We start from the raw sequence: 130,691 nt of genomic DNA, 5'->3' as shown, positions 1-130,691 counted from the left end.
AATATGCTTCTGTAGACAGATTAAACAAAGATCAACCTCTACCAGAATGATGGAAAGAAAGAAAGTCTGGTGAAGGTGTGGTACAGCTCATGATGCAAAGCATAGCACATAATCTGTAACACACGGTGGAGGCAGTGTGATGGTTTGGGCATACATGGCTGCCAGTGTCACCGGGTCACTAGTGTTTATTGATGATGTGACACAGGACAGAAGAATTCAGAGCTATTCCCAGACATACTGTGTGCTCAAATCCAGCCAAACTGATTGGTTGGCATCTCATAATACAAGTGGACAATGACCCAAAACATAAAGCAACCCAGGAGTTTATTAAAGCAAAGAAGTGGAATATTCTTGAATGGCAAAACACAGCAATCACTGAGCTCATGGAGATCAGCGACAGAAAATCCAATGGAGTACTCACTCAAGAGTGGGACTCGCAACCGACTGGGACTTAAGGGGTTATGTACCAGGGTGGTTTGGTGAACTCCCCACTGGGAGGCACCCCTTGGCAAGAGGCTTTACTTCTCTGGAGGGATATCTGGCTATTCCTGTGGCTCCACAAACATTTTTTGCTTATTTAAATTTATAGGGAGCAATGTATCAGTGGAGACTCTTGAGTGAGTACTCCATTGGATTTTTCGTCGCTGATCTCCTTAAGCTCAGTGATTGCTGTGTTTTGTTGGTCTATTTTTCATTGGCCCTGGTAGCCATTATCCTGCTTCACACTGATGAGGGCAAATATCCTGAAACAGCTGTCTGTGGATGGATGTCTAGCCCTGGTAACCCTTGTCATGTCGCAATACTCGCCACAGAGTTAGACTTTGAGGCAAAAGGGGCCACCCTGGTGTTTCCCTATTTATGTTGCAATACTCACAACCAAGTGGAACTTAAGGGGTTATGTATCAGGGTGGTTTGGTGAACTCCCCACTGGGAGGCACCCCTTGGCAACAGGCTTTCCAATTTTTGGAGGGATATCTGGCTTTTCCCGTGTTTTGAGACTCGTAACTGAGGCTCCACAAACTTTTTTTGAAGATTCTTGAATAGCCAAGTCAGTCACCTGATCTCAACCCAATTGAGCAGCATTTCACTTGTTTAATACTAAACTTCAGACAGAAAAGCCCAGGAACAATCAGCATCTGAAAACTGCTGCAGTAAATGTGGTATCCCACTAGGGGTGTTGCATTTATATACTCCCTTCTCAAAAATCTGTACTTATTGTATTCTTATTGTGATGAAAGTAGTGCCAAAGTTCACCACTAGATGTCCCTATATTATCATACGTATATGGGAACTGCACAGCTGAAAGATTTCAAAGGGTAATTGTTTTTGTGTGTGACCAGAATCTGTAGACCAGTAGGAGTTCTGCTTTCTTCTTTCCTATCATCTCCCTCCTTTCTTCTTCTGTTGCACTCTTTCACCCACTCACAGCGCACCATACATGCTGGGGAGGAAGTGAGTCACACAGGAGACAAGAAAAGTAGGTCAGTCTTAGTCAGTACCCTGTATTGGAAGGGTGCAAGACAGCATGCCTCTCACAACTTCTTCACTAGTTACACTCCAAAGCACTATGCACTGTTAAACTCCTCTTAGGAGAGGACAAGCCAGAGACAACCGCTCACCCAGGTAACAAGGTCTGGGGCCTGTGTCACCCTCTAGGAAGGTTCAGCTGAGTCTAGTGGGCATAAGGTGGTGTGAAGACTGAAATCTATTCTTCGTATTCTTCTTCTTCTAAGTATTCTACCTCATCCTCCAACATCCCGGCAGAGCACAGTACTACTTGGGTTGAGACTCTCACGGCATCCTCCTCTCTGCTACTCTACTTCTGGTATTACTCAGCACAACGCAACCAACACGACTATATCCTACTCTGCACTGATACTACAGATATGGTCGTTCTATTGTCAAGTGTTTATTGGAACTTTGTCAAGTGTGCTGCTTATTTACAGATAGTAAATCAACTCAACTATATCTCCAAGACTCTGTGATTATTCACCACCACCGACACAGCACACACAGCAACCTTGGGACATTCTCCCCTTTCTATGGGTGGCGGGTCCTACTATCCGAGAGGGTCATTATACTGCTCTGGCCATCCGTGACTACATAGCCCCAAGGGACCCAGTAGCAACCCGGCAGGATACTGACCTTAGGGGAAAAGGGGAAAGCCGACCTGATAAAATAAAAGCAGGCGTGCCATCACATCAGGCACTGGCGTCACGTGACAACATCCCAAGGTCCGGCTGTATCTCGGGCATCCACCATAGAAGTGGTGTCACACTACAACACCTCAACCAACAAAGGAAAGCCATGTCACACATGTAAGGGTGGCACTCCCAAAATAACAAAATAAATTAGATAAATAAATAAATAGTATAAGCTGCATGTAAAGGTGGCAAAAGTACAACAAATTTTATTAATACACGAAAGTCATAAAGTGCAAAACATACAGGTTTTAATTGTTTTTAACCTGTATGTTTTGCACTTTATGACTTTCGTGTATTAATAAAATTTGTTGTACTTTTGCCACCTTTACATGCAGCTTATACTATTTATTTATTTATCTAATTTATTTTGTTATTTTGGGAGTGCCACCCTTACATGTGTGACATGGCTTTCCTTTGTTGGTTGTCTTGTATGAATTTTTCATGTCATATTGGGTTGAGCACCCCATCCTATAGATCTAAGTAGTGCCTTGCCCTCCATTTTTTGCTTTCACACTACAACACCTAGCAAAGTGACCGGCCGCTCCTCCGATATAACATCACATCGGGGGTACACAACATAAAGACCTGGCCGAGCATTAACAAGTAGGAAACACAGCTTTTGGTGATGTCCATGAGCTCAAGACCTCAGGCAGTCATTGCCAACAAAGGGTTTTCTACCAAGTATCAGAAATTAACATTTTATTTACAATTATCTCATTTGTCCAATGACTTTTGAGTCCCTGACATAAAGAGATTGTGTACAGGAAACGCTTTAGTTTCTCAAATTTGTATGCAATTATTTTGTTCAATTCATTTTTTTAAAACTGAAAGTCTGAACTTTAACTGCACCTGCATTGTTTTGTTCACAATTCCTTGTGGTAATGTCCAAATATTTATGGACATAACTGTATGTTAGACATATAAAAAGTTTTGCTTAGTCATGGTCTAAGTGTTCAAACAGCGACCAATCAGGAGAACAAGCCAGGAGAAGTTCGTGCACAGCACATTCACTCCCGCCTCTTTGTCACATGACCTAGACGGACTTTCAATGCAAGTCTATGGGGTCATCTAGGTCTCAGAAACAGAGCAGGGAGAGAAGCATCGCGGCAGCGGGGTAATTTCAGTTTGTTCTACTGATCAGTCAGGGTCTGGAGAGGATTAATCAATGTTTAAAAGGTTTTCTGGTATAAAAAAAAAATTAAGGACAGGATATCACTTTTAAAAAGGAATCCATTTATCAAATAACTGACCCAGAAGGAATTAGCAGAAGAAACACTTGACGGACCACTAATCAAAAGAGGGAATTCACTTTTTTTTTTCCAGTGGAAAGTAATGGACCGCATATTAGTGTTTTTTTATGATTTGATTTTAAAGGGAACCTGTCACCATGGAAATGCTCTTATCTATCGGCATAATGTTATAGAGCAGGAAGAGCGGTGCAGATTGATATATATCTGTGTGTCTGCTGACTGCTCAGCTCTTCCTGCTTTATAACATGATGCAAAATAGCATTATCATGGTGACAAGTTCCCATCAGCTTCAAAAAACTCAAATGAATAGGTTTTCAGTTAGGCAGGATGATAATCCTAGTGTTAAAGGGGTTTTCCGCGCAAGATTTACTGATTAGTTGTCCATAGGATAGCTCATCAGTAACTGATCGACTGTACTGGCCCCGGTCACCCACACCAGTCAGCTGTTCGACGCCGCACTAAAAGTGAGCGGTAATTGTCTCTGTTCAGCAGTTACGCAATGCAAATGCAGTTTAAGCCCCAAAATATAACATAGATAACATAGTCGGATACTGTAGAGTCAGACTGCATTCATACGTTCTGGATTTCCCTGGTCCGTGAATGTAGTCCTCTAGCTACCTCCGTGATCCGTGCAAAAACGTCCGTTTTGCATCCGTGTCTGAGTTTTTCACTGTTCTGTTTAAAGCATTTTAAATTTTATTAATTACATTGCATCCATGTTTTTTACGGATGAACATGGATGTCACATCTGTGTACATCCGTGAAAAACACGTATCTCTACTTATTTCTTTGGGGAGTCCTTTCCACGCATGCATTCCGAGTAATGACATGTCCTATTTTTTTAATGTATGTCAATGTTTCTAAAGCTTCTTAGCCCTGGAAATACATTAGGTAAAGGAGTTACCAGGAGGGCAAAGGAGTAGAGTAAATGGCTGATAACAGGGAGCAATAGATCACATTCTATTCTATTGCAAATGTAAAAAAAAAAAGTTGAGCTTCCAGTATCTAGTATACCTTTAAATTAAAATGAGAAAAAGCAATGAAAGCAAGAGCACCTGCTAAATACCCAATCAGCAGCCCACACACTCCAAATCTAGATATCCACTCTGGGGATGGTGCCAGGAAGACAGCCCTCCTACACTGCGCTGGAGAGATCAGCTCAGCATTGCAGCAAGCCCGGCTTCTTTGTGTCTGTACTCACACAAAACAAGATTTCCTGCACTGTGTAGAAATATCTGCGACTCTGTCAGCTCCATCAGTACAAATGAGCACCCTCTACTCTAAACACATTGGCGTAGAATTCATCAACCAGTGTATATAAATGGAGTATTTGTGACAAGCTGCCCCAAAGCCTTTTCCTTTGTGGAAGGGCGCTGGTATTATTGCAGTTACATTCTATTACATAGTGGGCAGTATTACAGTAGTTACAGTAACACCTCTGTTCTCCAACTTAATTGGTTCTGGAAGGCAGTCTGAGAACCGAGCAGTGTCTACTCATAGGAAATAATGTTAATGTGTTTAATTGGTTGCAGCACCCACCAATAAATAACTGCAGTATCATTTTACATTGAAAAGTGCCCAGTACAGTACAGAACAGCACTATGCTATACAGTACATTTAAAACAGGGAATGTGCAACAAAACCAGCAATTATAGTACAGTAGTGCATCAACCCCTCACTCATTTTCTACTGTATAGTGCACCCCCACTTCAGCACTGTAAAAGGTGGGAGATGGTGGTGCACTGACTGTACTACTACTGTACTGTATATGCACTCCAGCAGTCTTAGGCTATGTTCATACGGCGTGAGACACCGGCTGTTCCGTGACCCTGTCCGGGGTCACGGAACAGCCGGTCTCTGGCCGGATCATCGTGGCCGGTACTAAAGTACCGGCCGGATGATCTGTCCAGCCGCAAAGCTCTGATGCGGGCGCATCAGTGTGCGCCCGCATCAGAGCTTTCCCCTGCACACTATAAAGCAAGCGTCCGGAGCCGCTGGCTTCATAGTGTGAACTGACAGGGTTTCCTACGGCCGCAATTCACTGTCAATTATGTCAGTTATTTGTAGGGCCGCACGGGATCCTGGCCGGAGCGTAATACGATGTGTATACGCTCCTGCCGGGATCCCATTGAAACTAAGGCATTGTTCCACCCTGCAAAAACTACGTCCGCTGTTGCCATCTGCAACAACGGCCGTAGTTTTACGTAGTGTGAACATAGCCTTGTACTGTACAGGATGGAAGATGGTGGTGCACTGACTGTACTACTACTGTACTGTACATGCACTCCAGCAGTCTTATACAGTACTGTACAGGATGGGAGATGGTGGTACTACTACTGTACTGTATATGTGCAGTGTCCCAGAACATGCAGACTTCTACTCCTATTATGCTCCTTTCTATTGCTGTGTCAATGCCTGTTCTGGTAATTGTTTGCACTGCAACTGCTGCTGGTTTTCCCCTGGTATTCTCTGGTTATGTGTATTCTCATGCATATTCTTATATATTCCTGTGTATTATTACATTGTACAGTGGTATGCAAGGCTGCTGATCACGTGACCGTGCCAGTGCCCTGTAACCATGGTTCCTCCAATGGCCGACTAGCTCTGGCCAGGGGCAACCATGTGACCTCCCACTTCCTCCTAACAAGTGAGTCTTCCCCCTGCTTCCAAGCAAGGAGGGTGTGTGTCGTCTCTCTCCTACCTCAGAGGAGTTGGGCTTCTTCTCTGCAGCTCCCACTTCACCACTAGAAGTGTGGATCAGGTGCTCTGCTGTATTCAAGTCTTCGGCTGTATCTTCCTGCTCAAGTGTCCGGAGTCCCTTCTCTCATCTGGGTGTCATTCCGTTATTTCTCATCCTCGTTTCAAGTATTCACAGCAAGTATTATGCGCAAGTTAATCCACCCAGCAACGCTATTTCTCTCATACTCCTACTCCCATCATCCGGCACGTGTTCTCCCAGCCTATGCAGCACCACTCCTGCCTTGTCTGTCAAAGCCTGCTATATACCCGGTTGCAACCGGACAGAACTGTTGCTACTAGTTACCTCATCTATAATAAAACCGCTGTTACTGAACCCCCGGCATTGGTGTCCACTAACTGGTGCCCTGACTAAGTGCAGTGAAGAATCGCATGCCCATCATCACCCGCAGATTCCACAGACCGGCCCTACAGCTGTGCCGCCCTCAGGCCTATACCGTGACAAGAATACACCCTGCAGCTGCCCCGGTTATTGCCCGCTCATAACACCAGCACTGCGGAAGTGGCCCCCAGGGGCCAGGGCATCACATATGCACTCCAGCAGTCTTATACAGTACTGTACAGGATTAAGAGATGGTGGTGCACTGACTGTACTACTACTGTGCTTTATATGCACTCCAGTATACTGTATTGTACTGTATGTGAAGCCTCACCAGTGCTAAACTCACCAGGTACGATCCACACTCACAAAAACATTTGAATACCGAACAGAGTTCGTGTTTTGAGTTCGGAAGTGTTCAAACTCTGAGGTATTACCGTATATTCTTGTACATAGGGGCAGTCTTATAGTACTTATATTTTTGTACATAGGGGCAGTATTATAGTAGTTATATTTACAAGCATATAGATGTTTTGGCACTATCTGGAAACCGTTATATCCTTACGTGTTGTATATAGTGCTTATAGTAGTTTTATTCTTGGATATAGGAGCAGTATTATAGTAGTTATACGGACTGGAGAGAGTGGAACGGCTGCACATCCCATCTATGGCTGATACTAATGCCGCTAGGCCTATATTAAAAATCTACACCAGAGTGTCTGTATATGAATTGATCAAGCCATATTGCCCCGTGTACCACCGCGCAGGTCCTCTGGTCCACACGGGTCCCTACGCTAACTCCACACCGTGTCGGTCAGAGATCGCCATCCCCGCAAAGCGTGCACATGCGGGGAAGGGAGGCCATGGAACGGCCCTGCAACCCCAATGTCACAGGACCAGACCCAAAAAGCCCCACCAAAACCCAGCCAGCACCACCGGCGGGGAAGGCTGCCCCCAAACGACTCAAGTCTGGTGTTGATTTTTAATATAGGCCTAGCGGCATTAGTATCAGCCATAGATGGGATGTGCAGCCGTTCCACTCTCTCCAGTTCGTGTTTCACAGTTCTCCCTCTCTGAACAGCTAGCACTCCTTTATAAGACCCACATGACCAAAATTAGCAGGATATGTCTGTGCTCACATGTCTGGACCCTAGGTCTTCCCCATTCTGTGAGAGCAGCAATGGTAAGTGTAATACCATATCCATACTTGTGTCGTTTGGGGGCAGCCTTCCCCGCCGGTGGTGCTGGCTGGGTTTTGGTGGGGCTTTTTTTGGGTCTGGTCCTGTGACATTGGGGTTGCAGGGCCGTTCCATGGCCTCCCTTCCCTGCATGTGCACGCTTTGCGGGGTTGGCGGTCGCTGACCGACACGGTGTGGAGTTAGCGTAGGGACCCGTGTGGACCAGAGGACCTGCGCGGTGGTACACGGGGCAATATGGCTTGATCAATTCATATACAGACACTCTGGTGTTGATTTTTAATATAGGCCTAGCGGCATTAGTATCAGCCATAGATGGGATGTGCAGCCGTTCCACTCTCTCCAGTTCGTATTATAGTAGTTATATTCTTGTATATAGGGGGCAGTATTATAGTAGTTATATTCCTGTATATAGGAGCTGTATTATAGTAGTTATATTCTTCTATATAGGAGGCAGCATTATAGTAGTTATATTCCTATATATAGGAGGAGTATTATAGTAGTTATTAAGTCCAGTAGAAGCTAGAGCTAGGTCTAGGACTAGGACCAACAGACTGAGAGTGTATAGGCAGAAGTACAGCTAGGTGGTGCATACAGCTAGTAGCAGAGTATAGCAACTCTGATCCAGTAGAAGAAAGAGCTAGCACTCACCATCTGCTGAAAACGTAGTCGATTTTATTCGGGGTTCACTTCAGCATGTGTACGGGGAAGGGAGATATAGGCAGGTGCGTCAAGGCGACAGGCTGTTTCACGTGCACACAGGCACGTTTCGTCAGGCCCACGGACGTCACTGCCGGGGGAGGGTCGTGTATAAATAGGTAACAAAGTGTGTACATAAACAACCAATTAAAAACATAATAAAAAACACATAGTTGTTACAAAAAAGATCCAAAATCGTTGCGTTCGTTAAGGCCCATAGGTCCTACAGCATATAATCTGCTTATCCACATAGACTCTCTCTGGAGCAAGCGTTGATGGCGATCTCCGCCTTCTTTGTTAGAAAAAACTCGCCCTAAACCAAGAAACTGCAGTACCTTAGAGTCACCACCATGTGCCTCTCTAACATGGTAATCTCGGTACACCTTTCCCTGTTTTGATGGAATAAAAGTGCTCCTTGTAGCATGCATTAAGGGCTCTTTTGTCTTACCGACGTAAAAATGTCCGCAAGGACAGAAAATGGAATAAACAACGAAGGTGCTCTTACATGTAATGAGCTCATTAATGAAGCACTCTTTGCCATTTAGCCTGACAGAAGACACAGGAGGCATCTGGCAACAATAGGCACATTGGCCACATCTTTTGTTGCCCACGATAGCATTAGTCATGAGCCAATTTTTTGGGGGAGTCACTGTATCTTTGGTAACTGTCTTCCTTTTTAGTACATCTCGTAGGGTTTTTACCCTATGTTTTTACGATATGTAATGATAGGTTTGTGTATAGCTACACTGTTGAGATCGGGATCGTCTTCAATATAGTGCCAGTGTCTTCTTATACTATCATTAAGGCACTTGTTCATATTAGTGTTTTGAAAGGAAAAACAAATCTTTTTGGCCTTAAGTGAGGGTTTCTTTTAGGGTCCTATTCCACGGGCCGAGGAGGGCCCGATCAACGATGTAAACGAATGGCGATCTGCTAGATCGCCGCTCGTTTACTGGGCCTATTCCACGGCCCGATGATCGTTGAGCGAGGGCTGCAAGGACATTGTTACCGATGTCCTTGCAGCCCTTGCAGCATCATACATTACCTGTCCAGGCTTCTTCTCCGCGCTGTCTTCATCCCCGGGTCCCGTGCGCTCTATCTTCAGAATGGCCGGTCAGCTGACAGGCCACACTCAGCCAATCACAGGCTGCGGCGATCCCGGCCTGTCATTGGCTGAACGCTCCCTCAGCTGACCGGCCATTCTGAAGATAGAGTGCGCAGGACCCGGGGATGAAGACAGCGTGGAGAAGAAGCCTGGACAGGTAATGTATGATGCTGCTGCTTGTAATCGTCGGTCACCCTGCCGCGCACCGCTATTCAACCATAGCGATGCGCGGTGGGGGAACGATGATTTTAGGTCTGGCCCTAAATGAACGATCAGCCGATGACACGATCATCGGCTGATCGTTCTCTCTATTTCACCGAACAATAATCGGCAGAATGTGGCCGATTATAGTTACTGTGGAATAGGGCCCTTACTCTTTAATAGATGTAAACAATCCTTATGAGAGACTTTCTCAATGGCTCTTGTGGCTAGATCATGAGGGTACTCTCTTTCCTCTAGCCTATGAGCCAGTTCGGAGGCTTGTTGCATAAACAGTTCAGTAGTGTTATTAATTCTTTTTAGTCTAAGAAACTGGCTGTACGGGATACTATTTCTAACCTGTTGTGGGTGGGAACTCTGATAGTGTAAGATGAAATTGGTGGCTTGTGGTTTCCTATAGACGGAAGTAACAAGTTTACCTTCTGATATGTCCACAAATACATCTAGAAATTCGATCTTATGCCCCCCAAACTTGCTCGTAAAACACATATTCACATTATTAGTCTCATTTAGATATTTTACAAAATCATTAAACTTGTTCTCAGACCCCTCCCAAACAATAAAGACGTAGACGACATACCTAAAATAACTCTTAGGGTATAAACCCACACACCGTATATGCAGCGTATTTACTGCTGCAATACGCAGCAAACTCGCAGCAAACTCGCAGCAGATTAGATCTAAATAACTGAACACAGCATCAAATCTGTACCAACAAATCTGCTTTGTATTTGTTGCATATCTGCTGTGTATACGGTGTGTGGGTTTATACCCTTAGCTGGGTTCACACTACGTATATTTCAGTCAGTATTGTGGTCCTCATATTGCAACCAAAACCAGGAGTGGATTAAAAACACAGAAAGGATCTGTTCACACAATGTTGAAATTGAGTGGATGGCCGCCATATAACAGTAAATGTCGGCCATTATTTCAATATAACAGCCGTTGTTCTAAAATAACAGCAAATATTTGCCAATAAATGGCGGCCATCCATTCAATTTCAACAGTGTGTGAACAGATCCTTTCTGTGTTTTTAATCCACTCCTAGTTTTGGTTGCAATATGAGGACCACAATACTGACTGAAATATACGTAGTGTGAACCCAGTAATGGTGCGTTCACACCTACAGGATCTGCAGCTGATTTTCTGCAGCAGATTTCATTTAAATAACTGAACACAGCATCAAATCTGCTGCAGATCCTGTAGGTGTGAACGCACCCTTAGGCTCGGTTCACACGTTGTAACGGTGCGGCTGTATTTGCGGCTGTAATTGTGCGGCGGTATTTTTGGTGGTTCGTGTGTATGCTTGGAAGTATAGGATATGCGGCTGCACAGTGCACACTATGTATGAATCTACGGCCCTATCGTAAACGGACCCGTAAAAAATGAACAAGACCATTGTTTGCGGCTGGACATGCGGCCGAGGATTGACAGGCGGTCCGTACGGAGTACTTCAAAAATAGCCGGCAATGATGCCGAATGCCGATGCCTCTAATAGTTAATATATAAAATTAATCAAACACATTTTCTTTGTAATCAAGACACTTTCGTTGGTCAATAATTTATTTCTAACGAATCCATCATTTTGCAATTAAATATACTGTTAAAAAAAATAGATATATAAATAAATGTATATTTATATATATATTTATTTTTTGACAGTATATTGAATTGCACAATGATGGATTCGTTAGAATTAAATTATTGACCAACGAAACTGAATTTATTTCCACGAAAATGTGTTTTATTAATTAAATATTAATTAGTACAGGAAGCTCTATAAGCCGTTAATTCATATTCCCGGCAATAGAGCATTCTGTACTAATCATCACTTTACTTTAATTAAAACATCAAATGTTTCTTCTAATTATGTTGTGACAATAGCATTATTAGAAGAAACATTTAGAATTATATGTGCGCTCAGCTGATTGGCTGATCGGCTGAGTGCACATATAAAGAGCCGGTCCGCAGTACAGTCACTTCATTGTGCTGCGGACTAGCCAAGAGGACACATCGGGGTGAGTATAGAGCTCTCCCCACCCCCTTCCCAGCACTGCACCCCTCCCAGCAGGGAAGGGGGGTCACTTAACCCCTTCCTTGCTGGGATGGGTGCAGTCTGACATCAGTCTGGCCCCCAGGGGGTTAAGGGGGATGCAATACATCCTCCCTTAACCCCTTGGGGGTCAGACTGTAAGCAGCGATCTGTAAAGATGCTGCATACTGTAAGGTGCACAACACCGCTCACAATGATGGGTGTTGTGCTCCTGTTTGTGTGTTTTTTGTGTGTTTTTCCCTTTTTGTTTTTCAGATATCGGTATCCTGGGGATTACGTCGGATTCCGTGGACTACGTCGATGACCAGCGGTTGTTGTTTGAATTTTTTTAATAAAATGGTCAATGAGGGGTGTGGGGGTGTTTTTATTTGAATAAAAAAAAATTTTAAACTTGTGTCTTGTCTTTATTTTTTTACTTTATAGACTTAGTAGTGTAAGCCGTCTAATAGACGGAATCCATTACTAAGTTGGGGCCTAGTGTTAGCCGGTATAAAATGGCTAACACTAACCCCCTATTATTACCCCAGTACCCAATGCCACCAGGGGTACTGGGAAGAGCGGGGTGCCAGTGGTCCCGGAGCATCAAAATTGGCGCTCCTGGACCGGGCGGCAGCAGGCTGGTAAGATTTAGGCTGGGGAGGGCCTAAAACAATGGCTCTTCCCACCCTGGTGTTACCAGGCTGCTGTCGTTTGGTTTTTAACCCGGCTGGTTATAAAAATAGGGGGGACCCTATGCGGTTTTTTTTAAATAAATAAATAATAAAAAAAAACCGCATAGGGTCCCCCCTATTTTTATAACCAGCCGGGTTAAAAACCAAACGACAGCAGCCTGATAACACCAGGGTGGGAAGAGCCATTGTTTTAGGCCCTCCCCAGCCTAAATCTTACCAGCCTGCTGCCGCCCGGTCCAGGAGCGCCAATTTTGACGCTCCGGGACCACTGGCACCCGGCTCTTCCCAGTACCCCTGGTGGCATTGGGTACTGGGGTAATAATAGGGGGTTAGTGTTAGCCATTTTATACCGGCTCACACTAGGCCCCAACTTAGTAATGGATTCCGTCTATTAGACGGCTTCCACTACTAAGTCTATAAAGTAAAGAAATAAAGACAAGACACAAGTTTAAAATTTTTTTTATTCAAATAAAAACACCCCCACACCCCTCATTGACCATTTTATTAAAAAAATTCAAACAACAACCGCTGGTCATTGACGTAGTCCACGGAATCCGACGTAATCCCCAGGATACCGATATCTGAAAAACAAAAAGGGAAAAACACACAAAAAACACACAAACAGGAGCACAACACTCATCATTGTGAGCAGTGTTGTGCACCTTACAGTATGCAGCATCTTTACAGATCGCTGCTTACAGTCTGACCCCCAAGGGGTTAAGGGAGGATGTATTGCATCCCCCTTAACCCCCTGTGGGCCAGACTGATGTCAGACTGCACCCATCCCAGCAAGGAAGGGGTTAAGTGACCCCCCTTCCCTGCTGGGAGGGGTGCAGTGCTGGGGAGGGGGTGGGGAGAGCTCTATACTCACCCCGATGTGTCCTCTTGGCTGGTCCGCAGCACAATGAAGTGACTGTACTGCGGACCGGCTCATTATATGTGCGCTCAGCCGAACAGCCAATCAGCTGAGCACACATATAATTCTAAATGTTTCTTCTAATAATGCTATTGTCATAACAAAATTAGAAGAAACATTTGATGTTTTAATTAAAGTAAAGTGATGATTAGTACAGAAAGCTCTATTGCCGGGAATATGAATTACCGGCTTATAGAGCTTCCTGTACTAATTAATATTTAATTAATAAAACACATTTTCGTTGAAATAAATACAGTTTCTTTGTTCAATAATTTAATTCTAACGAATCCATCATTGTGCAATTAAATATACTGTCAAAAAATAAATATATATATAAATATACATTTATTTATATATATATTTATTTTAACAGTATATTTAATTGCCAAATGATGGATTCGTTTACATTTAATTATTGAACAATAAAAGGGACTTTATTAGACAGAAAATGTGTTTTATTAATTCAATATATTAACCATGAGAGACATCGGCTATAGTGCAGAGGATCGCAAACCCCGATAATAGCGATTCATGTAAACTGTTTCCCTGCTTTCCCAGATGCACCCAGAGGTGTTTGCATCACTTTCTTAAGATTTTATTTGTTATTTTTAGTTGAACCAGATTTCCAAGTAAATGACCGTATGTTTTGAGCCGCATGTCTATTTTTTCCCACGGCCGGAGTTTCACCGGCACATTTACAGCCGCATAAAAAATACAGCCGCACAGTTACAGCGTGTGAACCTAGCCTTAATGTGAGAAATGAAAAGGTTACAAGTGTGAAAAACAATATTCATTTCCATATATGCCAAAAAAAGATTTGCATAGGTGCATGATATGGGCGTACCCATCGCGGTACCAGTGTATTGCCCGTACCATGCACCGTCAAAAGTAAAAAAATTATTAGTGAGAATAAACAGCAAAGCTTCACGAACAAAACAAAAGGGGATGACCTGTACGCTCAAGGATACGATCGATAAGCTCTCAACGTCCACCAAAGCTAAAGAACCAGAACTAAAATGACTATCCTTAAAGGCTAACAAAAAATGTTAGAATCCTTTAAATAAGAAGGGAAACCATCTAAAAGGGGTCTGAGCAACCAGTCCAGGTATTGAGAGACCCCCTCGGTCGCCGATCCAATAGCGGATACGATAGGGCGACCGGGGGGCCTTTCAAGACTTTTATGTACCTTGGGCAGACAGTACCATTTAGGTACTCTAGGTGTCTCGATCAGCAGTTTTTCAGCTACCTTTTTTCTAAGGGCTCCTTCTTTAACATGTGTGTTAAGTAATGTTCTAAGTTTTTCTACAATTTTTCTTGTGGGGTCATGTTTCATGAGGGTATAAACAAGTATTACATCAAGCTGACGGTGGGCCTCTTCGCTGTAATATGCGTAAGATAAAACCACCATGGCCCCGCTCTTATCGGCTTTAGTTATGTCAAATCGGGCCGTTTTTGTAACCATTTAATAGCTCTGTGTTCTCTACTAGTTAAATTACTTTTATTCTCTGGGTAAATCAAGGCACGGATATCTTGTATTACTGCTTTAGAAAAACAGTCGACAGCCACACCTGGGGCCACTAGAGGGGTGAAGGTAGAGGCATTGCCACCTGTGAATGGACTAGAAGTATGAATAGGGTCAATATCAGCAGTAGATGGCATTTCACAATCAGTTAGCATTCTGACGCACTGAATATCCTGTGTGGAAAGACTATCAGATGCTATAAACCCTAGAGGGCGCACTGAACACCTTTTTATTAGACCAGGATCTTCTTTGCTCCTAATTTTATTTACTGAAAAAAGTATTTATGCAAATGAACCCTCCTAAGGGCTTTATGGATGGTTTCCCTTCTTATTTAAAGGATTCTAACGATTTTTTGTTAGCCCTTAAGGATAGTCATTTTAGTTCTGGTTGTTCTTTGGCTTCGATGGACGTTGAGAGCCTTTACACCCGCATCGTGAGGCGATCGATCATATCCTCGAGCGTACAGGTCATCCCCTTTCCACTAGGCGTTTTGTTCATGAAGCTTTGTTGTTTATTCTCATTAATAATTTTTTTACTTTTGAGGCTGCATGGTACGGGCAAAACACTGGTACCGCGATGGGTACGCCTGTATCATGCACCTATGCAAATCTTTTTTTGGCATATATGGAAATGAATATTGTTTTTCACACTTGTAACCCTTTCATTTCTCACATTAAGAATTATTTTAGGTATGTTGACGACGTCTTTATTGTTTGGGAGGGGTCTGAGAACCAGTTTAATGATTTTGTAAAATATCTAAATGAGACTAATAATGTGAATATGTGTTTTACGAGCAAGTTTTGGGGGGCATAAGATTGAATTTCTAGATGTATTTGTGGACATATCAGAAGGTAAACTTGTTACTTCCGTCTATAGTAAACCACAAGCCACCAATTTCATCTTACACTATCAGAGTTCCCACCCACAACAGGTTAGAAATAGTATCCCGTACAGCCAGTTTCTTAGACTAAAAAGAATTAATAACACTACTGAACTGTTTATACAACAAGCCTCCGAACTGGCTCATAGGCTAGAGGAAAGAGAGTATATAGTATATAGAGAGCTATACACAAACCTATCATTACATATCGTAAAAACAATATCCTAGGCGATGTACTAAAAAGAAAGACAGTTACCAAAGATACAGTGACTCCCCCAAAAAATTGGCTCATGACTAATGCTATCGTGGGCAACAAAAGATGTGGCCAATGTGCCTATTGTTGCCAGATGCATCCTGTGTCTTCTGTCAGGCTAAATGGCAAAGAGTGCTTCATTAATGAGCTCATTACATGTAAGAGCACCTTCGTTGTTTATTCCATTTTCTGTCCTTGCGGACATTTTTACGTCGGTAAGACGAAAAGAGCCCTTAATACACGCTACAAGGAACACAGGGAAAGGTGTACCGAGATTACCATGTTAGAGAGGCGCATGGTGGTGACTCTAAGGTACTGCAGTTTCTTGGTTTAGAGCGAGTTTTTTCTAACAAAGAAGGCGGAGATTGCCATCAACGCTTGCTCCAGAGAGAGTCTATGTGGATAAGCAGATTATATGCTGTAGGACCTATGGGCCTTAACGAACGCAACGATTTTGGATCTTTTTTGTAACAACTATGTGTTTTTTATTACGTTTTTAATTGGTTGTTTATGTACACGCTTTGTTACCTATTCATACACAACTCTGACGAAACGTGCCTGTGTGCACGTGAAACAGCCTGTCGCCTTGACGCACCTGCCTCTATCTCCCTTCCCGTACACATGCTGAAGTGAACCCCGAATAAAATGGACTATGTTTTCAGCAGATGGTGAGTGCTAGCTCTATCTTCTACTGGATCAGATTATAGTAGTTATAGGCTTGTATGTAGGGGGCAGTATTATAGTAGTTATGAACAAGGATCAAGAAACAGAGTCTCGCACTCACCGGACTGAAGATGCAAGTGGTTTATTTCCGATACATCAGAGTAGGCTAGGCGGGGAGAGGGGAGATGGTGGAGCAGGTGTGTTCAGCAGGAGCAACAAAATGTTTCACGCCTACAGAGGCGCTTCGTCGGGCTAGGAAGCCCGACGAAGCGCCTCTGTAGGCGTGAAACATTTTGTTGCTCCTGCTGAACACACCTGCTCCACCATCTCCCCTCTCCCCGCCTAGCCTACTCTGATGTATCGGAAATAAACCACTTGCATCTTCAGTCCGGTGAGTGCGAGACTCTGTTTCTTGATCCTTGTTCATTTATCCTGCCTTTTTTGTCTCTGCACCGCCGCTCCACGGTTTGGATACAGTCTGTGTGCTATATACTCCAGTCCCGGGTTTCCCACATTGGATGTACCTTGTAGTTAGTGCCGGCCGGAACTCTCACCATACGTATACCATTATAGTAGTTATATTTTAGTATATAGGGGGCAGTATTATAGTAGTTATGCGACATGGAGAGAAGGGAGCTACTGCACATCACACCTATGGCTGATACTAATGCTGCTCGGCTAATTTTAAAAACCAACGCCAGGATGTTGGTATATAATTTGATCAAACCATACTGCCCCGTGTACCAAGTGCAGGTCTACTGGGTCTCACGGGTCCCTACGCTAACTCCACACCGTGTCGGTCAGTGACCGCCACCCCCGCAAAGCGTGCACATGCAGGGAAGGGAGGCCATGGAATGGCCCTGCAACCCCAATGTCACAGGACCAAACCCAAAATGCCCCACTAATACCCAGCCGGCACCACCGGCGGAGAAGGCTGCCCCCAAACAACACAAGTATGGCCTCCCTTCCCTGCATGTGCACGCTTTGCGGGGTTGGCAGTCACTGACCGACACAGTGTGGAGTTAGCGTAGGGACCCGTGTGAACCAGGAGACCTGCACGTGGTACACGGGGCAGTATGGTTTGATCAAATTATATACCAACATCCTGGCGTTAGTTTTTAAAATTAGCCGAGCGGCATTAGTATCAGCCATAGATGTGATGTGCAGTAGCTCCCTTCTCTCCATGTCGCATTATAGTAGTAATATTCTTGTATATAGGAGCAGTATTATAGTAGTTATATTCTTGTATATAGGAGCAGTATTATAGTAGTTATATTCTTGCATATAGGAGCAGTATTATAGTAGTTATATTCTTGTACATAGGAGCAGTATTATAATAATTATTGCATGTACAAAATGGGCACTCATCGGTCAGATGCGTTACAGGTCTGATTTATTTTTCATAAAAATTCACATGTGCAGGGAGAGGGGGAAGTGTGGAGCAGGCATGTCTTCACTACCTGACAACAAATGTTTCATGCTCACCAGCAAAAGAAAAGCTGTGCAAATCCTAGAGTGGAGGTCACTGGATGTGCAGCCTTTTGAATAGCCTTTTTTGCTGCCGAATCCCGCCTGCCTCAGTGTGCCATAGCCTGTCTATGAGAGGGCTTGTGCACCTCCACTAAAGCCGCTCTCCATGAAAAGAATTGACATGACAATTCTTTGCGCGGAGAGCAGCTGGAGCAGAGGTGCACGAGCCATCTCATAGACAGGCTATAACACGCTTAGGCAGGCAGGATTCTGCGGCGGTGCGGTGAACATACCCTAGTAGTATATATGTAATTTGATCCACAAAATAAAATGCTGTGCAGTAAAGGAGGTATTACTTTGGTGGGCAGATGTTTGAGTTTATGACTCTGCAATATGAATGGACCCCAGTCCCCAAGCAAACAGCGGAAAATAAAGACATGACACATTGTAATTAGGTGTCAATTGGTCTCAATTTTATTTTAATCCATCATTGTGCAATTAAATATACTGTTAAAATAAATATATATATAAATAAATGTATATTTATATATATATTTATTTTTTGACAGTATATTTAATTGCACAATGATGGATTCGTTTAATTAAATTATTGAACAATGAAACGAAACGAAAATGTGTTTTATTAATTAAATATTAATTAGTACAGGAAGCTCCATTAAGTCGTTAATTCATATTGCCGGCAATAGAGCATTCTGTACTAATCAACACTTAACTTTAATGAAAACATCAAATGTTTCTACTAATTATGTTATCACAATTGAATTATTAGAAAAAACATTTTGAATTATATGTGCGCTCAGCTGATTGGCTGATCGGCTGAGTGCACATATAAAGAGCTGGTTCACAGCACAGTGACTTCATTGTGCTGCGGACCAGCGAAGAGACAACATCGGGGTGAGTATAAAGCTCTCCCCACCCCCTCCCCAGCACTGCACCCATCCCAGTAAGGAAGGGGGTCACTTAACCCCTTCCTTGCTGGGATGGGTGCAGTCTGACATCAGTCTGGCCCCCAAGGGGTTAAGGGGGATGCAATACACCCTCCCTTAACCCCTTGGGGGCCAGACTGTAAGCAGCGATCTGTAAAGATGCTGCATACTGTAAGGAGCACAATACCGCTCACAATGATGGGTGTTGTGGTCCTGTTTGTGTTTTTTGTGTGTTTCTCCCTTTTTGTTTTTCAGATATCGGTATCCTGTGAATTACGTCGGATTCGGTGGACTACGTCGATGACCAGCGGTTGTTTGGTGTTTTTTTTTTTATAAAATGGTCAATGAGGGGTGTGGGGGTGTTTTTATTTGAATTAAAAAAAAAATTCACTTGTGTCTTGTCTTTATTTCTTTACTTTATAGACTTAGTAGTGGAAGCCGTCTAATAGACGGTATTCATTACTAAGTCGGGGCCTAGTGTTAGCCGCTATAAAATGGCTAACACTAACCCCCCATTATTACCCCAGTACCCAATGTCACCAGGGGTACTGGGAAGAGCCGGGTGCCAGTGGTCCCGGAGCGTCAAAATTGGCGCTCCTGGACTGGGGCGGCAGCAGGCTGGTAAGATTTAGGCTGGGGAGGGCCTAAAACAATGGCTCTTCCCACCCTGGTGTTACCAGGCTGGTTATAAAAATAGGGGGGACCCTATGCGTTTTTTTAAATTATTTATTTAAAAAAAAAACAACGCATAGGGTCCCCCCTATTTATATAACCAGACGGGTCTTCCCAGTACCCCTGGTGGTATTGGGTACTGGGGTAATAATGGGGGGTTAGTGTTAGCCATTTTATACCGGCTAACACTAGGCCCCAACTTAGTAATGGATTTCGTCTATTAGACGGCTTCCACTACTAAGTCTATAAAGTAAAGAAATAAAGACAACACACAAGTGAAAAAAAATTTTTATTCAAATAAAAACACCCCCACACCCCTCATTGACCATTTTATTAAAAAAAAAACACCAAACAACCGCTGGTCATCGACGTAGTCCACCGAATCCGACGTAATCCACAGGATACCGATATATGAAAAACAAAAAAGGGAGAAACACACAAAAAACACACAAACAGGAGCACAACACCCATCATTGTGAGCGGTATTGTGCTCCTTACAGTATGCAGCATCTTTACAGATCGCTGCTTACAGTCTGGCCCCCAAGGGGTTAAGGGAGGGTGCATTGCATCCCCCTTAACCCCTTGGGGGCCAGACTGATGTCAGACTGCACCCATCCCAGCAAGGAAGGGGTTAAGTGACCCCCCTTCCTTACTGGGATGGGTGCAGTGCTGGGGAGGGGGTGGGGAGAGCTTTATACTCACCCTGATGCTGTCTTTTCGCTGGTCCGCAGCACAATGAAGTCACTGTGCTGCGGACCGGCTCTTTATATGTGCGCTCAGCCGAACAGCCAATCAGCTGAGCGCACATATAATTCAAAATGTTTCTTCTAATAATGCTATTGTGATAACATAATTAGAAGAAACATTTGATGTTTTCATTAAAGTAAAGTGATGATTAGTACAGAATGCTCTATTGCCGGCAATATGAATTAACGACTTAATGGAGCTTCCTGTGCTAATTAATATTTAATTAATAGAACACATTTTCGTTGTAATAAAATCTGTTTTGTTGTTCAATAATTTAATTTTAACAAATCCATCATTGTGCAATTAAATATACTGTCAAAAAATAAATATATATATATAAATATACATTTATTTATATATATATTTACTTTAACAGTATATTTAATTGCAAAATGATGGATTCGTTTAAATTTAATTATTGAACAACGAAAGGGACTTTATTACAAAGAAAATGTGTTTTATTAATTCAATATATTAACCATGAGAGGCATCGGCATTACTGCAGAGGATCGCAAACCCCGGTAATAGCGATTCCTGTAAACTGTTTCCCTGCTTTCCCAGATGCATCCAGAGGTGTTTGCATCACTTTCTAATGATTTTAATTATTATTTTTAGTTGAACCAGATTTCCAAGTAAATGACCGTATGTTTTCAGCCCCATGTCTATTTTTTCCCACGGCCGTAGTTTCAGCCGCACATTTCCAGCCGCATAAAAAATACAGCCGCACACATACATATTGTGAACATAGCCTAGGACTGGATATATGTTCCCTATACTGATACATTGCATACAGGACTGGATATAGGTTCTCTATACTGATACACTGTATACAGGACTGGATATAGGTTCCCTATACTGACACACTGTATACAAGACTGGTTATAGGCTCTACATACTGATACATTGTATACAGGAGGTTCTCTACACTTGCACCCTGTATACAGATCAGGACTGGATATAGGTTCCCTATACTGATACATTGTATACAGGACTGGAAATAGGTTCACCAGGGGGCCTTACTACCAGGGTACAGTGGCTACATGGGGGGGGGGGTTTCTTACCAGGGGACAATGGCTACATGGGTGAGGGGACGTATTACCAGGACAGGAGGTAATGGCTACATGGGAGGGGGGTTGCTACTACCAGGGGACAGAGAGTCTTAGCTACTATATGGGGAAGACAGAGGGGTCTTACTACTATATAAGGGAACAGAGGTGGCTTATCCACTATATGAGAGCACAGAGATGGGTTATCTACTATAAGAGGGCACAGAGGGGCCTAAGTACTATTTGAGGGTCCACAGTAGGCCTAAATACTACAGGGTGACACAAAGTGAGCACTGTTAAAGTACAGAGCAATACAGATGGGGACTTTAAATAGATGGTGAGGATGGTACAAAAGCAAAAAATATTTGTCTGTCAGATTCTTCAGGGACGAGGTATTGCCAGAACTGGTTTTTATGATGGACTGTACCAGATGAAGATAAAAGAAAAAGTGAGCAATTCCGATCAGAGAAGACTGAGTCACTGAATGTAGCTGTAATCACGTATATGGTGTAAGGAGCCTGTGCAGCATTTGTATCTACCTCTATGTGGGTCAGTGTGGTGGAGATACTGGTCTTTGTATAGTAGATGTTATGTAGTAATGGTAAGGGGTATAAGTCACAATGTGGTGATAATATTTGTTTTTTTAAATAATAGTAATAGGTGACGTGGATATGAGGGTGTGGTTATGGGGGAGTGGTTATGGGGAGGGCGTGGCTATAGGGGGCGTGGTGCATTGCCGTGACTGTCTGTCTTTCCTCCCAGCAAAAGTTGTGAGGTATGGCCAGAGTGTGGCACAAACAACTGCTACTTGACACTTCATTACAGTAGGAGACTGTACAGTGAGATTGTGCATAATCCACTGCATGGAAAATTACCAAAAGTCACCATGCTCACTAGGGGACTGCCAGCTACAGCACACTGTCAGCACCTCAGGGTCCATTTACACAGAAAGATTTTCTGACAGATTATCTGCCAAAGATTTGAAGCCAAAGCCAGGAATGCATTTCAAAAGAAGAGAAATCTCAGGCTTTCCTTTATGACCTGATCTCTGTTTACAGTCTGTTTCTGGCTTTGGCTTCAAATCATTGGAAGATATTCTGTCAGATAATCTTTCTGTGTAAATGGCCCCTAAGATAGGGCCCAGAGAGCTGACAGATTCCCTTTAAAGGCTATGTTCACACTATGTATCTGTGCGGCTGTATTTTTTACACGGCTGGAAATGTGCGGCTGAAACTACGGCCATGGGAAAAAATAGACATGCGGCTGAAAACATACGGTCATTTACTTGGAAATCTGGTTCAACTAAAAATAACAAATAAAATCTTTAGAAAGTGATGCAAACACCTCTGGATGCATCTGGGAAAGCAGGGAAACAGTTTACATGAATTGCTATTACCGGGGTTTGCGATCCTCTGCAGTAATGCCGATGCCTCTCATGGTTAATATATTGAATTAATAAAACACATTTTCTTTGTAATAAAGTCCCTTTCGTTGTTCAATAATTACATTTAAACGAATCCACCATTTTGCAATTAAATATACTGTTAAAATAAATATATATATATAAAAAATGTATTTATATATATATATATTTATTTTTTGACAGTATATTTTGTGTGGATTCGTTTAAATTAAATAATTGAACAACGAAACTGATTTTATTACAACTAAAATGTGTTTTATTAATTAACTACGGCCCGATCGTAAAAACGGACCCGTAAAAAATGAACAAGACCATTGTTCGCGGCTGGAACTGTGCAAATTCATGGCCGTGGATCGACAGGCGGTCCGTACGGAGTACTTCAAAAATAGCCGTCAATAATGCCGAATGCCTATGCCTCTAATAGTTAATATGTTAAATTAATAAAACACATTTTCTTTGTAATAAAGTCCCTTTCGTTGTTCAACAATTTAATTCTAACGAATCCATCATTGTGCAATTAAATATACTGTTAAAATAGATATATATATATAAATAAATGTATATATTTATATATATATTTATTTTTTGACAGTATATTTAATTGCACAATGATGGATTCGTTAGAATTAAATTATTGAACAACGAAACTGATTTTATTACAACGAAAATGTGTTTTATTAATTAAATATTAATTAGTACAGGAAGCTCCATTAAGCCGTTAATTCATATTCCCGGCAATAGAGCATTCTGTACTAATCAACACTTAACTTTAATGAAAACATCAAATGTTTCTTCTACTTATGTTATCACAATAGCATTATTAGAAGAAACATTTTGAATTATATGTGCGCTCAGCTGATTGGCTGATCGGCTCAGCGCACATATAAAGAGTCGGTCCGCAGTACAGTCACTTCATTGTGCTGCGGACCAGCGAAGAGACAACATCGGGGTGAGTATACAGTTCTCCCCACCCCCTCCCCAGCACTGCACCCATCCCAGTAAGGAAGGGGGGTCACTTAACCCCTTCCTTGCTGGGATGGCTGCAGTCTGACATCAGTCTGGCCCCCAAGGGGTTAAGGGGGATGCAATACATCCTCCCTTAACCCCTTGGGGGCCAGAGTGTAAGCAGCAATCTGTAAAGATGCTGCATACTGTAAGGAGCACAACACCGCTCACAATGATGGGTGTTGTGCTCCTGTTTGTGTGTTTTTTGTGTGTTTCTCCCTCTTTGTTTTTCAGATATTGGTATCCTGTGGATTACGTCGGATTCGGTGGACTACGTCGATGACCAGCGGTTGTTTGGTGTTTTTTTTTATAAAATGGTCAATGAGGGGTGTGGGGGTGTTTTTATTTGAATAAAAAAAAAATTCACTTGTGTATTGTCTTTATTTCTTTACTTTATAGACTTAGTAGTGGAAGCCGTCTAATAGACGGAATCCATTACTAAGTCGGGGCCTAGTGTTAGCCGGTATAAAATGGCTAACACTAACCCCCCATTATTACCCCAGTACCCAATGCCACCAGGGGTACTGGGAAGAGCCGGGTGCCAGTGGTCCCGGAGCGTCAAAATTGGCGCTACTGGACTGGGGCGGCAGCAGGCTGGTAAGATTTAGGCTGGGGAGGGCCTAAACCAATGGCTCTTCCCACCCTGGTGTTACCAGGCTGCTGTCGCTTGGTTTTTAACCCGGCTGGTTATAAAAATAGGGGGGACCCTATGCGTTTTTTTTTAAATAAATAAATAATAAAAAAAAACGCATAGGGTCCCCCCTATTTTTATAAATAAAAAAAAACACCAAACAACCGCTGGTCATCGACGTAGTCCACCGAATCCGACGTAATCCACAGGATACCGATATCTGAAAAACAAAAAGGGAGAAACACACAAAAAACACACAAACAGGAGCACAACACCCGTCATTGTGAGCGGTGTTGTGCTCCTTACAGTATGCAGCATCTTTACAGATCGCTGCTTACAGTCTGGCCCCAAAGGGGTTAAGGGAGGATGTATTGCATCCCCCTTAACCCCTTGGGGGCCAGACTGATGTCAGACTGCACCCATCCCAGCAAGGAAGGGGTTAAGTGACCCCCCTTCCTTACTGGGATGGGTGCAGCGCTGGGGAGAGCTTTATACTCACCCCGATGTTGTCTCTTCGCTGGTCCGCAGCACAATGAAGTGACTGTACTGCGGACCGGCTCTTTATATGTGCGCTCAGCCGATCAGCCAATCAGCTGAGCGCACATATAATTCAAAATGTTTCTTCTAATAATGCTATTGTGATAACATAATTAGAAGAAACATTTGATGTTTTCATTAAAGTAAAGTGATGATTAGTACAGAATGCTCTATTGCCGGCAATATGAATTAACGGCTTAATGGAGCTTCCTGTACTAATTAATATTTAATTAATAAAACACATTTTCGTTGTAATAAAATCAGTTTCGTTGTTCAATCATTTAATTCTAACGAATCCATCATTGTGCAATTAAATATACTGTCAAAAAATAAATATATATATAAATATACATTTATTTATATATATATCTATTTTAACAGTATATTTAATTGCACAATGATGGATTCGTTAGAATTAAATTATTGAACAACGAAAGGGACTTTATTACAAAGAAAATGTGTTTTATTAATTTAATATATTAACTATTAGAGGCATCGGCATTATTGCCGGCTATTTTTGAAGTACTCCGTACGGACCGCCTGTCAATCCACGGCCGTGAATTTGCACAGTTCCAGCCGCAAACAATGGTCTTGTTCATTTTTTACGGGTCCGTTTACGATCGGGCCGTAGGCTCATACATAGTGTGCACTGTGCAGCCGTATAACGTATACTTTCCAGCGTACGCATGAACCGGAAAAATACGGCCGATGATTTACCGCCCGCAATACAGCCGCACAGATACATAGTGTGAACCTAGCCAAAGAGTGTAAAACTGATATTGCATAGTTTAGGAATTGCACATTTTATGTCATTTACAGACAATAACATGAGAAAAATAGACTATAAATAGTGTTCTGCTTTCATAGGCAAAGACAATTGTTTTTTTGTATATATCAGTTCAGTGATTGCCTGTAGTATTATCCTAACTGCTTAGGGTCCATTTACACAGAAAGATTATCTGACAGATTATCTGCCAAAGATTTTAAAGGGGTAGTGCGGCTTTAATAATTTATTCACAAAATAACACACATTACAAAGTTATACAACTTTGGGCTATGTTCACACAACGTATGAGACCCGCCGTTCCGTGACCTGGCCGGGGTCACGAAACGGCCAGTCTCTGGCCAGATAATCCCGGCCGGTACTTAAGTACCAGCCGGATGATCTTTCCGTCCGCAGAGCTCTGATGCGGACGCATAAGCGCGCGCCCGCATCAGAGCTTCCCATAGCACACAGTGAAGCGAGCGGCCAGAGCTGCTCGCTTCACTGTGTGAACTGACAGTTCTTTGCCGCGCGGCACGGGATCCCAGCCGGAGCGTATACGATGTGTATATGCTCCGACCGGGATCCCATTGAAGCAGAGGCAGTGTTCCACTTCGCAGAAAGTACGGCCATACTTTTACGTAGTGTGAACATAGCCTTGTAATGTGTGTTATGTATGTGAATGGCCCCCTTTCCCAATTGCGGCTGAGCAGCTGGTGATGTGGAAGAGGGGGGCCGGCATGAGGGACGGATGGAGCGGTTCGGCCGGCCTCCCGAAGACAACGTCATTGTCCCAAGATGGCGAACGGCGGTCGACACGAATGCTGTAAGTATAATGCACCAACACTTCCGGGTCTAGCGTGGGTGGGGGGGAAACACGGGAAGTGGGCCATTCACATACATAACACACATTACAAAGTTGTATAACTTTGTAATGTGTGTTATTTTGTGAATAAATGATTAGCGCCGCACTACCCCTTTAAGACAAAGCCAGAAATGGAGTGAAAAGGGGAAAATCTCAGGCTTCCCTTTATGACCTGATCTCTGTTTATAGTCTGTTCCTGACTTTGGCTTCAAATCTTTGGCAGATAATCTGTCAGATAATCTTTCTGTGAAAATGGACCCATACATTGTATGGTAACCTCACTATCTACTGGTCATTTTGTATAATCTCTCCAGCTTTAGCCCTATGTATTATGGGTAGTTTCTGGTTCCTCCTCTTCCTGATCTAGCATGAGCAGCAGCCATTTTAACCTGCTACTTCAGTGAAGGAAATGTACCTCATGTTCGGTCTAAAGCCTGTTCCAAGCATAGTCGGTAAGGCTTCGTTCCCACTGAGCAAAACTAGCGGAATTCCGCAGCAGAATTGTCCGCCGCAGAATGCCGTTAGCCTCCCTCTCATAATGGGAGTCTATGGGAGGCGCACGCTCCTGCTCTGTCCACGCTGAAGAATGAACATGTTCATGTTTAGCTACATGTCAGACTACACACAGTGTTAACATGTATGAGGACAGAATAGTGAAACTGCTGGCTACAAGCTCATGAGATCAGACTGCACGGATGCCGCCATTATCCATGCAGTGAAACGACTGCTGAGTACCTGACTTAAAGGTATTGGACCTAGGCATTGATTCCCTCTTTTTATGCAGCAAAGCCGCAGCCTACTCTGAGACATTAAAGCTGACACTTTCACCTTCCAGGAGAAACCCTTCACTCACAGAGGAGTACTTCCAACCATAAGCAATTTGTATGATCCATGGGACTTCACAGCTCCTGTAATCATTGAAGGCAAAGCTATGTTAAGACACCTCATGAAAGAAGTGTTGAACTGGGACCCTCCTATCCCCTGGAAGAAAAAGCGGATGGCCTGGAGAGATTCCCTGTTAGCCTTATCAAGTCTTCACATAAGACGCTCATATGCTTCTGTACTGTCGAGGTCAAGATTCAAACCTTTTGTGTTTTCACTGATGCTTCAGTACAGGCTATTGCTGCTGTAGCCTACTTGAAGACAATAGACACATACGTATAATGGCACGTAGGGTTCATCACAAGCAGAACAAAACTGACACCACTCAATGAACACACAGCGCCACGCCTGGAACTTTGTGCCACTGTGTTGCGGTAGAGTTGGCTGAACGGATCACTATAGAGATGAATATGGACACTGAGTTTTATACTGACGGCAAGCTAGTTTTACATATACGTCAGCAACAGAGTGCTATGGATCAGAAGGTCTACCTTTCCTAAACTATGACAGTATGTGCCTACGCATCTTAACCCTTCAGACCTAACAACCAAATCCGTTGCTTATCGCCTAATGGACACAATTTGTTTTACAGGCTCTACCTTCATGTATAGACTGAAGTCCAGCAAAGCAGGAACCACAAGGTTTAAATTTGTGGACCCACAGGCTGATCTTGAGATACGTCTTCAGTTATCCATGTTGAGCATAGAGACTTCTGACCATCAACTGGCATGCCATTGTTTCAGTAAGTTTTCTATTTTGAGATCACTTGCCAGAAGCACATAGCTCGGTCATACAAGACTCATTTCATTAGCAGAGGAAACAGGCCAGTGGTAGAACTCGTATTTAGAGTAGAGTACTAAGTACTGTCAACCATAAGCAATTTGCATGATCCATGCACCTGTAATCATTGAAGGCAAAGCTATGTTAAGACTTATCAAAGAAGTGTCGAACTGGGACACTTTTCTGCCCTCAAAGAAAAAAGCTGATTTTCAGATTATCTGTTCATATGTACTGTACAGAGCTTATTCTTAGTACTATTATTTGTTCTTACATAAAAACATAGAAGAGTGTCGGCAGAAAAAGACCACTGGGTCCATCTAGTCTGCCCTTTTAGTATTTTCTTTCTTATTATCTTAGGATAGATGTATGTTTATGTATGTTTAAATTCTGTTATTGTAGATTTACCAACCACCTCTGCTGGAAGTTTGTTCCAGGTATCTACTACTCTTTCAGTAAAATAATATTTTCTCACATTGCTTCTGATCTTTCCCCCAACTAACCTCTCACTGTGTCCTCCTGTTCTTGAGCTCAGTTTTTTACTAAAAACACTCCCCTCTTGAACCTTATTTAGTCCTTTAACATACTTTAAGGTTTCAATCATGTTCCCCCTTTCCCTTCTTTCCTCCAGACTATACAGATTCAAATCCTTAAGTCTTTCCTGATCTGGTTTATGCCTCACACCCTCCACCATTTTTGTAGCCCGTCTTTGGACCCGTTCTATTTTATCAATGTCATTTTGTAGGTGAGGTCTCCAGAACTGGACACAGTATTCCAGATGTGGCCTCACCAGAGCTCTATACAGCGGGATCACAATCTCCCTCTTCCTACTGGTTATACCACTAGCTATACACCCCAGCATACGATTTGCTTTCCCCACTGCCTGGTTGCACTGGTGACTCATTTTAAGGCTGTAAGAAATCACTACCCCTAAATCCTTCTCTTCTGAAGTCTTTTCCAACACAGTACTGCTGATGTGATACTCGGATAGAGGATTCCTCCTCCCCAAGTGCATTATTTTACATTTGGAAACGTTGAACTTCAATTTCCATTGTTTGGACACTTATCTAGCAAAGCTAAATCATTTTCCATATTACTGACACCTCCAGGAATATCAACCATATTGCGCACTTTTGTGTCGTCAGCAAACAGACAAACCTTACCTACCAAACCTTCTCCTACGTCACTTACAAACATATTAAAAAGAATACAGTTTCACCTTTCCTGTCTAATCTGCCTGCACTATTGCTAATGTGTATGAGAGAGATCTGGCTGCCATATCTCTCACCATTTAATGGCTGGGTGGAAGTACTTTTTCTACTTTACAGATCAAGGTCCACCTCTCAATAAGGTGGAGACTTAGTGAAAGGGGTAATCTAGAGCAGACAACCCCCTTTTCCTAGAACCTCCAAACTACATCAAAAGTAGGATAGAGTAAAGAGTCAAGCACAAAGCCCTCTGGCGCATCCAAGATTTATAGATAGTAAGCCCTCGCAGGCAGGGTCCTCTTCCCCATGTGCCAGTCTGCCATTTGCCTTCATGTAATGTGTTTTGATCTTGTGTTGTTTCTACTCGTTACCCCGGCCCTATCTATTGTATAGCGCTCTGGAATTAAGGGCGCTCTATAAATAAATAATAATAATAATAATAATAATAAAAGATGACACTGACTCTTCTTTATGACATAAGCGATTGCCCTTATAGTGCACGGTTTCCCTAGTGACTCCAGCTGCCTACAGTGATATTTAACCAATGGTGATGCGCTTTACTATAGAGGTCATTTAAGTGGTATTATCACCGCCTTACTCAATATGCAGTTTCCATACCATCCCCAAGCTTAGATGTTGCACATTTGATATATACCTGTATAAAACCTGTCTGTGTCTTCTTTCTACTCTAAGGGTACAAACACACACGGCATATACGCTGCATATTTACTGCTGCGATACGCAGCAGATACGCAGCAGATTAGATCTAAATAACTGAACACAGTATCAAATCTGCTGCGTATCTGCTGCGTATACGCTGTGTGTGTTTGTGCCCTAAGGCTATAAACCCATACACCGTATACGCAGCGTATTTACTGCTGCGATACGCAGCAAATACGCAGCAAATACGCAGCAGATTAGATCTAAATAACTGAACACAGCATCAAATCTGCACCATCAAATCTGCTGCGTATTTGTTGCGTATCTGCTGCGTATACGGTGTGTGGGTTTGTACCCTAAAAATGCTTAATTTTATAGGAGGACAGTGTCACCTAGGCGGGACTTCACGGCAGGGAGATGAGGCCCTACGGTCCTGAAGCCCCGCCTAGGTGACACTGTCCACCTGTCCATCTTCGCAAGAAAACAAAGACATTATCGTGACTTGACCCAGAGGGTAGGAGGTCGGCATGACCAGAGAAGACAGCAGGGAAGGTGTTAACCTGCGTGGTGAGTGTTCCCCTGTTTAAGCAGGAAGCAGTACTGGGGGCAGAGTAAAGATGGGAGCCCTTAAATATTTTTTGCCTCCTCGGGGCTACCACATGTGGAGCACAGCAGGATGAGCCAAACCCGACCACCTCCCTGATCTCTCTTTTTTTTAAAAACTGGAGTTCTTGTTTTGTCATGGAAGCAAGTGGTGGGTTCAGAAGCCCTTGTGGTTGGTTTAAAAAGTGATGGCAGGATTTCATAAGGAGGTGTGATCCCCTCATTTATTGGGTCATTTGGTAAACTTTTGGTTATTATGGGCTCCTGACTGAGTAGTGTCCCGGGGAGTGTGTTTTATTTGGGTAATTATCCCCCTGCATTTGTGGTAAGGAAGGCTCCTGAGCCTGTGGTAGGGGGCTGGAAGCAGAATAAATTGGCTACTGGATGTTGGAGATTCGAAGACCCCTTCCATCTTGTCTTTTAGGAGGATATGTTATTTAATTGTATTTATAATATAGTTATTTACGTTTAATAAATGGCTTTTGTGCAATGTTATCCAAATTCACAGGGATCCGTGTTTTTGAAGGGACGGGGTTTGGGGGGAGGGTTTAAATGTTAGTTTATGGTGTGTTTAGACAGATTTATCTGATAGATGCCAGGAACAGACTATAAACAGGGAACAGGTCACAAAGGAAAAACTGAGATTTATCTTCTTCTCAAATCCATTCCTGACTTCTGCGTCATGTAGTTTGTACTACTCATAAGTGTGCAGAGGGGCCATATACACACAACAATGTAGGAACTTATTTAGTTGGCTGCTGATAATTGTTTCTGTTTGTCTAGAATATATCAGCCCCATTTAGGAGCAGTTTATTTTTGTGGGGCAAGTTGTATTTGGCATAATTTTGGACTATATGGCTTTTGTTATGACAACAATTTTACAATTAAAGGTACTCTCTGTTTGGACAATCTCTATTGTGAAATGGAACATCCAGTGAGAAGCTGATGACCGGGCATTGCAGCAGGGACCTCCAGCGATTCCTTGTAATGTTGAAATGTTGGAATCAAGTGTTCAACTTCTCTGCAGCGCTACCACTGGGACAATAACCTGTCTGCAATTTAATGATATGCCAGGTCCTCCAGGAGGAAAAAGAGTGGAAACAGGGCAGTACAGATCCGTCTCAAAAAATTAGCATATAGTGCTAAAGTTCATTATTTTCCATAATGTAATTATAAAAATTAAACTTTCATATATTTTAGAATCATTGCACACCAACTGAAATATTTCAGGTATTTTATTGTTTTAGGGTGCCTTCACACGTAGCGGATTTTCCGCTGCGGATCCGCAGCGGATTTGACTAAATGAATGAACACAGCATTAATCCGCACTGTCAAATCTGCTGCGGATCTGCTGCGGATTCGCAGCGGAAAATCCGCTACGTGTGAAGGCACCCTTAATCCTGATGATTTTGACATACAGCTCATGAAAACCCAAAAATCCTATCTCAAAAAATTAGCATATCATGAAAAGGTTCCCTAAACGAGCTATTAACCTAATCATCTGAATCAACTAATTAACTCTAAATATCTGAGGCTTTTATAAACTACCAGCCTGGTTCATTACTCCAAACAGCCATCATGGGTAAGACTGCCGACCTGACTGCTTTCCAGAAGGCCATCATTGACATCCTCAAGCAAGAGGGTAAGACCCAGAAAGACATTTCTGAACAAATAGGCTGTTCCCAGAGTGCTGTATCAAGGCACCTCAATGGGAAGTCTGTGGGAAGGAAAAAATGTGGCAGAAAACGCTGCACAACGAGAATAGGTGACCGGACCCTGAGGAAGATTGTGGAGAAGGACTGATTCCAGACCTTGATGGACCTGCGGAAGCAGTGGACTGAGTCTGGAGTAGAAACATCCAAAGCCACTGTGCACAGGCGTGTGTAGGAAATGGGCTACAGGTGCCGCATTCCCAAGGTCAAGCCACTTTTGAACCAGAAACAGCGGCAGAAGCGCCTGACCTGAGCTACAGAGAAGCAGCACTGGACTGTTGCCCAGTGGTCCCAAGTACTTTTTTCTGATGAAAGCAAATTTTGCATGTCATTCAGAAATCAAGGTGGAGAAAGACTGGGGAGAAGGAAATGCCAAAATGCCTGAAGTCCAGTGTCAAATACCCACAGTCAGTGATGGTCTGGGGTGCCATCTCAGCTGCAGGTGTTGGTCCACTGTGTTTTATCAAGGGCAGGGTCAATGCAGCTAGCTATCAGGAGATTTTGGAGCACTTCATGCTTCCATCGGCTGAAAAACTTTATGGAGATGAAGATTTCATTTTTCAGCATGACCTGGCACCTGCTCACAGTGCCAAAACCACTGGTAAATGGTTTACTGACCATAGTGTTAGTGTGCTCAATTGGCCTGCCAACTCTCCTGACCTGAACCCCATAGAGAATCTGTGGGATATTGTGAAGAGAAAGTTGAGAGACGCAAGACCCAACACTCTGGATGAGCTTAAGGCCGCTATCAAAGCATCCTGGGCCTCCATAACACCTGAGCAGTGCCACAGGCTGATTGCCTCCATGCCACGCCGCATTGAAGCAGTTATTTCTGCAAAAGGATTCCCGACCAAGTATTGAGTGCATAACTGAACATAATTATTTGAAGGTTTGACTTTTTTTTATTAAAAACACTTTTCTTTTATTGGTCGGATGAAATATGCTAATTTTTTTAGATTTTTCTTCATTACGGAATGCTACAACAATAGCAATCAGGTTAAGGCTATGTTCACACAACGTATCTTTTGAATTAATCACGGCCATTGTTACAATTTGCAACAACGGCCGTGATTAATACAAAAGATACTTTGCATTGAAAATTAATGGAATCCTTGACAGAGTGTATACACATAGTATACGCTGCGGCCGGGATTGCAAGCGGCCGCATGGAAAAGTGACTTGTCAGTTTTGTGCGGCCGCTATTCATTGAATGGCGGCCGCACAGAACTGTCAGTTCACACAATGAAAAGTGCGGCTACAGCTTTGCTATGGTGAATTGGGATGCAGGCACACACTGATGCACCCGCATCCCATTTCAACATAAATTAAGTTCATCCGGCCAGGATGATCTTCACTAACACTGGCTGTTCTGTGACACGGCCGGGTCACAGAATGGCAGGTGTCATACAGCGTGTGAACTTGGCCTAAATCTAGTCACTGTCATTTCAATCATCTTCTCTCCATTTGCTAGTCAACAACTCCTAACATTGGACTGCGCCCAACTGACTATGGAGGGTGCACAATGACTGCATGTGGCCCCTCCATAGCCTGGGGAGTAGTGTGGCCACTATAGTTAGCCAGGACAGGGTTAATTCAGTTTGGGCTGATCATGGGCTGGATAATGCAGTTTGGGCTGATCATTGGCTGGTTAATGCAGTTTGGGCTATCATGGTTATCATTGCTTGACACTTCAACCAGAGATGTGTGGTTTCGCCTTATGATGACCCCTAGAGGGACGCCCTTTCATGGTGCATCTGTGGGTGCTGGGACAGCTTTTCCCTCTGGGTCTGTGGGCGTTAGGCGACCAGGGGCATTCTGGCTCTTTAATGAAGACCATTGTTCGTTTCAGGTTTGTGTACAAGTACAAACATGAGTGCGAGGTCAAGGATGCTGGTAAACGTGGTCCCCATGGCTAAAAAGATATCCCACTAGGGTGGAGGTGGAAAAGTTGCAGTTAGGTTTTGAGGGTTTTTTTTTTTATACGATTTGTGTATTTCAGCAACCCATTTTTCGCTGACAACCTTAGGTGGGTCTGTGACCTTCCTGAGGTTATTACAGATAGGCTTGCCAGCCAAGGAAATAGAGTTGGGGCGAGTAGCAGGCCCATTTTACCCACCTCTTTTTCTTAATTCAGGATTTCCCTGCTGGGTGTGGTCCCAAAAAAGGAGGAGGGAAAATTCCAATTCATACATCACCTCTCCATCTGTTATTGATGTCATATCGCCCGAGAATGCCTCTGTGTCATACGTATTGTTTGACAAGACCATATTGTTAGTTTGCAGGGTCGTCAGGGGAGCCCTTATGGCAAAATCAAATATACAATCCACCTTCCAACTATTATTGGTTCATCCGGATTGTTATCACTTCCTTGGTTGCTATTTAGAGGGAGAGTTGTATTATGATATGTGCCTGTCAATAAGCTGTTTCATCTTGTGCCACTTGTTTGAGATTTTTATCTATAGGATCAGGTGGACTTCAACTAATGTCCTTGATATCGGCATCAGTCACGTTGGCGACTTGTTGGAGTCATCATGGTAAGGCATGATTGGTGTGTGTTGGTGGGTCAGCGGAACGTGTCAGGTGACAAATCTATTCGAGTCGTGGTTTTTCCTTTATTTTCATTTCTCTGCCATTCTTACATTTTCCAGGAGTATGCATATACATATTGTAACCGCGCATGTGCAGGAATCAGCCTGTAACAAGCGGCCTAACTATGCAAATATAAATATGCATAGTGGACGGGGCAGGCTAGGCAGGCCGAAGGGGGTGCTCCGGACGGACAGAATGCTCCAATGCCAGGTATTAGCATATCTGAAATTATCAAATGGCTCCAATATACTGGAACCAACAGAAATAAGAATAAAAGCACTGTAGTCAGAAGGTTAACAGTTGCTGGTGGATATTAGCAGGTTCATTGGCCCGAACCTGTGCTTCTTTAACCCAGAAAACTTGGCCATTTGACTAAACTTGATTAAAGTCTTGGACACTTGCAATCTATTTCCACTGCCTGTTGTTAGAGGAAATATGTCTGTAGTAACAGCTAGAACAAGACAGAACACAGGAAGTGGGGCTTAGCATTTGCTATATGCAGAAGGGATATAGTCTGCCTGCTAAAAATTTTCCACACAGTGGTTGAAATGTAAATCTAGGTTTCACTCTTATCTTTTACCAACCATAAAGCTGTGGGAAACTGTCCCTTGTGTAATTACCAGTTTAGCAGTTGCTGTATGTCCAGCAGCTCTGTGCTTAGTGTAACCCCCTTCCCCCTTCAAAAGCTGGACATCATGGAGAAAGCTCTCAAGGGTTCAACAGCTATGAAAATCACCTTGTCACCACTCTGAGCATTATTGTAACAAACACCCTGCAGCCTCTTCATTTTCTTTTATATGACAGGCATACTTGAAGACATTCCCAGTGGTGAGGCACTAACATGAACATTAAAAAACAGTCCTGCTGTCCTTGCTTAACCCCAGACACTAGCTAAATCTGCTGTTGTAAACAGAAGACAAACTTGACAACCTCTCTAAATCACGGAAAGGCAGGAGGAACACTAACCGGGCCTCCACAATAACTTATTTTTAGCTACTCACCTACTCCTGAGCCTCCACTCACAAGGGCTTCCACAGGTAACAGCACTGGAACCTTGTCTGTGGTGGTGCCTGCAAGCGTAGAAATGGGGAAAGGTGAGTATGTGGAGTAACACTGAAATTTGCTGGCGTTTCTGAAAGTTTGGGAGATCTCCCCCTTTTGGAGTCTCCCTCTTTGGGAGATCTCTCCCTTTTGGAGTCTCCCTCTTTGGGAGATCTCCCCCTTTTGGAGTCTCCCTCTTTGGGAGATCTCCCCCTTTTGGAGTCTCCCTCTTTGGGAGATCTCCCCCTTTTGGAGTCTCCCTCTTTGGGAGATCTCCCCCTTTTGGAGTCTCCCTCTTTGGGAGATCTCCTCCTTTTGGAAACTCCTAGGAGAACATGAATAATCCCACATGAAAGCAACACAGACCAATCTGAGAGAAGAAACAGAGAATGAGAGAGAAGGAAAGGAAAACCTACATTGAGGAGAAGGCGAACAAGCTTCAGACTGGACCAAGTATTCTTGTGACTTGGATACCATCTGAATTCAGGGCCCACATCTCACTACAGGCACTGAAGCTCAGCACTGCTACATTGAGGTTTCCTCAGGATGTGTCTCTGAGGAACATTAGCATCTACATCACTATCATGGGGCCAACCCAAGCAATTGGACATCTATGGAGTAAGGAAACAACATGCAGAAGCCCTGTTGCCATCCCAGCCACCACAAGGCCCAGCCAGCCCAAAGGCACCGCTGCACATAGTTAGAGAGACTGACAGTCAATTATGCCAGTTGATATATGCTAGTAGTAGGTAATTATTGGGGGCAACAGGAATTATAACCTGCAGAGCATATGTGGCAGCTCACAATGCCCACACCATGTACCTATGGGAGTGAAGGGGTTAAGGGTCCTCGCTATTTTGTTATCAGACATGAGGTTCCGCAGTTGTCAGTGATGCTTTTCACATCCACAATGCTGGAATTGCTTTTACAATTGTATTGGGGGGGGGGGGGGGTATACCTGGCCGAGAGACAAGCCAAGCACCCCTTTTATAAAAGTAACATAGGCCAAATGATTGTGCTGCTAACATTTAGTATGACGCACACTCTATCCCCTGGCTGGATTTCATTGGTCTCCTCTCCTTCTCTGTCTCTGTCTACAAAATCCTTGCAATCATCCCCCCTCCTCACCCACCCACCCTGGCATTCTGCGTATAAAATGCCACACCCTTAGGATGGGATGATCCAGAGCATTCAAACAGCATCCCGAGCACTGCAGAGCAGCACCATGGTATCGGCTGTGGCTCTCCTCTGCCTTGTGGCTGGCTTACTTGAAGGAGGTGAGCGTGTCTATGTATTGTGTGTTTGCATAGAGGCTAGTGAGCTTGTCAGATGTAGCAGAGCTGAGGTTGTCATTTAACGTGATGTTATCTGTGGTCCACAGCTGGATGGCAGGTAACCCCCGCTAAGTGCAAAAGAGAAACTAAATCAGCTCTGCTACATCTAAATCTGACAGCCTGGTAAGAGTCGATAGGCTGTCTATATTTTATTGTCTATATAGGAGACGACTGTGTGTGGTTTCTCCGGTTCTGTAAGTTTGCTTGTGCTAAAATCCAGTGTGACTCTAGGTGTCTGGGCAATGTCTGCCTGTGACGCACATTGAAACAGATTGGGTTTCTGCATCTGGATGGTAATGGACTAGACAGATAGGGGAAGAGATGGAATTAAGGAAGCTGATTGATCTCTGACATATGTATCATCCATCTATTATCTATCTATATCGGCAACATATTCTGCAGCGTTGGCTCATAACTGAATCATAGGTAACCTGGATGTTTTTGGAAATTCTTTGATGCATGGAGGGTCTCTATAGATACTTGATGGAAAAACAACATACATGCCATACAGATGTTACTGCCAGTCAGAAGCGAACCCAGGATCTAAGCAAGACAGTGGTGATAGCCAATGATGCGTCATGTGCTCCCTTCTTTGTATTTGAGATTACCAAAATATGGCCCATACATATATTGCTATTATTCATATTAATGGAAATGTTCCATCAACATCTGTATAAATATCACTTTAAGATGATAGAATGTGACGGTTATAAAGAGATAAGAGGCCACTTATCTCTTCTGACAAAGCAGTTGTCATGGGTCACTTACGGAAGTAGTTTCTCCTGTTGCAACAACTGACTGAATAACATGTAGAGGATCAAGACCAGACGCAGTGTGTATTATACACAACATTGTAATACATAACCTAGCTGCTGCTGAACATCATAATGTATACCCCAGCTGCTGCAGAACATCATAATGCACACTCAGCTGCTGCAGAACATCATAATACACACCCAGCTGCTGCAGAACATCATAATACACCTCAGCTGCTGCAGAACATCATAATACACACCCAGCTTCTGCAGAACATCATAATACACCTCAGCTGCTGCAGCACCTCGTAATATACGCTCCAGCTGCAGTAGAACAACATAATACACACCCAGCTGCTGTAGAACAACATAATACACACCCAGCTGCTGTAGAACAACATAATACACACCCCAGTTGCTGGAGAACATTATAATACACACCCCACCAGCTACAGGACCATATAATACACACCCCAGGTGCTGCAGAACCTTATAAAACACACCTCAGCTGCTGCAGCACATCATAGTACACACCTCAGCTGCTGCAGCACATCATAGTACACACCTCAGCTGCTGCAGAACATCATAATACACACCTCAACTGCTGCAGAACATCATACTACTCACTTCAGCTGCTGCAGAACCTCAAAATACACACCCGATCTGCTGCAGAATATTATAATACACACCTCCAGTTGCTGCAGAACATCATAATACATACCCCAACTGCTGCAGAACATCATAATACACACCTCAGCTTCTGCAGAACATCAGAATACACACCCCAGCTGTTGCAGAACATCATGACACACAAACCAACGGCTGCAGAGCATCACAATACACAGCTCAGCTGCTGCAGAACCTCATAATACACACTTAAGCTGCTGCATAATCTCATAATACACACCTCATCAGTTTTAGACTTTCTTTATGAAAAGGATGAAGGTGCTTCCAATTATTCAGTGGTGAACAAGAACTTCCCATTATGGTCCTTTTAAATGCAGAGATTTGTCGGCCGCAGGGGCCAAAAACTGTCATTTGCTGTGCCTTTACACAGCGCGAGAAATGGGCCGGAGGACTAGAGAACCAGATACTAGATCACTAGCAGTATGGTAAGCATAGATTGCTGCTTGTGATCTGGAAACTGACAGCACAGATATATACATATGTGTGCTGTCAGTTTCCCTTTATTGCTATCAGCCGCACAAACCCCTATTGACACAGGGAGATGTGCGGCCAATAAAGATAAATTTTAAAGCAGTCTTAAAAGATGCGATCGGCCAATAATCGGCATTGGCTCCATCTTTGTCTGATAGCTGTCACATTTACACAGGCCGATTATCGCCTGCAGGAGCTATTCTAGTGATGCTCCTTCTAGGCCTCTTTTTAGGCTCCTTTTAGGCTGTTTATAAAGAGGTTCTGCAGCAGAAGAGGCATGTATTTCTAGGACCGTAATGTACATTAAGGATAGATAACGTCATATATAATTTGCCCCCTATGACACAGAATTATTGAGTCCATGGTATGATCTCTCTGGGCATCTCTCCTCATCTGGTGGGCCGCTCTCTATTAAGATAGCAGATAAAAAACTGAAGCGTAATGGATCTTTTTTCCCAAAAGCCCCCGCTGTGACCTCACACCCATTAGTGAGGCAGCAAATGGCAATCTCCTGTTTGGCAGCTGCCCCTCGGGAGTCTGACAAAGTAATTGACTTCTTGAATACGTTCCATCTTGGTAACTTCATATACTTGCTGCATATTGTGTGAATAGTTCATAATGAACATCATCCAAAGGTCTTGTAAAAGTGAGCCTCAAGGGGGCGCTATTATACACTTCATGTTATTGTGCTATAATATAAGATCTGTACCAACACATTCTCTGCTTTTCATTGGAATGAGTGGAAAATCCTTAAAATTGTTGTCAGGGATTAGAAAACCGACGACTACGGGAGTGATAGAGCTATACGAGGATAGGTGACTGGGTGACCAGGTGACTCAGTACCATGGCTTCCCAAATAGCAGCTGCAGCTTTCTGTCCTGTCCACTTACAACAGGAATGTTCAGGAACACACGGGAGATTTATTATGTGGGTAATTACATTAACTCGCCATTATATTACTTGCCTAATGGTTAACCACACTTTATGTAGTGGTGGGGGGCTCATTATGTACTACTGTGTAAGGGGGGATTGCATATACAGTAGGTCTAGTGTAAAGTATGTATACAGGGCCATCTGGCCTGGGGTCGGTAGGCAGAGTAGGTTCGCTCTGGGGTCTGTATACAATGCCGGCAGGAGGTCTGTCTCTTTATGTAGGAAATACAGCCCCTGGTCTGTATTCTTTTTTGGGTCTGTATAAAGAAGGGCCTAGTCTGAGTGTTGTATTCAATCGGGTTTTGAGGTCTGTATATAGGGAGGTCTGTATACATAGATGTCTGGTCTAGGATCTGTATTAACGGTGGTATGGTCATGGAAGTCTTACTTGGATGCTGTATGCCTGGGGGTTTAGTGTTGCTGCGGTATACATGGTGGTCTGGGGTCTGTGTACAGTGATGTCTGGCCTGTGGACTCTGTCTTTATGTAGGGAATGGGGCGCATGGTTTTTATTCAATTTGGTTGTGTATAAATTTGGTTGTGTTTAATCTGGATGCTGCATACATGGTGTCTGTATACATAGGGGGGGTTCAGATTGAGTGCTGTATACATGGGGGTCTGGTCTGTGGACTGTATACAGTGATGTCTGGCCTGTGGGCTCTGTCTTTATGTAGGGAATGGGGCACATGGTCTGGATTTAGTTTTGGGTGTGGTCGAATCTGGATGCTGTATACATGGGGGTTTGTAAACAGCGGGTCTCTATACATAGCGTTTACATCTCTCCCTGGGGGTCCTCATGGGGGCTTCTTGTCACTAGGGGACACTTGCCTGTAAAAGGTTGAACAACACTAATCTACCCTGTTTCCCCAAAAATAAGACATCCTCTGAAAATAAGGCATAGTGGAGGATTTATAGGATAGCTTAAAACAAGGAATCCCCCTGAAAATAGGGCATCGCCCGAACGCAAAACCCCCACTGCCACTAGGGTAATGCTGGTTTGTGATGACGACTACTGTGCAGTATATAATAAATGTTCATTTTTTTTTGTTCAACAATATGTGTAAATTCTTCATGGAAAAAAAGACATCCCCTGAAAAAAAGACAAGCGCATCTTTGGGAGCAAAAATTATTAAAACAGTCTTATTTTCATGGAAACACTGTAATATGTTATTGATGGCATCTGTCTTGTTTAGTCTAATAAAATGTTCCACTGTGACATCTTTCTAATTTATTTATCGAATCCATTGTAAGGTTTCTGCTTTCCGTCAGTAAATGATTCTTATTTAGACTATGGGGGACATTTATGAACAATCGGCCCGAGGCGTACGCCAGTGAGAAGGTGCAGATGCACCCCTTCTCCCTGGCGTACGCCTGCCATATGCCACGCTCGCCTGATGAGCGGGCTGGGGGAGCGTGACAAGGCATGGAGAAGGCGTGGCCTCCTCCCGCTCCTCATTTATCATGCTCGCAGGTGTAAATTATGATTCAAATTTACAGGCCGGGCGCTGGTTTGGGCGCCCGGCCGGCCAGATTCACTAAGAGGCGTGCGCCTCTTAGTGAATCCTGCTGGGGGAAAGGGGGTGGGGCCTAATATAAGACCGGCGTACTTGTACACTGGTCTTCATAAATCCCCCCCCCCCCTTTGTATCTACAGGTGTGCTTCTAAAGCTAGCTATACATTATTGCACTGTATAGAAATTAAAGCTTTGATCGATGAGCTGATGATATAGCAGAAGGTAGAAATTGTAGATGAGAAAAGTATTAGATGAATCATTCTTAGTGACAGCTTGGCACCTCCTGAAATAAATGGATGTCAGTGTTGGCGAGCCAGAACTACTTCATGCAGTGGGTAATATAGGCACAGGTCTCATGTGATGAAATCTTGGTAAAATGGTCACTGCAGTTTCAGAAAACTTTTGAAATAGCCCATGTAATTTAAAACATGTTTGTAAATTTCTTAATTTATAAAAAAATATTTTTCTCAGAAAAAAATCCCAAGTCTTGTCTACTAGGTGTCTCCCTTCTCTGCAACCTGCTGTCCACTGTCTGTTGTTAGGGTAATTCTGCCTCTAGTAACAGAGAGACAAAACACAGGTTTGAGCGGGGCCTAGCTAGTGTTTCCAGAGAGGGGGAGAATTGAGGCTGTGCAGTAAGTGAGACTGTCTGCCTACTTAATAAGGATCAAAGTTCTGATTGAAAGGTAAATCAAGGCATGGATACGTACTGTATGTTTTGCTACATGTTATCTGTTATGACTACTGTGCTGTGGTCCGCACCTGTTGGGCACTTGATGTATTTTCTTCTCTTAGGCCCCGTTCCCACTGAGCAAAGGAACATGAAGAATGAACATGTTCATTCTTCAGAGCGAACAGGGCAGGAGCGCGCGCCTCCCATAGACTCCCATTATGAGCGGGAGGCTAACGGCATTCCGCGGCGGACAATTCCGTCGCAGAATTCTGCTACCTTTGCTCAGTGGGAACGGGGCCTTATTTGGAAAAGTTGAATAAACTCACAATAAAAAGAAAGAAAGAAAGGTAAATCAAGCCTTTGGTCTCATCTCAGCAGCAGCGATCTGTGCATAACATAACCCTTTCCTTGCTGTGCTGCTTCTTTAATTCCAATGCCAGTGCATCAATAATTCTTTCTCTCTCTAAAGTATTTTGCTGTAAATCATCCCCTAGCACAGTGTCAGCCTGGTCAATCCAGTGCACTTTACTGAGCACTTTCATGACGTAACAGTAAGGGCTAGGTGCTCTGCTGTGATAGACCAGACAAGTAAGGAATGAAGTGCCTGGGGGAGTACTACTGGAAAACAGCCCTGCTCCATAGAATGGAGAGAAATACCTTTGCACCATGGACGCGAGTCTCATGGACTTACAGGGACTTAGAGCAGTGAGAGCACTAAAATAACCTTGCCACCACACTGAATGGTTAATCTAACAAAACAATGTCGATTTTTTAAAATTCTTTTAAAACACCAGATACGCCATAAATCCATTGTGCCAACATATTCCACAGCACTACGTTTTTTTTGGAAAATTTTGAGAAACCTGAATACCTGGATAAAACACATCCAAAAATAAGTAGCTAAATGATGTAGCTAAAGGGCATCATATTCTGCTTACTATTTACACCCATAAGAAGCCCTCACCAGCTGAGCTAGTCTAATGCAGTGAGACAATCCTACATGGAATAACTAGACGGTAGCTGATGTAAAGGCTAATCTACAAGAATGCAAATCAGAACACCAAGCTCGATGTAGTCACTGAATCAGCAAGCGATACTGAGAGATTGTAGCTCTGAAGCCTGCAGAGCTGTGAATTCATCCCAGGGATATAATGCGAGCAGTAATAAGCAAAAGGGTATTCTGGTTACATCAATTAAAGAGGTTTTCCACCTTAAACTAACTTGTCCTTTATCCACAGGATAGGGGACAAGTAAGAGATTGTATGGGGGTCCGACCTCTAAACCCCTCAGCAATCTCCAGATCGGCCCCCGACTCTTTTGTTTTGAATACAAACGTGGCTATGGCACGTGACCCGTGGCTCCATATAGAATAGCGCCGCTGGTTATGTGCCGTACCACCAGCTGTATTCAAAACAAAGTGGAATACTGACCTGGAGATCGCCAAAGATTACGGAGGTGAACCCCCAACACCACCACCACCCCCTCCCGATCTCTTACTTCTCCCCTAATACAAGCTAGTTTAAGATGGAAAACCTCTTTAGGATTACCATATATTTGGATATTATTTCTATGTTATTACTATATTATAGTATGGGGGGCAACCATCACAACAATAACTACTGGTGTGAATAGTGACCGATAAAAGGATAGAACATGGAGTGAGGTACCTGTGAGGCACTGAAGACTTTATGTAGATTTATCCTGGAATGGAGGAATACTTTTATATGGAGATCAATAGAGGCTGCACCGTCAGTACTTTTGCCAGATGCCCAGGGGATCCTGAATGCATCTCGGGCTATTTCTGACCAGTCAGATGCTTGGAAAACAATTAGTATGGACAAAGATTAATCATCATTCTGCAGATTGCAGCGTGGTGAATGGAAAATTGCATCACCCGTCCCTTCCTGCCAAACTTCTATTCAGCTGTTTAGTTTTATATACAGTAGCTGTCAGCCAGCATTACCTTGTTACCCATCACACTAGTGTGGTGTACCCCCGGGGTGATGTTACATCAGAGGAGTGGCCGGTCACTTGCTAGATGTTGAGGTGTGACGCCACTTCTGTGGTGGTAGGATAGGACCAGTGTGGAAAGCTATCTGGCTTGTGTCCTTCCTCCACAATGTCCAACTCACCCATGTGACTTACTTCCTCCCAGCATGTAAGGTGCGCTGTGAGTGGGTGAAGAGTGCAACAGAAGAATCAAGGAGAGAGATTATAGGACAGAAGAAAACACGAATCCTACTGGTCTACAGATTCTTGTGACAAACAACTAAATAGTAACCCTTTACGTGTATATATATATATATATATATATATATATATATATATATATATATATATACGTACAGCTGTGGTAGGACACCACACTAGACTTGCGCATCACCAGGTCGATTTGCCACCCAGCAATGGAGGCAATAAGGGCAGGAGTATTGGTTGGACTCAGTATAAGAACCTATAGATTCTGCTCGACATAATAGTGCAGCTCAATGTGCTCTTTTATTCAGTAAAATGCTGTCAGTATAAAGGAAACCTGACCCCAGTAAAGTTGATGAAGTCTGTGAAGACATTGTTGGCATGCATTGGATCTGGCACTGTTGTTTTTCTGTTATTCTGCTCCTAAAGCGTGGCTGCTTTCTTCCTCCTCTCCTCTGTGTGCGGTATTACAGCTCATTTCTAGTGAAGTGTATGGAGCCGAGTTGTAATTTCACACGCAACCTAAGAACAGGGGTGGAACTGTTTTTTGAATTTTTTCTAAATCTGGATAACCCCTTTAAATGGTTGGTCAGAATTATGAGATGGTCCACTTTTTATTTGTAGGAACAACGCCTATCTTGTAAATGGGCTGTGTTTGGTACTGCACCTCTGACATGAATAGAGTTAAGCTGCAATAGCACATCTAGCCTATGAGCAGGAGTGGCGCTGTTTCTGTAATGCTGGGCTCAAGCATAGTAACTTGGACAAAGTTTTGGACTCACTACTGGTTTGGGCTAAAAATACCAGTATATACCAGAATAAGCCTAATGGCTTATTCACACGTTCTGTGAGACACAGACAGCACGGAAATGGAAGCCCAGCAGTGTATCCCTTCCCTGCCTGGCATAATTTATCAATATCATGCCGTGTGGCTGTGTCATCAGAGTGCTGGGAATATTCAAACACTTTCTCAGCTCCCGGCATGAAGTTATGCTCCAACAACGTTTTTTTTCAGCTGTTTTTTTGAGCCTCCAAAAAATAATAATAATAATTTTAACAATGGCTGAATAAAAATGACTACAAGGCCAAGGACCATTTTCTTTGAAATATATATATATATTTATTTATTTAACAGCTTAAAAAAAATAATCTGTGTGGAAACCTCAATTCTGTCATCTTGGATCAGGTATCCACTTAGGGCCCATTCACACTGAGCAAAAGTGGCGGGCGCCGCTTGAAGTTCTGCCTGTCCCATTCATTCAATGGTATTTCTCGCATGCCTCCGCTCAAAGGATTGACTTGTCAAAAATGAGCATGAAATAGGATATACAAAAGGGTTCTATGGTACCCATACACCTATAAAATCTGCCAGTAGAATGCTTATTTTGCTGACTGCTATTCCTCCAAATGCCCCTTCGCATGTATGCTCAGCTTCTCTGAGCCTGCATATGTTTTCAAAAAGGAGGGAAGTAAGCAGAGAGAGACGCCTCATAAGCTTCTCTCCAGTGAAGATAAAGGAATTAGGAGTCAGATTTGTCAGTGATAAACCAAGGAGCCCCAATACACATAAAGGGGGAGATTTATCCAGACCAGCGTACTCGTATGCTGGACTTAAATTAGGTCCCGCCCCCTTTTCCCTGGCCAAATTCACTAAGAGGCGCAAGGCCCTTAGTGAACCTGCGCCTGTCTTACCAAATCTACACCAATCTAAATCATGATAAATGAGGTGCGGGAGGAACCCACGCCTCCTCCCCACCTTGCCATGCCCCCCCATCAGGCGAGCAGGGGATATGGCAGGTGTACGCCATGGAGAAGGGGCAAATCTACACCTTATCCCTGGCGTACGCCCCTGACGTAACTTTCATAAATGTCCCCCAAAATGTTCAACTGGTCCTGGTGGGTGTGGCCAACTTTTCTCTAATGTGTATGGGGTCTTTTAGATGAACTTTCTATGTAAAACCTGTACCTGATGCAGGGACTGGCAGGGTAGATAGGCTGTATCCCGGAATTTCAGGTGGTACTCCGGCTGTCTCCTCCTTCCCCACGGATTGGGAAGGCATCAGGAATCAAATGCTGCAGGTTCGAAAACGTTCAAGTTCGATTGAACCTGCAAAATCCCGAGGTTCGATCATCTCTAATTATGAAATGTCCACTTAGGCCCTACATTAGGTTTGTGTCAGTTTTGACTGGAGTACCTCTTTAAAAGGATCTTCTATACATAATTATTCATAGTTACCATACTGGATGGGACAGAAACAGTTGTTGCACCATTAGGACCCTAACCTTTTGGGAGAAGAGGGGTCCCCTGACTATTCTTCAACCAGGCTTTAAAGGGAGACTATGGACATGGTTTCTGAGGATGATGATAAATTTCTTACCTTTATCCTTGACTGCGTTTTCAGGATATTAGCGTGTTTTGGTGCACTGTGCACAATGTGTGATCGGAGACCTTATAGCAGACTGCTCCATATATTGGCGTTCTGTCCTAATTGCAGGTCTCGGCATCACAATGCATTATTTCAGTGATTTCCCTCCGGCTCTGACTCATTTCACTTAATATCAAGGGGCGATGAGTTGTAATGGCCTGTTCCCAAGTACTAAAATAGTCGCCAAGATGAAAGGCTCACCTGCAAATAGGTCAGCGAGCGGTCGGGTTTTACATCACGAGGATGATGCACGAAGAGGTGGAAGAATATGTACAGCAATATACGATGCCTTTACAGAGAAACTCAGCATGTAGTTATGTCTCAGGCAGATATGTAATGAGTACAGTTAAGGTCTGATTAGACATTGGGTCCTGCCACAAGAGGGCGTTACAGGGCTTCACGTGCTGTCCCATAAAAGACTCTCAGAGGCTACGCTTCAAATCCTGCCTTAGCTGTGGAGCGACACCCTGCCCCCTGCTGGTGTAATGAGGTGGAGGACAGCCTGCCCTCTGCTGGTGTAATGAGGTGGAGGACAGCCTGCCCTCTGCTGGTGTAATGAGGTGGAGGACAGCCTGCCCTCTGCTGGTGTAATGATGTGGTGGACAGCCTGCCCCCTGCTGGTGTGATGATATGGGAAGGACGCACTGCCCCCTGCTGGTGTGATGATCATCACATATGAAAGTCAGTCACCCCTAGTAGTGATATAAGGGGCACTTATAGCTTAGTGATATGTTCAGGACATGCTCCACAAGATGGTTGCCAAAAGAATGCACCTAGTATAATAGAGGTAACCTATGAGATCTGAATACTTGCCCTTGTACTAACCAGTGTAACTAGTATTATATAGGGACCATAAGAAAGCTCAGGCTAGTGTATGAGTTGCTGAGGCTCAGTGTCCACTACTTCATTCCGGTACAATCACAGCCAGTCTCTTGTTTCCTCAGCCTTTTCCTTGTCCTGCTACCACTGTGACGCCTTTGGGAAGGATTGTATCGGAAATGAAAAGCAGTGTGATAAAGGCTACGATATGTGTATCGCCAACATCACCGAGATCAACACAGGTAAGTCATGTCCTTTGAACACCTGGGGGGGGGGGGGGGGGGGTAGGTTTTGTTTTTTTGTATTGTATGGGTATCATGGATTTATTTTTGTTTGATTTATGGCTGCTTGTAGTACTACATTTTACCTGTAGTGGCCACTGCCGTAGGAAATAAGCAGCCACTGCTGATTGTTATGGTGGCTCTCCCATTTATGAGATTGTATGTGACAATGGCCTCTAATGTTATATGGTGTTTGTTTCCACCATTATCCCCACTGATCAAGATTTTATGACACATCTGACTGACATATAATAAAACAATTTCAAGGAAAAAAATCCCTTTACATTTCCCTGTAAAATGACTGAGGTTGTTCTGCATGATCTGAGCTGACTTGTGGTTAACTCTCCTAATTAAAAAAAATTCCCATCCATCAACCAAATGCATTATGTCTACGTCAATGTTTCCAAGCATAAATATATACAGGAACTGCTGAGTATCTAAGAATGTATTTTTTTGTGAACCGGTTTTAACTAACATGACGTTTTCTCTTCTATTACCACCCAGACATTCAGATCAAATAAAGCCACTTTAAAGGTGCGTTCACACCTACAGGATCTGCAGCTGATTTTCTGCAGCAGATTTCATTTAAATAACTGAACACAGCATCAAATCTGCTGCAGATCTGCTGCAGATCCTGTAGGTGTGAACGCACCCTAAAGGAATATTTCATATGGTAGGCTATGGCACCGGGACCCTCTCTGAATCCTAGAAGAAAGGGGTTGTGGTGGTCTGTAGAGCAATGCAGCTGAGATGTAGTTGTGCGCACATGTACCTGGACAGAAATGGCGCTGTGCAGAGAAATGGCCAAGGCCCTGTCCTCCTTATGTCCAGCATTCAGACCCCCACTAACCAATAACTAATGGCATGATCTTGCTTTGACTAAATAACCCTTTAATATTGTTTCTTAAAGGGGTTATCCCACATTTTTAACTCATTCTATACAGTATCCATAGCAGTGCTATAAATATGGATAGTGGTCCTTTTCCTTATTTTTGGAGCCCCTTTCTCTCCAGCATGCAGCTTGGTCCACAGACTAGAATGAGCAGTCCTTCCTCGTGGACCATGTGACTGGCAGGAAACTACATTTCCCAGCAGCACACAGACCCACCTTTGTTCTCTGCCACCTCCCTCTCATCTTCTGTGAGCTCTCAATAGGCCAGGCCTGGAGACAGAGCGGAAGAAGATGCATGCTGAACCAAGAACATAATAACTAAGGTCATCCCCTGTAGGTCAGACCCCCAGCAATACTGTGGAGAAAGTCCCTGTTTTTAGTCCTTGGAATCTCTTTAAATCACCATCAGACAGACCCAAAATTACCTTACTACACAACAGAGACATTTTTTTCCTGTCATAGCTGGTGTTATCCTATGTAAGTTATTCCTGTCATAGCTGGTGTTATCCTATGTACATTATTCACACATGTGCACATTGTCGTCTTATAATAATATCTGTATTTCTTTAACAATAAACAGTAGGAAAACCAGTAATAAAGCGGATTGTGAGAGCATGCGGAACCCAGGCAATGTGCAACGTGACGTACACCATGTCCCTGAACGGCACCAGCCTGTACGCCATGACCCAGTGCTGTGCTAGCAAAGACAAATGCCCGATAACTGATGGTAAGTCTTCTTGTACTGTGGAAATCAATGTACTTAGCCCAAAGAGGTAACTTCTATTTTCTGGGCTCAATGCAAAATCTGCAACAAGGTCTCTATCTGCCATCTATCATTAGTATTGGTCTGCTTATATGGGCCACAGGGGCAATTTGGCCCCCTGAGGATCCAGCATCTGTCTGTCTGTGATCACAACCTCTCTGCTTTCTATAGCTACACCTTATGCTAACCTATGAATCGTTAGTAACATACATAATGCAAACTTTTATGTGACTTACTTTTTTCAAACATTTGTTATTGCTCCTTGTGTATGAATGTATTATCATCTTATTGGGGATTTCCAGGTTAACACAACCCATTTTCCCATACCCTATTTGGGTTATAAGTTCTAAGTTACGCCATTCAAGACCATTGTATTTAGATCTGGAGGACTTGGGCATGTCCATGTGTCAGTTTGCAACAGGTAATGCTTAAAGGGGAACTCCAGTGATCCCATAAAAAAATACAATGCACATTAAGCATATAGGTGCACTCACCGATCCTCCACCGATTGTATGACATCTTTCCCATTAGTTTACACTGCTCCTAGCCCCAGATTCAAACTTGATGAGCCCAGTTTTACATCATGGCATATGCTTGGGAAACTACATCTCCCAGCATACATAGCACCTCAGAGCCAACTACCTGCCCCTGTCTTGTAGTATCTGTCCACCACTGGCTCGATTGGCTTCTGCTTTGCACAGTAAACACAATGGGGGAGATTTATTAAACTGGTGTAAAGTGAAACTGGCTCAGTCGCCCCTAGCAACCAATCAGATTCCACCCAGATTCCAGACTCTTTGAAAAATGAAAGGTGGAATCTGATTGGTTGCTAGGGGCAACTGAGCCAGTTTCACTTTACACCAGTTTAAAAAATCTCCCCCAGTATCTCTCTTCCCATCTATATTTCATGGATATTTCGGATTTGACAAAGCTATTGCCATGGATTTCTTGTCAAATCTGCAGACATGTCACGTCCAAGGTAAATGAATGAAGTATCATAACCCAGTTGGTGCGTGTTGGTTATTGGGGGTGTACAGTGGGTAAGGCTGGGTTCACACTACTTTTTTTGCAAAAACGAATGAAAAAAACTAATGCATATGTGTGCATGCGTTCCAATCTAATTGTCCATTGACTTCCATTATAAAAAAAGAACTTTAAAAAAAAGCAAAACACTTTTTTAACGTCCCCAAAAATAAGGTCAAGTGTTTTTGTGTACGTAAAAAAAAACAAAAAAAAAAAAAAACTGATTTGTTTTGGTCTGTTTTTTATGTAATGGAAGTCAATGGAAAAACTGATCAAAATGGATGCCCACAAATGCATTCGTTTTTCCATCGTTTTTTTTTGCAAAAACTGATAAAAAAAAAACGGATTGCAAAAACGTAGTGTGAACTCAGCCTTACTAGTAAAAATGAATACTGGTGCTAGTGACCTCATAGTTATGAAATACTGATGAAAGGGAATGGTGGTGCTGGTGATAGAAGTATAGGCTATATACTGTATATGTAAGCTCGCTCTTCTCGTTTCTCTTTACTGTTCTTCTGATAAATGTAAGTGACAGCATGTCTCACATGTCTCTGTTTATCTTGCCAGTACAAAAAACCACAACCGAAAATCAGGTTGAGTGCAGTACATGCAATGAAGCCAATAATGAAAAATGCAAAAACCCTGTCACAATCAAGTGCAGAGGGAATGAGAAAAAATGTATGAGCTACACTGCCAAAGACAGTAAGTACATGACACCTAGGTAACGTTATATACATCTATCCCGTCTATAACCCATGTACTAACCCCTTTTATGTGAAGACCACAATTGTGACATTACATCTAATAATTGTCTAGGTCATGGGTCTCCATACTGTGGCCCTCCAGCTGTTGCCCGGACAGCTAAAGCTTTGGATATGGCTGTCCAGGCATGATGAGTAATTGCAATAGCTGGAGGGCCGCAGTTTGGAGACCCATGGTCTATGTGGTGTGTTGCGGAATGTGATATAATATGGCTGTAGAGTAGATGATTTGTAACCTCACACCTCCTTTGGATTATGTGCTCTATGGAAATGGGTTCTAGGTGTAGGAAAAACCATGGCACTCTTATAACAAGTCAAGTTAAAGTTTATCAGAAAGTATGTTCCTTGGTTTAAAACCAGAATATGTACAGTAGAGACACAGTAATAATAGATGATGACTTTTCGGTCCTCCCGGACCTTTCTCAAGCCAAAAGTCTCTAGTCTGGATCAGCCATGTCTGGTGAAATCCTGGATGGTGGAGTCTCCAGAAACCTAAACCGTTTTCGTCCAGTAGTGATATGGGCTAGCAGGGCTAGATTGCTTTTTAGCTCGGAAAATGGCGAAATAAAAACTGATTGTGTTTTCGATCTTTACTCATCTAATATTATTCATTTTTTCAACAGCAAAGACAAACACCAAGTATATATCTCAAGTGTGCGCCACCGAAAACTTGTGTACAATGCAGAATGTGACTACCCTGCCCTTTGAACAGGTCCTCATGACAAAATTTGACTGTACCAACCATGCACCGTCCATGTTTCCCGGTCTGTTGTTTCCTGTAGCCATCCTCATTGCGATGCTCAAGCTGCTGTCATAATATTCATCTACCCCTTCCCCACTTCCCCTCCAAGAAAAATGCCATTCCTATGGGGACTTCATGTGGACCCTTCTGGACAAGAATGCATTGCGGAGATGTACCCACAGTATACAAGCAGGGCAATGCATGTTTAACCGCTGTGTATTTGCAGAGCTAGGTATATCTATATAACAGCTCAGATTCATTTATACACGTATGTTACACGTATGTGCCGAACAATGTCGACCTATATTCCAATGCAGAAATCATATTACTACATGGTTCGTGTGCAACAGCAACTGCATGGCTACATTAGTGATGAAAAAGCTAACCGGACACATTATTACGCCTCCTGAGGTGCCCACTTTGCAAACAGAGCCCTGCCGTCATATTAGATAGCAAGTGATATAATCCCAACAGCCTCATTATGGGATGCCCCAGCCGATACCCCTTTACTGTACGAGGTTAGAAAACCATGGGTCACCCAGGACTCTCCAGCTATTGTAGCACACACACGTCTCAGCATTCCTCCAATATAACAACAGCTGAAGAGTCCCAACAGGCTCTTGTTTGGTTGGCTGAGCATGATGGGACTTGTAGTTCCTTAACCAACAAGACACACCGCCAGGTTGGTAAAGTGATTGGCTAACCTGGGGCATGTGTATGTATGGTATAAGTTACATACACCTATACCGCTATCACCATGACCTGCTGTGGTTTTTGAAATGTTGATGTAATTGCATTTCGCTGTTTGTTTTATCTTCCTTATTGGAACAATAAATTAAATTACTAATAAATACATTTTTAAGTAAAGGCGTCTGCACTCTTTGTTGTACCTACACTTGTATACTGTCCTATATAATCCCTTATACATCAGAGGAAAAGCCTTGACCATCGGTCATGCAATGCGTCTGCAGGACACAAGAATTTACACTGAAATTTTTTTTCTGTCAATTTGCTTAATAAATGCTAAATTAAAGGACAAGTGCCATGAAAAACTTTTTCTCAGTAATTGAAGCACATTACAAAGTTATATAACTCTGTAATGTGCTTCAATCACCTAGCTGCCTCCCTTCCCTGTCTTTCCCCCCCCCCCACCCCCCAGCAAGAAGTTTAAAAAACTCACACAGACCTAATTACTGTCCTCACTAGTTTCTTCTCTCAGCTTCTTCTTGTGACGATGAGTCATCAGCAGGAGGGCTGCTCTAGCTCCTGTTACACCAGCCTCCCCCTCCCCTGCCTTGTCAGGTGAATCAGCTTGCTCAGCTCCGATTGGCTGAACAACTGCAAGCCATCTGCGAGTCCATGTCACTTGCTTATCTTCCCTAGTGACAAGACTCCTTTACTCACTGAGTCCACTCGGCAGCAGGAGAGAGTATGAGGGGGGGGCTGCCTATGTGCTGGGAGTCAGTCGGAGAGAAGATAAGCAAGTGACATGGACTCAGATGGCTTGCAGTTGTTCAGCCAATCGGAGCTGAGCAAGCTGAGTCACCTGACAAGGCAGGGGAGGGGGAGGCTGGTGTAACAGGAGCTAGAGCAGCCCTCCTGCTGATGACTCATCGTCACAAGAAGAAGCCGCGAGAAGAGCTTGGTGACGACAGTAATTAGGTATCTGTGAGTTTCTTACACTTCCTTCTGGGGGGTTGAGGGGGAAAAGACAGGGAAGGGGGCAGATAGGTGATTGAAGCACATTACAGAGTTATATAACTTTGTAATGTGCTTCAATTATTTACTGAGAAAAAGTTTTTTATGGCACTTGTCCTTTAAGCTACTTCCTAATTGGTTTTCATTTAAAATTTCCATTTTACTGTAGAATCTGTGTAACTACTTTACCTAGCCGACTGTCCTGCTGATTCTGACTTTCGAATGCACAGCTCCCGGCAGTGGCAGCTACTCCTCCAGCAGATCTCCTGCACACCTACAGTAGACATGCACCAGGAATCCAAATGAATTTTGGAGTTGTGTTGTGGATCTTGTAGTAAAATATGTGTGTTGGTTTTATAATATGCAAATTCAACAGGCGGGAACATACTCTTGGAGGCTGTACACGGTATATGAGAGATTGGGAGGAAAGCAATACGTCCAGTTCCTCCTTCACAGATTGCACTGTAAATACGGAGGAGAGCGCGCACAGTAGATGGTGCAGGGGGAATCACACAGTCCTCGGCATCAGGGCTAGGAGCACAAGAGAGAAGAGATCCTTAAAGGAGTACTTCCATCTGGACAAGTTATGCCATATTTACAGTATCCGCAGGACAGGACATAACTAAGATATATTGGGGGGGGGGGGAATAGCGGGGTCTGACCCCTGGGTTTTCCTGAGATCTCCAGTACAGTGACCCCGAAATCCCTATTGAATTCATTCTCTGTGGAGCTGCCGGAGGTAGACAAATGCAGCCTTTGGCTAACTTCACTGGCTGAGTAGGGAATGAATGGAGGCTTGCTGCTCAGATTTTGGGGTTCCTATTCTGTGGATAGGACAAAACTAGTCCAATGGGAATTTCCCTTTAGACCCTGTGCACACTTCAGGGAAACCTATATGGATTTCTTGACGCATATGGTTCTTTTGGACATGGACAACGTTCAGGATTTTTTCTGAAGGGTGTCCATGCCGAAAAAAAGGCCCTGAAATTATATAACATGTCCTATAATTGTCCAGAAATCCGGCACAGAACTCTATGGAAGCATCCAGAATACCAGACAGCTCCTGGCCAGAATTCCGGATGGGCTGTTAGTTGGCTCAGGCCACTATCAGCATCTGGGGAAGTGCTGCAGGCCCTTGTAAGCATTGTGGCTCACGAGTGATACCACTCATAGGCATGCAGAGCTGAAAGAGAGAAAGAGAAGTTGGTGGGGAGCACCACTGCAGCCTGCAGCAGGTAATAGGTGAGTAGTATGTTTTCTTTTTTCCCCCTCCTCCATTTTTAGGCTATGTTCACACACAGTATTTTTGCTCAGTATTTTGCAACTAAAACCAGGAGTGGATTGAAAATATTGAAAAGGCAAGTTCACACACTGTTGAAATTTAGCGGATGTCCATGATTTGATGGAAAATAATTTCAACAGTGTGTGAACATCCCAACAACATAATTGAATCCACTCCTGGTTCTGGTTGCAAAATACTGAGCAAAAATACTGTGTGGGAACATAGTCTTATGGTCAGGAAATACTGATGGTTCCCTGAAGCCTCCTGAAAGGCTTCCTGAGTAAGGCCTCATTCACACACGTAGTGCAGCCCGGACTACGAATGTGCATCCACTTCGATACCCTAGCGATCCGTGCCGCAATAAATGGACCATGTATACACGTATGGACATGTGAACGGAGCCATTGAATAACATTGATTTTATGTTCTGCCCGCAACTGCGGACAGAACAACGGACGTGTGAATCTAGGCCTTATATTTCCTGACAGTAAAAAAACGGCCATGGACGTGTGATCAGTTCAGGAATTAAGTTATGCTGATCTATAAGAACCAGTGAAGACAGCAGCGCCCCACACACAGACCTCACATTCACTGGGTTCACACACTGTATACTTCAGGCAGTATTTGGTCCTCAAGTCAGGTCCTCATAGCAACCAAAACCAGGAGTGGATTGAAAACACAGAAAGGCTCTGTTCACACAATGTTGTAATTGAGTGGATGGCCGTCATATAACGGTAAATAACTGCCATTATTTCAATATAACAGCCGTTGTTTTAAAATAACAGCAAAAATTTGCCATTAAATGACGGCCATCCACTCAATTACAACATTATGTGAACAGATCCTTTCTGTGTTTTCAATCCACTCCTGGTTTTGGTTGCTATACAGCCTCACAAATACAGCCTCAAATATACATAGTGTGAACCCAGCCTCATGAGTCAACATGTAATACAACCATCTGTCAAAAATCTGACACTAGGAGCAGGTTGCAAACTTTATCATGGAAACTAAAAAAGGATTAAAGGGGTAGTGCGGCGGTAAAGAATTATTGACAGAATAACACACATTACAAAGTTATACAACTTTGTAATGTATGTTATGTCTGTGAATGGTCCCCTTCCCCGTGTCCCACCACCCCCACCCGTGTACCCGGAAGTGTGGTGCGCTATACATACCTGTCACGTGCCGACCCCCGTCTCCGATCTTCAATCCGCAATGTTGTCTTCGGCCGAATCCCTCCGTCCGTTCTGAGTGTCGGCCACCCTCTGCCGCGTCATCGGCTGCTCAGCCGCGATTGGCTGAGCACAGTTATGCTCAGCCAATCGCGGCTGAGCACCCGATAACGCGGGTATGTTTGTGCCTTATGGTGCGTTTACACAGGCAGATTTATCTGACAGATTTTTGAAGCCAAAGCCAGGAACAGACCATAAACAGGGAACGGGTCATAAAGGAAAGACTGAGATTTCTCCTTTTTTCAAATCCATTCCTGGTTTTGGCTTCCAAAATCTGTCGGATAAATCTGCCTGTGTAATCGCACCATGAGGCTATGTTCACACTGCGTATGTTTCCGGCCGGAGTGCGAACCGCAAATGTTTGCCCGTAGTTTTGAGGTTAATGCGTACGCTGGAAAGTATACGATATATGCCCGCACAATGCACACTACGTATGAGTTTACGGCCGGATCGTATACGGCGCCGTGAAAAATGAACAAGACCATTGTTTGAGGACGGAAATGTTGAAACTCACGGCCATGGATTTCCATGCGGTCCCGTACAAAGTACTTATTTTAGCCAAATTGAACTTGATTTTTCGATCCAAAAGGTTCTGTGAGTTTTATTGGGCTGGGCGAAGATTTCCAAGTAAATGACCTGTTTCAGATCGCTTCGAAACAAGCTAGGGAAGCATAACTGTACTACGGGCGTATGTTCGCGGTGCGTACACATCCGCCGCATGTCGATTTTTCCCACGCCCGTAGTTTCAGCCGCACATGTACGGCGGCGTACGAAATGCGGCCGGACTCGTACGCAGTGTGAACATAGCCTAATGGTGCGTTTACACAAAGAGATTTATCTGAAAGATTTTGGAAGCGAAAACCAGGAACAGACTATAAACAGGGAACACAGGTCATAAAGGAAAGACTGAGATTTCTCCTCTACTCACATCCGTTCCTGGCTTTGGCTTCCAAAATTTGTCAGATAAATCTCTCTGTGTAAACGCACCATAAGGCCCCTTTCTTACATCAATATATACTGGCCGCAGATAGAACTGCAGACCTGCAAATGCAGATAGAATGTGGACCCAATAATTTCTATGGCCCCATACACACACACACACCTGTCGATGTTAAAAAGAACCAATCAGCACAATTGCGCTAATTGGTTCCCTTTAAGAAATTATGTGGCCTGTAGTAGCAGCACGGATCACTTATTCCCAATGAATGGGTCTGTGGCTCTACAGATGTGTGCATGAAAGCCTTAGGGTCCTATTAAACGGAGCGATTTTTAACGATTAACGATCGCAAACTAGATTGTTTATCGTTAACCTGAAATCGTTCACCATATTACACAGAACGATAATCACTAGTTACGATCGTTACTATGATCGTTATTGCGATCGTTACTATGATCGTTTACTCCATCTGATCCCAGCAAAACAATGTACAATGTGCAATTACACTGAACGATCAGTGAAAAAATGCGAAACTTGAGCGAACGAATGTGGAGTTACAGCGAACAATTAGTGAACGATTAATAATAATTTTAGGTTCAGATCTAAATCAACGATCAACAGCATATGAACGATTTTTCAAATGTCGCCTGCAATTACTCACAATGATAATCATTTAAATACGAACGATTTAACGATTTTCCGCACGATAATCGTTCTGTGTAATAGGGCCCTTAGACCAGGGGCAGGGAACCTTGGCTCTCTAGCTGTTGCAAAACTACAGCCCCCATCACATCTGGACAGCCAAAGCTTTAGTATCCATTAAAGGGGTACTCTGGCGAAAATCTTTTTCTTTCAAATCAACTGGTTTCAGAAAGTTATATAGATTTGTAATTTACTTTTACTTTAAAATCTCAAGTCTTCCTGTGCTTATTATTTGCTGTATGTCCAGCAGGAAGTGGAGTATTCTCTCCAGTCTGACACTGTACTCTCTGCTGCCACCTCTGTCCAAGACAGGAACTGTCCAGAGCAGCAGCAAATTCCTATAGAAAACCTCTCCTGCTCTGGACAGAGGTGGCAGCAGGGAGCACTGTGTCAGACTGAAAAGAAAACAGCATTTCCTACAGCTGATAAGTACAGGAAGATATGATATTTATAATTGAAAGGAAATTACAAATCCATATAACTTTCAGAAACCAGTTGATTTGAAAGAAAAAGATTTTCGCCAAAGTAAACCTTTAAAGTGACACTGTCACCCTCATTATTCATTTTTCAATCTATAAAGATGTGTGTAACTCGCATATAGCTCTCTGCATACCTGTTAGTTTTTTTTTTTTTTTCATGAGGCGGGTTTCTGTGAAATTGTAACTTTGGTGAGCTTCTTCTAGCGCCACTGGGCAGGGCTTAGTCCCTGAAGCGCCACATAGCCCCGTCCATTACAGCGCCGTTGGCCCCGCCCCCTTGGGCACATCATATGTCCCAGTCGCCGCTCACAGTTTTGAGGACTCCTTGACGTCGGGGACGTGCGCGTCCACATCCCCCGGCGTCTTCCGAAAAGGACCGCCGCAGTGCGCCTGCGCACTATGTCTGCGCCTCGCTGCTGGCTGTGAGGAGGGTTTCACAGCCGCAGCGAGGACTCCGGAGCGATCACAACAACAAGGGACTGTGCGGCTGGTGTAATCCGCGGGCTGTGAGACTGCACGCACAGCCCGGCTGTGGATGACCCGGTGGTCACCTTCTGCGCCTGCGCGGCACATGACGGACCCGCACGCGCAAGACGCCTGGGGATGTGGACGCGCACGTCCCCGACGTCAAGGAGTCCTCAAAACTGTGAGCAGCGGCCGGGACATATGACGTGCCCAAGGGGACGGGGCCAACGGCGCTGTAATGGGCGGGGCTATGTGGAGCTTCAGGGACTAAGCCCCGCCCAGTGGCGCTAGAAGAAGCTCACCAAAGTTACAATTTCACAGAAACCCGCCTCATGAAAAAACAAACAACTAACAGGTATGCAGAGAGCTATATGCGGGTTACACACATCTTTATAGATTAAAAAATGAATAATGAGGGTGACAGTGTCACTTTAAGATGTTAAAGGTGCCATGTCAAAGGTGCCTGTAGTTTTTTTTTTCACAGAGTTTAACCCCTAGATGTCCCTGGACGTACAGTTACGTCCTGGAAGTCTGTCACCAGAAGACCCTGGACGTAACTGTACGTCCTGGGTCTCTAGGGAGCTATAAAGAGTGCTCCGTAGTGGAGGGCGCTTCATAGCAAGTGGGGGCCTACTGCAATCAGCAGCCAGGCCCTCACCGTTAATGACAGGCTGTAGCCGTGGCGTTTAAGTGTAAGTGACAATCGCGGCGTTTAAGTGTAAGTGACAATCGCAGCGTTTAAGTGTAAGTGAAAAGCCCGCTCCTGTCACTTACCAATTGGGACCCCCACAGTGTGATTCCTTTCACGGACCGTCGGAGGTCTCTTACCTTCCTTCGTGTGGTCCGATCGGCGCTCTGCTGATTGAGTCTGCCACAGGCAGGCTCAAACAGCAGAGCACCTATAACATTGATCAATGCTATGCCTATGGCATAGCAATGTTCAGTGTATGCAAGCTAATGATTGCATGTAAAAAAAAAAAAAAAAAAAAAGTAAAAGTGTTTTTAAAATACCCTGAAGCCCCTCCCCCAATAAAGATTAAAATCACTCCCCTTTCACATTATATAAATAAAACATATAAAAATAATTAAATAAACAAACATATAATATACCGTACCATGCGTATTTTATCCTATTAAAATATAACAATTAGAGATGAGCGAACCTCGAGCATGCTCGAGTCGATCCGAACCCGAACTTTCGGCATGTGATTAGCGGTGGCTGCTGAAGTTGGATAAAGCCCTAAGGCTATGTGGAAATCATGGATATAGTCATTGGCTGTATCCATGTTTTCCAGACAACCTTAGAGCTTTATCCAAGTTCAGCAACCACCGCTAATCAAATACCGAACAATCGGGTTCGAATCAACTCGAACCCGGTTCGCTCATCTCTAATAACAATCATCATCGAGAACGGTAAAAACGAAAAGAGGGAAAAAAGTGCCAGGGTTGCTGATTTTTTGTTACATTATATATAAAGAAAATTTAATAAAAAGTGATCAAAACATCTGATCTACACAAATATGGTATTAATAAAAAGATCATGGCGCAAAATAGGACACCCCACACAGCCCTGTAGGTAAAAAACTAAAACCGTTATAAGAGTCACAATAGGCCCATTTTATTAATAATTAATTGCAAAAACCTGCATATGGTTGTGTTCGCACTGACCTATAGAATAATTGTATCATGTCACCTTTACCATATAGTGTATTACGTAGACACAGGAACCCCCCAAATGTTACCATATTGCATTCTTTTTTCCAATTTTACCAATTTATATCTTCATAAATAATAACTTTGGAATTCCGTCATACATGTTATGGTAGAATGAAAGACGCCATTACACAGTACAACTATTCCTGTAACAAATAAGCCCTCACATGGCCTGTAGATAGAAAACTGAGAGTGCTAGAGCTCTTAGGAGGGAAGGAGGGAAAAATGAAAACGCAAAAATGAATATTAGCGCGGTCCACTGGGTCATTTTGGGCTTTGTACTCAAAGGGTTAAAGGGAACCTGCCACCACGACAATGCTATCTAATCTATCGTGGAAGAACTGAGCAGATCGATATATATGTTTGCAGGAAAATAGTCAGTATAGCTTGTAACTTGTTGATTGAAATCCCTGCTAATTATGTGATAAGGAGTCCAGTGGGCGGTGTCATTCAATGGACTGGACTCTTTACCATGGAAACATCAGAGATTTCAATGAATAAATTACAAATTATACTGAATCTTTTCCTATAAAGATGTATATCAATCTGCTCAACTTCTTCTGCCGTATAACATGATGCCTGTAGCTCAGGTAACATTTTCATGATGACAGGTTCCCTTTAACCCCTAGACGACCAAGGACGTACTGGTACGCCCTGGAAGTCTGTCCCTCCTTCACAGGAGGAGGGGGCCGGCTAAAGTGAGCAGCCCGGCCTTTACCTATAATGACAGGCTGCAGTGATCGCGCTGCAGCGTGACATTAACCCCTTAAATGCCCGCAGTGTTTTAGTGTAAGTGACAGGGACAGTCCCCTGTCACTTACCGATCGGGACCCCCGCAGTGTGATTGCACGGGTCCTGATTAATTTAACAGACTGCCGGAGGTCTCTCACCTTCCTCCGTGCTGACCGATCGGCGCTCTGTTGATTAAGTCTGCCACAGGCAGGCTTAATCAGCAGAACGCCTATCACACTGATCAATGCTATGCCTATGGCATAGCAATGATCAGTGTGAGTAATCTAAGAATTGTATGTAAAAGTCCCCAAGGGGGCTTAAAATGTGTAAAAAAATGTCTTTATATATACCCCAAAGCCCCTCCCCCAATAAAGGTTAAAATCACCCCCCCTTTCCCATTATATAAATAAACCATATAAAAATAAACATATAACCATAGCGTAATTGTCCGATCTACTAAAATATAACAATCATCATCACTAACGACTAATGGCGTAGACGAAAAAAGGGAAAAAAGCTCCAGGATTACCGATTTTTGTTACATTATTCATAAAAAATTTTTTTATAAAAAGTGATCAAAACGTCCGATCTTCACAAATATGGCATTAATAAAAACTAGAGATCATGGCGGAGAAAATGACACCCCATACAGCCCCGTAGGTGTAAAAATAAAACCGTTATAAGCGTCACAATAGGCCCATTTTATTAACAATTAATTGCCAAAAAAAGGATTTCATAAAAATATATATAACATTAGAGAATCTGTGTAAACCTGCATATGGTTGTGTTCGTACTGACCTATAGAATAATGGTATCATGTTGCTGTTACCATATAGTGCATTACGTAGACACAGGAACCCCCCAAACGTTACCATATTGCATTCTTTCTTACGATTTCACCTATTTATATCTTCATAAATAATATATTTGGGATTCCGTCATACATGTTATGGTAAAATGAAAGACGCCATTACACAGTACAACTATTCCTGTAACAAACAAGCACTTACATGGCCTGTAGATAGAACCTCCTGCCACCTAGAGCTCACGGTCAGTACTGCAACCACCATGTTCAGCACCGGAGCAGTTGTCCCTCTTTCACCTGCTGAAGCTTCAGGAACGTATCTCATACATCATGTAACCGGGGCCATTCACACTACACGACTGGGGACAATCTGTGATACCAATCATACAGTGTGAATGGCAGTTCTTCATGGGAGTGCCCTTTAATCCCAATGAAGTGCTCCTCCTTTGTACTGATACGCCATGTAGATAATCCCCCGGCATGCCCCTTCCCTCCGGTAAGTAATGTAGTCGGGACCCCTTTACCCTGTAGGAATCCCCCTGTTACCAAGAGATCGGTGTACAAAGATGGACGACATTGTGATTCCGTCATTGAACATTTCTGGGTGTACAAATATGGCTTCCGCACGACTTCCGCTTAGACGATGATGGCCGCGGATGGCTTCCGGTGCGCGTTGTACAGCTGGAAGGGGATCACTTCCGGGGCGGGAGGTTTGTTCGCGGTATGGGAATCGCATGTATCCTAGCAGTGTGTACGGTGTGTATGTACCCGTGTACTGTGTCTGTGTGAGGCGGCTGGGGCCCCGCGTTACCGCACATTGTGTAGGGTCAGACATGGCTGCAGCCGCCTGGGCATTGTGTTGGGTCCTGTGTGATAGGGAGGCGGGGGGCAGCATAGTGTGATGGGAGTCTCATGGACCTCCAATATAGGGATAATAAATGTATCCAGAGAGTATGACTGCCATATGTAACCATCATGCCCAGCCCTGTGTGACCAGTCACATGACCCTGCTACATGATGGATGATGGGACACACAGCCACTGTGGTATCTGTTTTATTATATCCTCCTATGGGTATATAGTATTCTATAGTGTGTGTCAGGCGTCTCACTGTGTACATACAGGCATATGCTGATCCTGAGCTGTATACTGTATTATACTCCAGAGCTGCACTCGAGATCACTATGTACATACATTACATTACTTATCCTGTACTGATCCTGAGTTACATCCTGCATTATACTCCAGAGCTGCACTCACTATTCTGCTGGTGGGGTCACTGTGTACATACATGACATTACTTATCCTGTACTAATCCTGAGTTACATCCAGTATTATACTTCAGAGCTGCATCCACTATTCTGCTGGTGGGGTCACTGTGTGCATACATGACATTACTTATCCTGTATTGATCCTGAGTTACATCCTGTATTATACTCCAGAGCTGCACTCACTATTCTGCTAGTGGAGTCACTGTGTACATACATGCATATACTGATCCTGAGCTGTATACTGTATTATACTCCAGAGCTGCACTCGAGATCACTGTGTACATACATTACATTACTTATCCTGCACTGATGCTGAGTTACATCCCGCATTATACTCCAGAGCTGCACTCACTATTCTGCTGGTGAGATCACTGTGTACATACATTACATTACTTATCCTGTACTGATCCTGAGTTTCACAAATGTGAAGTAAAGAAATTCCCAGGACATATTAACATATTACAGGATTCAACCTCTGCCAACCATACCAGTCCTGAATGCCAATAGCGGCTGTAAATTCTAGTTTGTGTTACTTTAAAAAAAAAAAAAAAAAGGGTACCTGTCATTACAAGGAAAACGTTTGCCATGCCATTTCTTTCTTAATGCTAGTCCTCATTTAAATCAAATGATCGCTGTATCTACATCATAGACCAGTCCATTCCCTAATTCCTCCAAGCAGGTGTCTAGGCCACAAGCCCCTGCAGCCCCAGCACTGGAGGGTGATGTCTACATGAGCGCGTGCCTTGCTGGTAAACCCTCTGATCTACAGCATTGTAACCTCTTGCATTCTACCCTATAGTGGGCATGCAGCGGCATCCACTGGTGAAGTGACGCAGTTGGTTGAGCAGCTCCTTGTGTTCATCTTCAGAGAAGAGACTCAGTGCGGGAAAGATGCCCGAGATCAAGCTGAAACACGTGGTGTCCTGTAGCAGTGCAGACACAGTGAGTATCTGAGGGGTAGAATTACAGAGAACCATATGACGGTGACATATAAGTGTACGTCCCCACCATAAACCCAGAGCTGAGACTGGCGGTCACCTCTACTCCTGTGTTTAGTATTCCAGCTCAGTCCCTTAATAGACTGTAGATAAAGCGTCTCATGCTCCAGATGAATGGCTCATTCATATCTTACATCTTCATTTCAATGAGAGTTGTGTAATACATCCAGTGCTGACTCCAGCCACTTGTATAGCAGATCCAAGTGTTTCAATAACAGGACCCCAGTGGTGTGTGATTTGATGGGGACCACTGTGATTGCCATAACCAAACAACCCCTTTAAATATGAGATTTGGAAGAATGGGCATCCAGTTATGAGTTGATGTCCTAACAATACCCACCTCTGATTTATTCCTTAGACCCACACAGCAGAGAACCTACTGAAGCCGGACACGTATCGGAAGTGGAAAGCCCAGCACGTTGGAGAGAAGCAGATCTCTGTCATCCTCCAGGTATGGGAAACTTGGGGGGGGGGGGGCTGCTCATGCCTGTTAACCACTTAAGGACCCATGCCATACCTGTACGTCATGGAGTCCTCCGGTGCGTTAAAGTGAGCTCACTTCAAAGCATGGGTGGACCTGCTGCTATATACAGGCAGGTCCTCACAGTTAATGATGGGCCGTCGTGATTGCGCGGGCGCCCGCCATTAACCCCTGCAGTGCCGTGAATTACATCAGCACTTACATCAGTGGCAGGAGCTGTGCTCCTGTCACTGACTGATCGGGTCCCCCGCAGCGTGACTGCAGGGGTTACGATCGTTCCATCGGACTGCTGGAGGTCTCTTATCTTCCTCCCGGCAGTCAGATCGGCGATCAGTGTATAGAGTCTGCACAGGCAGGCTCTATGCAATGATCGCAGATTACACTGATCAATGCTATGCTATGGCATAGCAATGATCAGTGTAAGAAATCTAATGCAAAAATGTTAAAGTCCTCTAAGGGGACATAAAAAGTGTAAAAAAAAAAACACACCATAGCCCCTTCCCCAATGAAAGTTTAAATCACCCCCCTTTCCCATTTTATAAATAAAACACGTAAAAATAAATAAAATATAAAACATATAAAATACTGTAGCGTGCATAATCATCCGATCTATTGAAATAAATCAATATTGTTCCCGCACGGTGAACAGCGTAAACAAAAAGTGGTAAGAAAAAGCCAGGTTTGATTATTTTTACTACATTTTATTTTTAAAAATGAATAAAAATTGACCAAAACACAACTACACAATACACAAATATGGTATTAATAAAAGCTAGAGATCATGGCACAAAAAATGACACCCCATACAGCCGCGTACGTGAAAAAATAGAAACGCTAGAGTCAAAAAAAGGGCCATTGTAATCACACCGATTTGCAAAAAGAAAAAAGGTTTACTGTTAATAAAAATAGTAAAACATCAGAAAAGTTATATAAAATGCATATCACTGTATTTAGACTGACCTATAGAATAAAAATGTCAGTTTTACTGTAAAGTGCATTACGTAAACATAGAACCCTGCCCCATAAAATTTGCAGAACTGTATTTTTTTTTTTCCCCAATTTCATCCCATAAATGATATTTTGGGGATTCAGTCATACATGTTATGGTAGATCAAACAGCGCTTTTACAAACAAAGTACACCTGTTCCTGGCCCTGTAGGTGGAAAAATGAAAGAGTTATAGCTCCTAGACAAGGAGGAAAAACCAAAAACTGTAAAGAGGACCTGTCACCCCTGGTGCCGGGGTGACAGGCTCCCGACCCCCCGCTAGAGCCCCTCATACTTACTTGATCGTGCCGGGTCCCGCTTCTTCGGCCGGTCCCGGGACTGAGATATCACCGCGTGGCGTGCGCGCCGCTGAGATGAGTCCGATGCTCATAGAGAATGAATGGTGAGTCTGATGCTCCATTCATTCTCTATGAGCGTCGGACACATCTCAGCTGCGGGACCCGGCACGATCAAGTAAGTATGAGGGGCTCTAGCGGGGGGTCGGAAGCCTGTCACCTCGCCACCGGGGGTGACAGGTCCTCTTTAAGGCCATTTTTGGCTCCGTCCTTAAGGGGTTAAATCGTCTTTTACCTATTGTATTAGGCAGTGAGAGGCCCTTATGTTCTATATAACATGTATCTTATATACATGTATCTTATATACTACTAACAACTTGTAGTCTTCGGTGGATTTTTATCATATGAAGTGAATGTGCGCTAATCTATCCAACTTTCTGTCTCTATGTAGTTTGAGAAGGAAGAGCAAGTCCACAGCATTGATATTGGAAATGAAGGCTCTGCCTTTGTGGAAGTGCTAGTTGGACAGTCTACGTCTGTCAGTGAGCAGGAATATGAGGTGAGGATGGAGGGATGCGTCTGGGTAGAATCATACAAAAGCTGATTTGTTGCAGAAAATGAGGATGTTTTAGCGTGTATATGGATTACAACATACATTTGCAAAATGGAATTATAGAGTGTAAATAATATAATAAAAGTCAGGCTGTGTTCTTATATATTTGCTGGATGTGAAAGGAACAGTTATTGTTTCCATTCACAGAATTAAACCCTATAAACCTATTACTTCTCACATCTATTGGTTTGCTATCAATGTATCCAGTGTAGACAATCCTCTGTGAGCTGAACAGTCCTCCATGTTTATACAGCACAAGACTGCTGTTTTATTACTATATATAGGGAAGGCTTTGCATACTGTAATACTTGGTCACTTGTATTCCATATAATGTCTAATTTGATCCATCAGGTGATCCTGGGTATGTCATCATTTATGTCACCCAGCGAGAGCAAGAATGGTAGTAACCTGAATCGTACACGGATGTTTGGCTCAGACAAGCTGGTAAAGGCAGCAGCGGAAAAGAAGTGGGACAGGGTAAAGATTGTGTGCACTCAGCCGTATACCAAGGTAAGTGACATATATAATGTAATGCTGAAACGCCTCATTATAAGAACGTAAAGTTTTAAGTATTAAAGGGGTTACAATGATTACAATGTATAACCCATCCTAGCACTGTACTCTGCCACTCCATGTGAGTGACTGGAGTGGTGGCCGGAGCATTTAGGGGACAAGACTCTTCTATTCTCATAGGCAGTGGTGGTCCCAGTGCTCAGACCCCCTTGATTTGATACTTATATCCTATAGCCTTATATTCTGGATGATAAATTCTAGTAGAGATGAGCAAATTTACAGGACTAGCCAAGCTAAGTTCTTCGCTAGGTTCCGTGGTCGGCTTGTCAGCCAGCTGCTTCTGAACTGCACTACTGGTGCCTCTAAAACCTAGATACAGTCCTTGGAAACATCTTGCCGGACTGCATCCAGCTTGTCCAGGCACCCAGGGTGGTGTTCAAAGGCAAAGCGCTTCGCTAGTTCTGTAAATTTGCTCATCCCTACATTCTAGTCTTGGGATAACCCATTAAATTTGGTTTCATAAGGTGAATCCATATCTTTCTTTGGCTCTGTCATTCTTTAGAATTTGGCATATGGGCTTTCATTCATACGCTTCCACTCACCTCCGGACAAAGACGACCCTTCTCCATCTTCACCGGTAAGTATCCGAACAACTTGGTTTTCAGGCTTCTATTACATTCTTTGTTTCAGCTTGTTAGTACTATGTGCTGTACTTTTACAGTACATTATGAGGTCCTGTGCTTTAAACCCGACCCATTATAAATGTACAGCATGGGTTTAAAGCTTCTGTAATCCAGACGATTGGTGCCCATTTATAATGACTTTGGTCTCAGTTACCACTGTGTAGTGAATGGAGGCAGTGACAAGGCTGACGCTTAGATTGGATGAACAATTACACTATTGCCGGGTTGGTGTTTTCCAGTATGGCAGGAGTGCTGCAAGTAACTACTTTTTTCCCCTTTAGCTTATTCTCCTATTGATGTTACAGATAGAATAGAAAACTGTAAAAATAAAATAAATAAATATATATGAAGGTAAAAACTAGTGCGAGAACTTTTTGCATTATTCACATACAGTAAATGTAGCTTTCACCTGCATCCCTGGGCCCCAGCCATACACTGCTATTAGTGGGTAGTGATCTGCGGAGTAATGGAAAGGATAGAGACATCATTGAAAACCCTAGTTTACCTTCCTTTTCATTCTTTGCTTTTATAACTATTCCTGACAGAAAGTCACCAAGCTGGGCCAGTTTAAGGTGAAGGAGGAGGAGAGCTTATCCCCCTCCATGCGTCCTGGAAGTCTTTTTTTCAGTCGCACAAGCAAAACTGAAGTGACTCCCCCGAAAGGTAAGGACTAGTATCCCGCAAAAGGAAATTACTTGGCTATTCTAAAATACATTGAAGAAAACTCCAGTCAGATATGATCTTGTACAATTGCTTAGTGTCTCTTATGTCATATGTGTAGCCCCACAGACCAGCTATGCCGCTGCGGCATTACAGGGCACCGGTTCCACAGACACCAGTGCTGAGAAACACATTAACAAGACTCCACCAAGCAACACAACGCCAAAGGTAACATAGCAAATATCATCTTTATGTATTGCTCCATATAACGTAACTGGTGATTACAGATCAGTATGGTGTTTCTCTATTTCTTCTGTGATCTTTAGGATCCGTCTTCAGGCAAACGCAAGTTTGAGTTCAAAAAAGAGCCCTCCAGCCATTCATCCACAAAAGCCTCCCCTTCCCATTCCAAAGAGACCAACTCACAGCCCCCACCAAAAAAAATCAAAGGTGTGTATAGTGTGCCGAGGAAACTACTCATGTGGTGCTTGAGTATCACCCACATGAACCACCCACCATGAGTATCATCCACATGTATCACCCGCTGGACTTGTACAAGTGATCCTGAGCCCTAAACCTGTGCCATTTTATATATATATACACATATATATATATATATATATATATATATAACACCTTAGTTTTGAGCCAAGTACCTAACTCTCAATTTCCATCACTCTTACAGTGATCTTTTTTTAATATGTTGCTGCTGGTGCATATATAATAAACATGTTAGGCTGGGTTCACACTACGTTTTTGAAATCCATTTTTTGCAAAAAAAAAACAGATAAAAAAGTATGCATTTGTGTGCATCCGTTTTGATCTGTCTTTCCATTTACTTATTATAAAAAAATTTTTTTTTTTTTTTTAAACTGACACATAAATGAAGTTGACTGCGAAATGGAAGTCAGTGGAAAAACACAAATACAAATTGCAAAAATGGATGAAAAAAGCGTAGTGTGAACCCAGCCTTATCCCTACCTGTCTGCGCTCTTTGTGTCCTTCTCTTGTGTGGCGCTGGTGTCCCCTGCTTACTGCATAGCCTCCACTTCCGAAACAGTCATGTCTAGGGATTGACAGCCTGCTCGGCCAATCACTGACTGAGACGTGACAGCTTTGCAGCCAGTGATTGGCTGAGCAGGCTGTAACTCCGGAGATGAGTTTGTCTCAAAAGTGGAGGCTCAGCAGTCAGCCGGGGACACCCGCAACACCAGAGGAGAACACAAAGGGAGCGCGGACAGGTAATAACAAATTTATTATTTTATTTGCACCAGAAGCAATATATAAAAAGACTGACTGCTGGACAAGCACTTTAACCCCTAGCTGACTGTAGTCAGTACAACAGAGTTTATTTCTTTAGCTGTGCAGCTATAGTGGAAAATTAGTGTGTATAAAAACATATAAAATACTAAAGTTCCCCAACTGTCTATTTTTTTTTTCTCAACCTCGGGGAGAGAATCTAAAAAGTGAAAGACAAAAATACAGAGAAAATAACTCCACAAATAAGACCCACCCTGCCCCACCATTGTTGTAATGCTAGTCCTGTTACAATCACACTAAAACACATGATAAAAGGAACAATAGATGTTGCTGTATGGAAACAAACATATTTTAGATTAACAATATAAGATCACTAAAATCTTGAAATTCTGGGGCAAATTTATCAAGCTGCACATCCAATCTTGTTTGATGCAAAAGTTGCAAAAAAAACAAACAGGCAGCTTATTTCAGCCTGTGGCTGCTTACAGGACATTACTTTCCTTAGCCTGGACACACTTACCATAATATATGCTAGAAGGTGTGAATTACAGCTGGGATTTATGGAGGCTTGTAGCTGGTGTGCATGTCACTTTACAGGTTCACCTGGCAGCCATGAATGTGCCAGAGGTAATAAGGGGTTATCCATGCTTAGAAAAACATGGCCGCTTTCTTCCACAAAAGCAACACCCTTATCCTCACTTTGGGGGCGGGTTTTACAGCTCAGTTCCATTGGAGTGAATGAAGCTTAATTGTAATACCACATACACCACCTGAGGACGGGGGTTGTGTTGTTTTTGCAAAAAAGTAGCCATATTCTTTCTAATCCTGGATAACCCCTCATGTATGTCTTAAATGGGTTGTCCAGAGTGCAGAATATGGTTGAAGCCCTCTGCTACCCAGTGTTCACTTCCTGTGATTCCACGTCTCAGAAGTAAGCTTTCCGAGACATGGAGGAGGTGAGTGTATATCCTGATCTGCTCCACAGACAACCACTTTACTACATTTGGCACACCCTACCCCAGTGTTTAATGTAAAAACTGTGTATATGTTTGAATAGTAGCAAGAAAGTATTCAAGTATTCAGCATATACTGTAGTTTATCCACATCTACTTTTTTGACTGTTTGACACCATTATCCACTTTATTTGTGTTATAGACCACTGTACTGTTATGTCCTACAAAAGTAACTAAGATATCTCCATTGGGCATGCCGTAGATAAACCACAGTAAACATATGAATTCTCTTTTTTTTTTTCTGCCATTCTGTCTTGTACACACGATGTATGGAAGATTCCTTATGTTATTGAGAAATACACTGTGTCTGGTCCTGAAGGCCCAAGATACCTTGGAGCCGAGCTGCCTAATAATTCACATCTAACCTGCACTTACATTGTAGCACTAAATTATCGATAATGACAGGAATATAATGGAGAATAGTGATATCAGCAATTTCCTATCGATGTCAGGTTTTCTCCTGTAAGCAGTGCCAGTAATCTGATGGAATATAAAGGGCTGTGGGGAATTTCAGTATCTTCTCTTGCAGTCAGGTTTCCATTCACTGCCAGTAAGTCTTAAGTCTGAAGTTCTGCATCCCTGTAACCCATGCATTCTGATAGTGTTTGTAATGATATCTTTATATAACAAGCTTGTTGTTTAACTATAACAATAACACGTTCTGTAGCAGCTCTGATGAATCTGTGCTATGCATTAACATCTAGTAGTATATCGTAGTATCATAAACCTCCTCTGTTGTTGTAGCCGAGCCCCAGGCAACACCCCCTGCAAAGAAGACCCCTACACCAGAGAAACCCTCTCACAAGAAGACTCCCCCCAGCTCCCAACCAGTAGAGATGAATCGGATCCTACAGGGGACGGTGTTTGTACTGAGCGGTTTCCAGAATCCATTTCGTTCTGATCTTAGGGATAAAGCCCTGGAGATGGGGGCCAAATACCGACCAGACTGGACCCCAGACAGCACCCACCTCATGTATGTACAATGAACTGAAGGGCATGGCATACCCTGTCTGTCTGCCGTGTTCTGTCTATTCTACTGTATGGTAGACATGTTGGTTCTCTGAACTTTTCTGTACATGTTTTTGTCTACTTATGGGTAGCTTCATACGTACTGGATCCCCAGTGGACTTCACGCTGAGAGTTTGCAGTGAAATCCGCTGCGGATCCTAGTAGTGTGAAGTTGAATGGGTCCCATACCCGCAGCAGAATTTTGATTCCGCTGCCAGTATATGACCCGGCCCCTTTAACCCCCTGCGGCCCACAGCCCGGAGCATACATTACCTGCTCGGCGCTGCGGCTGTGTGTGAGGCTCCTGGCTTCCCTCGCTCCTCATCAGCCAATCAGTGCTGCCGTGCAGTGATTGATAGGGAGCGAGGGGAGCCGGGAGCTTCATACACAGCCGCGGAGCAGGTATGCTGTGGGCGGCAGGGGGTTAAAGGGGCCAGGTCACATACTGGCAGCGGAATGAAAATTCCGCTGCGGGTATGTGACCCATTCACTTCACACTGCCAGGATCTGCAGTCAATTTCACTCGCAGTGTGAAATCCGCTGCGGATCCAGTACGTGTGAAGCTACCCTATAGGAGTAATGTGGGTTTTTCTATTCAAACACTCAATGTGCCCCAATATCTCTACGTGTGCCCAGAGATACTCATACGTATCCACAAAAGGGAACCTTCCTTATGTTAAAAATATTCTACCGTATTGTTTTTACAGCCCCTCTGCATTCTACGGATCTCTGTGGTAATAGACGACATGGCGTCGTCGAGACTACTGTCTGCAGTCTTGCAGTCTCGTATGTTCTTGCACCATGTATTTCTTGCTGATGTATAATTGTTAGGTGAGCCACAAGCTAGGATATAGACAGATAAGTAATCTGACTACAGGATCACACTGGGTATAGTTTGTTGTCTGTCAGCATGGAGATGTGTAGGTCTCAGTAGGAGTTGTAGAAACAGAACAGCTGGAAATTTTTGAAACAAGACCTATTGTAAAGTTACTTCATTGTATATGTATTTAAAGAGTGAAAGAAAATGCTTGTGAAGGTGGACATAGCCATTAAAGGGGTACTCCCATCTGGAATTTGGACATACCATAAATGTCTGATAGAAGTTGATGACACCTCTGGGTTCTGCATTCTCTAAAGATTAAGGGCTCCCAGGTCCCCTCTGACTGCCGGGGAGATCAGTAAGCCACACTGAGCCAAATCAGTTGGTTCATGCAGTTTGCATATCAGCCATTGAGTAATTACATAAACAGAAAATCTAAATGTTATGCAACTCCCATTAAAGTCAATAGGAGTTATGTAAACGGTGTACAGCCCATTCTGCTAGCCAGAGGGGCCGATAGGCTCTTGATCTTGGGAGAAGTGCAGATCCCGGAGGTGGGGCCCCTATCTATCCAGTTCAAAATACCATTTTAAAGGGAATGTGTTTTCAGACAATGACTTATTGTATACATTATGTTAAACATATTTTTAAAAAAAATTTTGTGACCTTTTTCTAATTTTCCTTTTTTCTATGAATATTATAAAATAATCCTGATATCTTGCAGTTTTTATTCTCACCACTGGGGTTAAAACTAAACTGAGATTTCCTGTTGTGTCTGTGGTGATAAGAGGAGGCTGCAGTAAAGTGCGGAATTACAGTGATACGTAAAACCAATATAAAGAGGAGACAATAGCAGCTCCATGTGGAATGACCTTTTCAAAGGTCACAGAGTGCACTCAGTAATGTTTTACATACATCTAAGGCGGACAGACTCTGTCTATTATAGTCTAGGTCCATGCTGTAAAGCATGTCACTAAATGCTGTTAAGAACAGCCCAGGCACAATCGTGCCCCCCATAACAATGTACAAAAAAAATGGAAATAAAAAAAATTATAGTCAGAAAATAGAAACAGATTAGAGTAAAATAACAACTTTTAGTATCTGACTATTCAGTAGAAGAAAATTTAGATGACACATTACTTTTAAGTTACCCCAGAAAGCAGCAGCATCCCAAGGTAAGCCTACTTAACCACCAGAGGTCATTATAAATAGGTCACATTTGGGTCTTGCTGCAAGTGTAAATCAAGATACTGTCATCATGTATTCAGATGTACCTATACTGCAGTGTACTAGTGGGTAGTGTGATTGAAAATCTGGCTTCTGTCTGGTCACATTTGTTAATATACTGTATATTTCTTTTAGATGTGCTTTTGCCAATACTCCAAAATACAGTCAGGTTAAAGCTGCAGGAGGGATTATTGTGCGTAAGGAGTGGGTATTAGACTGTTACAAGAAGAAACAGCATCTACCGTACAAGAAGTAAGTTCTGTTCAGGTCTCTTTATTGTCATGTTGTTTTAGGGTCCACAGCCCTCTGCTGCTTAAACATGTTTCCCACAGTCAGAACTTCTACTGATACACAGCATCCTGCATAGATGCGCAACAATCTCTGAAATGAAGCATTTTGGCCAGAATAGGTCCTGGAGGTGAGCTGGGTGGCAGGGGCTTAGGTGGAGCTCTGTGAGCCTGTCCTGTAGCATAAAGAGGACATAGTGCATCTTTGTTGGGTTTCTCTGTCAGCCAGTCCTCAATTAGGTTGGTGATGATACGGCTGCGCACCTTTTCCAGGATTCCCGTTTGTGCCTATTTCTGTTGGACCATAGGGGACTTTTCAGATGTTTTGCTCGGTGTACAGTATCCTCCTCAGCAATAGAAGCTTGTGTCCAGCAGTGGTGCCCTGAAGACACATTCTGTTAATCATATTTTACCTCAATTCTGATGTCTTTAGAGTAAGTTCTGCCATCCTCTCCTTCCCCGCAGATACATTGTTAGTATAGCTTCTTTTTTGTTGGCATGTCTGAGTCCTCTGATCGGGACACGCCGCTCTCCCCACTGTTCCCATTTACCACGTCTTGCCCATTATCACCATCTCTTTTCCAGTCAGGCAGCTATCTATTGGCTCTTGGCTTTTGCAACTTCCCTCCCCTCATCTTTTTCATTGTAGCTACACCATCTTGGATTTCTTATGCCTAGTTCAAATTGACCATTATTGTGCTTTTCACAGTCATAATAGGGAATGTGTGGGGAAACGTCTAGGCAATCCAGATACAAATTTTGTGCCCGTACCCTCCCCCCCTCCTTCTAAATGTTAGAGAATATGCTGGCTTCCTGTAGTGACCTGTAGTGCATAGTGCAGTATCATTGTATAGCCAGTATGCAGTGACTGGTGGTGTAGTTTTCACTTTTTATTCCCTGATTCATTGGGCTCGGCTGCAGTTCCCTACATAAGCAGGAGAACCACTGTTCTGGGGGAATTTAGAAGGGAACAAACAACATTAAATCAGTACTGCTTACCCTTCATTCTCAAGACTGGTGGGAGTCCCAGACAGAAGTTGGCAACTTAAAGGGTTTTGCCACTTTAATAGTAAAATTGTTTTGTGTGTGGTATAAGTGTATTCACGTTACTTACTGACAGCAGCTCCATATGTATCTACAATTAGACTCTTCTCCTCCAGGCTGGGCTGCCCTGCTCTGTGGTGTTATTGACCATAAAATGGCCGACATTGAGCATGTGACCATGCTCTGACCCAAGTGTTCTCCATAGGCATATACAGGCTTAGTGGTGGACACGGGGGGGTGGGGCATGGTCACATGCTCCTCCATGTCAGCCATCTTATGGACAGACTCACCACAGAGCAGGACAGCACAGCCCTTACTAATACTTACTTACTTACACACACTTACTAATACTTTATACTGAGCAATTTTACTATAAAATGGCCAACCCCTTTAATAGAGTAATGATGTGATCATGTAGGTGTATATATTCTAGTAAGTTGATTTTGTCTCGTTTGCACAACAGTTTTACCTTTTGTAGCTCTGAGCTTTAATACATGGTTCTTTTCAGATATTTAATGGACGGAGGTGACAGCAGCACTGAAGAGGATGACGACAGTGAAGAGGATTCTCCACCTCGGCAAAAACCTCAGCCACACAGAGCGGTAATTGTTGCGTCTTTATCAGTAAATGTCTGCAGCCCTGTGTACATAACAGGATGATATTATAGTAAAAAGTCAAGGGAGCAATAGAAGAAATACATTGACCTTATAATCAAGGCTGAAAAATATCTGGCCTTTCAGAAGGTAGTTGCAAGAAACAATAGGGGGTGTTTCTTCTTTTTCTTGCTGCTTTGTAACCTGTCACGTCTCTGTTCTAGAATCCTGACTCTGGTCGGACAAACCACAAGAATCAGTCATCCAGTCCTGCAAAGGCCAAACCTGCAAGAACCACAGTCAAGGAGGAGAGTGAGGAAGAGGATGAAAAACCCAGTGTAAAGAAAAAAGAGAAACCCCCCAAAAAGGAGGATGAATATGGAGGGTCCACAGATGAGGAAATGGGTGAGGCTTTGCAGATGATTGCCCCTCTGTTACCCCATCCCCATATGAAGAGCTTATATGACATTGGACTAAATGGTGATATCTGTCCATTGGGTGCGTCTGGTATTCGCCTGAATAGGGCACAACAGCAATGTCAGACACAGCCCACAGGCACAGGTGGAGACTGGGACAAGCAGGTGTCTTGCAGCCATTACATTTTAGGGATACATTTCTGAGCTACTGGGAAATTTAAAAGGGCTCTGTTCTTAAAATGTTGGACCTTCATAATAAGTTATGTTTCCTTTCATTCCCATCGGTTCTTCAGAAATGATTCTAATCACAAGTTATTACAGCTCAGTCTTCACAAATGGTAACTTCATCTTCATATTGGTTTATAGGTGTAGAGCGGTGTCAGGACGATGACTCTGGGGGAGATACCGAGGACGAACTGCGAAAGTGGGTATCCTAAAATCTGTAATTCCTACCTGCAGTTGTTGTCTTTTCCATAAATACTTTGAACATAAATCATACTTCAACACAAAGCTGTAATGTTCATTCTACGTTGTTACCTCCTAGTTGAGCATCCTAATGCTCATATTAGAGAACTATATAAGTGCACGCTGGGCTATGTTTAGTATGTGGAAAGGGGAATAAGCTGATAGTTGCATATCTTTCCTGTAAACACCTTTCACCTGACATCTGCCCCCATTAGATGATCAGCAGGTCCTGCTAAAATGAGAGGGAGGGATGATTATGGATGTTAATGTTTATGGACTTTTTAAAGGAAATTTCCAAGTTTTGAAGAAATTAAAAAAGGAACTGCAAATGTAATAAAACAACAAAAATCCTTTACTCACCTCTAAGTGTTGGGAGCTATGATGCCAGTAGTAGGGCACATGATTGCTGAGCCCACTTTTTTTAAAACCTGGATAACACCTTTAAGGGTGCCTTCACACCTACCGTATCGCAGCAGAAAATCCGCTGCGGATCCGCAGCAGATCTAACTAAATGAATGAACACAGCATCAAATCCGCATTTACAAATCTGCTGCGGATCCGCAGCGGATTTCACAGTGCGTTTTTAATGCTGTGTTCATTCATCTAGTTAAATCTGCTGCGGATCTTCTGCTGCGATACGGTAGGTGTGAAGGCACCCTAAATGTTTTCAAGTGCTGTATCGCTGTATCTATCCCCTCTGACTAGTCAGATTTCTTATTTTCTCCTTCATTGATTCATTCTCAGGATGGAGGAACAGAAGCAGGTGGTAAAGAAAGAACAACGCTCACCCCCAGAGGATGACCCCTATGCTGGATCAACAGATGAGAACACAGATGTAGAGGAAGAGCCAGAGATCGACCTGCCCATTCCTGAGCTTCTAGGTGGGTGAGACCTGAGGACAGAGCTGCTCTTCTATTAGGAAAGGGCCAGTAGTCCGGAGGGCTGCAGCTGTCACTCACTAGTTAAAATTACCCAGTATCCTAAGAGTCGGTGTATAGCCCTGGCCTGAATGTGGAATGTTTTACCAAAGCTTCTCATTTGTCTCCAATGGTCAACCTGTAACTCCCCAGCTGTTGCATGACTACAACCTCCAGCATGCTGGGAGTTGTAGTTTTGCAACAGCTGGAGAGTCACAGGTTGGTGGAGACCCCACTGCTTTACACAATTTCCTTTGTCCCTAATTTGTGGAAATGCAGGTTGTCACAGTTTAGTATTCCCATTGTAACTACTATAGTTAAGCTTGTAGCTCGGAATGAGCGAATTTACTGTAGCAGTGAAGTGCTTTGCTAGGCTCAGCAGTCGGCTTATAAGCCAGCTGTCTTTGAACTCTGGGTGCCTAGAAAAGCTTTATCCAGTCCTGGGAAACTGGGAGAAGTTTTCCAGGACTGGATTCAGCTTTTTCAAGCACCCAGAGCAGCAAGAAGTTCAGAGGCAGCTGGCTGACAAGCCAACCACCGAGCCTAGTGAAGCACTTTGCTACTACTGTAATTTCGCTCATCCCTACTTGTTGTCCTACAAGTTTAAGTATGTTAGTTGCGATGGGGATACCCCTTTAACCCTCAATATAGTTGTCCTGGGTTTATACTGAACTTTACCATATATAAAAGCCAGGCTTTCAGCATTACCGTACCCAACCATGAAATTCCTAATGTAGTTTGTTACCTGTATATGCTGCAAAGTCTTTGTAACCAGGGATTTCTGACCAAATACAGATTTATTTGTCGGCAAACACTTCTTCTTGTATGGGGAGTTCCCTTCTGCTGAACGCCGGCTGCTGCAGAGATACATCACAGCATTTAATGGGTAAGTTTTCACTCAGATTGTAAATAGATGTGTTCACCTGCTAGCTCCATAATGACTCCTTATACCAGAAAAAACATCTCTGAAGCCTAGGCCAACAAGTGTCTCTGTCTTCCTTGAGAACTTCTGTCTGCAGGTTGTAAGGGTAAATCCATCTTAAAGCGACCCTGTACCCACAATCTGACCACAATCCCCCCAAACCACTTGTACCTTCGGATAGCTGCTTTTAATCGAAGATCTGTCCTGTGGTCCGTTTGGCAGGTGATGCAGTTATTGTGCTAAAAAACTACTTTTAAACTTGCAGCCCCGTGCCCTACGGGAGTATCTGTGCCCTAACTTTGCACCACCCCCTCCGTCCCTCCTCCACAACCTCTTTATCATTAGGAATGTCACTGGAACATTTTCTTCATGCTGAACATTTGCACAGGTGTCTTAATGATCCAGCCCATGTGCCGGGCTGGCACAGCTGATGAATAGGAGGCAATCTGCCTGGAGCATTCCTAATGATGAGGAGGGCGGGAAGGAGGGACAGAGAGGTTGTGCCAGCCTAATGCTTACACAATGTAAGCCACTCCCGTAGGGCACAGGGCTGCTAGTTTAAGAGTTGTTTTTTAGCACAATAACTACATCACCTGCCGAACGGACCCCAGGACAGATCTTGGATTAAAAGCAGCTATCTGAAGGTACAAGCGGTTTGGGGGAGGGGGGGGGGTACAGATTGTGGGTACAGAGTTGCTTTAAAGAGTCACTGTCGTATTTTTTTTTTTGGCAGAAATCAATAGTCCAGGTGATTTTAAGAAACTTTGTAATTGGGTTTATTAGCCAAATCTGCCATTATCTGCATGTAAAAAGCCTTTTCCCAGGTCCCCCCCTCCTTCCTCTTTTTCATCCACTCTGAAAAATGTGAAAATTGTGACTTGTTGCAGGAGTCGTACCCTGTCTGTTCTAGGGAGAGGGGAGGGGGGAGGAGGAAGGAGGGAGTTAGCCGGCAGCAGAAAGCAGATAACAGAGGATTACAGGCACGGAGCTGGGTGACAGCTGTAATCCGAGCTCAGACAGGTCACTGGTGACTGTCACAGGAGATATCCCGTGAGGGATTTGTAGATTAACTCTTTGTTGTCCTGTTTTGGTCTTTTCTTTAGCTCTCTCCATAGAACAATAAAGACAGGGGGGAGAGCTTCAAACTGCTTTTTCATGATAAAAATGCATTTTTCGGATAATAAACCCAATTACAAAGTTTCTTAAAATCGCCTGGACTATTGATTCACGACAGTGACACTTTAAAGGGGCATTCTCGTCTCAACTAGCATAGCTAAAGGGCCCATTAAGTTATATATTTTTTCTTATTTATATACGTTCATTTAGCAAATTTGCCTAATCCTCCTGACATGCTACCTTTTTCCTCCCTGTTGACAGCTTGGTGTCTAGGTTACCGACCACCAATCTGCTCTAAAAACAGTAGTCTGGCTGGTGGATATAAATATAGCTATAATATAGAAGTTCAGATATAAAGTGTAAATATACTGTGTGTATATGTATATGTGTATATAATATATATAATATACATACATACATACATACATACATACACCGGCCACTTTATTAGGTACACCATTAAAGTAACGGGTTGGACCCCCTTTTGCCTTCAGAACTGCCTCAATTCTTCGTGGCATAGAATCAACAAGGTGCTGGAAGCTTCCTCAGAGATTTTGGTCCATATTGACATGATGGCATCACACAGTTGCCGCAGATTTGTCGGCTGCACATCCATGATGCGAATCTCCCGTTCCACCACATCCCAAAGATGCTCTATTGGATTGAGATCTGGTGACTGTGGAGGCCATTTGAGTACAGTGAACTCATTGTCATGTTCAAGCAGAAATCGAGACTCCTCAGACCAGGCAACGTTTATCCAATCTTCTGCTGTCCAATTTCGATGAGCTTGTGCAAATTTTAGCCTCAGTTTCCTGTTCTTAGCTGAAAGGAGTGGCACCCGGTGTGGTCTTCTGCTGCTGTAGCCCATTTGCCTCAAAGTTTGACGTTCTGTGCGTTCAGAGATGCTCTTCTGCCTACCTTGGTTGTAACGTTTGGCTATTTGAGTCACTGTTGCCTTTCTATCAGCTTGAACCAGTCTGCCCATTCTCCTCTGAGCTCTGGCATCAACAAGGCATTTCCGCCCACAGAACTGCCCCTCACTGGATGTTTTTTCTTTTTCGGACCATTCTCTGTAAACCCTAGAGATGGTTGTGCGTGAAAATCCCAGTAGATCAGCAGTTTCTGAAATACTCAGACCAGCCCTTCTGGCACCAACAACCATGCCACGTTCAAAGGCACTCACATCACCTTTCTTCCCCATACTGATGCTCGGTTTGAACTGCAGGAGATTGTCTTGACCATGTCTACATGCCTAAATGCACTGAGTTGCCGCCATGTGATTGGCTGATTAGAAATTAAGTGGTAACGTGCAGTTGGACAGGTGTACCTAATAAAGTGGCCGGTGAGTGTATATATATATAGTTATTCTTTTCCACCATTACACAGTGGATGCAGCCAGCTGCTCTCAGCCCTGTTCAGTGTGTAGTTTGAATGCCGAACGGTGACTAATCCTGTGTATAGCTCATTAGTGTATTTTGCCCGGAGCACCCCTTTAATGTACAATGGCTTTTCTACTATGGAGCTTTATGACACGGCTAGAAATGCCTTATAGGTGAGTGGGTAGATATCTGTTTTGCTAGGTCAGACTGCTGTATCAGGCTTCAATTGAAAGAAGGGGTAGGTTTGCAAGGATGGGCACCCCAGTGGTTGTACCCCATCTATCAGACCTTTACGTCATATCTATGGTAGTAAAGCCTTTGTACATGTCTCTTCAGTACATACTGTAGTGTCGTATATACCATTTGTTTGTTTCTCTGCAGGGAGTTGGAAGAATATATGAATGAGAAGGTTCAGTATGTGATCACTGTGCAGGAATGGGACGACAGCTTTGAAGAGGTGAGGTCTGGGCAAGCGGCATTTGCTGTGAACGTTTATTACTTTTAGAATTTTACATGTGACACCATCTTTTCCAGGCTCTCAATGATAACTCCAATCTGCATTTTGTCCGTCCACGCTGGATCTACAATTGCAACGAGAGGCAGAAGTGCATCCCCCACCAGCCGTACGTGGTGGTACCACAGGCATAGCTACTCACAGACTAACACATCTATGAAAATGGTCATGCGTTACTATTGTGTATTTATAACACTGTCAGTTTCTAGGAAAGCTGGGTGATAACCAATCTGACTGATATTACAGCGCTAACCAGGTTTTCAGGATCACGGTGAGGAGCATATCCACTGAATCAATAGAATTGCCATTCAGGACTGAAGGAAAGCTGTCAATAGCAATGGAGGTCATTCTCATATTTACCCAACTTTCCAAGAAATGAATATACGTAGAGTGTAGAATTAGGAGGGGAGCTTTTTTTTTTTTTTGTCAGGCAGGTGTATGTTGGTCTTTTTTAGGTTGCTTTTGTACATGTCAGACTATATAAAATGAACTATAAGACCTATCATGCAGCATTGTGTGTATATTAGGTGAAGTAAAGAGAGTATGGATCTGCGCCTTTACTCACATCTTCTGTGGTCCATGAGAGCAAGATCTGATCTTGTGTGAGGGTTGAAGAACAAGGGAGAGACAACCCCCTACTGCTGTGTGAATGACGCCTAAGCTCTCCAGCCTCCAGATGAAGTTGTCAGGTGCACGATCCACACTACTGTATGGCATTGGATATTGTAAAGCCAGACAGGAGACGGCTGTTTGGGGTTTTTTTTGGGAAGAACAAAACTCTTAAGGGCTATGTGCACTGAGACTTGTATTGAGGCATCTTAAATAAAAAAAAAAAAAAAGCAACTTTGCAAATTTGAGCTCAGTCGCTTTGCTTCACTTTTTATTCTAGATGCTTCAAACTGGGGAAAAAAATTGCAAAGATGGAGATTTCCGTCAGTGTTTACATGATGCTTCTCTGCTGTCCGGCAGTAAGGTCTGTGATGTCGTTTCTTCCTGCTTTCTTTGTATTGAAACTGAATTGTAGTAAATATATTTTTTAATCTAAAAGAAGGTGAGTCTTTTGTGTTGTCACACACCATCCCCGTGTACGGTTAGGGCCCATTCACATCATGGTTTTACTATTCCTCAAATATATATCACGCGATGCTGAGGCCTGTTTTCAAATCGCACAGCTGCACACAATTTGTATGCACAGTAGAGAAATAAGCCGACTGTGAATCAAGCAGATGTAAGGATTGGAAGGGGTGCAAGGAGGCGTTATAGTCCTTAGTAGGCTTGATCGAACAGCGGAAAAAGCTAGGTTCAATTGAACTGGAAACTAGCCGGACCTTCTGCATTTGATTCCTGACGCCTTCATGGTCCGTGCGTAAGGAGGAGACATCCCGGGGACCGCCTGGAATTCCGGGATTTAGCCTAGGTAATAGGCTGTATCCCGTAATTCCAGGCGGTGCCCGGGATTTCTCCTCCTTACACACAGACCATGAAGGTGTCAGGAATCAAATGCGGAGGGTCCAAGCTTAGTCCTTAGCACTTCAGGAGCTTGGGAACACCTCTTTTCAGTGAGGTGCATTTTTCTAAGTTCTGGAAGCACAGACTGATATATAAAAGGCACTATGCTTCTACTTGACCTACTATGTAACAGGATCAGTAGTTTGGAAGGTGAATTGCAGCTAACAAGGTTGACTGTTGCATCCAGTCAATGGGCTGTAAAGGATCCAATCAGCTCCACCTATGTGCAATCATGGACACCTGGACTGACGGCTGCCACAACAGAGCTACTCTTAGAGCCTGCCATGTACTGTTAAAGGTGAACTCCCACCAAAATGAAGTTTCTCCTGGTTACCAGTGTTGTCATGACCTGGCGGGAAAGGCCTGCTCAGCCAGTCAGTGACTGCAGCAATGTCCCTCCCAAGTCAATGCCTGGCTGAGCAGGAGCCAGGTCGTGACATTGAAGGAGCAAGAGATCCAAGAGCTTGGCAGTAGTCAGTCAGCCTGTGATGTGTTGCTGGGGGGTGGGGGAGGGGGATAAGAAAGTATAGCTGATTTTTCAATTTGCCTGGACTACTGAGGTAGTGAATGCACACAAAACATTACTTATCTAACAACTGCAACTATGCAAGCATATCTAAAGGCAGACAGGCTGTCGAAAGCGACCACTTAGGGTATGTTACCACTACGGAACATGTGCAGCAATTTAAAGTAAAAGCAGTGCAGCCGACTCAACTTGAAGTTCTGCTTGCCCCATTAACTCAGCGCATTTCCCAAGCTAGTAAGTACTGGAAGACTTAAGATTTTTTTATAGAAGTAAATTACAAATGTCTGGCACCAGTTGATTTGAAAGAATAACGTTTTTGCTGGAGTAGTAAATAAAGCTTAATTGTAAACTACACCCAAACTGGAGACAAGAGTTGTGCTATTTCTAATGTTTTTCTTATCCTGGATAACATGTTTAAATTGAATCCGTCAGTTGCAACTTACGTTCCAAACTGCTCACACTTTTAGTACAAGGAGACACATGGTACCTTTTATATGTGTGTTTTCAGAAAAATTGCTTTCATTCTCCACTGCAAAGTGTCAGAAACATTCCCAGACTTCTTATCTACTGCAAGCTGTAATACCTTCTTGCTCCTCCTTCCATTCTTATCCTTGTTTGATTGTCAGTCCCCAGCAGGCACAGAGATGAGTGGAGGAGCAAAAATGCATTCCAGCTTGCAGGAGCTTGGGAAAGCCTCTTTGACAGAAGAATAAAATATTTTTTTATACATTCTGGAAGCACAGACAGGTATGAAAGATGCCATGTGTCTCCTTGATCAAAGTGCAGTCAACTGTGAGTAGTTTAAGGCTGGGTTCACACTACAGAATCCATGCCAATAAATTCCGGCGGATTCTGTTGCTAGTATGTGCGCCTTTCCACCGGCTCCATAGACACCATTCTATGGGTGGACCGATTCCACTATTCCCTGAAAGAATTGACGTGTCAATTCTTTCGGCAGAATGCGGAATCCGCCCATGCATAGAATGTTGTCTATGGCACGAACGGAGAGGCGAGCAGCCGTGAGAGCGTACTAGCGACGGAATCCGCCAGAATTTATTTGCGCGGATGCCGTAGTGTGAACCCAGCCTAAAAACTGAATTGCAGATGACCGATACCCTTTACCTCAATTAGTTCACCCTGTGATCAGCTTTTGTTTGCTGTGTAATCAGTCATATGGCCTATTCAATGCCTCATTGGCCTATTCAATGCCTCATTGTCAACCACACATCACCGGTTTCCACAACGATGCATTGAATAGGCCAAACAGAAGATTTGATCATTAGACAAACAAGTGTATACACTTTTGTAGGCTGATTGTTGTCCCGTTAAAAGGAAAAGTTCGTGCCTAGACATTTCTTTCAAAAGGACCAGGGAGGAGGTGGCTGAACATAACATGCACCTACCTCTGCGGCTCCAGTTCTGGCGTCCGCTGTTCCCCCGCTCCAATTCCTGGTCTGAGCCGCAGTCAGTGCCTGAGGTGGGACCCCGCTACAACTGCTGACTGAGCGGGGCTGACACGTCACGACTAGAGATGATCGAACAGCTGAAAATCTTAGGTTCTATAGAACTAAACCTTGTCGAACCTTCCGCATTTAATTCACGATGCCTTCCCGGTCCTTGGGGAATGAGCAGACAGGCTGTATCCCAGAATACCAGGCGGTACCCAGGCTATTACCTATGCTGAATCCCGGAATTCTAGGCGGTATCCGGACTGTCTCCTCCTTCCCCACGGACCAGGAATCAAATGCGGAAGGTTCGAGTTCTATAGAAGCTAAGATTTTCCGTCCGGAAAAATTGCTGATGCTTCCTGATCAGTGCGGAAGGAGGAGCGTGCCCAGGGACCCCCTGGAATTCCGGGATTTAGCCTAGGTAATAGGCTGAATCCTGGAATTCCAGGCGGTCCCCGGGCACGCTCCTCCTTCCGCACGGACCAGGAAGGCATCCGCAATCTACTGTGGAAGGTTCGGGAATAGAGATGAGCGAACCGGGTTCGAGTCCATACGAACCCGAACTTTCGGCATTTGATTGGCATGGGCTGCTGACCTTGGATAAAGCTCTAAGGTTGTCTGGAAAACATGGATACAGCCAATGACTATATCCTTGTTTTCCACATAGCCTTAGGGCTTTATCCAACTTCAGCAGCCACCGCTAATCAAATGCTGAAGGTTCGGGTTCGGATGGACTCGAGCATGCTCGAGGTACGCTCATCTCTATTCGGGAATGTTCGAGTTCGATCGAACTTAGGATTTTCCCTAATGTTCGATCATCTCTAGTCACGACCCGGGCCCCCCCACTCAGACCAGGAAGCGGCTGGAAACCAGAGTGGAGAACAGCAGACCCCTACGCGGATGCCAGGGCCAGTCAATCAGCATGTTACTATGTTCAGCCACCTCCTGAGTTCACCTCCTCCCCGGCCCCTTTGAAAAAATTTTTTCCGACCCTGGACTTCTCCTTTAACACAATGTTCACACGTTGCAATAGAAAAGGGGTGTCAACACAGCCTTATGCAGGCCGACTGTCCTAGGAACGCTCACCGTTGTGGGTAAAAGGGCCTAAGGCCTTATTCTCATGCTCTGTAATCCACAGAAATTACAGAGCTGAAATTGTTTAAATCTTTGCAGGACTTTACTGATACGGTGATGTCCTGCAAAGGTTTGAACGCTTTCAGCTATCCTGGCATCATATTAATAATACTTGACGCCAGGAGGGCTGCGAATCCACTGTGCAGCTTCATGCTTTTTAACCCCCGTAGATTACAGAGCGTAAGAATAAGGCCGTAGGCTGTATTCACACACACTGCAATGTGAACCAACACCTTATATGTTGCTTTATTGCCACATGCTAAAAAAAAAAATTGTGTGGCAGCTCCATGGACAAGGTGAAACTGAGGCCCATTCTTGAAATTCCAGGAGCGTTCAAATATAGGTGTGTTGTCCTATCAAGTACACCAGTGTATACAGTAGACAGAGCTTTGCAGAGCTTATAGGAGATGGTGCAATATTTATGAGTCATTGCCACTGTAAGGGTGCGTTCACACTACGGAATTCTTGCGAATATCATCCTATGGATTCGGCCACACACTCCAGCTAGACTCTTTGCCCGTTCTATAGCCTTCCATTCTATGCTCAGGTGGATTCCGCTGTCTGCCCCAAAGTTGACATCAATTCTCTGGAGCGGACGGCGGAACCCACCTGAGCATAGAATGGAGTTTCTGGAATGGGCTCGTGTGGGGGCAATCGGTGGAATCTGCAGGATGAATTTCGTAGTGTTAATGCACCTTTAGGTGGAAGTGGTGTCTGTCTGGTTCTATCAGTTAGAGGTGGCATACCCAGCTAAGTGCAACCAATGTTTTTGGAGACATCTAACTTAGTAATGAAGCCATGTCACGCACTGCTTTATCCAAACTTTCTTTTTATTCTCTTTTGCTAATGCATTGTTAGTAATACCACATGGAGAATAAATCTAACAGGAGCAACTACAGAAGGCTTTATTACAAAAGAGCCTGGTGAAGTGTTACAGCAGAGAGTACATTTGGAAGGTTGGTTGAGAGAGACAGAACTTTTACAGAGGTTTATAGTCCATTCAATGGCAAGTTGTCCTCAACCGTCAAAGACGGTACATTGCTCCACGATATGTGTGGGTTTACTCATCTGTTTTGGATTACCAATTGTATTGCCACCCATGAAGAAGCTTCCCTTTGGTTGGGTAAGTAACAGATGGTGTAGCTCTAGCTTTGAGGGTAGCTTCATCACCCTCCAGATGTGGAGTCCCTACTCCAGTATACTTTCTTTCCATAGAGGACTGTTCCTTTTCTTGTCAAAAACTTTCAAAATGGTCCAATAAGGTCCTAAAGTCAACATTAAACTTGGTCTTCATCTGACAGAGAATCCTCCTGATAGAATAGGTTCTGATCCAATCTCCTAGTATCCGCAACATTAAACTCTGTTCAGAATATGCTGCTCTATGACAGGTCACCATCATAATGCCTCAGTTCACACTATGAGAATTTCTCCATCAGACAGAGCTAAAAGTCTTCTACTGATCCCACCATTTGATCTAGCGTGGAAGGATGCGGAAAGGAAAGTTGGTTCTTGCAAACCCATCAAGAAGCACGGCTAGGGAGTGAGGTAACGCCTTGTCACGAGGAGAGACCACAATTTCCCCACTCTACACAATCAATATGTACGTTTCCGTGGAAGACAAAAGTAGGTTCTCGAAAGGAAAGAACAATCACTAATGAGTAAATATGCACAACTGAGAGAACATATACATCAGTATCCAGGTGGAAAAGGGTTTCTACAAGATGACAACATCTGATTATTGCAAAATACATACAGACACTGCACTTTTCACCCTGAGGACAGAGGTTCTGGAGAAAAAAAAATAAAATAAAAAAGTGAGCACCTCTTCTGTTAGCAGGTGCTCTGTGACTTGCCTTCAGTGCTAATATCATTGCAGTAACATGCTATGTGCTGTGGATTTACTGCACTCAGGAGTAATAGCCTCTGTTTTCATCTGAACCCGTGGAAAACCATATCACCGAGGCATAAAATGCTTCATGCCTCACTGCAGGCACCGGCGCCAGCTCTCTCCTCCTAAATACAGAATTGCATGCGATAAACTGGAGCCTACGCTAGATGAGTCTTTGTTATGGTGCGGCTGTCAGCTCAGTAATACAGATAATTCTGCTTTCTGGTTCTATACAAGCAGTCGATTGAGAAAAGGCAAACTGTAATTTTCCTCATAATTTACATAGGACAAACATTGGGAAATGGAGAAGATGGATGGTAGGCAGCTGGCAGATAATACAGACCGATGCTCTCCAACCTATGGCTCTTCAGCTGCTGCAAAACATGCTGATTGTTGTAGTTATTCTTCAAGAGCCATAGGTTAGAGCCCACTGATGTGTAGGCCCCTCTAGAACAACGTGATACAACAATGTATACAAAGTGGATCTGCTAACCTGCCACAGAAAACTCCATTCACTGTATATAGAGGTCTGCCTGTTCCTGAAATCATGGGATGTCACACTACTATATGTTCACAAGTTTACCATAATGGCCTTTTTTCTTTTTTTTTTTTTTACACACAGATAACCATGGGCTCCCTCTATTTTATGAATTGGTAGCAGTAAGGGTATTAGGATGGTTTCATATGGCCACACTGTTGCCACAATGCCACAGCTTCCAGAGTAACTCTTATGGACTCCAATCTAAATGGCACTGTTCTTAACAGAATGTAATGACATCAGAACACAAAGAATAACCCTTCCATCTACTTGGATAATTAGCCACTACCGTACTGACATTGTGAAAGCTGTTTAGCTAGGCGGTACAAACCGTATTTGTGAAAAAACCCAGCCAAATAACTAAAATGTCACAGCATGCTGTAAAAGGAGATGCTTTTCTGTACCAACATATTATGCTGACCTCTAGTGGTCAATAAGGAACCTGCAATGTTTGATATTTTTACTTAAAGCGTCACTGTTACTTCAGAAAACTTCTCACATGTCAAAATTTTGATCAGTCCGGATCTGAGTGATCAGACCCGTACCGATCGAGAGATAGAGCCAGGAGAAGCCCAGCTCGGTGTCACGTGATCAGTCGGACTTACAATCGAGCTCTATGGAGCACGACTGATCACGTGACTCAGAGCCGGGAGAGGACGTGCTGCAGCATGTCTTCTCCCGGCTCTATCTCCCAATCGGTACGGGTCTGAACACCCAGGCCAATCAAAACTATTAACTTTATAATGACCACATCCTCCAGGGCATTGTTCCCCAAACTTAGGATTCTCCAGCAGTTGCAAATGAAATAGCTAGACAGCAACAGGTTGTGGAACAATGCCATAGGGATTAAATGTTAGGGGCACCTTTATTAGATTGTTGTTTTCTTTCCAATATTTCTAGTTTCTCTTCTGCAGCCTACATGTTTTCACATGATGCTCTGTTCTGGCCTGCTAAGTCTCCACACTATATCTGCCCCCGTCCTGAATGATCTGCTGATTTAACCACCACAAGAGGCAGCCGCACTGTAATGGAGACAGAGCTGCCTGCATTATACGTGAACATGCATGCTGGAGAAGAGAAACTGAGCAAAAAGTTTAGTAAAAACTTGCAGAAAAATGTTAGGGTTTTTTTGCCCTATACAATTACAAAGCAAAAATGCAAATGCATTCAAAAAGATGGCTGTAGCCTCTAAACATTTGCACATATAAGTAGGTCATTATACAGATAATTACCATTTCCCCTCAGTATGTGTGTCAGAACCACTTCATTCATAACCGAGGTTACCAAAATGTTCATTCAGATCCTAATAATAATTCTATGCGAATCTTAATATAGTAAGTGCAAAATGGGTCATTCTTTTCTGTTATGCAAAGAATAGCAGTGAATGTGTTGTTCTGCCTTCTAACCGTGCTATATAACATATACAGCAGTTGTGCACAACCTACAGCCACTTTACTGTTGCAATACTACAATTCCTAGTAACTTGGGCAGCCATCGTGTTTCCAGGCATTACAGCAATTGTACTTTTTGCATCAGCTAGAGGGCTGGTAGTGGTGCCTCACTGTCATACTGCAACACACTGGTGCACGGGGCACTGTATGGGTGGGGGTAAGTGCATGAGAGTGCAATATCATTTTGGAACCTGTTGTACACGGCCACCTAAGGAAATAGAGCACAAATATATTTGTTAAATAAGGGGCATGAATGACATTTACTTGGGACATTGCTCTTTAACATGCGGCTGTCCAACACCCAATGGAAAGCTGTCAGGGCGTAAAAGTTTTTCAACAGCTGTAAAGCCACAGGTTGGGTATGGGACCATGTGATCAGTAAGGCTGCCCATACCCATTTGTTAGTAGTGCCTGATGACGTTGTAATGATCCATCAACAGTATCAAGTGTAAGGAGACAGATGGACTGATCTTAGATGTCAGAACACAAGAATGAGTACTAACCAGAGTCTCAGTCTCCATCTAAGTAATAAATAGATGTCACTTGGCGACAGCTCTCCTATGTATTTGGGCAGCTTCATTAGAACTTTGTCTTGTGCTCATTTCCCCAACAGGTGACACTCAACCTGTCAGATTTTCACACCATTTCCCTCCTTGATCATAACAGCAGCTATGCTGGATCTACACACAACTGGTAACATTGGACAGTCATTTTTACACAATCTTCTGACTGGTATAGTAAGTGCAAAGACACAAAACGTGGCAAGTGCAAAAGGTGCTTCTCGCCTTTGGCAACACAAATGGATTCCTCCCTCCGTATACATTAAATTTGTGGCATTTCTCTGCCATTAAAAGGAAAACAGGTTAAACAAGTCATATGTACACTATGTATTAGTAAAATATATATATATATGAGCCTTGTACTTATATATTATTCACTCACGTAATGACCCAACCATTCCAATTTCTCTCTCTCTCTCCCCCAGTGGGTGTGCGGTTTAACCACCATCTATGAACCAGGAAGGCAGCCTTTTTTTTTTTTGGCCCTCCATACCACCAATCCAAGAGCTAGTGATGGCACAGAGATAGAAAGAGGATTTTTTTGGTTCAGGGGAGCTAGAAAATGGCTGCCTGAACCGTCTGTAGACAATAGGTACAATATAGATATGTACGAGTGAGTAATAGTCATTATAATACTGCTGAAATGGGAAGCACTTATGTGGTTAGTGATGTACTGGAACATGACCAAGCTCACATACAAAACAGGAGCTGGGTCTTTTTCAATTTCAGGTAAGGATTAGAGATGAGCGAACGTCGAGCATGCTCGAGTCCATCCGAACCCCAACGATCAGCATTTGATTAGCGGTGGCTGCTGAAGTTGGATAAAGCTCTAAGGTTGTCTATAAAACATGGATACAGCAAATGACTATATCCATGATTTCCACATAGCCTTGGGGCTTTATCCAACTTCAGCAGCCACCGCTAATCAAATGCCGAATGATCAGGTTCGGATGAACTCGAGCATGCTCCAGGTTCGCTCATCTCTAGTAAGGATGGGTCTTAGTGACAGTCTACAAACACAACAAAAATAGAGGGAAAAAAACCTCAAAAGCTTCCTATGATAAGGTGTCCACATAAAGCCTATGAGAAGTCAGAAGCCACGGCTGTGAGCCACGTGTAGTAGTACTAATACAGACTATGCCCAATGAAGCACTTATGGATCTATTGGTTTTCTGCTGAGATTTCCATCACTTTGATGACAAGAAGAGTGCTGTGTGTATTTTATCCATGCCATACAAAGTGACTTAAAGGCATCCTGCCAAAGTGTTGAGCCAAAGCTGCAGCCTCTATGTTACTAGACACAGCTCCACACATTTTGTAGTGGTTGCACCTGATACTGCACTTTATCAGAGCCCAGTACCAGTCAAACAGACTAATCTATGTGTAGGACTAGACAAAGCCACTACAAATTATATACTGTCTATAGCGAGTGATGGAGGGGGTGTCTGGTATTAATGGCTTATAATAAGAATGGGTAATTTATATAAAAGTATACCTGTCAGAAAAAAACAAACTTAGGACATTTCAAAAATTTGTACAAGTCAGGTTCTGCATGGTCAAACCCCGAAAGATCGCAAAAATGAGCCAGGAAAAGGGTATGCTTAGCACAGGGATGGGGAACCTTTGGCCCTCCAGCTGTTGCAAATCTACAATTCCCATCATGCATAGACAGCCGAAGCTAAAGCTTCGGCTGTCCAGGCATGATAGGAATTGTAGTTTTGGAACAGCTGGAGGGCCAAAGGTTCCCCATCCCTGGCTTAGCGCATTCTCTCCCTGCTCTTTGTCACATGACCTAGACCGACTCAAAATGTCAAAGGGGCTGCAGAATGTTTCTCTCCTAGCTCTGTTAAGAGACCAAACACTTAGACCGCAACTGAGAAAAACCTTTACATGTCTGATAAGTTGTTTTTTTTTATGGACAGAAATACTTTTATTAGAAAGACACAGTAGCTTTCTTCCAAAAACTGCACTGCTCCTCTCCTTGGGTTGTATTACAACTCATCTTTATTAACTCATGAATCTGGACTGCAATATCAGAAACAGCCTGGGGACAAAAGTGGTGCTCTCCTATGTTTTTATAATCCTGGATAACACCTTTAAAAAAAAAAAAAAAAAAAAAAAAAAAGAAATCCCTTTAAATCGTATATACCCAATTTTGGTTTTCCAACACTGACCAAAAAAAAAAAAAAAAAAAATATGTATCTCCCAATCTGGAGGACCCAAAGTATCTAGGCGTTCCACAGTCAATTGATTTTATGGTGTAATGTGCTGCAGAGAAAACAAACACTGTTCAACAAATTCTCTAAACGATTACGGCAGATCACTACTGGTATTAACAAATGTAAGGAAGTGAACCTTCACTTTAACATACTATTCACTATTTAACATTCTATGCTAGTAATAGGGGAGTGGCTGCTACAACCTTCCAAACCAATGATATCTTATTTCTGCCGGCTATCAACCGTTTCAGATTTAGGTTGCTCTCTGTGTATCTGTGCTCCCAGCCATTATCGCCTCCTAGTGGTGGTAGTGTTATTTTACATACATTTCTGCTCTGTTCAAATTAAGCCGAGTTCCTTAAGTATATCAGGGGAAAATGCTCCATATGATTTAAGCTGCAGATTTCTTATAATAGGAATGCACAACGTTCCAATATTTTTGGAATATGAAGTCTTTTCCTTGAAAATCTAATGTCTATTACAAGCTTTCATAGGCTTATATATCACAAGCCATGAACATCTGACAGAGGTAGAGCAGGTGCTTGCATGGTGCATTCTGGTTAGGACTGTGGTTAGGAATCTGAGGTGAGGCAGAGGAAGTAAGCAACTTACACATCAACTCTGATATATATGCATAAACTAAAACTCATATATAATAAACGCATAAATAAGAAAAAAATACTTCTATTTACAAGATACGCACAAAGATAGCTTCTATACAGCAACTAAAGGCTACATGGCGAGTAGTACACTGGTAACTATTTAAGGCAAACTTAAATGGCATAGAAGTAGCTGCCAATGTATCCATATGATACAAGGAATGCAACACCTACACTGTGACAATGAAACAAAAGAATATAAAAATAAATATAACAAGTAAAAGGAGGATGCAGGAAAACTGGCCAATCATCTGTGAACCGCGGAAGCGGCCTTGTGTGGGTTAAATTAATATGCCCGCCTCATGCCTTAGATAGCATATATAAACAGTAATGGTACAGTCCACAAAATGGTGAACTTGCCATATATATATATATATATATATATATATATATATATATATTTTTTTTTTTTTTTCCACTCAGTGGTTACCTAGTAAAATATTGATAAGTGCTTCCCATGTCATTAGAGTTGTCCAGGATTAGGAAAATATAGCATCTTTCTTCCAGAACAACACCACCCTTGCTTCCAGGTTGTGTGTGGTATTGCAGCTTGGCTCCATTCACTTCCTATGCTCAATGCAATGCACAGATGGGTGCGGCTTTGTTTATGGAGGTAGGCAGCCATGTTTTTCTACTCCTGGACAATCCCGATAATTTATAATATCCAAAAGTTCAATCCGGTCAAAACATCTCAGAATAATGCAAAGTTATGACTGTAACCGGTAAAGCACGGAGGACCCTCAGGAGAACCAGCATCACCAACATTATTTTGTCAGGTTGAATCTTCTCAGGATTTTGTTTACCCCTAAAGCATTCAAAATTGTACAAATCAGTCTACCATTGGGGTAATATCAAAAGTGAAGCCGACCTTGTGAAACAATCGCCAATCTCAAAATTCAGGTACTATCTGAAATACACAGATATGAAGTTCCATATTTAGTAAAGGCCTTTTGGAGACCTTAATCATTTCCACTACTCTACCCCAATCCCATAGAACTGGACACAAATGACCTCAGTTATTTTTCATGCGGTGTGTATACAGCATTCCTTTCTTCTGCCGTATTTCTGGGGTCCATCAACTCTTGGTTTGGTCTCCAACAAAACTGTACACCATGATTAGTAGGGGTTACCTTGCTGTGTTGCTTCTTATGAACCGCAAGATACCCTTGGTGAAGGAAGCTGTCTCCACACTCTAAGCAACTATACAGGGGTTGAAGGTCATGAGACTTCTGGTGTGCCACCAGATTGGACATGAGGTTGTAGCGCCTCGGGCATTCTGTGCACTTATAAGTGCGTTTTCCTCGAGGAGTTATTCGCTTTTCCTTTACTTCATCACTGCCCTCTGATTTCCGAGGACGCCCCCTGGCTCTAGGTGCTGCATATTCTGCACTTTGACTGGCATCTACGGTGATCCCCTGCCCTACATGACTCTTCAAATGATACAAGAGGTTTGATTGCTGGCGAAAACGTTTGCCACAGCATTGGCAGGAGTACGGCATCTCTCCAGTATGAGTGCGTAAGTGGATCATCAGACTTGTGCGTTGGCTGAATTGACGATTGCACTCATGGCAGTGGTATGTCCGCTCGCCGGAATGGATTCGTTGGTGGACCAACAGGTTGGATTGGTGGGTAAATATTTTGTCACAGGCAGGACAGTGGAACTCCCCTTTTGCTCCATCTTGTGGTGAAACAGATGCAGGTTCGTTCTTAGAATTGTTTTCCAGGTGGACCCAAGAATGTGCTTGCCCAGGTGAAGCCTCCATATCAGAACTCACGCTATGTTCAATACCAGAGTCTAACCGATGAAGCAATGGAGAGGTTGGCATGTTCTCCGCAGTACAGTTTAGCTGCCCCTGCACAGTGTTGGTCTTTATATGATAAAGTAAGTTGGACTGCTGTCGGAAACGTCTCCTACACTGCAAACAAGAATACGGCATCTCCCCAGTATGAGTCCTTAAGTGTACCATTAGGCTGGTGCGCTGACTGAACTGTTTTCCACACTCGAGGCAGCGATAAGTCTTATCTCCTGAGTGAATACGTTCATGGACCAAGAGGTTTGATTTATGGGTAAATGTCTTAAAGCAACTGCTGCACTTGTATATACTTTCACCTGATGATGATGACTGGGTTCCATTTACTTCTAAATCAGCAGCGATGCAATCACTACTGGAGGCGATATCACCCAGATGGATAGTCTGGGGTCCCTGAAACAGCTGCCCATTGTGATGCATATGGTTTCCATCGAAGGGAAGAAAACCTGACCGAACCTGGACACTGTTCGGGGATTGAGCGATTCCTATAGCCTGAATATTTTTCCCATTTTGCTGTTCTTTACTTGCATGCTTTCGTGGACGAGTTATTAGTTCATCCCCAAGAACGTCCTCGTGATTTTTTAGATGCTGGATAAGATTTGACTGCTGTCTGAATCTCTTCTCACAGAGCCAACACTGGAAAGGCTTTTCCCCAGTGTGTATCCTCAGGTGAACAATTAAGTTTGACTTGTTGTTGAAGTGCCTTGGACATTTCCAACATTTATGTACAGCTTTCCCTGCCATGGAGGACCCTGCTGGTCCTTGCCCTAGCCAAGTAATTTTTCTTGGTCTTCCTCTTCCAAGAACATGGAATGGTCCCTTTGGAGATCCTCCCTCTCCCGATTGACTTCCAACTCTTTGATAGGAAATGCTGTGTCCTGGCTGTGGAATAACATTGGACTCAAGACTGTTTAGCATCCCAGACACGCTACCTTCAGATCGTGTAGGCAGTTTAAAATGTTGAGGATAACCATCATGATCCTGACGAGGAGACAGCATGTTCTCAGGATATGCATGTGGAAGGCCTCTATTAATAGGGTATGAGACCTGAATTTCTCTACAATGCATGATGGCACTGGACTGCTCTACATGAAGCTTTTGATGCAACAGGAGACTATGTGAGCTAGGGAACCATTTGGAACACTGAGTACATTGGTAAGCTCTAACCTGGCTTTCTTCAATTCGCCCACCAATGTTTATCATCTGTGAGCTCTCTCGCTCAAGATATTGACCGGAAGGTCCGATCAGCTGCCCAGACATCTTTGTGGTCTGTTCACTTTCCGTGATTACATTGGGTTTTGGTTCAGCTGGAGAGGAATGGCTTTTCATGTGGTACAGAAGATTTGACTGCTGACGAAAACTCTTCCCACACTGAAGACAAGAGTACGGCATTTCTCCAGTGTGACCCCGTAAGTGAACCATCAGGCTGGTCCTTCTAGTGAAATGCTTGCCACATTCTTGGCACCGATATGATCGATCTCCAGTATGAATGCGCTGATGAACCATGAGGTTGGACTGATGAGTGAATCGTTTAAAACAGTGACCACAGACATAGGGTCTTTTACATGATCCTTGATCATCTCCCTTGTCACCTTTCACAAATGGGACTTTGTTGCTCCAAACTTCACTGTTGGATTCTTCCCCTTCTGATATCAGATACATGAAAGGAATGCCTGGGGCAGTGTTCTCTTCACTCCACTCTACTCTATCAAGTTCCTCAGCTCTTTGATGACTCTTCATATGGTGAGTAAGATTGGACTGTTGTCGGAAGCTCCTGTTACATTTGTTGCAAGGGAATGGTGCTTCTCCAGTGTGTGTTCGTAGGTGGACAGTAAGACTAGTACGTTGGTTAAATTTTCTCCGACACACATGACAAGAGAATGGTTTCTCACCTGTGTGTATACGCAGATGTGTAACCAGTGAAGACTGCTTGCAAAAGGTCTTATCGCACACTATACAGCGGTATCGTCTCCATTCCAAAACTGGAGTTGAAGGTTGCTGCTGATGTGGTTGTTCAGGACGTACTTGTTCATTCCCAATACCTTGAAATTTGTCTTGGTTGTGCGATTCTTGATGCTGTAGAAGTTCAGACAGATCTTGAAAGACAAAATTACAGAATGAGCACTGAAACAGACCCCAGAACCTCTGGCTTGGCTGTTCTGTAGAGCTGGAATCTTTTCTTCTGTTCATCTCCATAGTTTTAGATTGCTGTCCAATGTTAGACCATCCATGTGGTCTACATATCACTATATTATCCTTCTCAAGTTTGCCAAAGTTGGTTGGCATTGGCGCAACCCCATGTAATGTCGGCTGTGCTGAAGTGTCCTCAGCAGTTCCAGTCATCTTGGTACCACCAGATGCTTGGTCCACGATGTCATCATCTCTGTGCCTGCCTTTCTCCATGAGGGGCAATGTTGATGGTGAGCTTTGGCCTGCTGGATAGCTATATTCAACCGTGCCACTGCCTGACTGGCACACCGCTTCAGTCTGCATCATAGGATGGACATTTTTCTCCCTCCAGTTATTATCTGTACCCTCAATTTCACTGACTATAATAGAGCCTTGGGAGTTTTGTGAAGGCAATTGGTCTTCGGGCAGCTTTCCAACCAGAGGAGCAAATGACCTGGGTTCTTCTGCTGTTCCACTGCTCCAACACTCTGAAACTAATAAAAAAAAAAAAAAATCGTAAGAAAAATATAAACTTTAAAAGTTAACAGAAAACAAAAAAATACATAGTGATAGTAAAGTGTATATAAGTTCATGATTGCTCAGATGTATGCTTTTTTCATACATGGCTACTCAGTTGCAGGAAGAATAAAGACAAGAGACATCAATACAAATGTTCTATTATGAAAAGTTCTTTTATTCAGCCTTTGATAATCCAGAAACTGGAACTTCATTGAGCAAGAAAAATAAAGTCAAGAAATGTCAACCCAGGTATGAAAATATAGGATATGAGTGTCTAACCATAGGGGACCCTAACAACAGGCCTCTGAATGAAACATTCACAGACTTGACCATCACTCCATTCAATGCCTATAGAACTTTCAAACATTGCCAAGTGCTGTTTGTGCAAAAGTGATCGCTTGACATTTGAATCCCATGGCCTATAGTGATGATGGAAAAAAGCCAAAGAGCTCCATCCATCTTCTTCAGCCTCCGGAAGTCAAATGCAGATTGTTCGGGTTTGCGCCAACCTGAACTTACTGCAAGTTCACTTATCTCTAGTGGTGATTATACAGTCAGGGGCTGTGAATGTTTAACATGGAAGGGCTGCTATGCCTAATACACCCCTCAAACTCATTACCTCATATTTATATCCATTATAAAAATTAGAAGTTCACACCAATCTGATGATACCCAGATATCTCATTTAAGGGAGAGTGTATCAAGAAATCATAAAAAAGGTGTAATTAGGCCACTCATGGATATTTTTAGTAAAATTTAGTTTTAGGCTACAGGTCCTGTTTAACCCCTACACCCTTTGCTCATCTTCCCTTTTTTTTTCTCCTCGCTTTGTAAGAGCCATAACGCTAGATTATCTGTCTACATAAATATATAAAGCCCCCGTTTTTTTGCAGGAACAATTACAAGTTGTAATAGCACATCCCATCATAAAATGTACTGCAAAAAAAAAAAAATTGTCTGCATACATCTGGCATGGTGTATTCTTTTATAATTTCTAATAAAATTATAAATTAATTGGACTTTTAATTTGGAAAATGGGAGCAATTTGAATTCTTGCGTTTATTACATTGATTAGTGAATTCAGTATTCTTCTATTATAGCCTGTCTAAAGCAGCCTATCCTAGAAAATCTGCTACAGCAGCCATAGGGGCCTTTAGAAGGCCTCTGGCTGACATGGCAAATTATCGGCACCACTAGATGTGTTGCATGGATGACGATCAGGTTCTGTCTCTTAAAAGTCTACATGCCGTGATTGCTATCGACTCTAATGGTTTAAATGTCTGGTATTGGAAAAAAGTTGGATACCAGCATTTGCCAGCTGCAATGCACATCCCACAGCCTAAGCCTGCTCCATGTTCCACTTTTAAACCATGTTGGGTGAATGGTGGGCAGCCAAAATATTTGACATATGTGAGGAGCCATCCCCGCACATATGCAAAAAAAAAAAAAAAACAGACACTGCAAACATAGCATGAAAGCAGCTTATCTGGCATATCTTGTTAGTTTTGTCCTTACTTTCCACTCGACTTGCCCTGGCCTGATTGTTTTCCTGACCAAACGGCTCTTCGGCACTTTCCATTATTGATAAAACATCCGGTTTGGACATCTAGAGACCTGAAAACAAATTAAATAAAGAATAATTAAAAAAAAAAAAAGAAAAGAAAAAAGGATCTTTTCTTAAAAAAATGACTGGTCCCAATTTCTAATTCTATTCAGCAATACCTGTTAAAGGACAACTCCGGCCAAAAGTATTTTTTGATATGTTATTACTTATGGAAAGTTAGACAAATTTCTAATATACACTAATTATGGGAAATGCACATAAAGTGCTATTTCCCTCAATTTAGTAGATCAGACAGACTTCAATTTTTCTAAAAACCAGTGACGTCACGAACCAGAGCAGGGCTGGGTGTAATTCCTATGAAGCGTCCAGCAGGGGCGCAGTGTATGGAGAAATTCCATAGTAAGAATAACTATCACAAGTGTCAGCAGCCCCATCCATGGCACATAGGATGGGGCGGCTGGCACTTGTGGTGCAGCTGCCCCCGTGCCAGCAGCCCCCAAGTAAACACCCCCACCACTTAAAGACCCCCAAACTACCTCTATCAGAAGTGCCATCAGCCCCGTCTACAGCGCTTAGGACGGGGCTGGTGGCACTTGTAGTGCGGCTGCCCCCAGACCAGCCACCCACCCCCCCTAAAACGCCCAAACTTCGTTTTTCAGGAGTGCCAGCAGCCCCGTCCACGGCGTATAGGACGGGGCTGCTGACACTTGTAGTGCGGCTCCCGCCCCCCCCCCCCCCCCTGCGCGACAGCAGACCCCCCCCCCCCCTCCAAGGACCCCCTAGCTTACCCCTGCACAGCCTCTTTCCCCGGTGCCCCCCGATCCGCACACAGAGGAGATACACATCCTCCTGTGCTGCGGCATCTCCCCGCTCTGTCTCCCGTACAGCAGCAGCGGAAGAAGAGAGACAGAGCGGGGAAGATGCCGCAGCACAGGAGGATGTGTATCTCCTCTGTGTGCGGATCAGGGGGCACCGGGGGAAGAGGCTGTGCAGGGGTAAGCTATGGGGGGGTCCGCTGGTCTGAGGTCTGCTGTCGCGCAGGGGGGGGCGGAAGCCGCACTACAAGTGTCAGCAGCCCCGTCCTATACACACGTGGGGGGGGGGCTGCTGGCACTCCTGAAAAAGGAAGTTTGGTGGTTTTAGGGGGGGTGGGTGGCTGGTCTGGGGTCTACTGTCCTGTGAAGTGGAGGGGGAGGGAAGAGAGAGGGGGCAGCCGCACTACAGTGACACCAGCCCCGTCCTAAGCACTGTGGACGGGCTGATGGGGGGTAGTGTGGACTTCTGATAGGGGTAGTTTGGAGGTCTTTAAGTGCCAGCAGCCCCATCCTATTATTCTTACTATGGAATTTCTCCATACACTGCGCCCCTGCTGGACACTTCATAGGAATTACACCCAGCCCTACTCTGGTTCGGTTCGTGACGTCACTGGTTTTTAGAAAAATTGAAGTCTGCCTGATCTACTAAATTGAGGGAAATAGCCCTATATGTGCATTTCCCATAATTAGTGTATATTAGAAATTTGTCTAACTTTCCATAAGTAATAACATATCAAAAAATAAGTTTTGACCGGACTTCTCCTTTAACTAGACCAAGAAGAAAACAGTTGAAAATGTCTAGCCTTGAGCTAAGGGTGGTATTACACGAAGCGATTATCGTTCGAATAATCGTTCAATCGGTCGTATTTGAACGATTATCTTTAAGTGTAATAGTAGACAACGATTAAACGACGAACGATTGGTCGCTGGTCGTTTAATAGGTTTTGAATCTATTTTTATCGTTTGTCTTTTACACATCGTTCGCACATCGTTCGTTTGAATAAGATGTCGTTAGCCGTTCCCTGTTCATTCGCAAATTGAAAGGGGAGTGTTCTTGAATTTTGTTGCTCCAATATACCCGATAATCTTTCCGTGTAGTAAAACGAACGATTATTAGGCAACCGCTATTGCGATCGTTGGAGATCGTTTATCGTTAATCGTTAATTGAAAATAATCGCTTCGTGTAATACCACCCTAAGTGATAACTAATATAACGATAGGTGACACGTAGGAGTTTTATACTACATTATCAGCGGAGTACTGCGTCCTTTGACTCCTGTAAGTGAAAACTGACCATAGACTTCCCTTGGTCTAAAGCTTGTTTTCATATTTACAAGGATAACTTAAAGGGGCACTCCAGCAAATATATTTTCTTTTAAATCAAAAGGCATCAGAAAGTTATATAGATGTTTAATTAATTCTATTTAAATATCTCAAGTCTTCATGTACTTATCTGCTGCTGTATGTACTGCAGGAAATGTTTGTTTTTTTCAGTCTGACAGTGCTCCCTGCTGCCATCTCTGTCTGAAACAGGAACTGTCCAGCGTAGTACAGGTTTTCTATGGGAATTTGCTACTGATCTGGACGGTTCCTGTCATGGACAGAGATAACAGCAGAGAGCATTTTTTAAGAATGGCAAGAAAATATCATTTTCTGCAGGACATACAGCAGCTGATAAGTATGAGAAGACTTGAGGTTTTTTTTTAAATAGAAGTAAATTACAAATCTATATCACTTTCTGAAACCAGTTGATTTAAATGAAATAGATTTTCACTGGATAACCCCTTCAAAGCCCAACTTCACTTCTACAGAATGGAGCAAGCGATCGGAATCTCGGCAGAGTACTACAGCTCCTTTGCTTTAATATAGGTGATAAGGCTCACAAAACCTGGACCCCTCCTGATCAAAACACTTTTCTAATAAACACTACATGCTAATTCAGAAAAGTCAATGCAGGTGGAGATTCGCACAAGGCTGCACTCACATCTACAGCAGAGCTTCCATTTAGAGCCTCAGTGGCAGAGTCCACCAATAAGATAAATACACATGCCGGAAACACAACAGACCATATATTAGTCAATGGCACCAAAAGTGGATTTCCCACTTGCCCATGATTCAGTGATGTCATTCCTGTTGTTTTGTCTCCTATGACAATGGAACAGAAAGCCTGAGTGCAGATGTGAACAAGGCCTTAGGGTCCTATTACACTGCCCAATGTCTCCTGTAGCAGATCGGCGCTCTCGCTTAACAAGCCTATTACAAAGCTCTATAAGTTTAGCAAGGGCTGCACAGAGATCGTTAGCGATGTCCGTGCAGCCCTTGCCCGTAACTGTATACATTACCTTTCTACGGCCCCGATGTTCTTCTGCCCTCTGCTCACTTCCCGGAGCCGCCGCTGTAGCTTCAGAGCAGGTCTCTAAACAGACAGGCCGCTCAGCCAATCACTGGCCAGGACCGCCGCGGCCAGTGATTGGCTGAGCGGCATTGTCAGTTCAGAGATCCATGCTGAAGCTACAGTGGTGGCTCCTGGAAGCGAGCAGAGGGCAGAAGAACACTGGGACCATGGAAAGCTAGTGTATACAGTTTGTTATTTGTTTTACACAATCGTCAGCGGCACATCGCTATTACACACAGTCATTGGCTGATTGTTGTCTCTATTACACGGAGCGATAAACGGCTGAATCAGCCTAATTCATCCGTTTATCGCTGCATGTAATAGGGCCCTAAGTGAACACTCTATTGTGAGGTGTTAGAGAGTCACTTTAATGACTGAACGGAAGAGGAATGGAAACCAAGAATGCTGACTTCTCCCATTGAAACACAGAACTGATGATGTCACCCATAATCGCCATGTCTCCTTCAATACATTCTAAATTACATCTCTCGGATACAGAACAGATTTAAAAGGGAAACAAACAGACTTCAGAATGAATTAAAGCCACATTTGGCGAGCGGGATCAAAGATTGGCGGCATATGTTAGCAATTAACCGCGTTCTATAGAATATCCCTTCAACTGGAGGCTCATACAACACAAGCCCAAAATGAGATTTGCTTCTCAGGTTTCCATCTATGGATTTTTTTTTTCTAATTACTGACAGAGCTAACAATGGATTAAATCTACAAGAACGGAATATATTATATACACCTGATGTGTGAAAAGCCAAATGTGGAGGATTTACAGGGGGTTTTCACATTTCTCCTTTGAATGCTGTTTTACAGTTTCTATAGAAGTTCAGTAATTTCACAGATAATTTACATTAGGCGCTGTTCACACCTGCATTGTTCTATTAAAAAGGATAATCACGATGCACTGCTGGATTAGTCACACTACTGACTGATAATGGCGGCACAGGAGTAATGGGATCAAAAGGAGGAGGCACCTAACCCCACAGTGTACATACATGCTATTCTTCTGGTACATTACGTATGCTGTACTGATCCTGAGTTACATCCTGTACTCCAGAGCTGTACTCACTATTCTGCTGGTTGGCTCACTGTGTACACAGATTACTTCTCCTGTACTGATCCTGAATACCATGCTGTATTAAGGGCCTTTTACACAGGCTGATTATTGGCCATGAGTGTAGCTAGAAGCGGGTCTTTAGAGAATCCACACATCTTCCTGTGTAAACAGGGGTTGGTGCGTCTGAAATTGATAAAAGAAAACTGACAGCACAGATATGTAACACAGAACTGCTTGTGATCCGGCATGCCTCTCCAGTCCTCTGGCTGTAACTTCCGGCCCGCCTCCTCCACAATGATTGACAGCCAGGTGAGGCTGGGCCTGAAGATACAGCCAGGAGACCTGGATGCTGGATCACAAGCAGCGCAGATGTGAGTATATACTGCTGCTTGTTATCTTTAAACTGAAAGCAGATATACACATCTGTGCTGTCAGTGTCCCAGGCTGCACAACCGATACAAGGATCGTCCGTGCAGCCCAGGCCCTCAATTTGTCGTGCCGTTTAAAGACTCTCGTTTGCATCCCCAAATCGCTACGTCTAAAAGGACCCTTATACTCCAGAGCCGCACTCACTATTCTGCTAGTGGAGTCACTGGGCACATACATAACTTACCCTGTACGGATACTCTGTTACGTCCTTTATTATACTCCAGAGCTGCACTCACTATTCTGCTGGTGGGGTCACTGTGTACATACATTACCTATCCTGTACTGATCCTGAGTTACATGCTGTATTATACTTCAGAGCTGCACTCACTATTCTGCTGGTGAGATCACTGTGTACATACATTACATTACTTACCCTGTACTGATTCTGAGTTACATCCTGCATTATACTCACTATTCTGGTAGCTGCTATAAGAAACGCTCAACTGTAACAACACTTCCCAGAATTCAAGTCACAACAATAAGCTCCTAGCTAAAGCTAAATAAGCAGGGGGTGTTGGCAGATTTTCTCTCTGAAGCCAGGAAGATGCAGCTCTGGAGTAAAATACAGGATGTAACTCAGGATCAGTACAGGATAAGTAATGTAATGTATGTACACAGTGATCCCACCAGCAGAATAGTGAGTGCAGCTCTGGAGTATAATATAGGACGTAACTCAGGATCAGTACAGGATAAGTAATGTAATGTATGTACACAGTGATCCCACCAGCAGAATAGTGAGTGCAGCTCTGGAGTATAATATAGGCTGTAACTCAGGATGAGTACAGGATAAGTAATGTAATGTATGTACACAGTGATCCCAGCAGCAGAATAGTAAGTGCAGCTCTGAAGTATAATATAGGATGTAAGGGCCCTATTACATGAGACAATTATTGTGCGAAAAATCGTTATATCGTTCGAATTTACACAATAATCGTTCTGTGTAATATGGTGAACACGTTCAGGTTAACGATAAACAATATCATTTGCGATCGTTTATCGTTAGAAATCGCTCCGTATAATAGGACCCTAAGGGTACTATTACACGGAACGATAATCGGCCGAATTGGCCCAATTCAGCAGATTATCGTTCCGTGTAATAAATGCAACGATCAGCCGATGACAATGATCATCGGCTGATCGTTGATATAGGTTAGACCCTATCTTCGTCGGGCGACGACCGCGCACCGCTGCGTGTAATAGCGGTGCGTGGCCGGCGACTAACGATATACATTACCCATCCACGTTCCAGGGCTGCTCCTGCCGTCCGCTTCTCCTGGGGTCCCGCGCGCTCTAGCTTCACAGAGGCCTGTCAGCTGATAGGCCGCTCAGCCAATCACAGGCCGCGGCGGTCCCGGCCTGTGATTGGCTGAGCGGCCTACCAGCTGACAGGCCGCTGTGAAGCTAGAGCACGCGCGGGACCCCGGGAGAAGCGGACAGCAGGAGCAGCCCTGGAACGTGGATGGGTAATGTATGCCAGTTTAGCAAGGGCTGCAAGGACATCGGTAACGATGTCCTTGCAGCTCTTGTCAAACGATTATCGGGCCGTGTAATAGGCCCAGTAAACGAGCAACGATCTAGCAGATCGCTGCTCGTTTACAGGTATTATCGGGCCCTACTCGGCCCGTGTAATACCACCCTAACTCAGGATCAGTACTGGATAAGTAATGTAATGTATGTACACAGTGACTCCACTAGCAGAATAGTGAGTGCAGCTCTGGGGTATAATACAGGATGTAACTCAGGATCAGTACAGGATAAGTAATGTAATGCATGTATACAATGACCCCACCAGCAGAATAGTGAGTGCAGCTCTGGGGTATAATACAGGATGTAACTCAGGATCAGTACTGGATAAGTAATGTAATGTATGTACACAGTGACCCCACCAGCAGAATAGAGATTGCAGCTCTGGGGTATAATACAGGATGTAACGCAGAATAAGCAATCCTGTACCTCAGCAAGTGATTCAGCATGTGGGTGACAACAATGGTGCTCAGTGAATATAAAAGCTTGTAGGGAGTATTCACTGGCATTTCTAGACCCTTTTACAAAACGACCCCAGACCAGAGCCCCTCACCCTGCCCGTCTCCCGCTGAGTAACTACAATTCCCAGCATTGAGTTAGTGTTTCACTTGTTGCTCACAGCAACCAATCACAGGTCAGCTTTCATTTTTCTTCCAGAACTTAATAAAAGCAGTAATCTGACTAGTTGCTACGAGCAACACCTCTGCATTGGTGCTGTTCATTTTTTTTTCCTTCTTTTCAAAGTGCTAAAACTTTATTGTACTAAGAATCTCCTCAGCTTGCCGCCTTATTTACCGCCCTGCATTGTAACGCCATTTTGTTTTCCACCAAGTGTTATAATTGAGTAAGGGTGTCACCACCGGCGACCATTGTTTAAGTAAAATATCTGCATTTCCCCGGCCCTGCAGGCGCCATTGTTTTATTGGGCAGTGTGTAAAAACAATTTCTGAAGAAGAAAGGAAAGAAATGACCGAAATAAATGTTATTAGCAGCACAAGAATAACCAGGCGAGTGGCGGCGGCTCGTCCTGCAGAGCTAAAGGCTGAGGCTCTGAGAGGAATATTTACAGCCGCAATATAAAAATAACGCTTCCACACAATACCACATAGAACGCCCCACAGCTATTAACCGTTCCACTGCCAGACCTCCAGCGCTCTCGCCTTAACCCCTTAAGCACTAGGAGTCAGCACTTTTGCTCTTATTTTTTTTATTTTCTCCCCATCTTATGTCTGCAGATCCCCCTCGCAAAATGGAAGCCTTTGTGGTAGTCAGGGAGCAAAGAAAACTAAAATATTAAAGGTCCCAGAGGTCAAAATGGATTCCCTGTGAGAGCTCAGTCCCGTCTAAGGCTGCCATGGCAACCGGAGGTCACGTGACCATAAGAAAACAATGGTTTTAATGCTAGGAAAACAAATAAAGTGTGAGCAGGAAGTTCGCAAACTAGACATTATGGGCAGCATATGGGGTGGACATCTTCTATGCAGATTGTTGCTTTATCAGGACTGTGTTCACACACAGCATTTTAGGGGACATAGTATTTCTTTGCTGCAGAGACACTGAGCAGGACTTAAAATGGCGCAGTGTTTTACAGCATTGTGTAGAAAACACCAAAAAGAAAAAACATAAAAAAATGCTTTTTAGAACATTTTTTATACTGGTTTACACAAGTCATATCCAACCCCCACCCAATGTTTTTTTTCCTCTTTTTTTTTTTTTTTCTGTTTTTAATGCTTCAAGCTGCAGCGTCCAGATGGTCGGTGTGAGCGAATGGGAAAATATGATTTTCCGCTCACCCACGGCTTTTATTTCTTTTTTTTATGGCATTATTCAGCTGATTTTACAGCATGCTGCTATTTTTTTCTCGGTGCGGACAGTTTAGCAATTTTTCACCCACATTGACGTCGGTGTGGGTGAAATAAAAAATATATATATATGACTGGAAATGTTTTTACGAACATTTTCTATAGGAACATTTAAACACACAAGAAAAAAAAAAATTATTTACTCTGCATGGGAGCCTTGTGAGTATTTTGGAAGTGGATTGCACAATGAAATCCACAATATTCACAGCCATTGATCTCAGTCCTCATCAAAGTTCACACAAGGTTTTTCTTATAATTTTTTAATGCATATTTTAACCACTGACATGTCAATTTTTTATGCATTTTTTTCTCTGTTGAGGTCAATTTAAAATTCATGTCAAATCTGTTTAGAAGCAAATTTGACAAGATTTTGATGCCGATTCATGTCAAAGTTTAAATGCAGTTTTTTTTAAAGTGTACCTGTCGCTTTAAAAAAAAAAAAAAACTTTCTACGTCATAGAAATGTCAAAAGTTTTAATCAGTCCGGGTCTGAGTGTTCAGATCCCTACCAATCATGAGAACGATTAGGAGCCGGACTCTTCTACTCACTCATTCTCACAATTGGTACAGGTCTCACTCAGACATGGACCAATTAAAACTTTTGACATGTTTTTATGACATGAAACAAAGAAGCCCAACAGCAGCTGATTTTTGTAGACTATGCCTCTTAAAGTAGTAGAGAATTGGATGCATGCCAGAGGGTCTCCAATCCCAATCAGAGACCATATGATATGGAAGAACTTGATCCAACATCACCCAGTAGTGAAGAAGTGATGAAAATTTATTCAAGCAACATACACCTGCCCAGCAGGTTCAAAACGTTGCCATGGTGTATGTTGCCTGAAAAACTTTTCATCGCTTCTTTAGTACTGGATGCTGTCGGATCAAGTTCTATGACAAAATTTTTTCGAAATGATAGGTAAGGCTTTAGAAAAAAAAAATCTGTGTATAAACATCCACAAAGTTTCCACACAAATTTTTCTTAAAAGCTCAATGTGAACATACTCTATCGTCCATTCACATAAAGTATAATATAACCATGTTTCCAACCCTACTATGTTTCAAATGACCCAAACCAACGGCTGTGATTTCGGGTCATTGGACCTTTGGTTAAAGGGGTACTCCAGCTGGGGGGGCACTTTTTCGCTGGGACCGGGGACGTGGGGGCTGAGGGAAAAGACGTCCACTCACCTCCCCGGTTCCAGTGGCGGGTCCCGCATCGCGGCGCTCCGGTGCCCAGTTCCCGGACGCTTCCTGGTGTCTGAGGCGGGCCCGAGACATGACGTCTCAGGTCCGCTCAGCCAGTCAGTGAAGGAGGCGGGATCCGTTTCAAGTCCCGTCTCGGGCCCGCGTCAGACACCAGGAAGCGGTGCCGGGAACCGGGCACCGGAGCGCCGCGGGACCCGCCGCTGGAACCGGGTAGGTGAGTGGACGTCTTTTCCCTCAGCCACCTCGTCCCCAATCCCAGCGAAACAGTGCCCCCCCCCGCTGGAGTACCCCTTTAAACCAGAACTTGCTACTATAATGCTCATGTAAAAATGTGACTATATTATGGCAGTGCTAAAAGTATAATTTTGGTCAGTACTTATGAGCCATACAGGCTGACATCGCCCTACGTTGAAACATGAGTGAATGCAGCCTAACAGGATCAGTAATCAGCCAAGCTCATTCAGTTGATGATAGCATACTGAGCCATCAAAATCATCAGCCATTACATGATAGGGGACGTGTGGCTGACTAGTGATGACAAAGGGCCACAAGAATGAACAATGCAACTAGTATGGCTCTAAACTAGGAGTGAATCGGAAACAGAGTCTATCATGGAAAGATTTGCACTTTTTTTTTGTGCGCGCTTTGGAGCCTCCCCTGGGGTTTTGGGACCTCTGTAATTCCACATACAGGTATAATTCCAGCCCAACAGACACCACCAGTACATTGGGGGAATGAGGCCTATAAGTACATTTGATGCATGAGCCAGGAGGTGCAAACACAGTGTGACTGTAGCCATATGTTTGTGCCATCCTACTCCTTTTCCATTCTGGCTGTTGTAGTTATACACCATACCACATAGGCGGGATTTAATGAAATTCATTTGCACTAGCACTGATCACCTTTGCGGCTCTTTTGTGGGTATGATGCAGTGTATCCTCCACTGACTATCATAGGGATAAATCATATTGTACAACGGAGGATCTGTAATCAAGATTTTTTTGCATTGTATAACACTGTGGTTTTTCACAGAATCCATTCTAGGAACATTTCCTAGAATAGCTTTTTTTGACTTAAGTACATTTCCAAATATTGTATATCCCACTGATTGGGTAGCAAGTGCTGCATCCTGAAATTTAACTGTGCAGCTGCCACCTGACATTGCTATGGGACTGCCTCTAGTCAAAGGATCCAATGCAACAGAGTTCCATTCTGGGATGGGTCCATCCCATTTCATCCATTTGTCCTACAGGGTGGTCTAAGAAATACACCCCTTTAAAGTGATACTGTATTCACCAACCCAACTCCCCAAACCGCTGGGATCATCTGTTTAATGGGAGTAAGTCCTTCCCGGTCATGCCTTAAAATTTTCCTGGTGTCTTAATCTCATCAAATAGACGCTACCAGCGGTTGGGGGTTGGTGGATACAGTATCATTTTAATTTTAGCCATTGTTTTGCGTAATTTATTGCACCCATGTGGCCCACTGTTCCACTTCTAATGGTACGTTTACACGGAGCAATAATTCGCCCAATCATACGATCAACGATTTTGAAGTAACTATGTGTTTTCTATAACGATCAGCGTTTAGACAGAATATATTTTTGGAAAAAATCGTTATTGCGATTGTTTAAGATCACTTAAGCCCATCTCACACACAGGGTAAATCAGTAAAAGACTTTACAGAAATTTTTTACCAACAACGATTTGAGAACATGTTGAAAGATCACAATGAACGATTAATCGCTCATCGCTTAATCGTTTGCTGTGTTTACACGAGCCGATTATAGCTCAAATGCGATCTTTATCGTGAAAATTTGAACGATAATTGTTCTGTGTAAACGCAACATAACTAAATTCCCGGGATTAGTTAGACCTAATGGCTTATTCCGAAACACGTTTGAATCAAGTCCCCAAGACCAGACACTGTAGAGGGTCTCTGCTTTGGCCAATAATGAGGGAGGGGTCACATGTATAACAAGGGTTGGCATGAGTGGACAACCTCTTCAAAGGTCCTCAGTGCACATCAGAGGATATCCCGATGTGTACCTCAACCAAATCTCACTGTATACTGCCTCCAAAGTTCATAGAAAGTACTTATGATGGATGTTGGCTGACAGCCGTCTCTCCCAAGCCTAGAGCTCCTGGGTTGTTAATGGAGAGTGGGGGTTGAGCTGCTGCAGACTCCTCTAGTAGCAGCTTATCTCCCAGAGAACAAAAGGATCAGGCAGTAGAATTTCAACATGATCCCACCATACGGATTTAAGTTGGAAAGGTAAATCTACCCTGAAGGCTCACATACACAATAATGCCTGCTCCTGCCCAAATATCTAATGTATATGGAGGCCTTCTAAGCAGTGGTCTTCTCCAGCTAAAATCTATGGCAAAATCACAGCTGATTTAAGAGTCACTGTTACAAAAAACTTTTGACATGTCATAGACAAAAGTCAAAAGGTTCGATCAGTCTGGGTCTGAGTGTTTAGACCCATACCGATCGGAGGAATGAGCCGCTCTGAGTTAAAAGAAAAAAAAGGAAAAAAACGACTTTTTCTCTAACGTGCTGCAGCACGATCGTCTTCCAATTGGTACGGGTCTAAACACCGAGAGCCGGACCGATCACAACTTTTGACATGTCTCTGACACGTCAAAAGTTTTTTGTAACGACAGTGACAGTGATCTAAAATGCACTTGATTTTTCACCTGCTACATTAGAAGGCGTAAAACCCACAGTACCTGTGCAGAACATGTCTGCAGCATGCAGAGAACTGGGAAATTGGAAGAGCAGAAGAGCCACAGATAAGGAAACACCGCCCTACGGCATGGAAGCCAAGTAACTAGGGACATAATGGATGTAGTAGTTTTGCAAAGATCTAGTAAGTCATAGGCTGGAGATGAACACTTAAAGGGGTTATCCAGCACTACAGAAACACGGCCACTTTCTTCCAGAGACAGACCCACTCTTGTCTCCAGCTTGGGCGGGGTTTTGCTGCTCAGTTCCATTGAGGTGAATAGAGCTTAAAGGACAACTCCCACAAAAAATTTTTTTTGCTCATTTAACACACATTACAAAGTTATATAACTTTGTAATGTGGTTAAATACCCGGCCTGGCCCCCTTCCCCCACTTTCGGACCCCCGACCCCCCACCCCGGAAGTTAAGGAATGTATACATTACCTATTACGATCGTCACGGTCCTCTTCTCCGGGGCGGCATCTGGTGACGACGACGTCAGAGCCGAGGGGCGGTCCGGGTCTTCTTCCTCCTCGGCGTCTTCATGCAAAGTGAATGGGGATGAAAAGGCTGCTGGTGCACATGCGCACCAGCAGCCTTTTCATTGGCTGGAGCGCATCACATGGCTTCCAGCTTGCTCAGCCCTGATTGGCTGAGCTTGCTGGAAGCCATGTGACGCGCTCCAGCCAATGAAAAGGCTGCCGGTGCGCAAGCGCACTGGCAGCCTTTTCCATCCCCTGGACCCGGAAGTTGGAGACATCGCTGGATGGCGGAAGGCGGCGACGGAGAGGCGGACGGCGGGCGAATCGAGTGGCGATCGTCACCGGAGAGATGGTGAGTATGGTGTCTGTGTGTGTCTGTGTTTTTTTTTTTTTGGGGTCCCGCGGGAGTTGTCCTTTAATTGCAAACTGCACCTGAACTGGAGACAAAGTCATGCTGTCTCTGAAAGAAAGTGGCCATGTTTTTGTAGCACTGCATAACCCCTTTAAGTAGATCATTCCGCCATTAGTGATTCTTTCTACCCCCTCTAAATACATGTATGCTCAGTTTGGTTGAGCATGCATGCATACATTTTCCACAACAAGCCATGGCCAGACTCCTTATACATCACTATAAAAACAAAAGTTGAAAGTCAGTACAGTGGTAGCTCGGTTCTCTAACTTAATTGGTTCCGGAAGGCAGTTTGAAAAATGTAAATGTGATTAATGGGTTCCAGCAGCCACCAATAATAACCTACAATCCTCATTTATTACACTGATAAGTGGTCAGTATAATGACTACAGTACAGTACAGAACAGCACTATACTGTACAGGACATTAAACATAAGAAATGTTCATCAGAACCAGCAATTATAGTACAGTAGTCACCAACTCCTCACCCATCCTTTACTGTATAGCGTCCCCCCCCATCCCAGCACTGTAATGTATGGGAGATGGTGGTGCACTGCCTGTACTACTACTGCACTGTATATGCACTCCAGCAGTCTTATACAGCACTGTACTGTATGTGAACCCTCACCACTGCTTAACTCACCAGGTACAACCCACCATCCACGCTCACAAAAACGTTCGAAAACCGAGCAAAGTTCGAATTCCAAACACTACTTCTGGGTAAATTTTCGTTCGAATACCAAGCAGTTCGAGTTCCAAAGCGTTCGAAAACCGAGGTATTATTGTATATGAAATCCTTCCTGGTGACTGGGCCAGGACTCGCAGCCATAACCCAGCACAAGAAATCACCAGCATTATTCTTGTGTAAATCGGACCCTTGATGGTTTTTATAGCCGGCCATACACAGACAAAGGCCTAATTCACATGTTCTGTAATTGTGTCCGCAATTACGTTCTTGAGTTATTACCCAAGGATTCCTATAGGGCTATTCACACCATCAGTAGATTACGAGTCTGCAATATATACATACATATATATATATATATACACACACACACGAGAACGTGCGGATCCATGTTTTTGTATGGATTGTCATCTTTTGGCTTCCGTATCGTCTACAAAAGAAAATACTGATCTGCAATAGGCAAACTGGTTACATCTTTTTTTCAACCTGATTTAACAGATCCGTAAAGAAGACAGACTGCGGATGCACAATCCGTATTTCTTGGCGGATTGCAAACGTTAATAGCGGAAAGAATATACAGGCCAGAAAAGAAACACTGGCCTGGCAAAACCAGCTGGCCACCTACTGCGTATAACTATAGAGAAGGATGAGATATGCTGACCTGTTTCCAGGTGAGATAGCCGTCTTCCTATGGTTTTTCACTAGTGTGAACGCCTCAAGATGTGACAGCTGACAGCCTTTGCCTATGGGGAGTTATGTTCCTCATTGGCTTCTATGCTTTATGGCAGGGGTAGGAAACCTTGGCTCTCCAGCTGTTGCAAAACTACAACTCCCATCATGCACGGGCAGCTAAAGCTTTGGTGCATTTACACAGAACGATTATCGTTCTAATTTTTTTTGCGATAACGATCACTTTTGAGCGATAATCGGCTCGTGTAAACACAGCGAACCATCAAGCAACGAGCGAAAAATCATTCATTTTGATCTTTCAACATGTTCTCAAATCGTCGTTGGTAAAAAAAAAATCGTGTAAACAGTCTTAAACAATGACAATAACGATTTTTCTAACGATTTTTTTAGTCTAAACGCTGATCGTTATAAAAACCAAATTGTTGCTTCAAAATCGTTAAACCATTGATTGGGCGAATTATCGTTCCATGTAAACAGACCATTAGTTATGGGGAGTGTGGCCACAGTCACGTCTCAACCACTGCAACTCCCAGCATGCCCTGACAGCTGACGGCCATCAGTGGGAATGTCTGGGTATGGGGGGCACATTAGGGGGTACTGCTACCCTCACCCCAGCCCCTTTGCATTAGGAAACGTTTTTGCCATTAGGGAGCAGAATACCTGCTGTAACTTCCATTACATATTTTAAAAATCAAAAAACGCATGAGTGTGACCAGAGCCCAATGCGGCAGCAGGAGCCGTCCCTGCATCCCATCACACAGTGACATTCCTATACAACTTTCCTGCTGCCCCCACCATGGCACCCGCCGCCCCCAGCCCCAGAAACTTGCAGATGGAGCATGCATACAATGAATTACTGCCACCTCCCCCGGGGGCTGCAGGAGTGCAGCTCCGGGAGTCCGCTGCATTCACCACCGGGGAGCCCGGGATGGCCAGCGGCTCTGCACAGCACCCTGCCCGGCAGCCGAGGGGTTACACGGAGCGACTGTCGCCCCGGAGCGGAGGGAGGAGTGCGGGCCCGGCTCATACTCACCTGGGCGCTGGGAGAGGGGTGTGCGGGGTCAGCTGGGCGGCAGGAGGGCAGCGGACATTGGGGGGAGTAGACACAGGATGCTTTGTGCAGGGGGGAGGAGGAGAGACACTGATGTACGGAGGGGGGCAGCTGGGGGGAAAGGAGACGGAACTGCCGTACAATGTCTACGGCGGCCGGAGTGCCTCAAACCTTTAGGAAACGCGTTTCTCTGCTTTCTATTACCTGTTATAGGAAAAGTGGGGGCGAGCCAGCACGAATGGGACGAGATATGAACTGTGCTTTTGCGGCTCAAGTATATTCTTGTGTTTACAATAAAAATAAAAAGAGGGAAAAAAAAATTCAGGCCCTTTTTGTATTGGTTTATACTGTGTTTTTTATTTATTTTTAAGAAAAATGTAAAGAAGAGATGTAAGTTTGGGTCAAATCTGCAGTCAGGCCAAGGCATAAAAAGGCAACAAAAAAGCTTGTAAGGGTCCCTACACAGAGAGATTATCTGACTGATTTCTAAAGCCAAAGCCAGAAATGGATTTGGAAAGAGGAGAGAGCTCAGTCTTTCCTTTATGACCTGTTCCCTGTATAGGGTACATTCACACTGAGGAATCCATGCAGAGACTTCAAGCAGATTCCGCCAGGCAGCCTCCGCTTGAAGTCCCACCCATTCCACATGTTAATTCTTTGGCTGTACAGCGGAATCCACCAGCAAATATAATTGACTCTACTGAAAGAGCGTGACTCTAAGTGGAGACCACAAGACAGAATCCATAAGAAGTCTCCGCACGGACTCCATTGTGTTAATGTATCATTATAGTCTGTTCCTTCTTCCTGGCTTTGACTTCAAAAATCTGTCAGATAATCTCTCTATGTAAGAGGACCCTAACATAAGATGATTAGAGTTGAGCAAACTTGGAGCATGCTTGGGTTCATCCAGCATTTGATTATCGATTGCGGGTGAAGTTGGTAGCAACCCAAAGGAGCATGAAAACAGCCATAGGCTTATGGCTGTATCCAGGGCGCGCCCGCAGCAAGTCTAATAATGCGACACCCCACCACCACCCCCCAAGACCAGATCGACACAGTGCGACCCCCGCCGACCTTGGGCACTCACCACAGTCAGGAGGGCTGCTGGGTGACGTCATGGGAGCCCGGTGAGACGTGCGGACAGCGGTGAGTGTGGGCGGCTGGACGGCTGCAGGGCTGCTGTCATTTTTGTTAAGTGAAACTTAAAGGGGTAGTGCGGTGCTAAACAATTATTCACTAAGTAACACACATTACAAAGTTTTACAACTTTGTAATGTATGTTATGTTAGTGAATCGCCCCCTTCCCTGTGTTTCCCCCCCCGTGTACCCGGAAGTGTAGTGCTCTATACATACCTGCCTCTTGCCGACCCCCGTCCGCCATCTTGTGCCAACAGGCTCGGACTGGGCCACCGGGGGGCCGGGGAAACCCCCGGTGAGCCCCGAGCTGGAGTGGGCCCCCCCGCTCCTAGGGGGGCCGGGGGCCGCACCTCCCTTTTTAACTGGAAGCGATCGCAACAATCGCTTCCAGTTAAATGTAAGGAAGTGTTCTGATTGACAAAGCGGGAAGCTGTAGGCTTCCCGCCCTGTCAATCACTCTTGTGACCGCAAGCAGAGATTTGCTTGCGATCACAAGAGTGTCGCAAGCTCCGTTGCGAAGTCCCGGCAGCGTCATCACTGACCTCAGTGTGCGCCGCGGCGGCTAGGACTTCCGGTTCATGGAGCGAATACCGGAAGTCCCAGCCACCGCGGCGCACACTGAGGTCAGTGATGGCGCCGGCGGGACTTCACATCGGAGCTGCTCACCTGTCAGGAGAAGAGAGAAGAGGAGGCCGGCGACCGACGGGGGATCGTGTGGTTGGGTGAGTAGTTTTGTGTTTTTTGTTTTTTTTTTTTATCAGAGGGGGTAAGATAAGGGGGGGGGGGGCTGTATACAGGGGGAGGACAACATAGGGGGGGGTATATACAGGGGGAGGACAACATAAGGGGGGCTGTATACAGGTTGGAGGACAACATTAGGGGGGCTGTATACAGGGGGGACAACATAAGGGGCTATATACAGGGGGGAGGACAACATAAGGGGCTATATACAGGGGGAGGACAACAGAAGGGGGGCTATATACAGGGGAGGACAACATAAGGGGGGCTGTATACAGGGTGGAGGACAACATAAGGGGGGCTATATACAGGGGGAGGACAACATAAGGGGGGCTGTATACAGGGGAGGACAACATAAGGGGGGCTGTATACAGGGGGAGGACAACATAGGGGGGCTATATACAGGGGGATGACAACATAAGGGGGGCTGTATACAGGGGAGGACAACATAGGGGGGCTGTATACAGGGAAGGAAAACAAGGGGGGCTGTATACAGGGGGAGGACAACATAAGGGGGGCTGTATACAGGGGGGAGGACAACATAAGGGGGGCTATATACAGGGGGAGGACAACATAGGGGGGCTATATACAGGGGGAGGACAACATAAGGGGGGCTATATACAGGGGGAGGACAACATAAGGGGGGCTATATACAGGGGGAGGACAACAAAAGGGGGTCTGTATACAGGGGGGAGGACAACATAAGGGGGGCTATATATAGGGGGAGGACAACAAAAGGGGCTGTATACAGGGGGAGGACAACAGAAGGGGGGGCTATATACAGGGGGAGGACAACATAAGGGGGGCTATATACAGGGGGAGGACAACATAAGGGGGGCTATATACAGGGGGAGGACAACATAAGAGGGTCTGTATACAGGGGGAGGACAACATAAGGGGGGCTATATACAGGGGGAGGACAACAAAAGGGGGTCTGTATACAGGGGGAGGACAACATAAGGGGGGCTATATACAGGGGGAGGACAACATAAGGGGGGGCTGTATACAGGGGGAGGACAACATAAGGGGGGCTATATACAGGGGGAGGACAACATAAGGGGGTCTGTATACAGGGGGAGGACAACATAAGGGGGGGCTGTATACAGGGGGAGGACAACAGAAGGGGGGCTATATACAGGGGGAGGACAACAGAAGTGGGTCTGTATACAGGGGGAGGACAACAGAAGGGGGGCTATATACAGGGGGAGGACAACATAAGGGGGGCTGTATACAGGGGAAGGACAACATAAGGGGGGTATATACAGGGGAAGGACAACATAAGGGGGCTATATACAGGGGAAGGAAAACATAAGGGGCTATATACAGGAAAGGACAATATAAGGGGGGCTGTATACAGGAAAGGACAACATAAGGGGGGCTATATAAAGGGGAAGGACAACATAAGGGGCTATATACAGGGGAAGGACAACATAAGGGGGGCTGTATACAGGGGAAGGAAAACATAAGGGGCTATATGGGGCAAGGACAACCTAAGGGGGCTATACGGGGGAATAGACAACATAAGGAGCTATATGGGGGGTAGGGATGGCCAACATAAGGGGGCTATCTATATGGGGGGATGGATAACACAAGCGGGCCAGTTATAAGGGGGATAACACAGGGAGCCATCTATAAGGGACACTGGTTGGGGGCAATTTATAAGGAGGACAACACTGAGGAGGCATCTATAAAGGGCACTACACAGAGGGGGACAACAATGTATAAGGGTAACTATACTGGGTGCGGTGTGTATACAATAGGGCATGCACAGAGAGGGGCATCTACTTTAGTGGACTACACAGAGGGGTCATCTATAAGGGGACTACACAGAGGGGGCTATATACTATAGGGCAGGAATAGGGAACCTTGGCTCTCCAGCTGTTGCAAAACTACAGCTTTAGCTGTGGCTGTCCAGGCATGATGGGAGTTGTAGTTTTGCAACAGCTGGAGAAGTTCCCTACCCCTGATATAGGGAATGCACAGAGGTTGTCATCTACTGTAAGGGGATTACACAGAGGGGGATCTCTACTATAGTAGAGGCACACAGGGCCATCTATATGGAGAACTGAACAAGGGGCCATCTACAAGGTGTGTACACTATATATATATATATATATATATATATATATATACACACACACACACACACACACATACACACGCTACAAATAGTCAGGGCTAATCACTGAGAGAAGGTGTAAAGGGGACAGTACAGATGTGCAGTGTGTAGAGAGATGAGGATGGTGACAGAGTGAGGAGCCTAATATATTTCTCTGGCAGATTCTGTGGATTCGTGGCTCGGAGAAGTTCTCATAACGGCCCAGGGCAGATGGAGAAGAAGATGAAAAGGGAAGAACTCCGATCAGAGAAGACGTCCCCCTGTGAGTCACTAAATCTATGTGCACTGTAACGTATATAGTGTAGAGCTGGGGCTACCTCTATATGACTGTATGAGGGGATATTGATCTTTTGTTCAGAGGATTTTATTCAGTAGCAGCGGTGGTGTTAGTCAGTATTTGGTGGTGTTAGTCAGTATGTGGTGGTGTTAGTCAGTATGTGGTGGTATTATTTGTTACTTGTAATCTGGTGCGGTGTTCATTGGTCTTAGTATACCAGATTTGGTCAGTAACAATATGGTAGCAATGGTTGTGGTGTTGCGGTAATATTTCCCCCTTGTATACTGGTAATATTGGTCTCAGTATACAGGATTTGGTCAGTAACAGTATAGCGGTAATATGTATGGTGATACTATTTCCCTCCTGTATACTGGTTTATTGGTAATATCGGTCTTGATAGACAGGATTTGGTCAGTTACTATATAGCGGTAATATGTGTGGGGATATTTGCTCTTTGTATACTGGTGTTATTGGTAGCTGTATGACTTGTATCTAAGTATACAGTGCTATCATGCAAAAAAAATTGTCTTATAGCCCAATTACACCGGCCAATAATCGGTAACAAGTGCTCCTAGGAAGTCTATTCAGCCGATGATCGGCCCATGTAAAAGTGCCAGAGATCTGCTGACATGCAAGCAAATGTCCCATAGTCGGCTGATTTGATCTTTTGTGCAGCTAAGATCATTGCTGTCGGTTGCACATCACCTGCCCTGCTGATTAGCAATCATTTGCAGCCCTATGCTGCCCCATATCACGCCGTGCTAATGGACCCTTATTAATGTTACCATAGATAAGTGCGGTGGCAGAAGGGTGGGCCCCAAGAATGATTTCCCCTGGTGGGCCAAGGCACTCCAGTCCGACACTGTGTGCCAATGATGTCATCTTCGGACGGACGGCCAAACCGCTCCGACCGTCCCTAGTCCCGTCCGCCCTCTGCCGCGTCATCAGCTGCTCAGCCGCGATTGGCTGAGCATAACTGTGCCGGCACTAGGGACGGTCGGGGCGGTTCGGCCGTCAGAAGATTACATCATTGACACAAGATGGCGGACGGGGGTCGGCAAGAAGCAGGTATATATAGAGCACTACACTTCCAGGTCTGGTGTTGGTGGGGGGAAACACGGGGAAGGGGGCGATTCACTAACATAACATACATTACAAAGTTGTATAACTTTTTAATGTGTGTTATTTAGTGAATAATTGTTTAGCGCCGCACTACCACTTTAACTAAAATGACAGCAGGGGGAACATTATGCCGCCCCCTGCAGGACCGCAGAATCTGCCGTCTGAGGCGGAAGCGGCCCTGGCTGTATCCATGTTACATCCTAGGGTTACATCTAACTTCAGCAGCCACCGCTAATGCCACACGCTCTGGTTTGTGCTTAGTGTGCTCTAAGTTTGCTCAATTCTGAAGCTGATCACTGGGGGTCCAACAACCGTTAACACACTTACACTCAGGCTGTGTTCACACATGTTGCATTATTGTAATGGTACTGCAGCGTTTTCACTGAAACAATGCAACAGTACTGCAATGTATGCTTTACAAAAGTTTTTTTTTGTTTACAAAAGACAATGGGGGAGATTTATCAAACTGGTATAAAGTAGAATTGTCTTAGTTGCCCCTAGCAACCAATCAGATTCCACTTTTCATTCCTCACAGATTCTTTGAAAAATTGAAAGTGGAATCTGATTGGTTGCTAGGGGCAACTAAGACAATTCTACTTTACACCAGTTTGATAAATCCCCCCTATGTACGAACACAGCTGAAGCCCCGATCACTTAAAGCGACTCTGTACACACAATCTGCCCCCCCCCCCAAACCACTTGTACCTTCAGATAGCTGCTTTTAATCCTGCTTTAATCTGTCCTGTGGTCTGTTCGGCAGGCGATGCAGTTATTGTACTAAAAAAAAACTTTTAAACTCAAAGCCCTGTGCCAAACGGGAGTATCTGTGCCCTAACTTTGCACCACCCCTCTGTCCCTCCTCCCCACCCTCCTCATCACTAGTAATGGTCCAGGCAGATTGCCTCCTATTCCCCACTTATGTCAGCCTGGCACATGGGCTGGATCGTTAAGGACCTGTGCAATGTTCAGCATAGAGAAAATGTTTCAGTGACATTCCTAATGATAAGAGGGTGGGGAGGGGGGACAGAGGGGGTGGTGCAAAGTTAGGGTACAGATACTCCCGTTTGGCACGGGGCTTCAAATTTAAAAGTATTTTTTTAGGACAATAACTGCATCACCTGCCGAACGGACAACAGGACAGATCTTGGATTTAAAGCAGCTATCCGAAGGTACAAGTGGGCACAAAATGGGGGGTTGTACAAAAACGTTTAAATTTTTTACAATAATAATAATAATAAATTCCCCAATTCCTCCTAGCCCAGCCTGAAGCTATGTTACCATACAGTTTGTTGATTCTGAGGTGTAAACTGTCCATTTTCCATCTGTTTTTCCCCCACATTGAATTGCATTGGATCCAATGATAAAACACCTTGGCCAGTTTACACGTAGTTTACTTTATAGCACTTATTATACCAGCCATAAAATTAAGTGCATGATACTTGTTTCAGCCTGTTTAATACCTAAAGAAATGTGTCTTTGGCGCTCTTTTGCCCATAAAATACCTCAAAACACTTGAAAATTGCAGACAGAGACCTGAGTTCCATAAGACGTCTGAAGAACAAATAAAAAAAAAGGTAAAAAACAAACAAAGTTACATAAAACAAAAATATGCATAGAAATGTTCCATGATTTAACAAAAAAGTTGGAAAATAAGAGTCTTTTTGCTTGTGAACATGGCTTTACAGATGCATTTAAAAATTAGCTCTACAATTTTCAAGTATTTTACAGGCCAAAATGCTACATAAAATGCAAGTAAAACAGCCATATTACTTACCAAGGTGGCCATTAAAAATTACTTCCCCATTGAATTTAAAGGGATACTCAGGATAATAATAAAAAAATTTAAATGATGCCAGGAAGTTACACAGATTTGTAAATTACTTCTATGTAAAAATCTTAAAGGACAAGTGCCATGAAAAGCTTTTTCCCAGTAATTGAAGCACATTACAAAGTTATATAACTGTGTAATGTGCTTCAATCACCTATCTGCCTCCCTTCCCTGTCTTTTCCCCCCTCCACCCCCCACCAGGAAGTGTCCTGACTCACAAAGACCTGATTACTGTCGTCACCGTCACCAGGCAGCTCCTTCTTGTGAGTCATCAGCAGGAGGGCTGCTCTAGGAGCTGTTACACCAGCCTCCCCCTCCTTGTCAGGTGACTCAGCTTGCTCAGCTTATCTTCTCTAGTGACATGACTCCTTCACTAAGTCCACGGCAGCAGGAGAGAGGGTATGAGGGGAGGGGGGAGCTGCCTATGTGCCGGAGTCAGTCAGAGGGAAGATAAGCAGGACATGTGACAAGTGATGGCTTGCAGTTGTTCAGCCAATGGGAGCTGAGCAAGCTGAGTCACCTGATAAGGCAGGGGAGGGGGGAGGCTGGTGTAACAGGAGAAGGAGCTGAGAGAAGAGCCTGGTGACGGTGACAACAGTAATCAGGTCTGTGTGAGTCAGGACACTTCCTGGTGGGGGGTGGAGGGGGGAAAAGACAGGGAAGGGAGGCAGATAGATGATTGAAGCACATTACAGAGTAATATAACTTTGTAATGTGCTTCAATTACTGGGAAAAAAGTTTTTCATGGCACTTGTCCTTTAAGTCTTCTAGAACTTAACAGCTGCAGTATGTCCTACAGGAAGCAGTGTATTCTTTCCAGTCTGACACAGTGCTTTCTGCTGCCACCTCTGTCCATAATAGGAACTGTCTAGAGCAGTAGCAAATACCCATAGAAATATAAAAAACCTCTCCTGCTCAGGACAGTTTCTGACACAGGTAGCAGCAGAGAGCACTGTGTCAGACTGAGAAGAATGCACAACTTCCTGCAGGATATTTGTTACCTGATAAGTATTGGTTGATTTGAAAACTATTTTTTTTCTGTAGTACCCCTTTAATGTACAGTGAGGGGAGAACAAAATTATGGAAGTAAAACTGGTGTATTTTGAGCTGTGTCAGTACACTAGCATGAACTTTCAAATAGTATTAGAGCTCCTGACATCATAATTAATCATGATGTGGGGAGCTCCTAGGTCCAGTCTGCAGGACACCATCCATGCTACCGACAGATTGCAGAGAGTGTGTGAATGCCCCCTTAACTTGGATGAGACTTGCTGTTGCCTGACAAAAGTCTTTGTGGAGCCCCGGCTTGAAACAAAGCTACAGAAAATTAACATAACTATAGACAAGTGCCACTCGAGCATGCTCAAGTCCTATCAATCAACATTTCATTGACAGTGACTGAAGAAGTTGGATGCAGTTCTAGAGAGTCTGGAAAAACTTAGATACACCCATAGACCATAGGCTGTATATATGTTTTCCAGGTCTCTCGAGAGCTGCATCCAACTTCTTCAGCCACCGGTATTCAAATGCAAAACTATCGGACTTAAGCATCTCTAAACATAACGTTAAGGCCCTATGACATGACCCCATGTAAAGGCCTTATTAGAGGTGCTGTGCAGCTCTGTAAAGGAGCGAAGGTCTGCTACATCCCTGCCCGCTTAAGCCCCTATTATACGGGGTGACGAGAGGGAGCAAGCAAATGCCGACCTGTCACCTTTAACAATGGAGGTCTGCACTGGGTGGAAGTCTTAGACCCGGAGGTACACTGGTGCATGTGTATGGGGGTAAAACCGTCATGTTATGTGCATAATTTCACAGGCCAGACAGGATGTAATTTGCAAACAAAGAGTTTGTGCTACAAGTAGCAGAAAGGAGTATGTGCCAAGAGTTCCAACCCAGAGTAGAAATGTGCTCTGCCGCAACTTTAGAAGAAAAATAAGTAGAATACTGAAGAATACTTGAAAGTAGAAGTAAACTTGTGCCCATGTTTCGACCTTTGCTGTCGTGATACCACCTGTTGCCCTAGAGTGTCGGGTGACCCGTCCTATTAGGGTGACACAAGCCCCAGACCTTGTTACCTGGGTTGATCAAGGTGACCAAATTACCCGGTTACACCTGTAAGTAGGCTTGTAGCAACTTTGCTCTATCCAGATCAGTTACTTTTGTTTCAGGATACTGTCCTGCCCTTTTAGAAGTGTTCACGGAGTGGGTTGGGGTGTTCTCTGACTTGTCGTCTCCTCAGTGGCTTAGCACTGCATACTAGGAATAGGTGTAGCTTTCGAAGAAAAAGTCTCCTTGTCTCCCATGTGCGTCTATCCACTACCACACACTAGACTAGACTACAACTGACTGACCGGAGAAGGGACCTGGCAAACCCAGGGCCCAGCTGGACCACAGCAGGAACTGTCTTGTCTTGCGTCCTCTCTCCACCAAGACTTGGGTAAGACTCACTAAGTGAGTATAGAGATAGGTGAAGAAGAGAAGAGAGCTCTCATTGGTGCGCATACAATAACAAACAATAACCCCTTGTTCACTACAGCTGTGCAATATACAAGTGCATATACAGATAATAGTGACATCTTGTGGTAAAACTTAGGTACTTCTTCATTACCACTTTTACTGGAAGTACAGACTTTTGCGAGGTGTAAAAACTAATAACACCCATGGTGGGACACCACATATGCAATAGTTGTTTGAAAATTACATCCATGTCTGGCCTGTGAAATTATGCACATAACATCACGGTTACTTGACTTCCATCCAGTGAAAACCTCCATTGATAAAAGGTGTAGAAGTTCCGCGGTGGGATCTTAAGGGTCATCCAGCCACAAAGCCACATGTGACTTTTCTAACAGACTTTACCTGAAGGAATACTACACTGCCTTGACTACTCCATCAATCATCCTCCTGGTTACCACAGTTTCATATGGACTCCAACTAAGAATCACCATGAAAAACAGAGCCTCGAGAAGAAAGTTTTTCTTTTCCTGATGATGATGGAAACACTCTGTAATTACAATTTGTCATGACTGAATGAGGAATGGGATGGCGGATTATGGTTACAGCAGACACCATATTGTGCACACCCCGTCTCTGGATGTGAATAGGTAAGGTTAAGCTGTAACAAAGGTGAGCAGGACGCGTAAATGCAGCCTATATAAATAAGTCAATGTTATTTGAGAAGCAGTGACAGATCACCCAGCCCCTTTGTCCTCCGTGGCTGCTGAATTTATAGCATGTTATGGATCCTCTCCATGGGCTGGTTTTGTATTGTTAGGCAATAAATACAGGAAAAGAGCAAAACCGGAATTGCAAGATTTTTTTTTTTTGTATCAGCATTGTGTATATTAACCATGGCATTTACAGTATAAGTTGTTCTCATAAGGTTTCTGAAGTGGAGGTTGTCCTTGGATATATTTGGGAACTGCACTACAAGATTACCTAGTATATACCTATAAATGGGATTGAAAACATATTCTGTTGTTTCACAAGATAACGAAATGTTCTAAGGAGTGAGAAAAATACATGACCTACAAAAAAATGTTAATTTCTTACCAGCATCTGAACAGCTTTGAGGTGTTATTTCTAAAGACAAAGCTTGTAGAATATTTGTTATCCTGTATTGATCCTGAGTTACATCCTGTATTATACTCCAGAGCAGCACTCACTGTTCTGCTTGTGGAGTCAGATGGTCTTCAAGTAAATGACAAGACTGGGAGATGGACTAAGGGGGACGTTTATTAAGAGCGGCGTGCTCGTAGCTTGTATGCCTGTCTTAAATAAAGGCCCGCCCCCAATTTCCCTGCCGGGTTCATTAACAGTCCTTTTACACACACACATTATCTGACAGATTTTTGAAGCCAAAGCCAGGAATGGATTTCAAAAGAGAAGGTAATCTCAGTCTTTCCTTTATGACCTATTCTCTGTTTATAGTCTGTTCCTGGCTTTGGCTTTAAAAATCAGGTATCTGTGTGTGTAATGCTGCGTTTACACAGACAGATTTATCTGACAGATTTTGGAAGCCAAAGCCAGGAATGGATTTGAAAAGAGGATAGATCCCAGTCTTTCCTTTATGACCTGATCCCTGTTTATAGTCTGTTCCTGGTTTGGGCTTCAAAGATCTGTCAGATAAATCTGTCTGTGTAAACGCACCCTAAAACGACCCTATACAGCATACGCCTCTTAGTAAATTCGGCAGGACCTGTGCATGTCGCAGGGCTTACACAGAAATCTACACCTGCTACGGATTCCGGGTGCTGCTTGAAGCCTGGGACCGCGGTTATTAGCGGGCATGGTCCGATCGCCGTGCCCGCTAATTAGCTTTTTAAATGCGATCAAAAAGTGATCAAAGTGATCAAAAAGTCGCATATGCGCAATCAAGGTACCAATAGAAAGTACAGATCATGGCGCAAAAATTGACACCTCACACAGCCCCATAGACCAAAGGGAAAAAGCGCTATAAGCCTGGGAATGGAGTGATTTTAAGGAACATATATTTCTGAAAAATGGTTAGAATTTTTTAAAAGCCATCAAATAAAATAAAAGTTATACAAGGTATACATGTCATTGTAATCATACCAACTTGAGGAACATATATAACCAGACAGTTTTACCCCAGGGCGAATGGTATTAAAAAAAAAAAAAAGTGTTTTTTTTTTTCAATTTCACCACACATTTAAATTTTTTCTGCTTTTGCAGTGTACTTTATGGCAAAATTCAGTCATTGGAAAGTACAATTAGTGACGCAAAAAATAAGGGCTCATGTGGGTTTCTAGGTGAAAAAATGCAACTGCTATGGCCTTTTAAGCACAAGGAGGAAAAAGCAAAAACGCAAATAATTGAAATTTGCCCGGTCCTCTAAGGGTTAATAAATGGGATCTGAATGTTTAAGGACCCCTGAAAGCCTTTGTTTCCTCCCCCCAACAGCCATCGTTTTATAATAACAGCAAATATTTATTATTAAATGACGGCCATCCACAACATTGTGTAAACATAGCCTCCTGATTTTGGTTGCAATATGAGGACCATAATACTGACTGAATTATACTGTTTGTGAACCCAGCCTGTTCACATGGTGTAAGAGACTGGGCGGGTCACGGAGCGGCCGGTGTCTAGAAAGATCATCCCGGCCGGTACTGCAGTACCGGCCGGATGATCTTTCGGCCCGCAGGGTTTTGATGCGGGCGCATCCATGGGTGCCCGCATCAGAACTCCCCACTGGACCCTATGAAGCTTGCAGACATAACCACTCGCTTCATAGTGTGCACTGACAGAGCTTTCTGCAGCCGCTATTCAATGAATAGCGGCCGCAAAAAAACTGACATGACAGTTGTCATGACGCCATGGGCCCCTCTATGACACGGCTCCATTGATTCTATCGGAACCGAATCATAGAGAGGCGGGGGATTCCTCCCACTGGGGGCGGGCTGGTTAAAAAAAGCTGTATAGTTCAGACAGCACCATGCAGGAGAGGAGCCAGCCGTCAGATTCCTGCCCTGTATCTAGTTAGCACCATACCCTTCATCTACAAGTTTCCAGGAGGCCCCACCTCCCTATGGTTGCTGCAGGTCTGACCTTGGAGAAAATGGAGAATCCTTATTGGTCAAGAGTAACAATCAGAAGAGAAATCTACTTCAAAATCCAAGGTCAAACGGAGGAGGGCATAATAAAGGGGAGAGGCTTAGCAGGAATGTGGGCAGACTTTAGTGGTGGACAGGAATCTTAGGTGCAGGAGTTAACAAAAAAAGCATACCAGCCCTTTCTTCTGGGTGCCTTGCTTAGTCTGGCTTCTCCCCTGTCTGGCACGGGTGACCCCGCCAGGAGTATTACTCCCGCCAGCTTAGCTCATTGGATCACCAAGGCACGCAAGCTCCCTCACCACGTCAAGGTAAAGGCACCATGAGGGAGCCCCTCCACCCTAACCCGATTACCCAATCCTTAATTTACCTGTCCTTTGCTAAAACCTACCTAGAACTTCTTGAAACTTTGAGCCCAAGCCGTTCCTGGTGCCCTTTTCAGCCCACGTCTGCCCCAGCCCCCTAATGTGGACCCTTCCGGCGCTCTTCCCAGCCCAGGTCTGCCCCAGCCCCCTAATGCGGACCCTTCCGGCGCTCTTCCCAGCTCCCTAATGCGGACCCTTCCGGCGCCCTTCCCAGCTGAGGCCCGCCCCAGCCTCCTAATGCAGACCCTCCCGACACCCTTCCTAGCCCAGGCCTGCCCCAGTCTACTTCTTCCTCTTTCTGCTCTTCTTCTACTTCTCTTCTTCTTCCCAGCCCAGGCCCGCCCCAGCCCCTTAACGCGGACCCTCCTGCGCCCTTCTTGTACAGTACAAGATAGGTCTCTGTACACTATACATCATACTGCATATTATATAGCCGGGATTTAAATTTCTTTCCAGCAATGTGGTTTATTGTGGGTTTGGTGGGTGTGTGTGGGTGGCAAAAAAAAAAAAAAAAAAAGACTGATGAGCTTCCCACAGCATAGTTGATTAGTCTCTGATCGGTAGGGTGCTCAAACATCAGCTGTTCTGTTCCATCCGCACTACACAGTGAATGCGATTAAAAGTCATTTGTCCCTGTTCATTGTGGAGGTAGAGAAAACATGGAAACAGCCATAGACTGCAGGGCAGGACTTCCATAGGGCTGCATCCACCTTCTTCAGCCACCAGTTACACACATCTCTAGTAGTGACCTGTTACCTCCAATTTAAGTGAACAGGAGCTGATCAGTAACTGGTGACCTACCCTGTATATAGCTTATCAGTTTATTTTGCCAGAAAAAAACCTTTAAAAATAATGTAAAAACACCAAAAAATCTTGTAAAAAATTTATTAAACATGCAATATACTATGCCCAACCAGGATTGTATAAAATGAAAACAGGAGGGGACTCGGCTCTGAATACGGGGGAAACCCGACAGAGACAGGAAGTGGGGAGGATGTGAGACCAACAAAATAAACAGCACAAGTTTGGCGAGAGCGATAAGACGAAAACCAGGATAGAACAGAGTTCATTGCTAGCTGGGGGTGACATAAGTGACACATGCTACAAGAGGGGGATATCTGAGGGTTATATAAGAGCCACAAACCCCAATAGGCAGATTCCTGAGGTGTTTGCGAATAGCACGCCCCTTCACTCACTGAGCCCATTGAGACACATAGAGAGTGCCATTTACACACTGCCAGTGCTGCATACCCTATATCCCTCAAGGACTATATATGCCTTGTTTTAAAGGGGCATGTCACACCTACGCCCACCCTCTGTTCTGTATATATGACTGGATAATGACTGATCCTTTATGTGAAAAAGTTGATTACATTTCCATACAAATTGTACATTATACGGATACCATTATACATATTATATGGATACCACTGACAGGTAAGGTGAAGAACAGTGGTATCTGGCATGTTAAGAGTCAAGAGCAAGAAAATGGGCAAGCAAAAAATCTGAGTGACTATGGTTATGGCCAAATGGTGATACGTAGATGACTGGGTCAAAAGACCTACAGGACAACCGGTCTTGTGGAATATTTCTGACATGTTGAGGTTAGTACCCACCAAAAGTGATCGACGGAAGAGCAGTCAGTGAGTCGAGGACAGGGTTATGGAAACCCAAAGCTTATTGATGAGTGTGGAGAGTGAAGGATAGCCGTCTGGTCTGATCCCACATCATGTACAGCAAATTGTGTACAACGTTCCTTGTGGCTATGATAGACAGGCGTCACAGGACATCATAGCTTGTTATGTACAGGGTGTGTGGTTACAGACACATCAGAGCGCTCGTACTCTCCTGTGCTTACAGAACTGGACCATAGTGGAAGAAGGTGTGCTCTAATGCAGTGCTTCTCAATTCCAGTCCTCAGGCTTCACCAACAGGTCATGATTTGAGGATTTCCTTGGTATTTCACAGTTGATATAATTATAGTCAGTGCATCAGGTATTATCACAGCTGTTCTTTGTATTGGAAATCCTCAAAACATGACCTATTGGTGAGGCCTGATGACTGGATTGAGAAGCACTGGTCTAATGGATCATGTTTAATATATATTA

General features: G+C 43.8%; 3 protein-coding genes across 9 annotated transcripts; 2 read left to right on the top strand and 1 right to left on the bottom strand.

Annotated features, from left to right (window-relative positions):
• Positions 1–37,444: 37,444 nt before the first annotated feature.
• LOC138769182 (phospholipase A2 inhibitor and Ly6/PLAUR domain-containing protein-like) lies at positions 37,445–53,419 on the top strand. Its single transcript, XM_069947467.1, has 5 exons — positions 37,445–37,562; positions 48,216–48,332; positions 49,844–49,990; positions 51,617–51,751; positions 52,434–53,419. The coding sequence occupies exons 1-5, from the start codon at positions 37,463–37,465 to the stop codon at positions 52,625–52,627; spliced, it is 693 nt and encodes a 230-aa protein (XP_069803568.1). The 5' UTR covers positions 37,445–37,462; the 3' UTR covers positions 52,628–53,419.
• Positions 53,420–63,073: 9,654 nt separating this feature from the next.
• XRCC1 (X-ray repair cross complementing 1) lies at positions 63,074–83,263 on the top strand. 6 transcript variants are annotated; one of them, XM_069947466.1, is made up of 18 exons: positions 63,074–63,093; positions 64,667–64,809; positions 65,224–65,316; positions 67,080–67,187; positions 67,593–67,751; positions 68,317–68,391; positions 68,983–69,100; positions 69,219–69,325; positions 69,424–69,547; positions 72,115–72,343; positions 74,561–74,677; positions 76,265–76,358; positions 76,574–76,754; positions 77,132–77,189; positions 77,975–78,111; positions 78,943–79,033; positions 81,946–82,021; positions 82,099–83,263. In XM_069947466.1, exons 2-18 carry the CDS (start codon positions 64,759–64,761, stop codon positions 82,210–82,212), a joined length of 1,932 nt encoding a protein of 643 aa, XP_069803567.1. In that variant the 5' UTR covers positions 63,074–63,093; positions 64,667–64,758; the 3' UTR covers positions 82,213–83,263. The 6 variants fall into 6 exon arrangements, with proteins under 6 accessions (XP_069803567.1, XP_069803562.1, XP_069803565.1 ...); XM_069947461.1 differs by lacking the exon at positions 63,074–63,093 and adding an exon at positions 63,234–63,318; XM_069947464.1 differs by lacking the exon at positions 63,074–63,093 and adding an exon at positions 63,252–63,307.
• Positions 83,264–94,419: 11,156 nt separating this feature from the next.
• On the bottom strand, positions 94,420–115,500 carry LOC138769117 (zinc finger protein 585A-like). Of its 2 annotated transcripts, none has more exons than XM_069947344.1 (3): positions 115,404–115,500; positions 100,025–100,123; positions 94,420–98,484 (listed from the first exon to the last, which is right to left on the bottom strand). In XM_069947344.1, exons 2-3 carry the CDS (start codon positions 100,113–100,115, stop codon positions 95,027–95,029), a joined length of 3,549 nt encoding a protein of 1,182 aa, XP_069803445.1. In that variant the 5' UTR covers positions 100,116–100,123; positions 115,404–115,500; the 3' UTR covers positions 94,420–95,026. The 2 variants fall into 2 exon arrangements, with proteins under 2 accessions (XP_069803445.1, XP_069803446.1); XM_069947345.1 differs by lacking the exon at positions 115,404–115,500 and adding an exon at positions 102,338–102,402.
• Positions 115,501–130,691: the final 15,191 nt, after the last annotated feature.

This window comes from Dendropsophus ebraccatus, chromosome 12 (assembly GCF_027789765.1).
Source record: "Dendropsophus ebraccatus isolate aDenEbr1 chromosome 12, aDenEbr1.pat, whole genome shotgun sequence".
Taxonomy (NCBI): Eukaryota; Metazoa; Chordata; class Amphibia; order Anura; family Hylidae; genus Dendropsophus; species Dendropsophus ebraccatus.
The sequence above is the reverse complement of the archived record's forward strand: the minus strand, read 5'-3'. Positions and strand labels throughout refer to the sequence as shown.

Bases quoted from the DNA above. Each gene is read 5' to 3' on its own strand.
- LOC138769117 (XM_069947344.1), bottom strand. From the start codon at position 100,115: ATGTCCAAACCGGATGTTTTATCAATAATGGAAAGTGCCGAAGAGCCG. The intron at 98,485-100,024 runs GTAAGGACAAAA...TTTTTTTATTAG, and splicing joins CAGGGCAAGTCGAGTGGAAA to TTTCAGAGTGTTGGAGCAGT.
- LOC138769182 (XM_069947467.1), top strand. From the start codon at position 37,463: ATGATCCAGAGCATTCAAACAGCATCCCGAGCACTGCAGAGCAGCACC. The intron at 48,333-49,843 runs GTAAGTCATGTC...AACAATAAACAG, and splicing joins CATCACCGAGATCAACACAG to TAGGAAAACCAGTAATAAAG. The intron at 51,752-52,433 runs GTAAGTACATGA...TTTTTTCAACAG, and splicing joins GAGCTACACTGCCAAAGACA to CAAAGACAAACACCAAGTAT.
- XRCC1 (XM_069947466.1), top strand. From the start codon at position 64,759: ATGCCCGAGATCAAGCTGAAACACGTGGTGTCCTGTAGCAGTGCAGAC. The intron at 76,359-76,573 runs GTAATTGTTGCG...TCTCTGTTCTAG, and splicing joins AACCTCAGCCACACAGAGCG to AATCCTGACTCTGGTCGGAC. The intron at 78,112-78,942 runs GTGGGTGAGACC...GACCAAATACAG, and splicing joins GCCCATTCCTGAGCTTCTAG to ATTTATTTGTCGGCAAACAC.